This window comes from Chrysemys picta, chromosome 1, assembly GCF_011386835.1.
Source record: "Chrysemys picta bellii isolate R12L10 chromosome 1, ASM1138683v2, whole genome shotgun sequence".
Lineage (NCBI taxonomy): Eukaryota > Metazoa > Chordata > Testudines > Emydidae > Chrysemys > Chrysemys picta.
In genome coordinates this window covers 307971435-308115613 of record NC_088791.1, presented here as the reverse complement: position 1 = coordinate 308115613, position 144179 = coordinate 307971435, and the positions used below count along the sequence as shown (strand labels likewise).

The following is a 144179-nucleotide window of genomic DNA, read 5'->3' as shown; positions in this document are numbered from 1 at the left end:
CTTTTTTTACCAAGCACATCAGATAATGTCAATTGTGGAGCTAAGTATCAGGGGGTAGCCGTATTAGTCTGTATCTACAAAAACAACAAGGAGTCTGGTGGCACCTTAAAGACTAACAGATTTATTTGGGCATAAGCTTTCGTGGGTAAAAACCTCACTTCTTCAGATGTGAGAAGAAGTGAGGTTTTTACCCATGAAAGCTTATGCCCAAATAAATCTGTTAGTCTTTAAGGTGCCACCAGACTCCTTGTTGTAATTGTGGAGCTAGTAAACTGAGTTGTTAAAGTGTGGGGGGCGGGGCGGGGTGGGGACGGTGGTGTAGATAAATCTCTGCATTAAGCATCTTCACATAACTTTCATATGACTTTGTATTATGCCTCTACTTTCATACAACTTTGTATCAGATCCTTATATAGAAAACTTTGTACTGAGCCTTGGTATACTGTTAAAAATGTCTTTTTGCTAGGAGTAGAATAAGATCACCCCTCCCCCCCCCTTTTTAATCAATTGCCCTGTTAAATGAATGAGGTGTGAATGAGTAAAGGCATGGAAGGCAAGCACCTCGTCACCAAGAGCGCTTCCTCCCACGTAAGAGGGCAGTGTGGGGAGCTGAGAGCCGGGTCTCTCAGCTTTGCTAGCAGCTCCTTGCTGGGAGCCCAGCTCCCCCACAGGCTCGCAGAGGACTGCCTCCCCTCTCCACTCCCCATTCTCTGCTGGGAGTGGAGGGAAGCTGCCAGGGGCTTCTCTTCCCCACTTCCTCACCAAAAGCCAGGGCCAGAAGCCTGGGCTTCTCTTCCCCATTCTTTGGCGAGAGCGGGGGGAAGCCGCCTGGGGCTTCTCAGCCCCCTCTCCCTGCCCACCTGCTCCCTGCAGGGAGCCCTGCAGCCTTGTCAATTTCAAGGCTAACAGAGCCCTGAAATTGACAAAGCTGCCCAGCTCTGGCAGGGAGCAGACAGGGGGCCCCTTGGCCTTCTCACCCCTGCTTCCAGCTGGGAGGGGGGGTCAAAAGCTGCCCTGGCTTTGGCTCCCGGCTAGGAGTGGGGGCAAGCCCCTGGGCTTCTCACCCCAGCTCCCAGCTGGAAGCAGGGTCCAGCTGTCCAGGGGAGGGGAGCTTTCTTGTCAATTTCACAGCTCCTGCCATGAAATTGACAAGACAGCCCTTGTAAGGGACTCTGACATTGTGTTGCCCTAATTACACCAGTATAAGCCTTATACCTCTGGTGGAGGTGGAGTTATTATGTCGGCGTAGTATTGCACTTACATAGGTGGGAGGAAGGCTGTAGTGTAGACACTAACTAAGTCCCTTTGTGGCTTGTATGTTGTTGTGATGCATTTCCTATTGAAGGTCTATGTTCAGAGTTTGGAAGCTAGAGTTAGTTTCATAGTCCACATTGCATATTCAACTAGTCTGCAAGTGGGCTAATTATTTGTTATTTTTGCTATTACCATAGTACCTAGGAGCACCAGTCATGGACCAGGACCCCATTGTGCTAGGTGCTGTACAAAACACAGAACAAAACGATGACCCCCTGCCCCAAGGAGCTTATAGTCCAAGTATGACTTGCTGATTCACCCAACAAGTGGCTCCCGAGAGCTACCCAGGTGGTCAAAAATGAGTCTTGCAATGCTGTAAAACACGATCAGGTCTATGGCTGGAAGTCTTTAAGGCGTAAGAAGATTGCTCTAGCACAGGGGTGGGGAACCTATGGCCCGCGGGCCACATCCGGCCCATTGATTAATTTTATCTGGCCCGCGGTGAGTTTCGGCACCCCCTGTGGGGCTAAAGGCGCAAGCGCTTGCTTGCCCCATTGCAGGGAGAAGCCCCGAGCCTCTGCCCCCTCGGCAGGTGAGCGGCCCACGATTGATTTTTTTCTGTGGGTCAATGGCCCATGACAGAAAATAGGTTCCCCACCCCTGTAGCAGATCCTAGGAGATGACAAAACAGAAAATAAACTAACTTCATCTACTCTAGCCCCTGGCTCATCTTACAGATCTACCTACTAGCTGATTGCAAACATCTGAAATAACCAAAGAAGGGGCTTTATAGGAAATAGAAGGGACAGACAGGATTTGTTCCAGCACAGGCCATTATCAGAGCAGCAAAATATTTGGAACAGGAATACATTTACTGTCAAGGCAGCTAGGATTCAGATCCTACAATTAAAGAGTCGATTCTGCTCCTGCCATGCCATCTCTCTCCCTGGTAACCATCTCTCCTCCACAGCTGTCTAGTGTAGGATTTTACTAACAGTGGTGCTACTGTTATTTTATTAATCCTGCGAAGCTGAGTTCACTGTGGACTTTTCCATAAGCCATCCCACTACTCTGCGCCCCTTATAGACAACACAGAGAGAGAATAGAAGTATGGAAATGGATATAGAACCAGGAAAATAAAGACAAATACTGAATAAGAAAATGAAGTAGGGAGCAGGAAGGGTGGGGGAATGAAAAGGAAACAGAGTAACAGGGAAAATTAGCTCAAAGGATCTAAACCAAAGTAATAAAATAAGTCCCAGAAGAAAGAGAGCAGAATCCAAGTGAAAATAAGAGCAAGAACAAAGACACAAATGGTGCAAAAAGTGAGACAAATGTGAGAGAACCAGTGATGGAGGGATGGAGAAATTGTGAGCTGGGAAAGGCCTGCCTGTAATTTTCGGTTTTCCTAGGACACAAAAAGCCCTCAAGCCAGCCCCAGGTAAAACAGCCAGATGCATATGGAGCTAATTGCTCCTGATTCAACAAAACTAAAAATAAAACCCCGGGAAAGACCTCAGCGAGCGATATGTCTCAGAAGGATGCTGACTCGGCCAGAAGTGGCACAAGACAGACAAATGAGAAGGCAAAACCATGCAGAGCAGAAATCTCATTACAGCCACTTAGCTATTCCTACCAACCTGGCTTCTGTTTATTGCCCTGTGGGCTTTGGTGAAGAACATTAAAAATGAAATTAAGAAAATAAAAATTTAGGCTGAATGTCAGCTAAAGCTTCCTGGCACAGAGAGATGTTGCCTCCCGAAAGCCATGGCAGTACTGTTGGTTGGTTGGGACATTTAGCACTTGACCAGACAAAATGCTGGAGGGAACAATCCTACATCGCCCCCTGGAGGATGGCAAAAGAATTTCCGTCTCTAATTTCTACGGACCGAGTCCTGCACTGGCAAGTGTTACCAGGGAGAGCGAAGATGGTGCTTGCCACATCCTCTGTTACAGGATCCCTACTAGCCAGGATAGGACCAGGCGAGGTCTCCATGCAGGGGATACACTGCTTCTGCTCAGAGGATAAGTGAAAAGTGTGTCTAGCTGAGACTTGCTGCTCAATAGTGGAGACATCTGCACAGGCAGGCAGGGTGCGCAGCCATGCCTGCTGAGCAGCAGATCATCCTGTTGGACACGTGGGTCACAGGCTGGCACATCATTAGGCTTGGTCTTCGCTGCCAAAAAGGGATGTTTTACAGCTGTTAGCAAGTGTACATTAGTTATCCCTTGCTAAACACATACCTATTTTGGCAATGAAGACAAAGCCTTAGGCTCTCCCTCCTCCCCAGGACTCCCAAGTGACATGACGAAGGTCGTCTGCCTTGCTGGTTGTATGGGCGGAGGAGTCACCCTATTCCCTCTCTCTCCCCACACACCCAGGCAGTAGTGGGCAGGATTTAGCCCCGGGAGTCACGTGATACAGTTTGATGTGCCTACAAATAGTTGAACAAACTCATTTGATTACCACTTTGAACTGGCCAAATCCTGGTGCCACAGCCCTGGAAACCAGGCTGTGTCACTGGGGATCTGCACAGGGGCCAGGGCGCGGGGGAGGGAGCATCTGAACTCCAAATGCAGAGTGCTCCACGTCCACTACTGCAGCCTCAAGGCCCTGTACCCAGCCCTGCCTACTGCAGTAGCCCCTTCCTCCTCCACCAGCTGTCTGGATAAAGAGTCATGGATCTACATAGACACAGATCCACTGGCTCTCCTCTGTCAAGCCCCTACACACTGGGGCACAGAGAGTCCCCACAAAGCACGGCTCTGCATTGTGCATCAGGCACGGGGTCCCCTGCAGCCTGTCTCCATGCATTACAGAACTGCACTGGGGCCAAGGACTTGAGGCTCAGAGGCCTAGAGAACAGGCAGCAGTTGCCATACTGTGGCTGTGTAGAATTACCACACTAACATGCATTTCCCAACAGGCAGTTTATCGTGCTCTGAATCCTCCGCTAGCCCTTGCGGTAAAAAAAAAAAAGTCGGGGACCAAGGCTTGAAGGGGCAAATACAAACCCACATACATATCTCTCTCCTCCCAGGGAGAAATACTGTATTCAAGTGCAGAGAAGCATTGAGTACTAGCACTCAGACTAGCAGTGCAATTAGATGCTCTCCTGCACTATCCATCCTATAATGTACGACATTGGCATAGACACCTGTGCTGGTAATTATGTGCCCAGTGGGCTCTGCAGTATTACACATAGCGTCTAGTATGCCAAAGGAGCAGTGAGGGCTCAGGCGTCACATAGCACAGCTGGGTGAAACATTAGGCATGGTCAGAGAGTTTGACAATGCATACTCGGGCTTCCCCGAGGAGGCTGCAATTACTGAAAATACCAAACTGTATACATGATAACAATCAGCTAGAAAATATCTCAATAGTACCTCCTAGACTTTGCAACACCCGGAGTGATGACCAGGCAGAAATAGTGTGTGAGACACAGGATTATAAGACAAATATATTTTTGATGGGGGTAGAGGGAGAGGTAGGCTGGGAGGGTCTCCTCTCTCAGGTCTCCTCTCTTTTCTGAAATCCACTTCAGCAGATTGAGCAGTGACAGCTAGGACAGCTGCAGTTTCAGAGTCCTCCACAGCTCAGAGGAAGAGCAATATATTCTGAGGCACCTCTGCCCTCAGGAAGGCTTTGAACATTGTGATTCAAGGAGAGAAACCAGAGAGAATCCTGCAGAGCATAACTGACCTTAGACATCCTTCCTCCTCCCCCGACTCTCACTCAGCAAAGCACTCAAACACATGTTTAATTTTAAGCACATGATTAAGGCCCAGCTTCAAATGGGATGGAACATAGAGGAAAAGGAATTGCCGCATTGGGTCAAAGCCAGGGTCCATCTAGTCCTTCAACAGTGGCCAGCACCAGATGCTTCAGAGGAAGGTGTAAGAAACCCCGCAAGAGGCAGGGGAGGGTAAATCTGTCCCCCATGAAGGGCTCATGGGAATCACTAATGGATAGAGACTGGGTTACGCCCTGAAGCATGAGGTTTAATATCCCTTAGCATTAGCATTAACTGTTATAACTCTAGCTATTCTTGTTATCCATATAAATGTCTGATCCACGTTTGAATCATGCTAAGTTCTCAGCCTTGATGACATCCTGTGGCAATGAGTTCCACAGTCTAATTATGCATTGCATGAAAAAGTATTTCCTCTTACCAATTTTGAATTTGCCACCTTTTCGTTTCATTGACTATCCCCTTGTCCTTGTGTTAGATCAGGAGCTTATGTTCTCCCTATCTTATATCTGCTCTATGCCATTCATTGTAGAAAAGCTAGAATGCACATGTGTAAGTACTTTGCTGAATTGGGGCCTTTGAAGTCTCCTGGAAGATTCCAATGACTTCAGTGGGCTTTGTACCAAGCCCTTGTGGAATATCACTCACAGCAGGGTGTATGAAGACAAGAAATGGGGGAAAGGGGTGCGCAGCATTCAAGAAGCAAAGAAGAAACTGAATTGGCCAAGAGGACTAAAGGAAGAAGCTGGGAAGCAAAGGGAAGAAACTGAGACTCCAGACTTCAAAGAGTTTGCATAAACTGGGATAATCTTCAATCGTAGTAATGAGCAGGAACTGAGTTCTGTGGGCAGCTTTGACTTTAGAATCTGGTCTTGGACAAGTCATTTAGCTTACTTGTGCCCGAGTTTTGTCACTGTCAAACCGGGATAATACTACCCACCTCTGCTCTGTAGAGACCTGTGAGAGCCTCACATGAAGAGTATTTTGCATGCACAAAATATTCCTGTCAATCAATGTTTTTCTCTTGTTTGAATGGACTAAAATGGGCAACTTACTGTGAGCATTTTTAATTAAACACTCAAAAGTTACTAGTTATGTGTAAAATATTTCACATTAAATTACTTCAGTTTCCACTTTCCCAAAAAACAACAGTTATTGCTGTCTCTGCTATTACGATTATGAATCATCCTAGAAGGGTTTTCTCGTTTTTTAAGCATTTCAGTGTCCACTAGTAATTCAGCAGATGTAGTCAATATAAAATTCCTACAGTTCCTAGCAATTACGCCAAGCTATTTGCATCAATTGCTGTTGTCCAACACATTTATCATCAATCACATTGAATTTAAAAAACAAAACAGAAACAAACCCCCTGATGGTTACATTTCTGTTTGAAATGATCGCCTTGTGTTTCAAGCTGAGCAAGTGAAAGAAGAAGTTTTATCTTTCCACTTCATCTTGCACAGATTGTGTCCAGAGCTTTTTCAACTATGTTTTTGCTGTTTTGCTAATGGCCCCAAAGAGCTGCGACTTCCCTTGCCAATGATAATAAATAGTGCCTTTCGTCAGGGGGAGACCAATGCATTTTGCAAACTATGGCCTCAGTCCTGCAATTGGATCTGTGCAGTTAGACCAGGGGCGGGCAAATTTTTTGGCCTGAGGGCCACATTAAGTTTCGTAAATTGTATAGAGAGACGGTTAGGGGAGGGGGTTGTGGGCCGGTTAGGGGAGGGGGTCGTGGCCCGGCTCCCACCTCCTATCTGCCCCATCCAACCCCTCCTGTTCCCTGACGGCCCCTCTGGGACCCCTGCCCCATCCACACACACCCGCTCCCTGTCCTCTGACTGGCCCCAGACCCCCGCTGCCCCATCCAACCCCTCCTCTCATTCCTGATGGCCCCCCCCCGGGACCCCAGCACCATCCAACCACCCCTTCTCCCTGTCCCCTGACTGCCTCCCCGGGCCCCTGCCCCCATTCAACCCCCTGTTTCCCCCCCGACCACCATCCACACTCCTGTCCCCTGACCACCACCCTGAACTCCCCTGCCCTCTATCCACCTCCCCCCCCCACCGCTCCCTGGTGGCTGGAGCCGGGCCATGCTGCCACCAAGCAGCACAGAGCACTGGGTCAGGCCAGGCTCTGCAGCTGCGCTGCCCCAGGAGCTCACAGCCCTGCCTCCCAGAGCAGTTGCGCTGGCGGCAGAGCGAGCGAGCTGAGGCTGCGGGCGCGGAGGAACAGCGGGGGGGGGGCCGGGGGCAGGCCTCCCGGGCCAGGAGCTCGGGGACTGGGCAGGAATCTGGCCCGCAGGCCGTAGTTTGCCCACCCCTGAGTTAGACCCAGAGCTCAGCTGGCACAAAACAGAGAAGGAGAAAAGGATCTCCTGACATCTTGGCATCTGCCTCCATAGATCTAATTGCAGAACTGGGAACTGTCATAGAGCAACATTTTGTCCACCACTGAAGTGCTCCCAACTTTAGGGATGAACTGGGGCAACTGTCAATAGGCAGAGCAAGAATACGTAGTAGTGGTGGATTCAGTCTGGACTGAGACCAGGATATGGAACTGAAACTGTTTTGGTGGTGCTGAGGGACGAACTCCCGCTGTCAATGGATAAGAGACAGACATTCATTCTCATCCGCCTGGACTTCTGTTATGGATCCACAGGTCTGGTGCTCACAACCAGCTCTGGGACAGTCCCTGGGAGGACCCTCCTTCACTGTGTTAACCCCCTTATGGTCACACTCTTTCACTGGGGTAAGCCCCTTGGCTTCACTGCCTCCTGAGACTGAACCTCGGAGCCTTCAGCACCCCCGCTTCACACCGTGAGCTCCCTGCAGTGAGTCCACCTGCATTGGACACCGGGGGAAGACTTGCGCACCCATTGGGAGCAATGCATCCCCGACTTCCTGACTCTGGAGTGACTCTCTGCCTGCGTTGCAAAAACAGATGGGTTTATTAGATCTCTGGCACACAGCGTAGAGAGTCCTTGGTTAACATGGAGATTAGAAAATTACAGCAATGTCCATCTGGGTCAGTCAAGAGCTCTCTCTGACCCCGCTGTAGTCTCAACTCAGAAGTGTCTCCTGCTTCCAGCAGCCCACACTTAACAACCCCAAAGGGCCCCTCTTTAGTCCTCTGTTCTTGTTCCTGGGAAGCATGGTCACCTGGCCTTGCCCTTAGCCCTTTGTTCTCCAAGTGGTCCCAGCCAGCAGGCTCCCTAGTCCTTAGTTGCTGGTACCAGATGTCCAGGCAATTGGAGTAGCCATTGTCTTCTTAGGCCCTCCATGGACATTGGGCCCAGGCCCCAGACAGCTAGCACCAGTCACACCTGGATCTCTGCAAAACAACATTTTCCCCCTACCTACTTAACCATGCAGCACATAGGGGAAACCGAGGCACACACAATATTCATCCAAAATATTATAAAGAAGTCCCACTCGGTCACAACTTCTCTGCAGCATTTGACACCGTCGATCATGAAATACTGCCGTCTCACCAGAGGGAGATGGCAGGGGTCCAAGGTAATGTGCTAAAATGGTTTGAGTCCTTCCTGGAGAGACGCACCAAACGAGTAGTGATGGGAAACTGGACCTCCACCACTAGACCCTTCATCTGTGTCTCTGGTTCTTTTCAGCATCGACATGCCGCCACTAGGGCTATGTCTACACTGCAGCTGGGAGTGAGCCTCCCAGAGTAGATAAACAGAATTGGGCTAGCAGGACTCGCACTAACACACTAAAAATAGCAGTGTGGCCACTGTGGCATGCACCGCAGACGACCCCCTGGGTCTGAGCTCAGGTGACTAGCCCAAGTCTCTGCCAGAGCCTAACGCCCACACTGCTATTTTCAGTGCACTAGCTTCCAGCTGCAATGTAAACATAACCTAGGTGAACTGATCAGATGATATGGACTCCAGTGCCAGAAATACACAGGTAACACACAGCTCTTCCTCTCTTTCACCCGATATGACCACCCCACTGCCATCAAGATGGCCTAGCTGCCTGGATGAGATCAGCTCATGAATGAACAGCTGGCGGAAGCTGAATTCAAGCGAGACAGAGCTGATGCTGGTGGTCTGAGGAAAGCATTTTGAAGAGCGTGCAGACACAGTGCAGTCCCCTTAGGTCGAAGGTTCACACTCACAATTGGTCAGTTCAGTCCAAGGTTAGGAGTTCCTCACTCACGCTAACCTCTCACACAGCAGCATCCATGAATAACGCTTTCTACCTTTGCCAGCTGGCTAGGAGACTATCCCATCCCGGTGGATGAAGGCCTGGCCTCAGTTATTCATGCCTTCGTCACCCCTCACCTGGACTACATCAATGTGATATACCTGGGCATGAAACCTTCAGCACTTAGGGAACTCCATCTAGCACATCCTCTAGTGCCCCGTCTCTTCTCCATCTCCTCCCCTCAGCGCGCGGCTCCCTGCTCCTCCCCCCTCCCTCCTGGAAAGTGCTAAGCGCCACCAACAGGAATGCACCTCACTCAGAGGACAAAACACGCACTTAGTTAGACTTACTTCTGTTAAGCCTCACTGCACTGGGCTGCACGACCACTCCACCCCTGCTCTGCCTTCCAGGGGTGGCAGGTTTGTAGAAATTTTGGTGGTGCCCAGAAGCTGCCCCCCCCCAACTCCACCCCCACCTGCCTAAGGCTCTGAGAGGGGGTTTGGGTGCTGAGTGCAGGCTCCGGGCTGGGGCAGGGGGCAGGGGGTGAAGGCTCTGGGATGGAGGTTTGGGGATAGGAGGGGGTGCAGGGGTGAGGGCTGTGGGGTTGGGGATGAGGGGCTCGGGGCATTGGAGAGGCTCAGGACCAGGGCAGAAGGGCAGGGGAAGGGAAGCCTGCCCTGGCCATAGTGAAGCGGGGGCACTAGGACCCTGCGGCAGTAGGTGATGCAGGAAGCTGGCAGAGTTGCAGGCTCTGGGGCGGTGAAGGGGCAGCAAGTGAGCCTGGGGGACACTCAGGGGAGATGCGTGGGGGCGGCAGGCGGGGCCAGGGGAGAGACCCGGCCCCAAACATTGGGGAGCAGCGAGCAGGGAGCTTAGCTGCCACATAAAATAACTCGGCCTGCGGGCCACGTGGTACGTCACACCTGCCCTCTGCTCTCTATGCTGGCTTCCCAAAGAATTCCAAATCAAGTTCCAGGTCTGGGTCCTTATCTTCAAGGCACTCATTGGCCTGGGCCCAGGATATCGAAAAGATCACCTAAGGCTCTGGGACAAAGACCAGTGTCAATAACTTCACTCCTCTGGCACAACAGAACTCTTAACAAGAATGGTAAAACTTGCTTGTGCAGGACACAGAACTTTCTTGGCGCCAGTCCGAGACAGTGGAGTGAACTCCCGCAGGACTAAGGACCATGACAAACTTCACCACCTTCTGCTCTAAGTGCAAGGTGTATTTCTTTGACCTTGCCTTTTCTAGCAAATACATAGTAACAGGATATTATATACACACACAGTCTCAAAAATAAAACTAAAATACAAGAGACACCCTACAAAAACAAGTCACCCCACTGCACAGACCTCTTCCCAGGGGGGAGAATGAGAGAACAAACATGTGACAGATGTTAATCATGTTACTTAGTGCAGTACCGGAACGCATTCAGATGCTACGGTGATGGGCAAGGTATAAGAACCTTAATAGAAAAATTAAGGGAGCCAGTCCAATGAACTGCTCAACACCTTTACTTACACGGGAGTTGAGAGTGCTCAGCACCTCAGAGGACTGCCCTCAGTGGAAGTGGAGGGAGAATTTTAAGGTAGGTGGAATGTAATTCCCCAAATTAGAATTTGTCCAATATACCCAGGTTAACTTACAAACTCATGTAAAAAGTGCCATTATAGACCATAGGTCTTGCTTTGGACAGGATCGTGGTTTTACATTTTATCCAGATACCTCTCCTTCCTGGAGCACAACATCCCTTAACAGTATCCTGGGACATTGGTTCAGCATTAATTCAGAGAGAAGAACACCACCTACTGAAGCACCAGCACCACTTCCTGTAACAACCTAGGCTTTTTCTCCCTAGCAAGTACTGATTAGACAGACCCTGCTTAGCTAAGGGGATCTGACAGGATTGGAGGAAATACGGCTGCAGGCTCTCCTAAAGAATTAGCACACTTGTGTTCTCCCACTACATAGTGCTTTCTGCTACTCTCATCCCTTCATCATCCCTTCTTTCTATTTTCAGAGTCCTGGGCTGGTCTGAACAGCTATAATAGGGAGTGCAAAGGGCTACTTTAATTAGGGTGACCAGATGTCCCGATTTTATAGGGACAGTCCTGATATTCAGGGCTTTTTCTTATATACGGACCTATTACCCCCCACCCCATCCTGATTTTTCACACTTGCTATCTGGTCACCCTAACTTTAATGCTAATAGAATGGCTGGCCTGGAACCTAACCCAATTCACATTCCAACAAGCGCCCACTAAAACAATCACATTTGGCATCATCCAGCATTCTGGATCAGCAGTGTTCTTGTGACTCAGCCAATTATACATCATTTTCGTAGGCCTGGAGAATTCCTCCACACAGTGGGTCCTGCCACCATGAATATCACCTGGCTTGTCCACGCACTTTAGTGTTCTTGTTTGACTCACCATTTTATTGTACACTAAAAAAAAACCCCTATAGAGAGATCTCCCCACACAGTCATAGGCCCAGGAACACACTAGCTAGAGTGGGATTTAGAAAGCCTGAGATTTTTGTTCTCGACTGACATAACCATCCCACCCACCCCCACGCCAATTTCCCTCCAATGCCTGTGAGGGGAAAAGGCTTTAAAAACATCAGGACAGTAATATGCCCCTATGGTAGATGAATCCAAATACTATCTGCTTTAACAGCTAGAATGGACCCAAGCCACATGTCTGTATTCTCCCTGTATTCTACTGAAGATTGCTTTCATGACTGTGGTATCTACAATGGCTGTGGCTGAGAAAGGTGGGGACAATCCTGAGGGTCAAAGAAATCCCCTGAAGGGTCTCAGACCAAAAGCCCAAATTGGGGCATTGCCTGTGATAGGGTTACCATACGTCCAGATTTTCCTGGACATGTCCGGCTTTTTGGGCTCCAAATCCCCGTCCGGGGGGAAAGCCCAAAAAGCCGGACATGTCCGGGAAAATCGGGGGGGGGGGGGGCCGGGCCGGGGGCCGGGCCGGGGGCTTGGGGGCCGGGCCGGGCCGGCGGAGCGGGGCCGGGCCGGGCCAGGGGCTCCGGGGCCGGGCCGGCGGTGCGGTGCCTGGCCGGGGGCTCCAGGGCCGGGGGCTCGGGAGCTCGGCCGGGGGCTCGGGGGCTCCGCCGGGGCCGGGCCGGGGGCTCGGGGGCTCCGCCGGGGCCGGGCCAGGAGCTCGGGGGGCTCCGCCGGGGCCGGGCCGGCGGGGCCGGGGGCTCGGGGGCGCCGGTGGGGCCGGGCCGGGGACTCGGGGGCGCCGGCGGGGCCGGGCCGGCACTGGCGGCTCGGGGGCCAGGCCGGCGGTGCCAGGCCGGGCCGGGGGCTCAGGGGACGGGCCGGCGGTGCCGGGGGCCGGGCTGGGGACCGGCGGTGCGGTGCCGGGAGCCTGGGGGCCGGGCCGGGGACCGCAGTGCTGGGTGGGCCGGGGGTGGTCGCCCGGGGGCCGGGCCCGGGGCCGGCACCCCAGGGCCGGGGCCAGCCTGGGCCGCGCCTCCTCCCCCCACACTCCCCCTTACCTGCTTCAGGCTTCCCGCAACTCAAATGTTCGCGGGAAGCAGGGGAGGGGGTGGAGACTTTGGGGAGGGGGCAGAGTTGGGGCGGGGGCGGGGCTGGGGGCGGGGCCGGGGCCCCGTGGAGTGTCCTCCTTTGGGAGGCACAAAATATGGTAACCCTAGCCGTGAGATATTTGTTCTCACGCTGCTCAGTTATAAGGCATAATCGTGGTTTTCTGAAGAGCTGTTCAAGAATATGTCAAACATGATTTCACCACCGAAGAAGCGACAAGTAATACTTATGACTCACAGGACCCTGCACTTTCTGCACTCAGCCTGTTGGTTTGAAATCAGAACATGAAAGCCAGTAGCAAGACACAAGGGCCCTGATTCTCAGCTGGTGTGAATGGACGCAGCTCTAGTGACTACAGTGTTGTCGTGCTGATTCACAGCAGCTGAGAATCTGGTTCTAGAAATAAAGTTAAGTCTAGTGGAACTGACATAACAATAGGTATCTGTGACACATTTTGCTTTTGTTCATCTGAGATGCAGTCACAGAATGGGAAAGGGCACCATGACAACACCAGGAATATTTTGTGGCAGGATGGCTGAGAATTCTTTTTAAATCCACTGTTATTTAAATATCCTCTCTTCCTTTCATTCCTTTCTCTGGAAATCAAATTTAGATCCTCCTAATCTTAACACAGCTCAAAGCTTCTCTAAGCGCAGCAGAGATGGTTGAGAAACTGGGTATAAACATCAGGATATCCCAGCTCATAAATAGCATCCAGGGGCATTAAAGCTTCTCAAAATCAGAACAACGAGTCTCCACTTGCCCCCCCTTTTCAGATGCAATGCAAATTCCACAATGCTTCTTTTTGGGCAATCTCAGATGTCACTTCATCACTCGTCATAGGGTGTGTGACGGACTCTGGGGAAGTTGCCAGACAGTAGAAAGAAATTCAAGTTGTCAACACTTCCAGGAATATATTTGCAGTTTTACTACATGCTGCTTCATTCAAAGGGGAGGGGCTTTTTTTAAAAAAAACCCAGAAGACTATATCAATACAGGTCTTTTATTTTCTAAATAAACAAGTGGACAGCCGTACATAATTGAAACAGTAGAGGGCAGCTCCACCCTGCTTAACACAGAAAATATTGTTTGAGAGCACCAGCTGTTTATACGTTACATAGTACTGCTAAGGTAAACCAGATATTTTGCCTGCTGGGATCATGAAACATACTACTCAGTAGGCACCATTTTCTGATTTAGCTCCTTATCTTCAACCTCCCTGTGCAGGCTGTGATCTGCATAGGGCCCTTTTGCCCATTCTTTAAGAGCTCACACAAGGTGGGTAAGAGAAATGGCTGTGCTAGCCAAATTATTAAATAATTGTAGACTCACGGGCTGCAAATTATTCCAAATAGTATCTTTTGTATATAGGCCCAGATCCTCAGTGGCTGTCAACCTTTTACATAGTGTTTCAATTACATTGGCTTAAGTTCATTTCGCATGTGAGTGCTCAGGCAGTTCAGAAGATGATAGCATTATTATTTATCTGTAAATTATTATTGCTCTGAAATTTTCTAGGCACCTCAGAGGACAGACAGTTTCCGTCCCAAAAAGATCACAACCTAAAAGAGCAGCGGCAACAAACAATGTGGTGCAAAGATGTGGACAGCAAGTCGAGAGGTGCAAAACTGAGATTCAGCAGCTATATGGGGTTATATGTATGCGCTGATGGTTATATAATACACCTACATGAATATAAACACATGCATACTGGGTATATCGTTCCCCTTTATTCGACATTGGTGAGGCCTCATCTGGAATACTGTGTCCAGTTTTGGGCCCCACACTACAAGAAGGATGTGGAGAAATTGGAAAGAGTCCAGCGGAGGGCAACAAAAATGATTAGGGGTCTGGAGCACATGACTTATGAGGAGAGGCTGAGGGAACTGGGATTGTTTAGTCTCCAGAAGAGAAGAATGAGGGGGGATTTGATAGCAGCCTTCAACTACCTGAAGGGGGGTTCCAAAGAGGATGAAGCTCGGCTGTTCTCAGTGGTGGCAAATGATAGAACAAGGAGCAATGGTCTCAAGTTGCAGTGGGGGAGGTCCAGGTTGGATATCAGGAAAAACTATTTCACTAGGAGGGTGGTGAAACACTGGAATGCGTTACCTAGGGAGGTGGTGGAATCTCCTTCCTTGGAGGTTTTTAAGGCCCGGCTTGACAAAGCCCTGGCTGGGATGATTTAGCTGGGAATTGGTCCTGCTTTGAGCAGGGGGTTGGACTAGATGACCTCTTGAGGTCCCTTCCAACTCTGATATTCTATGATTCTATGATTCTATATGTACATCTACATATAAATAAGTGCAGGTGCGGTTTTTGGTGGGATGAATATAGAACAAAGGTGGTAAAGTTAGGTAGGAGAGTATGCAAGGGTAGAAGAAATCTGAGGAATTAAGATATAAAGATACGGGAAGGAGTAGAAGCCAGAGAGGGGTCAGCATGAAGAGAAGGCGGCAGGGGGAAAGGGTGGGCATAAAGGTAAGGAAGATCAGAGTGGTATGTAAAGCAGAGCCAGGCAAGGGAAGATAACTGATGTCATAAAACAAGCACATGAAGTTCAAATCAGTAGAAAATCAGCTGTGATTGAAAGACTGGTGTTCGAAGTTCACAAAACCCAAGTTTCTCGTCTCACTATCATTTATGCAGTACATTGGCCCTAAGGCCTCCATGTCAGCCTTCGGTGAAGAAGGAAAATGCCCTTGACACAAGGACATATGGTTTTTTGTTTTCACGTATTTAACTATAACGCCTAATGGACATACTGGAAAAAGGATTTTTTTGTTAAAGATTATTCACCTTAATGTGGGAGAGCTCACAATATACATCTCTGAAACCACCAAGGAAGCCTGCAGCAGAAACAAGGAAAGCTTAAATCAATGTTCCTGATATTTCTAAGGCAAAATACAAGTGGAAAAGAAAACATATGACTTTTTTTTTTTTTTAAAAGAACATGATTTCTGTATACATCTTAAAGCAGCAAGAAAGGGCACTACCCCAATTTTAAAAAAAGTTATCTGCAAATCATTTTTAAATAAATAACTAAAAGTCCTAACTAGTGTAGTAGAATGAATGCTGTTATTTTGCATCATAACTCACAGCCTAGGAATTATTCGCTCTCTGATCAGTGCCTGGAACTTGGACGACTAGCAGCTGGATGTGGAGAATAAAACTCAAGGTTTCAGAGTAGCAGCCGTGTTAGTCTGTATCCGCAAAAAGAAGAACAGGAGGACTTGTGGCACCTTAGAGACTAACAAATTTATTAGAGCATAAGCTTTCGTGGACTATAGCCCACTTCTTCGTTATGCATCCGAAGAAGTGGGCTATAGTCCACGAAAGCTTATGCTCTAATAAATTTGTTAGTCTCTAAGGTGCCACAAGTCCTCCTGTTCTTCTTTTTTAATAAAACTCAAGTTATTCCTGCAGAAGTCAGTGTTAACCTGCATTCACCATAATGCACAGATGTGCCCATGCTGCAAGAGTCAGTTTTCTGACCACATGTGTTTTCCCTTATTGCTGATCCAAACTAGAGATCCAAATGTAAAACCTGGCATTCAGAAACATTGTGTGGATTTGTGATACTCCCTTGAAGACTTTGGATCCAGAAGAAAAGGAATGGCTAGCATGGAGCATTGTATTTTCAATTGTGACATATAATCCAACTCCTGTATTGCCCCTGAAAACTAAAGGATACTGTATCAATTTTCTGCTCACCAGCACTCTGAATGTCATGAGGAGAGAGCATGAATAAATGAAGAAAAAGAATCTTCTAGGCTTTCAGACAGCTAGACTAGAAAAATGACTGCAGTTCTCTTTTTATTGTTTTACACCAGTGTCTGTGAGGAGATACCGTGATATGGAAATTGCCTGTGCCAAGAATGAAAGGGGATCATGGTATTTCGTGGCAGATGTGGGGCATGTTGAAATAAGAGACGTGACATAATGCTTAAATTTTTGGCTGCGGCATAAAAGGCCACAAGCAAGTAGTTTGGCAGCTAAGCCTAGGTGACTCACCATCACAGTAAAATGTGTTTGAGACACGTCTCTTGCTACATGGACATGCAAGACACATATTGCCACTACTCCTTCTACATAATGCTGTGGTGCTTGACACTCAGGTATGTTGTGTTTCTGCACTAGAAATATCTCAGTGTTTAGAAGCCACTGAGTTTTCTGATGTTGAAAACAGAAGGGCTGTATATTACTGTAATGGCAAGATCTGTACCACTGCTGATATACAATGTCTGTGTAAGCTTCTTACATTTGATGTTGCTAATATGTTGTCATTAGTAGCCTTCCCATTGATCCCTATTTGTGATTTGTGCCATTTTTCTAAATATAGTTAGAGAGAATCCACGATGGAGCAGTCTTTCCAATTAGCTACTGGACACAGACAGGTGTACTCCTGGTAATACTATTCCTTGTTAGGAAGATAACAAAAGCCAAATTTCTAAAGCCCCTTTGAAAAGTACCTGTTATTTTTGTGAATGTAACAATTTCCATGTGCCAAAGAGCACTTCTGCATGCAATCACGCATTCTGTGCCTGCCATGGTAATGTTTGTCCCATGCACAAATAGGTGTAAGTACAGATATTGTACTTCATCATGAACATTCATCATGAACAGGTCTGACTACCAGAAGGAGGCTGCCAGACAACTTTCCAATACCAAATTCTATAGGCCACTTTCCTCAGATCCCACTGAGGAATACACAAAGAAACTGCACCATCTACTCAGGACACTCCCTACACTAACACAGGAACAAATCAATATACCCTTGGAGCCCCGACCGGGGTTATTCTATCTACAACCCAAGATCCACAAACCTGGAAATCCTGGATGCCCCATCATCTCGGGCATTGGCACTCTCACTGAAGGACTGTCTGGATATGTGGACTCCCTACTCAGACCCTGCGCCACCAGCACTTCCAGCTATCTCCGTGACACCACTGATTTCCTGAGAAAACTACAATGCATTGGTGACCTCCCAGAAAACACCATCCTAGCCACCATGGATGTAGAGGCTCTCTACACAAACATCCCACACACAGATGGAATACAAGCTGTCAGGAACAGTATCCCTGATGATGACACAGCACAACTTGTTGCTGAGCTCTGTGACTTTATCCTCACGCACAATTATTTCAAATTTGGTGACAATATATACCTCCAGACCAGTGGCACCGCCATGGGCACCCGCATGGCCCCACAATATGCCAACATTTTTATGGCTGACCTGGAACAACGCTTCCTCAGCTCTCGTCCACTCACGCCCCTTCTCTGCCTATGCTACATTGATGACATCTTCATCATCTGGACCCATGGGAAGGAGACCCTGGAAGAATTCCACCATGATTTCAACAGCTGCCACCCCACCATCAACCTCAACCTGGACCAATCTATACAGGAGGTCCACTTCCTAGACACCACAGTACAGATAAGTGATGGCCACGTTAACACCACCCTATACCGAAAACCCACCGACCCCTACGCCTACCTTCATGCCTCCAGCTTCCACCCCAGACACACCACACGATCCATCGTCTACAGCCAAGCGCAGAGGTACAACCCCATCTGCTCCAACCCCTCAGACAGAGACCAACACCTACAAGATCTGCACCAAGCATTCTCAAAATTACGATACCCACACAAGGAAATAAAGAAACAAATCAACAGAGCCAGATGTGTACCCAGAAGCCTCCTGATACAAGACAGGTGCAAAAAAGAAACCAACAGAACTCCACTGGCCATCACCTACAGTCCTCAGCTTAAACCTCTCCAACACATCATCAGTGATCTACAACCCATCCTGGACAATGATCCCTCACTTTCACAGACCTTGGGAGTCAGGCCAGTCCTCGCTCACAGACAACCTGCCAACCTTAAGCATAGTCTCACCAGCAACCACGCACCACACCATAACAACTGTAACTCAGGAACCAACCCATGCAACAAACCTCGATGCCAACTCTGCCCACATATCTACATCAGCAACACCATCACAGGACTTAACCAGATCAGCTACAACATCACCGGCTCATTCACCTGCATGTCCACCAATATGCCATCATGTGCCAGCAATGCCCCTCTGCTATATACATTAGCCAAACTGGACAGTCACTACGCAAGAGGATAAATGGACACAAGTCAGATATCAGGAATGGCAATATACAAAAACCTGTAGGAGAACACTTCAACCTCCCTGGTCACACAATAGCAGATGTAAAGGTAGCCATCTTACAGCAAAAAAACTTCAGGACCAGACTCCAAAGAGAAACTGCTGAGCTCCAGTTCATTTGCAAATTTGACACCATCAGATCAGGATTAAACGAAGTCTGTGAATGGCTATCCAACTACAGAAGCAGTTTCTCCTCCCTTGGTGTTCACACCTCAACTGCAAGCAGAGCACCTCACCCTCCCTGATTGAACTAACCTCGTTATCTCCATACTGATTTATACCTGCCTCTGGAAATTTCCATTACTTGCGTCTGATGAAGTGGGCATTCACCCATGAAAGCTTATGCTCTAATACTTCTGTTAGTCTTAAAGGTGCCACAGGACCCTCTGTTGCTTTTTACAGATTCAGACTAACACGGTTACCCCTCTGATACAGATATTGTAGGCTCTTGGAATATTTCTGACATGGTTCCAAGGCTGATTGCACCCCTGACCCTTTTCTGGTGTCTAGGTGCCCCCCTTCAGCTGCCCAGACACATGCTCTCAGTTATCTTGGGATGGAATCTCATGATTCTCCCACTCTTAGGCTGGGTTTACACCTAAAACTTAGGTCGACCTAGCTCCATCACTCGGGGAGATGAAAAACTTACACCCATCAGAGATGCAGTTAAGCCAACCTAAGCCCCAGTGTAGATACCGCTAGGGCGACAGAGGAATTCTTCCATTGACTGGCTACTGCCTCTTGAGTGGGTGGATTTACAACAGTGATGGAAAACCCCCTTCTGTCACTGTAACAAGTTGTCAAGCTGCCTGTAGTGACTCAAGAGCATGAGTACTAATCTCAGGGCACACCATTAAGAACCAGGTCACAAACTCCAAATTGGTTGTGAATGCTGTACTTAGATTTCACCAACCAATTATCAAGTGTACATTCCTATAGTCAGGCACTGTAACAGCCTAAACATGGAGTCACAGACAGTCTTGGCCTCTCCAATCTATCTTGCTACACAGGTGAGCACACCTTAGTGACATATGGTCCCTTATACCAATAATCACTGCAATATTCAGGTTACTCCCAGTCCCAAAGGACCAGTCACTTACCCCAGGTCAATTGTACCTTAGATCTTACACTAAAGACAATGCTTCTAGCCAATCCTATAATACACTATATAAAGATTTACTAAGTAAGAAAAAGAAACAAGAAACCTTATATACAAGGTTAAAGCAGGTAAACATATATACACAAATGAGTTACAATCTTAAGTTTCAAAAAGTAATAGAAGCTTCTTGTGACACTGAGCAGAAAGGGTTAAGCAACTAGCAGGCTAAATGACTCAAATTCAACCTTTAAAGACATATTAGAAAAGTATATAAATGGCAATTCAGGCCATTCCTTATAAATAGCTAACAAAGCCATGTTAGATAGACGAGAGCTTTGAAATGTAGACTTGTATTGTTAGAGAATTAGAAGAAGATAGCGATTGTATTGGTCTGTGTTTACCTATATCTTGTTAGAGGTTAACCATGTAACCAGACGGTTCCTGTCTGTTACTATAGTCTATTGATTCAGAGAGCAAAAGGGAATAGTAACATTTAGATGAAACTTGGGTGTAATAATATCAGTCTATATTTCTCTCTGAAGTTTGTAGTAACCTGTCTATGAACTGCTTACTGGATAATGGCCTTCTACTGATGAATGCAACCAGTTACCTGTATATACGTAGTGTGACAGACCCAGACCAGTGGGGTACAGGAGTCTGGTCTTATTGGTAGCCAGGAAGTGGGCAAAGCCCGCCCACTGCCAAAGGACCTCCCCCCAGCCTAAGGGGAGGATCCACAGGACCTGGATACAGGAGTCTGGTAGAAGGCAAATATACTGGCCACTGGATGAATAGTTTTCTGTTTCCTGAGTGACCAAAGCAGGGGCTGCCCTAGAGCAATCAGAAACCTGCTAGAACCAATTAAGACAGGCAAGCTAATTAAGACACCTGGAGCCAATTAAGAACTTACTAGAAGCAATTATGGCACGCAGGCTAATCAGGACACCTGGTTTAAAAAGGACCTCCCATGAGTTAGTGGGGGGCGTCCAAGGAGTGAGAAGACGTGCTGCTGGAGGACTGAAGAGTACACGCATGATCAGGCTTCAGGAGGAAGATCCTGCAGTGAGGATAAAGAAGGTGCTGGGGGAAGGCCATGGGGAAGTAGCCCAGGGAGTTGTAGCTGTCACGCAGCTGATACAGGGGACATTGTAGACAGCTGCTATCCCAGTGTAGAAGATGGTCCCGGGTCCCTCCCATCCCCCCCAACTCCTGATTGGGCCCTGATCCTGTTATCTTAGATCTGCTTAAGCTTGGTCAGGGGAAGCTTGAGTCGCAAGACTGAGGTCTCCAGCTCCAGTCTGGATTACCCTGCTAATTCTCATGGAATAATCTGAACAAACTCTATATATGGACTACCTGTTTGGACTGTGACTGGATGACCTGATTCTGGAAAGGACTTGCTGCAACTCAGCAGCTCACCATCTTTACTATGAATCGGACCTAAGAACTTTATTCATCTGTCTGTATGATGATCTTTTAACCACAATATTCTCTCTTTTCTTTTTTGATAAATCCTAGTTTAGTTCATAAGAATCGGCTGTAAGAATGTATTTGGGTAAGATCTGAAATATTCATTGACCTGGTGAGTAATGTGTCTGATCCCTTGGGACTGGTAGAACTTTATATATGATGAACAAGATTTTCAGTAATCCTCATCATATTTGACTTGGCTGTCTGGGTGGGAGCCCAAGGCTGGGTTGCTTTAAGGGAATTGTATTTCTGGCTTCTGGGTAATCAGTAAGGTGTTGTGGAAGCTGTTTTGTTGCTGGCTTGGGGAATCTAATTATTAGAATAACCACCAGTTTTGGGGATTGTCTGCCCCATTCTTTGCAGTTTTCCCTGACAGTGCTATGTCCGTGTGGCTCCTCCAAGCAACAACGGTCACACTTCTATAAGCAAGCTCTATATGTCCTTGAAGGATAACCCAGGCTAAGCACTGGGGATCTGTCATGTATGCCTAGTAAACCTTGCCCTCCAGAGCCCAAGTAGTCTAGAGGTCCAGTTCCTTCTTGTTAGGGGTTTTTATCCCCCTCCCCACTTGTGCTCTGAGCTGTGAACTCAGCTGACTGGAAGAATCCACTTGCATGACCTGTCTTGACGGGGATGAGGGCAGAGCAGCCAATGCCCTTCGTCCTTTTTATCATCCCACAATAGTCCATCTGGTGTTGATGGACCTTTTCAGTTGGGCAGGATTTAACGTCTTCTGTTGAAGACCAGCATTGCACACTAGTTAATGTCTCTCTCCTGACTGTAATTTACACAGGCTTACAACAGAACACAACTGGTTAAATATTATCTTGCAAAATGGGATACAGATGTTATAAGTGAGATTAGTGCATGCAGCAGCTCACAAGCATTCAATAAACTCTAAACATCAAACACATTCTTATAATTCTAATGCCAATTTTAATAATACTAACAAGCAGGTGGGCCAGACTGATTCCAGCTACGTATTTGTCAGTGTTCAGTTGCGACATAGGAACATTGGCATGAGCTGGCACCTGGTCTGCCAGTGTAACACAAGTGTCTCCACTACCAGTGGTACAGTGGTGTAACTGCAACTAGGTAGACGTAGCTTTGGATTGGAATCTGGGTACAACACCCCATCTCTGCCAATCACTTGTTAGCACACAAGTGTGACCAATGGTGTAGCCCTGAATGAGTAGTGCACTACCAGAACGCCCCTGCTGGCGTGACCTCACACACATGTGCAAGGTCACACTGTGCAGAGAATGCTGTGGTGAAAGTTGTTCCGGCTCCCCTATACCTGTGAGTCTCACTGGACACCTGCATGTCTTCCCTTCAGGAGCTTTGATCAGTGGAACAGATAGGAAACCGCCTTCTTAAAACAAGTATGTTCCTTGGAAAGCAGAACTAAGCACTAGAGAAGATGATTTCAGAAAGCCTACACACAGTCTCACCGAATCTGACACTTCACTGCAAGCTAAATTAGATGGGTTTCCCTCTTGAATTACAGGAAAAGAGCAGAACCACCTTGAATTCCTTTCGGAAACCAAGGAGCTCTCAGGACCATTTTTCCTTCCAGAGAGTGTCTCCCAGAATTGCTTCCCAAGTTTCTTTTCTCAGGAAAAACTGCCTTCTCTCAAAGCCCCATAGGCGGCGGCCCCGGCTCACACAAGGGACACAGGGCTCAGCTTCACTGGACTTGTTTTTGTTTCCAGAATGCAAACACATGTTGTTCATCCTAGGGATTAGTCACATTTGTAGACTGCAACAAATGTGTGGGGAGTGTCCAAGCTGGCCTTTACGTGAGTAAAATACTTGGAATGAACTGGCAATCCGGTAACTCCAGATATGCTGCCCAATGGTCTTTGTTACAGGGCATAAGTTTGCAGTCTTCCTTTTACCTCAGACTAGCCAGGCTGGCCATCTAGGAGTGCCCCATAATGGGTTGCTCCACTGTTTAGCCAGGTGGGTGAGGTTCTGACCTGAAGAAGAGCTCTGTGTGGCTCGAAAGCATGTCTCTCACCAACAGATGTTGGTCCAATAAAATATATTACCTCACCCTCCTTGTATCTTTCCTATGCTGGGACCGACACGGCTGCTACCACCGTGCTCCATCATTTGGCAGTCTGTAAGCCATTCAGATGCAATGGCTTGCAATCAGATGTCTTGTGACTGGGAGAGTGCACTGAAACTGTCTTCTCCCCATGACATTCCAGCCTTCCCCTCAGGAGTCCTATCCATAGACACGGTTTGAGGTACAGACCAGTATTCACCACTGAGCACTCCTACGTTTGTCACAATCTGTCCTTCTATGTAACTCAAGTAAAAAAAACAAAACAAAACAAAACTACTGAGGCATTGGTTCTGTTTGGGGTTGGAACAGGGCATCTTGGAGAAAACTTTGTCTTCTTGTTACAAGCAGTGCTTAGATCTAGCCCCAGATATAGGATTAGAGTTAAGTGCTGTTCATGTGGATTGGGAAGGGGCAGAATTCTTCACATCTCTACCCTAGCCGGATCTACAGAGTGAGATCCACGTGTTAAAGGGAAGGAAGGATCTGGTAGAATCTGTGCAATACCAGATACAAAAGCCCCATGCGAAAACCCGTTCTCATTTTACGGTGACATTGTAAATAATAAGCGGGCAACATTATCTCCCATAAATGTAAACAAATTTGTATGTCTTAGCAATTGGCTGAACAAGAAGTAGGACTGAGTGGACTTGTAGGCTCTAAAGTTTTACAATGTTTTATTTGAGCACAGTTATGTAACAAAAAAACCTACATTTGTAAGTTACACTTTCACAAAAGAGATTGCACTACAGTACTTGTATGAGGTGAACTGAAAAATACTATTTCTTTTATCATTTTTACAGTGCAAATATTTGTAATAAAAATAATATAAAGTGAGCACTGTACACTTTGTATTCTGTGTTGTAATTGAAACCAATATATTAGAAAATGTACAAAAAAACCCAAAAATATTTAATAAATTTCAATTGGTATTCTATTGTTTAACAGTGCGATTAAAACAGTGATTAATTGCAATATATTTTTTTTAATCGCAATTCATTTTTTTTTGAGTTAATCGCATGAGTTAACTGCGATTAATCGACAGCCCTAATATAAAACAAAATCATAACATGCTCTCTAGACTAAACTTAACTAATAAGGCATTCACCTATCTCTTACCAGATAGCTTACCCCTTGTTCACCTGAGAAGATCAGTCAAAAGTGAAACCTAGATGGACATTGTGGGCATGCCTGAAACGAAGCCAGCCTGCGCTGCCTCTATGTCATGTCTTTATTTTTTTAAAATAAACAGAAGTGCTCAGACCAATATACTGTGTGTGCAGCAAGGTTCAGGAGCTGGTATGCAAAATACACCACTATTTGGGTAGTCGAGAAAAATAGCAGCAGGGTGCAAGAGCACTGCATTCCCTTATCTGAAAAAAAAATAAATGTATTGAATATTCATTTGATACTTAAGAGCTAAGAACTTCCCTCCTCTACCTTTTGTGGGAGTTGCTACACCCCTCAGGCATGTAACTGAGAGTTAGCTCTTTCTCTAGGGAAAAGGGAGTTTAATGACTCATGGAAATTCATTCTTTGCTCAGACAGTGGGCTGAACACGGCTTTTCATGTACAGAACATGACGTTCATACGGAAACAGCCCAATGTTTTATGAATAGGGCCCCTATGAAAACTTAAAGGTCTCTGATTTGGGACTTTACAGAAACAGCATGAACTGAACCTCAAGGATAATTGCTTAAATAAAACTTTAGAAGAATGTTTGTGTCAATTCAATCAGTATGTTAGAGTTGAAACAAGCTATTATATTATTCGTGTGTGAACACAATAGTCTAGGGTTTTGTGTGTGTACGCGTCTGCGTCTGCATATGACCAACCTCTTGATGCCAACTGGCAGAGGGCATGCGGAGTGCATATGGGTCACGGGAATCCCTCTGGGTCTGGTATTCACAATGTAGTTCATCAAGGACTGTCATGCAAGGTCTTTAATCTGTGAGGACAAAAAGCTACCGGGTAGCTTGATTTTAGGAGAAGAGGTCTCAACCAAACTGGTTAAAAACACTGGGGAAAGAACTTGTATTTTGCATAGCAGCTCCTGAACCTTGCTGCACACACAGTATATTGGTCTGAGCACTTCTGTTTATTTTAAAAAAATAAAGACATGACAGAGGCAGCGCAGGCTGGCTTCGTTTCAGGCATGCCCACAATGTCCATCTAGGTTTCACTTTTGACTGATCTTCTCAGGTGAACAAGGCTAGATAACAAAGTCGTCACAAGTGAATTAAAGCACCCACAGTTGGAGTCCTCCTCCTGGGAGACACTGCAGTCCACGCCTCAAAAGCCACCACCTTTAATGCACAACTGTCACACAGGATGCATAGTCTGGAGCATGGCGGCTAGCAACAACCCAACACAGAATGTGAAGGTCTGTGTTTTAAACACAATTAGGTGCATCAGATTAAAGCCCCAGTCCAGCAAAGCACTGAAGTACATGCATAACATTTAAGTATGAATAATCCCACTGAAGATATTCTACCCAATTTGATCCTGCCCTCACTGAAGTCAATAGCAAAGTTCCCATTATCCTTAATGGTGCAAGGTTCTGGTTTTCCCTCCAGTGTCTCTGTGCTTCTTTTCCTTGCCCCCTGGGAAGGTCTTGTCTCCTTCAGTCCAGGAAACTACAACTCTCTCTTCACCTCTTCCTCATTGCCCACATGTAAGCATCATTCATCCTTTTCCAACTTTATGTTGATATTGAGCAAAACCAAATAAAACCTGTGATGTCTGTAATGTATACAAATTGGGGAGTATCCCTTTAAATAGCCTGTGAGCTCCTTAGTGGCTCTCACCATGTTCTGTGTTTTAGAAGACACCAGAAACCACCAGCAGCAAGGTGCCTATGTAGCTAGGCAGTGCTTGTTGTTGTTGTACATATACAACAAACATGGGCACAGTGGGGTCCAAGTAACCATGCGGTTCCTCCTATGTGTTTGTTGTGTAAAGAGCAAAGGACATCAATGGGACTGGATGACATGGGATGGATCACTTGATAAATTACCCTGTTCTGCTCATTCCTTTGGAGGCACCTGGCATTGGCCATTGGCAGGAGACAGGATACTGGGCTAGATGGACCATTGGTCTGAGCCAGTATGGCCGTTCTCATGTTCTGAACAATGTCACTGTTGGGTGTAAACATTCTTCACTGTGATGTTATCCCTGCCCTTGCAAATGTTGTTTGCATCTCTGTCTGTCATTCTATGGGTGCAGGACTGTCTTTTAAACAGAGATAGGCCTGGGAAGTCAGACTCTAAATTCAGCTGGTGGTGCTGTGACTCCCATATCGGGGGGGTGGGGGCACGATCAGGGTGGTTGCCCTGTGTGCCAGTTTCTGGGGGTACCAAATCAGGTTTGTTTGGGTATTTTTGCTCAGCAGGTTTTTGGGGGGGGGGGGAAGGGGGAAGGCTGCCAAAAATGTTTTCTGCCCCGGGGCAGCAAAATCCCTACAGTCAGCCCTGCTCCACAGCATTCGTTCCAGAGATCAGCTTTCCCTCACCCCAGCTGGTGAGAGGTGATGGCCCAGAGCTCTTCTGTAGCCTGTGCACTAAACACACTAAGCAGTGGTTAATGACAGACAACTGTGTAGCCAATTGCGCTGCCCAGGTGAGGGCTACAGGGTCACACGTAGGTCTGGGAGAAGGATCTCCCTCCAAGTACACATTAGAACGGGGGTTTGTTAAGCATGCAATGAAAGCGTATGCTGTGTTAAAGTCAAAACAGAAACTGAAATCTATTCATAGCACCGTGCTAAATTACAGACCCTACATAATAACAGCACTTAGCTAGGGAATTGTAGCCAGAGATTTGAAAGTGCTTTCGTGAGGGGGTGAGCAGAATTATAAAATGAAGCACAAAGTGGGGATGTGACTCACCCACGGTCACACAGTGAGTCAGTGGCAGGGCTGGGAACCATAGGCGCTGACTTTATTTTTCCCCAGAGGTGCTCCACCCTCTTTCTGCCCCAAGGCATCGCCTCCACTCCACCCCCTCCACCCTCGCCCCCCCTCTTCCCGCCCCTGCTCTGCCCCGCTTCAGGTCCCGGCCTCACTTCGCCTCTCGCTGCCCCTGCTCCAATCCCTCCCTCAAGGTCCCTGCAACTCGCTGCTCCCCGCTTTCCCCAACCGCCCAACAGCTGATCTGCGGCGCCTCCAAAAGGCTGATTGGGGCACCTTCGGCGGTGCTGCCAATCAGCTGTGACTGGTGGGTGCTGAGCACGCACTATTTTTTTTTCTGTGGGTGCTCCAGGTGTGGAGCACCCACAAAGTTGGTGCCTATGCTGGGAACAGACCCCAGGCCTCCCATTGTCAAGGTTGGTGCCCTGTCCACGGGACCATCTGCTTCCATATAAGGAGGGCTAATCATGTGCAAACACATACTGAGTAAAAAGAACAGGAGTACTTGTGGCACCTTAGAGACTAACAAATTTATTAGAGCATAAGCTTTCGTGGACTACAGCCCACTTCTTCGGATGGTGCCACAAGTACTCCTGTTCTTTTCACGGATACAGACTAACACGGCTGCTACTCTGAAACCTGACATACTGAGTACTTACAGTTGTGGCTATTAACCTATCCTCTCTCTCCTGCTCGCCTTGACCACTTTGCTAGGCAGTGTCTATGGCAAGGGGACTGAAAAGAAGTGTGTGAGTGAACTCATCCCCATCCCCCAGGCATTGCAATGGCATTCCCTCCCCTTCCCTGTGATTAGCCTTTGGAGAATTTACCCCTTGCATTTGAATCCCCTGCAAGCTCTCTATAACCTATAGCAGGGGTGGCCAACCTGAGCCTGAGAAGGAGCCAGAATTTACCAATGAACATTGCCAAAGAGCCACAGTAATACATCAGTAGCCCCCATCAGCTCCCACACCCCGCTCCCAGTGCCTCCGGCCCACCGGCAGCCCCGCCGATCAGTGCCTCCCCCTCCCTCCCTGCACCTCCCAATCAGCTGTTTCCTGGCGACTGGGGGTGAGGGGGGAGAAGCGAGGGCATGGCAGGCTCAGGGGAGGGAGTGGGAAGGGGTGGACTGGGGGCAGGGCCTGAGGCAGAGCCGGGGGTTGAGCAGTGAACACCCCCTGGCACACTGGAAAGTTGGCGCCTGTAGCTTCAGCCCCGGAGTCGGTGCCTATACAAGGAGCCGCATATTAACCTCTGAAGAGCCGCATGTGGCTCCGGAGCCACAGGTTGGCCACCCCTGCCCTAGAGAGATGAGAATTAACACCCATCATGACCCTTTTCCACATGTGTCATCTTGGCATGACTGCCCCCATGTTCTTTAGCTGCAGAGCGAGAATGTTACAAAGATTACTTGGCAAGGGAAAATTGTATTTACTTATTTTCCATGTAATTAGGGTACATTCATGTAACTGTTGGAAGGAGTCCCTAATTCCCCACACACACACCGATTCATGCCCTATGCCTCCTCCCCCACTCCATGCAACAATGTCCTGCCTGGTTTGAAACCTCGTTAGCTTAATTTAAGAGGTTATTTTACTAGCAAGAAAGAGCCATGCCACTAACTAACACAGGGAAAGAATTGTCATCTGTTTAGCTTATTCCCACTGCAACAGCTATTGCACACCAGTGTCCGCACAAAGGTTTATTGTGGAATAAGACCAGACCTAATGATTATTATTAATCCACAATAGCTATACGGGTCCGCTTTGCTGCATAGACCAGACCTAACACACATCATAATGAAATGGACATTAAAAATAGGTAAAGAAAAACCAAACCACCCTAGAAGTCAAATCAAAGCTTGAAATCCACTCTTTAAACCCCATGCCTCCCACCTGCCAGCGCCAAAGTAGAGACAGAGAAAAAATATTTCCTGCAGCACCTTGCATCCACAAATCTCAAAACATTGTACAACCTTAGTGTATGGAGCCACACAACACGGCTCCCAAGCAAGTATTATTGTCCCCATCACCAGGGGCGGGGGACAAGTAATAGAGATGAAAGGACAAATCCAGCCCCCTGCTCTGTGACCCCCGAGACCCCACGTGCAGTGTGGTTCTGCTGTGCAGGGTGAAGCTGGGATGTGGGGAGTGGTGCCTGCACAAGAGGTGAAGAGCCCTTCTGCATGCAAACCCCTTAAGCAGTAGCACATAAGGGGTGGGGCTAAGATGATGTCACGGAATCCATACTTCCAGAGATCTCCGTGACATTTCCCGCTTCAGCTCCCAGCCACCGCAGGAGGGCCAGGAGCTCCCAGACGCCGCAAGTGATTGAGGGCCCCCTGCAGCTCCCAGACACTGTGGGCGGCGAGGGGACCTGAGTCTCCGCAGGGCCACCCAGAGGATTCAGGGGGCCTGGGGCAAAGCAATTTCGGGGGCCCCTTCCATAAAAAAAAGTTGCAATACTATAGAATACTATATTTTCGTGGGAGCCCTATGGGGCCCAGGAAATGGGGCAAATTGCCCCACTCACCCCGCCCCCCCCGGGCGGCTCTGGGTCTCCGAGCCACCACGGGCATCTGGGGGATCCCGGAGCAGCAGCAGCGGTTGGTGCTGGACCCCCTGCTCCCCATTTTGTCACAGTTATTTTTAGTAAAAGTCAGGGACAAGTCATGGGATGTGAATTTTTGTTTATTGCCCGTGACCTATCCATGACTTTTACTAAAAATAACCATGACAAAATCTTAGCCTTAGGAGTGATGATGTACAGATCTTCCCCACACACACACACACACACACATACTACAAGGGGGTGAGCAGAGGCTAGGGTTGCCAGTTTTGGTTGGACGGATTCCTGGAGGTTTCATCACATGACAATCTTTAATTAGAGATTAATCTTTAATTCCTGGCAACTCCCGGCCAATCCTGGAGGGTTGGCAACCCTAGCAGGGGCCTGTGTAAAGAACCTGCATAAATGAATCCAGCCACTCACGTGTCTTAGGCTCCAGGGAGCGTCACCCTGGTTTGTAGGGGATGGTTGCTTGCCCCATCTCCCAACACCTAACCCAGTCACTCGCCTAGGGCCTGGATTTGTCCCTCAATGAATTGCTAAAGGCAGCCCAGCAGGTCAGCCACAGAGGAAAGAATCAGTGTCAAGAATAGAAACCAGAACTCCTAACATGGAGATCAGTTCAGTGTTCTAACCACTAGACAGCCCTCCCACCCCAAAATTAAGGGCTCAAGAAAAGGGTGGGAATCATTTTAAAATCATACCAACAGACAACTGTCAAGTGTGTCAGATTTTTGACTGCAAACTGTGTAAATAATTCACTTTGAGACAAGCAAGACCACTGGGTCTGTGGAGCCGGCAGGTAAATTCTCCCTTTTGAGAAGAGCTTTTAGACCAGGCTTGTTGTGGTTCTGTAAGGAAGTTTCCCTGTGGCCCTAGAATCCACTACAGAGCAAGGTCTGGGTTAAAGACCCTCTTTGCTCTGCCCAGTCTAGACTTGAAGTTGCTGGCGGCCTGCAGTGTCCCAAAGGCTCTTGCTCTGTATTTTCAAAGACTAGTGAGCTTTTTTCTGATCTATACTTACAGGCACTGCAGTGTGTATTCGTGCCATGTTTCTGTTTCTAGGCGGCTAGTTCTGATAAACAATGGCTTCCATTTTCAAAAGGTATCAGAGGGGTAGCTGTGTTAGTCTGGATCTGTAAAAAGCGACAGAGTCCTGTGGCACCTTATAGACTAACAGACGTATTGGAGCATAAGCTTTCGTGGGTGAATTCCCACTTCGTCAGACGCACGAAATCTTATGCTCCAATACGTCTGTTAGTCTATAAGGTGCCACAGGACTCCGTCATTTTCAAAAGAGACTCAGCACCCAAAATTCGTAGTCACCTTTGAAGAATACGATGCTAATCACGCTGGGCTTGATCCACCACAACATTTCAGGAGGTGTCACAGGGTGGGGGAAGCCAAGGAAAGGGAGTTATGCTTAGTTCCATCTATGACTAATTAGCGGCCTCCCAGGTGATGAGTTTACTCAATAATAAAGGATTACCAACTTCTCTCCTAGAGAAAGATTATGAACAAAAGTGCACAATGGGACATTTGCTGTCTGTTTAATGTAAGAGAGCTAATAGGCTGACTTGCCTAAGTGTTTGCCAAGTATTACTATTATTACAGTGAATTTATGATACAGTGATCACTGCTAAAAAGTCAGTATTTACCAACAGTTAGTGTAGCTAAGGAGTGCAGGATTTCTCTGTGCTTAGAATAGGAAATAACTGCACTAGCACATTCACCCCTGGGTGGTAACTTATTGTAAAAGTTATTTTTTAACGGTATCAAGTATCAGAGGGGTAGCCGTGTTAGTCTGGATCTGTAAAAAGCAACAAAGGCCTGGTCCCCACTAAGCCCCCACTTCGGACTAAGGTACGCAAATTCAGCTACGTTAATAACGTAGCTGAATTCGAAGTACCTTAGTCTGAACTTACCACGGGTCCAGACTCAGCAGGGAGGCTCCCCCGTCGATGCCGCGTACTCCTCTCGCCGAGCTGGAGTACCGGCGTCAACGGCGAGCACTTCCGGGATCGATCCGGGATCGATTTATCGCGTCTTAACCAGACGCGATAAATCAATCCCAGAACATCGATTGCCTGCTGCCGGACCCTCCGGTAAGTGTAGACGTACCCAAAGAGTCCTGTGGCACCTTAAAGACTAACAGTCATTGTAATTGCCTCCCTCTATCTATGGATCTTAGAGTGCTTTGCAATACTGATGAATCAACCCACCACAAAGTCCCTGAGAAGTGAAAATTCATGACAGTGTAAATGGCAAGGTCTTGAATTTCACTGAGTTTGCACAGAATGAATTTCACCTGCAAACTTAATCAGCAAGTGTGCACAAAATCTCTATTCTTCCACACAGATATGTGTACAGCTCTGCACTCCATTCTTCCATATGCACACAGCACAGTAGGTGAAGTTAATATTTAAAAGATCACAGTAGCTAAAGTCATATTTGAAATGGGTTGAGGGCATTTTTCAGATTTCGGTGCCCTCAGTGAAATCATGATTTGCACCAGGCTCTGATTATCACCTGGGGAAATTGAACCACAGAGCCAGTGACTTGCCCAAGTAACACAGTGCGTTTGTGGCAAAGCTGAGCTTAGGAGATCTGGGCTCTGACTTGCTGTCCACATGTCTTCAACATTCCACAAGAACCTCCTACTATAGGCACCAGCCCTAGTAAGCTAGTCCTGGAGCTTGGGAATTGTGGCAGCACCATCACCAGCAGAGAGTTAGTTTCGAGGCAACTTTCTTTGCTTAGCAAAGCCAGATCAGTTCATTGAATGTGTGCACGCAAGGCCCTTCATTTTCATTTTGTTTAAAATTTCCCAGGAATTTATCTGTGTTTATTACAAAAAAATTAAAAATAGGTTAAAAAATCAGTGCAAAAAATTAACTTCACAGTTTTCTGGGTAAATATCGGGGGACGGGGGGAAAAAAGCAACAAAGAGAAAAAATGGGCCCAGAGGTGGAAGGGGCAAGGTCACCATCTCTTCATGCTGTCTCCTCCACCACTTCAGCTCTGGAAGGAGAGATGGTGGCTTGGGTATCTGGGTCACCCGGGTTACTGACCAGCCATCTCTCCTTCCGGATCAGGGAGCCAGAATTCCTTTTTTTTTTAAACCACTTGAGCACTGCTGTGCACGTACGCAGATATATGTGTGTATATATATATATATATATCTTCCACTACAGTGCCTTCCTTTTGCAAACAGCCTTGTATTTACACTTAGGCTAACTTATTATGAACATAAACACATCTACCTAATGTAATGTACAGAATCTGCTTAACATAATCAGTATTTTCATGTACTTGAGTGGTCCAAATTTCAGGTGTAAAATCAGTGGAAACAAACAGCTTTTGTAAAACCCAGGAATTGTTCAATGAAAACAAAGGGCCTTGCTTGTATGTCATTTACTTCAGAGAGAAGGACTTATTCCATCTATCACCAAAGTTCAGCCCTTTGACAATGTGCTGGTCATAGGGTGACCCTGCCTGGAACACCCTCCTATGGCAGGCCGCAGCACAACATGTACGCCTGTCTCACTTTCCCTTCTTTAGAATCCCCCAGGATGAAAGTAACTTAAAGGACTTACCGGTATGCTGGAGTCCTGCGCAGGGGGGTGGGGCCTCAACCAGAAGGGGCGGCGCCTTTAAATCTCCAGATTTAAAGGGCCCGGGGCTCCGGCTGCAGTAGCAGCGGCTGGAAGCCCCAGGCCCTTTAAACCACTGTAGTGGTAGCTGCAGCAGCGACTGGGAGCCCCTGGGCTCAAACAGTGATTTTAAGAGCCTGGGGCTGCGGTAGCGGGGTTGGGGCATGGGCTTACCTCAGGCGGCTCCCGGTCAGCGGCACAGCAGGGGTGCAGAGGCAGGCTTCCTGCCTGTCCTGGCACCGTGGACTGCACTGTTCCCTGGAAGTGGCCAGCAGCAGGTCCAGCTCCTAGGCGGCGATTCGCAAGCGGCTCCACGCAGCTCTCACCCACAGGCACTGACCCCCAGCTGCGATTGGCCGGAAACTGTGAAGAGCCGGTGCTCGGGGCGGAGGCAGCACGCAGAGCCCTGTGGCCCCACCCCGCCTAGGAGCCGGACCTGCTGCTGGCCACTTCCAGGGCGCAGTGTGGTGTCAGAACAGGTAGGGACTGCCTAGTCAGGCAGCACCGCTGACAGGACTTTTAACGTCCCGGTCGGCAAGGCTGACCGGAGCCGCCACGACCCAGTCCCTTCCATTCTGCAACCCAGTTCTGGGTCGCGATACGCAGTTTGAAAACCACTGATCTAGACCATCCCTGACAGGTGTTTGTCTAAACTGCTCTTAAAAATCTCCAATGATGGAGATTCCGCAACCTCCCTAGTTTTTCCTAATGTCCAACATAAATCTCCCTTGCTGCAAGAAGCCCATTGCTTCTTGTCCTACTCTCAGAGGTTAAGAAAAACAAATTTTCTCCCTCCTCCTTGTAACAACCTTTTACGTACTTGAAAACTGTTATCATGTCCCCTCTGTCTTCTCTTTTCCAGACTAAACAAATCCAATTTTTTCAGTCTTGCCTCATAGGTCATGTTTTCTAGACCTTTAATCATTTTTGTTGCTCTTCTCTGGACTCTCTCCAATTTGTCAACATCCTTCCTGAAATGTAGTGCCCAGAACTGGACACAATCATAGAATCTCAGAGTTGGAAGGGACCTCAGGAGGTCATCTAGTCCAACCCCCTGCTCAATACAATACTCCAGTTGAGGCCTAATCAGCACGGAGTAGAGCGGAAGAATTACTTCTCATATCTTGCTTACAACACTCCTGCTAATACATCCCAGAATGATGTTCATTTTTTTTGCAACGGCATTACATTGTTGACTCATATTTAATTTGTGGTCCACTATGACTCCCAGATCCCTTTCTGCAGTACTCCTTCCTAGGCAGTCATTTCTCATTTTGTATGTGTGTAACTGATTGTTCCTTCCTAAATGGAGCACTTTGCATTTGTCCTAATTAAATTTCATCCTATTTACAAGCAAGGGGTAGGCTGCTCCTCCCACACCCCCCACACCCCGAATCACTATTGGCATTTCAGTGTCACCACTGGTAATCCACTAGTCAGGAAAGAATGTCCCTGCTTCCAGCTTTCTGATTAGCCCACGCTGATGTCAGTGAAGTGCCCCCAGCGATCCACCAACACTTGTGTAACCATAGAAAAGTAGCCCTTTCAGTTGATGTATTCTGTGGCAAGGTGGGCTGACACCAAAACAGGGGTGTGTGTGCCGTCTATCACCTCTCTGCAGTTCGGGAACCCCATTGCTACAAATCTATCTATGATGTCTTGCACACTACCAAGAGTCACAGTCATGGGCGGCGCGAGACTTCTCCATTTGGGGAGGCTGCACACGCCCGGACCGTGGCCCTCCCTCAAGGCACGCCCCGTTTAGCTTCCTGCCCCCGAAGCTCTGCCCACACTCCACCCCCGGCCCCCTCCCCTGGCTCCCACCACCTACCTGCGCGCCCACCAACCAGCCAGTGGGCCAGCCGCTTACATGCGCCTCTTCACCCCCTCCTGTGAGGCTCCCGTGTGGGCGCAGTGGGGACGGAAGAGCCAGAGCCTTGGAGAGAGAGGACGAGCAGGAGCAGGGCCTTGGGGCAGAGCGTGGGTGGGGCCATGGCCAGAGCACACGGTCTGCCCACCCTTTTGGTGGCAGCACGCTCCAAAGGCCCTGGGCTGGCTGTTTGGGAAGGCTTAGTCTCCCCTGGCCTCTTATACCTGCAGCCTGTGGTCACAGTCCTGCGCAGCAGGAGACAATCAATGGCCCTACCCACTTGCATGACAACACCCCCCACTATGAATTTTCCAACTCCAAAATGGCTTCCCATTGACCAGTAGCAATCCAGCACTGCAAGGTTTCACAGTGTGATCGCCACTTGCTTCTCCACTGTCAGTGCAGCTCTCATTCAGGTGTCCCTGTTCTGGAGCACTGGGGCGAGCTGAGCACACAGATCCAGGAGTGTGGCCTTCCGCATCCAAAAGTTCTTCAGCCATTACTCCTCAGCCCAAATCTATAATATGAGCCAATCCAACCCATCCGTGCTCATTTCTCAGCTAAAGAAGCAACACTCTAATGTCTGCAGTTGCTCTGTGAACAGAGCCTTGAATTGTTTTTTGCTATGTCCCTCGGCAAAACTAGAAGAAATCATCCGGTGCCCTATTGTTACAAGTACTTCTGGTGGGTCTGCAAATACTGGAGGATCGTGTGTCCCGTATTAGCAACATTCAAGAGAATTGTGCAGAGCTGCATGGGCTCCATGCTTCTGTCAGAGATGGTGAACAATGAGAAGTGCCGAATGGTTTTGTGGGGGGGGAGGCACAAAAATTATGGGATATGGCTGGCATTATGGGAGGAGAAAATTACATCCTAGGAGCAAAACTTCTAGGTCCCAGAGATCCAAGCGTGACTCATGTCTAACCCAAAACACATTGCAAAAATTTCCCAAAAGGCACTGCGCTGGCTGCTGGTGAGTGGCACACTGGGATAACTACCCATAGCGTACTGCAGTTTGCATCCTCACAAACTCACCTGGTGAGTCCCTGCAATGAGAGTGCAAGCAGCCAAGTATGCATGCACCCAAGTAATACACCAACTTTGGCAGCTGTACATCAACGTAACTTGCATTGATCCAAGTTTGTAGTGCAGACATGGTCAAAAGGTTTGTCTGAAATGCTGCAGCTGTGCTGCTGGAGCGCTTCAGTGAAGACACAATGTAGGCCGATGGGAGGGGTTCTCCCATCAGCGAAGGTACTCCACCTCCCCGAGAGGCAGTAACTAGGTTAAAAAGAGAATTCTTGCATCAACCTAGCACTGTCTACACCAGGGCTTAGATTGGTTTAACTGCGTCGCTCAGGGGTGTGGATTTTTCACACCCCTGAACAAAGTAATTATACTGACCTCATTTCCGACTATAGACCATCCCTACATCTCAGTTTTGGCTCAATGGAGATCCACAAACTGCCCATCAAACCCTGTAGGCACCTAAACTCACTCAGCACCTACATTTTCAGGATAAAAGTTCCCTCCACTGTGCATGTGCAGCATGTGCACTGCTCTCTCACTCTAAGCATAGGCGTCGACCAGTGCACCCACGGGGAAAAAAATGGTGGATGCTGAGCACCCACTAGCAGCCCCCCTATCAGCTCCCCCCAGTGCCTCCCACCAGCTCCTCTGCACCCCTCCCCATGCCTCCCACCCACCGCAATCAGCTGTTTCACGGCATGCAAGAGGCTCTGTGGGGGAGGAGCATGGGTGCAGCGCGCTTGGGGTAGGGAGTGAAACAGGGTGGGAAGAGGCAGGGCAGGGGTGGAGCGGGGGCAGGAAGAAGTGGTGTGGGGGCAGGAAGAGATGGGGTGGGGTGGGGCCTTAGGGGAAGGCATGGAGTGGGGGTGGGGCCTGGGGCAGAGATGGGGGTCAAGCACCCCCTGGCACATTGAAAGTCAGTGCCTGCGACTCTAGGCATCTGGATGTCTATCTCCCACCTAAGTCCAAGGATGATCCACAAACCAGGGGAAGATAGGCATTCACCTTCCTCTCTCCTGTGCGGGGACCAATCCAGTAGGCAAGCTCAGAGGCCGCCTACCAGATTGGATCCTGTTCAAAATCTGGCAGGGGAGGGGTGTGCACTGCCCACCTTATAACTATTAGCCCAGTGGTTAGAGCACTCTCCTGGAAGGTGGGAGACCCAGTTTCAATTCCTCTCCTATGCCTGATGAGGAGCAGAGATTTGAACAGTGGTCTCCCACCTCTCAGGAGAGTGCTCCTAGCATGAAGCTAGGGGTTATTCTGATGTGGGACTCCTTCGGTCTCTCCTCTTGAAGCTGTTCCACTGTTGATAAATACATGTATAGTCATTGGGAAAGAAAAAGAGAATGACTCTATAGCCCAATGGTTCTCAGCCAGGGGTACGTGTACCCCTGGGGGCACGCAGAGCTCGTCCAGGGGGTACATCAACTCCTCTAGATATTTGCCTAGTTTTACATCAGGCTACATAAAACGCCCTAGCAAAGTCAGAACAAACTAAAATTTCATACAGCCCATATTTAGGAACATAAGGGGCAGGGTTTAGCACACTTCCCTCTGGTCGGCATTTCCCACTGGCTAGCTTAGACAACTCCTTACCTAACATTCAGGCTTTTCTGGATTGCAATCTAAGGCGCCGATCTCACCCCATTCATTGTACAGGGAGCCCACCTGCCTTTGCAGATAGCAGTGCTGTTCCCATGATTTTCTAGGTGCTACAATGTGTACAATCACACAGGAAGCCAGTGTCGGAGCAGAGCCTGGAACCCAGCATTCCCACATCTTAATGGAGTGCCCAAACCACTGGACCATCCTTGTTCTCATTTTCCACCAAGACATGGCCTCCTATTGACTTTCATGGGATAAGGCCCAAATTTCCTGTTAACTATGACACAGGAAGGGGACAGCATTGGCTGGCAAACCAGCATATTGCAAGTACATTTGGGAACGTTTGGGATGCTGGAAATTTTCACAGGTTGTTCCTGAAAACTATACCAAGTACAGGACAGCACCATGTTCAGTATGTGCTATTTGAAACGGAAGGTGAGTGGGTGAAGACCTTTAGGAAAGTACCTGCTGCAGGGTGAACTATCTGCATGCCCTGCAACAGAAAAGTGCTCTTCATTAGCATTTGTGAGAGCCCTGAGGATAAGGCACATTTGGCAGGGCTAATTGGCAGCATCCAGCGGAGGGGTGATCCCAGGGAAGGGAGGGAAGTCATCCAAAACTGCTCTCCGGCTTGGGGACAGAATTTTAACAAGGGGCTGTGTATGCCCTGCAGTACAGCAGTAACCAATCCTCTCCCTATTGCTCACCTCTGTCGGCTTCTTCACATCACAGCACAGCTGCTCACTCTTGTCTCTTTCTCGTGGTTTGCCCTCCAAGGTGTCATCACAGCAGAAAGGAAAGGGAAATAGCCGCAACAGGGCTGTCACAGTCTTTAAAGGAGAAGAAACTGTTTTACTCGGCATTTTATATTGACCAATTTGTTCAGGCTAGTGTCACACTGGGCTCTTAATGCTGCTTTGGTGTCTTATGCTGCTTTCTTCTTGGCTCCATTTTTCTCTTTTTAATATCACTATCTAGTTTTGCAGTTCTTAAATGCAGGACCTATTTTGCCATCTGCTGTGGCAAAGAGGGCTAATATAATCTTTGGCTGTAGGGTGACCATACGTCCTGTTTTGGCTGGGACAGTCCGTTTTTTAAGCCCTGTCCTGGCCATTCCTACTTTTTTTTTTTTTTTTTTTGACAAAAGTGGGCATTTGTCCCGTTTGCTGTTGATCAGTTGGCAAGAGCAAAAGGGACAAATGCCCACTTTTGTCAAAAAAGTGGGGCATGGAGGAACATGTGGGGGGGGGGCAAGCAGCGATGCCAGCACTACACAGGGGGGAGACAGGGCTTGGGTGGGGGACAGGCAGGGATCCAGCGAGCAGTGACACCAGACCCAGCCCTGCGCGGGTCGGGGGAGAAGCCTCAGGTGAGGGGCTTGGGCCAGCCCTGAACAGGGGCCACTAAAACACCAAAGCCACTTTGTCACTGGTGACCGGTATCTAGGGCCTTGATCCTATCGACACTCAGGGTACATCAACACTACAGGGGGGAGTCGATTTAAGATACGCAAATTCAGCTACGTGAATAGCGTAGCTGAATTCGACGTATCGCAGCCGACTTACCCCGCTGTGAGGACGGCGGCAAAATCGACTTCTGCGGCTTCCTGTCGGCGGCGCTTACTCCCACCTCCGCTGGTGGAGTAAGAGCGCCGATTCGGGGATCGATTGTTGCGTCCCGACGGGACGCGATAAATCGATCCCCGAGAGGTCGATTTCTACCCGCCGATTCAGGTGGGTAGTGTAGACCTAGCCTCAGGCATGAGTAGTCCCATTGACTTCAGTAGGACCACTCACATGTGTAGAGCCTCAGGATGAGAGTACAAGATACCTCTACCTAGATTTATACCTTTCCTGTCACACTGGTATCATAACTATTTCCCATTCTAAGTACAGAGGGGAAACGATGGTGACGACAGCAAGTTCAGTATTTACCATCAACATTTTACTGGAAAATGTTTCATCATCCACAGTTTGAAAACACAAACATTTCTACCAGCATCCGTGGGAAGTGGGAGTAAACGCTGACTTTTTACATGGTTACCGCTTTATGAGAGCATGAAAAATCCTTCCTCCCATGTTCTTACTTGAAAAATGATGATGGGTTTTGGAACATTAAGATATAAGCTTCATATTTAGCTTGCTTTGAAAGTTGCTTGTGGCTTGTAAACAAGCCAGCTTCTTAGGAGCTCGGCTCAATACTGGGTTTTAAGGTTGTGGATGTTTAAAGCCAGGATTTTGTGCCTAGTATGGGTGCATTTGACTTCTGCTTGTTTCAAAGCAGTTTCAAGTGAAGGGCAGGTACTAAACCACTTCAGTCTTGAGTTGAGAAGCTTAATTGTTTACAGCCTTCGGACTGGTTAGCAGCTGCTTTCACGGACTTTAAGGTTCCTGAGCACTTAAGGCCACTGTTAAACTAACTTAAGCTCTTAAAACTTCCTGAAGTGCTTAAGGGGCCTGAAATGAGTTGAAGCAGTTTGCCTCAACTCCTCAAGGACCTAGTTTTACAGATGGCTGAGTTCATGATGCATCTGTTTGCTCCAAAATCGTAGGGTTTTCAGAGCTCTGTGAAATTACAGTCCTGCTCCTGTTCTGTTCTTAAGCTATGCAGGGCTGCAGCCTCCAGGTATGTCCGCATCACAAGCACTACAATGGCACAGCTGCATCTACTCTGCTGGAGTGTAGATGCCTACGGAAGGGGTTTTTCCATTGCTGTCATACATCAAACCCCTTGAGAGGCTGTAGCTAGCCCCATGGAAGACTTTGTCCATCAACCTAGTGGTGTCTACACTGGGGCTTAGGTTAGCTTAACTACGTCTCTCAGAGGTGTGACTTTTTCACACCCCGAGTGAGATAGGTAGGTCAACCCTAAGCTTTAGATGTAGGCCAGGCCTGTGGTTTAAGACAGTGGTTTTAAAACTTTTTTTCTGACGACTCAGTTGAAGAAAATTGCAGGAAGGGGCTCTGGGTTTGGGGGGGGGCTCAGGGCTGGGGCATGGGGTTGGGGTGCAGGAGGAGGTCAGGGCTCCGGGCTGGGGTGTGGGTGGCTGTGGGGTGGGGCTGAGGATGAGGGGTTTGGAGTGCAGGAAGGGGCTCCGGGTTTGGGAGGGCTCAGGGCTGGGGATTGAGGCGCGGGGTTGGGGCACGGGCTTACTTTCGGCAGCTCCCAGTCAGCGGCGCAGCCACCATGCGGAGGCAGGCTTCCCGCCTGTCCTAGCACCGTGGACCGCACGGCGCCCCGGAAGTGGCCACCAGCAGGTCTGGCTCCTAGGCTGAGGCGCGCAAGCAGCTCCGCACAGCTCTCGTCCGCAGGCACTGCTCTCCCCCCCACCCCCCAGCTCCCAGTGCTAGGGGCAGGGGCAGCGCACGGAACTCCATGGCCCCCCTGCCTAGGAACCGGACCTGCTGCTGGCTGCTTCCAGGTCGCAGCACAGTGACAAAACAGGTAGGGACTAGCCTGCCTTAGCCTAGGGTTACCATACGTCCGGATTTTCCCGGACATGTCCGGCTTTTGGGGGCTCAAATCCCCGTCCGGGGGGAAATCCCCAAAAGCCAGGCATGTCCGGGAAAATCGGGAGGCTCGGCCGGGGCCTCTTTGTGCGGGGCCGGGGGCATGGTGCCGTGCCGGGAGCCGGGCCGGGCGCGCGGTGCCGTGCCGGGGGCCAGGCCGGGCCAGGGTCGCAGTGCCGGGCCGGGCCCGCGGGGCCGGGGAGCCGGGCCGGGCCCGCGGGGCCGGGGAGCCGGGCTGGGAGCCGGGCCGGGCCCGCGGGGCTGGGAGCCGGGCTGGGGTCGGGGAGCCGGGCCCGGGGTCGGGGGGCTGGGAGCCGGGCCGGGCCCGCGGGGCTGGGAGCCGGGCTGGGAGCCGGGCCCGCGGGGCTGGGAGCCGGGCCGGGCCCGCGGGGCTGGGAGCGGGGCCGGGCCCGCGGGGCTGGGAGCCGGGCCGGGCCCGCGGGGCCGGGAGCCGGGCCGGGGTCGGGGAGCCGGGCCCGCGGGGCCGGGAGCCGGGGGTGGTCGGCCGGGGCCGTGCCTCCTCCCCCCCACACACACCCCCTTACCTGCTTCAGGCTTCCCGCGAAATAAATGTTCGCGGGAAGCAGGGGAGGGGGCGGAGACTTTGGGAGGGGGCGGAGTTGGGGCGGGGCCGGGGCTGGGGGCGGGGCCGGGGCCCCCGGGAGTGTCCTCCATTAGGAGGCACAAAATATGGTAACCCTACCTTAGCCAGGCAGCAGTGCCAATGGGACTTTTAACGGCCCGGTCGGCGACCCAGTCCCTTCCATTCCACAACCCAATTCTGGGTTGTGACCCATGGCTTGAAAACCACTGGTTTAAGGAATAGGCACTTAAAGCTGGTGTAAACTTTGCAAACAGAGTAACTTCAGGTCAGCTCAGTTTGTGAGCTCAAGGGAATTCCACTGACTGAACTTACAAGTTGAATCTCTCTATATTTTGTTCTTCTTTATTGAAAAAATAAATAAAAAAGTGAATGCAACGTTAAGACGGAGAGACTAATCCCTGCTGTTAGTTTTCCAGGAGGAAAGAGGAGAATACAAAAATGTATGTTTCATAGTATGGGCTATTGCTACTCAAGGCAAAAACAAATCCTTCTTACGGGGCATTCCACCCACAATACACGTGTTTTAGTTATGCAGTGAACAACAATGGCAGTGAGAGAATGACGTTGGGAGCAGAAAGGGCTTCAGAAAATGCCTCAAAGAGGAGCTGCGGAATGTACTGCTGCTTCTCTTTGAGAGGAAACAAAATTTGCCAAATGCCATAGGAATCAATGACATGAGAGAGAAACCCATAACACTTCTCAAGCTACCTGGGCTACCCAAAGAATTAGGCTGTATGAGGGAGTTGGCTGGCTGTCAGAGGAGCTCTCATGACATCAGTAGGCTGGGTAACTTCATTTAGCCAATGCCATATTTGATAGAAATGGTCTAGGCTTCTGTTAGAGGATGTCACAGTTCAGGGGTGCAAATCAGACCAGTGTGGGGTGTCACCACTTGCCCTGTAACTTTGGATGCCTTACAGTGCTTTGCTGTTGTATCTGTAGCTCCCAACCTGGGCCACTCACAACCAGCCTACAGGGCACACCCTGAGCATCTATGTGCTAGACAGCCCTGGTTCAGCAGCATGGACTCCAGCAGCCTGCCTCAAGCCCCCAACCCTCACTCTGGCTTCCACCAGCCTTGGTACTGTGTATATATATATATACACACACACACACCTGCCTACTGTTTTTTTCCACTCCATGCATCTGATTAAGTGGATTTTAGCCCACGAAAGCTTATGCCCAAATAAATTGGTTAGTCTTTAAGGTGCCACAAGGACTCTTCGTTGTTTTTGCTGATACAGACTAACATGGCTACCACACTGAAAACTACTACTACTACTTGGTTACATTTGCCCAGTCCCGAATTTTCCCAGAACCACGTGCTCTGCAATGTCCAGCCCTCTCCGGGACAGTTCAGAGAAATAATATGGTTCATTGGTTCCTTTAAGACACATCACAGCTTATTAACTTAACTGGGGGTAAATACACTCTTCCCTTTAAACACTGCACTGGGTTGGTTTATGGTAAAAATGAAATAAATTTATTAACAGAATATACACAGGCTATAGTGAATTCAAGTATAAGGAATGAAGATAGAAGGAGTTACAAGTAAAACAAAACAAAACATGCTTCTAAAAGTCTAACATACTCTAGCAAGATACAGGCTTTGTTCCAGATGGTTTCTCTCACTAACCATTCTTCCTTCCAGCCATGGCTGACTTGTGGAAGATCTTGACTGAGGGAAAGAATACAAGGTGCTGTCTTCCCTTGGCTTCTTAGCTGAAAGATCTTTACCTAAGCAGGTTTCTCACCTATATTCAGCTCCAGAGACTTCAACCCCTCGTTGGTGGAATCACCCATCTTTCCCAGCTTGCAAGAGCTCTGGCTTCTTGTATCTGTCTAGTAATGGATGCCAAAGATGGCTTCTGTCCTTGCTTATATCTTCCAAAATTCAATGACCACAGGTTTCAGAGTAGCAGCCGTGTTAGTCTGTATCCGCAAAAAGAACAGGAGTACTTGTGGCACCTTAGAGACTAACAAATTTATTAGAGCATAAGCTTTCGTGGACTACAGCCCACTTCTTCGGATGCATATAAAATGGAACATATATTGAGGAGATATATATACACACATACAGAGAGCATAAACAGGTGGGAGTTGTCTTACCAACTCTGAGAGGCCAATTAAGTAAGAGAAAAAAAACTTTTGAAGTGATAATCAAGCTAGCCCAGTACAGACAGTTTGATAAGAAGTGTGAGAATACTTACAAGGGGAGATAGATTCAATGTTTGTAATGGCTCAGCCATTCCCAGTCCTTATTTAATCCTGAGTTGATTGTGTCTAGTTTGCATATCAATTCCAGCTCAGCAGTCTCTCGTTGGAGTCTGTTTTTGAAGTTTTTCTGTTGTAATATAGCCACCCGCAGGTCTGTCATTGAATGACCAGACAGGTTAAAGTGTTCTCCCACTGGTTTTTGAGTATTATGATTCCTGATGTCAGATTTGTGTCCATTAATTCTTTTGCGTAGAGACTGACCGGTTTGGCCAATGTACATGGCAGAGGGGCATTGCTGGCACATGATGGCATATATCACATTGGTAGATGTGCAGGTGAACGAGCCCCTGATGGTATGGCTGATGTGATTAGGTCCTATGATGATGTCACTTGAATAGATATGTGGACAGAGTTGGCATCGGGATTTGTTACAAGGATAGGTTCCTGGGTCAGTGGTTTTGTTCAGTGATGTGTGGTTGCTGGTGAGTATTTGTTTTAGGTTGGGGGGTTGTCTGTAAGCGAGGACAGGTTTGTCTCCCAAGATCTGTGAGAGTAAAGGATCATCTTTCAGGATAGGTTGTAGATCTCTGATGATGCGCTGGAGAGGTTTTAGTTGGGGGCTGAAGATGACAGCTAGTGGTGTTCTGTTATTTTCTTTGTTGGGCCTGTCTTGTAGGAGGTGACTTCTGGGTACTCGTCTGGCTCTGTCAATCTGTTTTTTCAGCAGGTGGGTATTGTAGTTTTAAGAATGCTTGATAGAGATCTTGTAGGTGCTTGTCTCTATCCGAGGGATTGGAGCAAATGCGGTTATATCTTAGAGCTTGGCTGTAGACAATGGATCGTGTGGTGTGTCCTGGATGGAAGCTGGAGGCATGTAGGTAAGTGTAGCGGTCAGTAGGTTTCCAGTATAGGGTGGTATTGATGTGACCATCGCTTATTAGCACAGTAGTGTCCAGGAAATGGACCGCTTGTGTGGATTGATCTAGGCTGAGGTTGATGGTGGGATGGAAATTATTGAAATCATGGTGAAATTCCTCAAGGGCTTCTTTTCCATGGGTCCAGATGATGAAGATGTCATCAATGTAGCGCAAGTAGAGTAGGGGCGTTAGGGGACGAGAGCTAAGGAAGCGTTGTTCTAAGTCAGCCATAAAAATGTTGGCATATTGTGGGGCCATGCGGGTACCCATAGCAGTGCCGCTGACTTGAAGGTATATATTGTCCCCAAATGTGAAATAGTTGTGGGTGAGGACAAAATCACAAAGTTCAGCCACCAGGTTAGCTGTGACATTATCAGGGATACTGTTCCTGATAGCTTGTAGTCCATCTTTGTGTGGAATATTGGTGTAGAGGGCTTCTACGTCCATAGTGGCCAGGATGGTGTTTTCTGGAAGATCACCGATGGATTGTAGTTTCCTCAGGAAGTCAGTGGTGTCTCGAAGATAGCTGGGAGTGCTGGTAGCGTAGGATCTGAGGAGAGAGTCCACATAACCAGACAAGCCTGGTGTTAGGGTGCCAATGCCTGAGATGATGGGGCGTCCAGGATATCCAGGTTTATGGATCTTGGGTAGCAAATAGAATACCCCTGGTCGGGGTTCTAGGCATGTGTCTGTACAGATTTGTTCCTGTGCTTTGTCAGGGAGTTTTTTTAGCAGATGGTGTAGTTTCTTTAGGTAATCCTCAGTGGGATCAGAGAATAATGGCCTGTAGAATGTGGTGTTAGAGAGCTGTCTAGCAGCCTCTTGGTCATATTCCAATTTATTCATGATGACGACAGCACCTCCTTTGTCAGCCTTTTTGATTATGATGTCAGGGTTGTTTCTGAGGCTGTAGATGGCATTGTGTTCAGCATGGCTGAGGTTATGTGGCAAGTGATGTTGCTTTTCCACAATTTCAGCCTTTGCACGTTGACGGAAGCAATCTATGTAGAAATCCAGTCTGTTGTTTCGACCGTCCGGAGGAGTCCACGCAGAATCCTTTTTTTTTTGTAGTGCTGGTAGGGAGGATTCTGTGGGTTAGTATGCTGTTCAGAGGTATGTTGGAAATATTCTTTGAGTCAGAGACGTCGAAAGTAGGATTCTAGGTCACCGCAGGACCACAGGATGGCCTCATGCTGTTCTTCCCTTCCTGTGGGCTTCCCACCCCCTGTATGTAAATGGGGCTTCCATTGTTTCTGATTCCACCATGTTTAACTTACATAGGAGACAGGTAAATGGCTGTGACACTCCTTTGAATCTGGGCCAACTGTACAGCCTAATATCAACGAGTATCCATAACTCCTTACGTAGTGTTAATACCATACATTGCACAGTATTAATCACCAGTCTGTCATTAGCTTTTAGAAAATACCTCACTCTATACTGTAGACAATTAGTTGATTCAGTTGCTTATCACTTGAGGTTCAACCCCCCACCCACCCCACTAGTAAACCTTTGCAATTTATTATTTGAACATTAAAACCCAGACCAAGCTTCTCTCTCCTGCGGGGGTGTAGACACCAGGCTGTCTCCTCCCCCCTTTCCTAATGTGAGGTTTGGCCCCTTCCCTTGTTAGTTTGATGGGTCTGTTTACTGTGTATATGTAAATTGAGGTAAACACATATTCTTTATGTTTAGGATAAACATGTTTAACAACTCCTGCTGACACACCTGGTCTACACACCCTTTTGTTATAATCCCAGCATAAACTCAGACTCTCAATACACATCTCAGACATACATCAAACAAGAATATTAATGATCAGTGAGTTGGTAGTTTTCAAATAATATCTCACACGGCATATTTTGTGCAAAGATTATTACAATACTGCATAGGGTGTGACCACAGGGGTGCTTCATGTCACAGCTTCTTACACCAAGTTAGTTACATCTATGTATATTCAATAATATCTGAAATAGATTTGACCAGGATGTGGTAGTGCTTGCAGTTATTTTGTTGCCAGTTATTGTTCATGTTGCTATTATAGTCATTACTGCTACTGACTGGCTAAAATGGGGCATACAGCAAATCTGTGCTAGAACATGCTACTATTTTTATTACCCCTTCCTCTCTTCTACACACACTCCCTCTCCCCGCCAAACACACACCCTGCATTGGCTTGTCTACATTGTCTTGTCTTGGGATTATCATTTCCTCTGTGCTTGTACAGCGCCTAGCACAATGGGACAACAACCTAGAAGAGGCCTCTAGGTGCTACTGCAATAGACGTGATCAGTAATAAATGATCATACTAGCAGTACATCTGAATTGAAATGATCCCCTTTCCCTGAAAGAACGAGAATGGAATGTTTGACTTTACTTCCCTGGCCAGATCACAATGGTGCTCTTTCAAAGAATATAGTTTGAGTATTTCTTGCACCCCAGCACATGAAGTTTCCTCCATCTGCCTTATTTAATGCCTCAGACAGTCTGGCTACTTGCAAAGGTAGCATTTCATAGCCAGAAGGGACCACTGATCATCTAATCTTACCTCCTGCATAACACAGGCCATTACATTTCACCCAGTTACCCCCCATATTGAGCTCAAAGGCTTTAGTGAGACTAAAACATTTCAGTTCTCTGAAGACCAAACCGTTGTGTGCCACAGGCAGCGAACAGGGAAGAATGAGGTGCCATCAATATCTGAGGCCCCTGCAATGGAAATTCTGGTGTCCTGTCTCCTGCTGTGGCCAATCTCCAGATGCTTCAGAGGGAGGTTTGGGGGGAGGAAGGGAAGGCCCAGAATACATCTGGCCAGTTGTGTATTGGGGGCAATCCACAAATTATGTAACACATTCTAGGGTGAGTAATCCTTAAGTTTGCATATTTCTTTCAGTGTTACAAGGGATGGGTGAGACTTAAAGTGTTACATAATTTAGGGACACACCTTTAGGGTTAAAAACCACACAACAAAAAACATTTTCCTGACCCCTGTAGGCAACCATCTGAGGCCCTGAAGCATGAGATTTGATTATAATCATTATCTTAATACACAGCAGCGAGTGTTACAAGCATGTTGAACCAATTCAATTCATAGAATATCAGGGTTGAAAGGGACCTCAAGAGGTCATCTAGTCCAACCCCCTGCTCAAAGCAATTCTCTCCCATGGTCTATGAAGAAGGAACGTATAGGGGGAATTCATAGATTTCAAGGCCAGAAGGGACCGCCATGATCAATAGCCCAATTTTGTTGGAATTGGATTTGATGGTAGGGTTAGATCTGTGTTGGCTGCAGAGAGATGCTGAGACTGTTTGTAATATTCAGCAGATTGTTTTCTCTTTTATACTATATCTTTTTGTGTTGTATGTGAGGTTTAGGGATTAGCTTTATGTATAATGGCTCTGACATTTTGGGATTCTTGGTGAATTTGTAGAGAGGGATTAGAAAAGTCAAGCCTGTGAAAAGAATTTATTATTTCATAAACCATGTGTAGTTATTCCTGTAGACACACTGCCCTGCCCCACGGGGCTCTGTGTCACTATGCTGTCATGGCCTCCTGCTGGTAGTTGTCTTTAACTCCCACCAGGCTTTGTGTGGGGGGGTTCACTGTACAGGAGAGAGAGAGAGAGAGAGAGAGTGGGGTGGGGGAATCATCATCTCCCAAGGGGAAATCCCCATGGATTTGCTGTAGGGTGATGCTCCAGAGAGTTGCCATCCGCCAGCTTTGCCCCACCAGGCTCCTGGTGCAATCACTTCAGAGTAGGGTGACCAGATGTCCTGATTTTATAGGGACAGTCCTGATTTTGGGGTCTTTTTCTTATATAGGCTCCTATTACCTCCCACCCCCTGTCCTGATTTTTCACACTTGCTGTCTGGTCACCCTACTTCAGAGGCTCTGCTCTAGCAAAGTATTAAGTACTGCCTTAATTAGATTAGTCCCATTGACTGTAATGGGGACTGTGCACAAGCTTACGTGCCTTGCTGAGTTGGAGCCACAACAAGAGCAGAGGAGATTCCACAGATACAGGGGTAGGGAGGAAGAACCATACCAGGGAGCTACCGAGTCGTCCCCCCCAACATGCACACGTACACATGCGTGCTCCCTCTCTCCTCCCGCACCTCTCTGTGGCCCTGGCCCATTTCCACTAGATTTGGATTGCATTCACTCACGTTAGGCCATATGCTCCCTCCCAGCTGCTAACTATATTCTGCATGAGAGAATGAGAAAAACGTGTGTCTTTAATGCACAGCAGGTAAATGATGGATTCTGCCTCTGAGCTGCAAAGTAAACTTGATTTATAAGTGCAAGCAGTCCCAGACTGTAGCCAGCCTCAACGTGGCCTTGCATACTGTCTGGGGGCTGAGAGAAACATGCAGAGATTCTATCCGAGACAGAAGAAAGTGGAAGAGGACATTGCCTGTAATATCCAAGGGAAAGTGGGCTGATTTTCACTGTAGCACAGGGCAAGTTAGCCAATAATTATTGAAAAAGAGACAGAGGAAAGAATCATGAAACTGTCAGCACAATGTATGGCTGCTGTCAAAGTAACAAACCAAGTACTTGGATATATAATCAGGAGGAGCACTGGAGATAGCAGAAAATACTATTCTATCACAGTGTGTAGGATTCAGACCACTGAGTCCAATTATGGACACCAGAATATAAAGTGGCAAAGGCACGGAGGATATATAAACAGACCAGAGATGGCAAGAAGGGTGATGAAAGGATTTGGTGATGCTGCTCACTGGGGAAAGAGCTAAATGTACAGGAACATGTTTTGAACCGGTGTCATTCATCAGGATTTTTGGATGCCCCCCTCTCCCCCCAAAAAAGAAATGGTACGAAGAGAGAATTCAGAGCAAACATTTTCAAGAACTGGTTAACAAACTACCTGAGCAGCCTATGTACAAAAATCTACAGGTAAGACCAAACCCAAATAGCCCTCAGCACCTCTGGTGTAGTATATTGAGAACCCAAATTATTTGAGTCCATCTTTCTCCCTACCAGCCTCCACCTCCCCCTGGCTCTGGCTCATGGAGCCCAGAAGGTCTTCATCTCTTTTATGAGACCTGGGTTATCTTACAAATTGAGCTCACTTCTGGACTTCTTCCTCAGGCCAGGACTGAACTGTGATTTGCAGAACATTGGCTTTGTACCGTTCTCTGTGCCACACCTACCTCCCCTGGAACCACATGGGGCAGAGAACTGAATCTCAACCTCTCGCAGGAAAGAATGGTTAAGTATCTGGCACAATGCATGGCACCTTCACCTGCTCTCTGCCAACTACAAGGCCCTGAATAGCTATTACTGGGCCCTGCAAGACATCCTTTGAACTCCTGCCAAGTGTTGAGAATGCCGTGCTCCCCAGCATCTTTATATCTCATGTGCTTTGGCACGGAGATAAAACTTTGTGGTTTTTTTCCCCCTATAAAACAACATCTGTGTACCTGATTGGATTTCTCCCTTTCACTGCTAGCTGAACTATGCCTGCACAGATGAGGGTGTGTCTGGCTCATTTCCAGATTCTAGCAAAACAACCAGCACTAGCAATTCTAGCTCTCTCTGAAAGAATCCTCCTTTGACACTGGACAGAGCCTAACACCCTATTCTCCAGCAACCTTACGCCTATCAGCACGGTATTTGCAGAGGAGGTCACGGTGAAGCTGTGGAAGCACATGCAATTGCAAGAGTTTGTCTGGACAGGAGTTAGCAAGGGGATCCCATTCCAATGGAAAGTTTTATTGACGAGTAGAGGAGCATAACTGGGTGGGGAAGGCTGTTGAATTACATAGCCTTGTTGTGTCATTCCTCTCTCTCAGGGTGACCAGCAAAGGGAAACACACGAGTGGGCTCAGGCCCTTCTTTATCCTGTATAATGTAGGTTTGAAATGAGTGTTTCTGTATTTTGTTTTTATTTAAACAGTAGAACTGAGGTTCTCTTTCTACCCTGGTTTTCTTTTGAAGTCTGTGCAGACAACTGGGAAACAAGTAGGGTTAAGACATCACAGAGATCAAGCAATGGAAATCTGAGTGACTGAGACCTCTTCTTCCCTACAGAGTTACCACACATTATAGGTAGGAGAGTCCCCCAATCAATAGTCCAATGACCTTACACCAGGTCTTGGCCCTCAACTCTGGGCCAAGTGGTCCTTACATCCTTTCCCCCAGGGCTTTCAAGAGTCTTTACCCCTCAGCAGCTGGTAGGGGAACCTAGGCCTTCCCACTGCTCTGGGTGTCCAAGGACCCTCTAGTAAACAGTTAAGATCTGTTTCCTCAGACTCCTTCCTACCTTTACCTATCTCTAGGCCCCATTCCTTATACCCTTTCCAGGCTCTGCAGAGTTCTGTCTGGCTCTGGTAGTAAGCAACACATCCTAGGGTGGTCTCCCTGGGGGCCTGGTTCCTACCCTTTTATCCAGGCTCACCACAGGCACTTGCTCCACCCCTATAGCATCTCAGTGCCTCTCCTGGTCTTTTTCCAGAGTTCCCATCTCAGAAGAGGATCCCCACACATATGCTCCTAAAGTCCTTCTTTCATTAGCCACCCCCCAACCCTCACGGCTGGGCCTTGTCTTTAATTGGACCTGCTCTGCCCTCCAGGTACAACCACATGCACTAATCACTTTCTGGCTACAGCGAACTCTTCCCAGGCCAGTGCGGAGTATATTCCCCATCACTGGAGGATGCAAACTTTTCCTACAAGTTATTCCTCCCCCCTTTATTTTGAAATGAAGACCCTCTTCCTGGAAGGGCGTGGCACTCAAAGGCCGTTGTCCCCAAGATGTCAGCTTGTGCCTGTGGTAGAGGCTGGGAGGTGAACTGGGATAGATGCTTTGGCCTCTGTCTCTGAGTAGCGAATGTGACTGAGTGGGCACCAGTGGCATAACCTAGGTTTTGCTGTCCCTTCAGCTAAAGGTGCCTCTATTAACAGCACAGCCTAGTATCTGTCTATCCCCCATAGCTGCACGTGTTGTTGTTTTACAAGTGAGATGTACAGAAACAAGAGCTAAATTCCTAGGAGTCTACAGTCTCAAGGCCAGGTGGTGGCTGCCCTGTGCACTGGAGAGGAAAGAGGGTTCAGAGAGCTATTTTCACCTTGCTCCCCCGAGTCATGGAGATAGAAGCTACAATATCACAGCCACAATGACTTCAGCACAAAGGGAGGGGCTGCTGGCAGTGAAAGGGGACACGGTCGTGGGCATGGTCTGGGTTAGTCATTCACCTGCAGCAAGAGACAACTTGACAATAGACTCCCAGCCTGAAGTTGCCTTAAAAATCAGAGTTCAGGCTGATGCTCAATTTCTCTCCCTCCTGCATGGAGCAGAAAGGAGCCAAACATAACAACAACAACAACAACAAACAGCACAAAACAAACCCCAGCCAGGGTCTGGAATGACCTGGAGAGAGATCTCTTAAGGTGCCTGCTTTTAGAGTTTTCAAGGCACCCAGATGCTCCGGTGATGGATCTAGCATAGACTTTTCTCTTGGGCCCATCATCACCATGACGGCTAAGCGCTTCCCAGATAAATTAGATCTGCATGGCAAGGTCCCTAGTGAATGTCATGGAGTTTCCTGCTCTTCTCCCTTCCCTGGCAGAGGGAGCTATGCTTGGTATCTCTCCATTGGTCACAAGGTAGTGTTGTTCTCTGCCCCTCACCCTCCGTTAATTTGAATATGGTGGAAGCATGTTACCAGAGACGAGGGTCAGCATGCCCTGACAACAAGCAGAGTAGATTAGCCTGATCTCCTCTTGAAGCTTGTTCTCTGAGATGACCCAGAACAATGTGTCTTGCTCTCACATGCTTCATTCTGGATTTTCCAAGCATCAGTGTCCCAGCGGAGCACAACTGCCTCCGTGGCTGTGGACGGAGGTACAGTCACTGATTGAGCTGAGTTGAGAGCTGACTCATTTGATGGCTTTTAGGATCAGGACCAGGACATTGAACTGGCAATGGAAGCAGATTGGAATGGAGAGCAAAGGGGCTGTGTGCTCCTGGCAGCCTTGGCCAGCGAAGCCTTGGCTGCAGTATTTTCTATGAGCTGGGGCCTCTGCATTGTCGTCACCTTCTCACCCACATATAGTGAGACACAGGAATGCAGTCTAGAGAGGAGAAATGCAGGAATCACTGCTCTGATCCCCAGCTAAGAGGGGGGGCAGAGTTTACTAGCAATGTGGTATAAATGCCTAGATAGCTATTTAGATATGATCAACAAAGGGATCTGAATGTTCAGGGACCTCAGTGCACAAGCATAAATTAAGTATAATCAAATATTTATTTTAAACAATTGTGCCTTATGCTGACAATATGCTAATCTTCACTGTACAAACACTGTAAATGAATTCCCCTACAGCACCTCACATCCCATGGGTCACAGCTGATTAATCAAACTAGCAGAAAGTATGTTTATAATCAACAGTGTCATCACATGGCATCTTCTTTAACAAGTTCTGTCAAGACTGGCATGCATCATGGCCCAGGGGCCTGAGAGTCAGGAGACTTGGGTTGTACTCCTGGCTCTGACCTGCTGTGTGACCTTGACAAGTCACTTCATCTGTTTCCCCGCCCATCTTTTGTCTCTCTTATCTATGTAGCTTGTAAGCCCTTCTGTGAGGAGACCATCACTTACTATATATGCATACAGTACTCAGCACCAGGCAGCCCCTATCTCGGTATTATTATTTATTCATCATCCTTATCATATCAATAAACACCAATGAGCCATTTAAAGAAAATCTGAGCTGGAAGTCAAATACGCCGATGTGACAAACTGGGAATGTTCTTAATGTCTTCTCTGAATAGTGTGCGTGCCTCAGTTTCCCGTATGTGTTACTCAAGTATTTAGGTGGTGGGATAAAAGTGTGTGATCATTGCAGCAACCCCTAGAGGGCAGGTGTGACTGCAGCCTGGCTGCCCAGGACAGAGAACCACCAACACTCTGTAGTCTGCCAACTGATGACTAAGCCCCCTCCTCTGCAAGAATCAGCCAGAGGTGTGGAGGCAGACCAGGTGACCTGCTGGCCGGGGGAAAGAGACAAAGGAATGAGAAGGGGCAACAGGTGTGTCTGGGGCCAGGCAACTGGAACTGTTTCAATCACCTTATTTTTTGGGAAAACAACACAGCGGGGCACAGACTATCCAATAAGTTCTTGGACTGCATTACTGACAACTTTTTATTTCAGAAGGTTGAAAAAGCTACTGGGGGGAAGCTGTTCTAGATTTGATTTTAACAAATAGGGAGGAACTCGTTGAGAATTTGAAAGTGGAAGGCAGCTTGGGGAAAGTGATTCTAAGGAAGGGTAGAAGGGAGTACAGCAAAATAGAGACAATGGATTTCAGGAAGGCGGATTTTGGTAAGCTCAGAGAGCTGATAGGTAAGGTCCCATGGGAATCAAGACTGAGGGGAAAAACAACTGAGGAGAGTGTGCAGTATTTCAAAGGGACACTATTAAGGGCCCAAAAGCAAGCTATTCCACTGAGTAGGAAGATAGAAAATGTGGCAAAAGACCAGCTTGGCTTAACCACGAGATCTTGCATGAGCTAAAAAATAAAAAGGAGTCATATAAAAAATGGAAACTAGGACAAATTACAAAGGATGAATATAGGCAAACAACACAGGAATGCAGGGGCAAGATTAGAAAGGCAAAGGCACAAAATGAGCTCAAACTAGCTACAGGAATAAAGGGAAACAAGACGACTTTTTATCAATACATTAGAAGCAAGAGGAAGACCAAGGACAGGGTAGGCCCACTGCTTAGTGAGGAAAATTAACAGGAAACTTGGAAATGGCAGTGATGCTCAATGACTTCTTTGTTTCGGTCTTCACCGTGAAGTCTGAAGGAATGCCTAACATAGTGAATGCTAGTGGGAAGGGGGTAGGTTTGGAAGATAAAATAAAAAAAAGAACAAGTTAAAAATCACTTAGAAAAGTTAGATGCCTGCAAGTCACCAGGGCCTGATGAAATGCATCCTAGAATACTCAAGGAGCTAATAGAGGAGGTATCTGAGCCTCTAGCTATTATCTTTGGAAAATCATGGGAGACAGGAGAGATTCCAGAAGACTGGAAAAGGGCAAATATAGTGCCCATCTATAAAAAGGGAAATAAAAACAACCCAGGAAACTACGGACCAGTTAGTTTAACTTCTGTGCCAGGGAAGATAATGAAGCAAGTAATTAAGGAAATCATCTGCAAACACTTGGAAGGTGGTAAGGTGATAGGGAATAGCCAGCATGGATTGTAAAGAAAAAATCATGTCAAACCAATCTGTTAGCTTTCTTTGATAGGATAACGAGTCTTGTGGATAAGGGAGAAGTGGTGGATGTGGTATACCTAGACTTTAGTAAGGCATTTGATACGGTCTCACATGATACTCTTATCAATAAACTAGACAAATACAACTTAGATGGGGCTACTATAAGGTGGGTGCATAACTGGCTGGATAACCGTACTCAGAGAGTTGTTATTAATGGTTCCCAATCCTGCTGGAAAGGTATAACAAGTGCGGTTCCGCAGGGGTCTGTTTTGGGACCGGCTCTGTTCAATATCTTCATCAACGACTTAGATATTGGCATAGAAAGTACGCTTATTAAGTTTGCAGATGATACCAAACTGGGAGGGATTGCAACTGCTTTGGAGGATAGGGTCATAATTCAAAATGATCTGGACAAATTGGAGAAATGGTCTGAAGTAAATAGCCTGAAATTCAGTAAGGCCAAATGCAAAGTATTCCACTTAGGAAGGAACAATCAGTTTCACACATACAGAATGGGAAGAGAATGTCAAGGAAGGAGTACGGCAGAAAGGGATCAAGGGGTTATAGTGGACCACAAGCTAAATATGAGTCAACAGTGTGATGCTGTTGCAAAAAAGCAAACATGATTCTGGGATGCATTAATAGGTGTGTTGTGAGCAAGACACGAGAAGTCATTCTTCCGCTCTACTCTGAGCTGGTTAGGCCTCAACTGGAATATTGTGTCCAGTTCTGGGCACTGCATTTCAAGAAAGATGTGGAGAAATTGGAGAGGGTCCAGGGAAGAGCAACAAGAATGATTAAAGGTCTAGAGAACATGACCTATGAAGGAAGGCTGAAAGAATTGGGTTTGTTTAGTTTGGAAAAAAGAAGACTGAGAGGGGACATGATAGCAGTTTTCAGGAGTGTCATAAGGGTGTCATAAGGAGGAGGGAGAAAACTTGTTCATCTTAGCCTCTAAGGATAGAACAAGAAGCAATGGGCTTAAACTGCAGCAAGGGAGGTTTAGGTTGGACATTAGGAAAAAGTTCCTAACTGTCAGGGTGGTTAAACACCGGAATAAACTGCCTAGGGAGGTTGTGGAATCTCCATCTCTGGAGATATTGAAGAGTAAGTTAGATAAATGTCTATCAGGGATGGTCTAGACAATATTTGGTCCTGCCATGAGGGCAGGGGACTGGACTTGATGACCTCTCAAGGTCCCTTCCAGCTCTAGAATCTATAAACCTGTTTGGGACTCTAGGGGGAGGGCCAGGACCCCAAGACTTAGGTTTCCCTTTCCCCAAGATGCACTTTACGGAATTGTCCTGCTTTCTGTGCTAACGAGCTATGTTCTATGCTATGTTCCTGTCAACTAATAAACCCTTCTGAGAGTCTGTGAAGTTGGGGTGCATGGCTCCTGTGGCTTCCCCAGGGGTCCCGTCCAGGTGGACTCACTGAGAGAAGTGCATGGTGAGAACAGGGGTCGGACCCAGGAAGGCCATAGCTGAAAAGGCTTCATGCCCTGGCGACAATGGCTGAGACATGCTATGCCAGAGTCCTGTCTGGCTTCACACAGAGCAGTTCTAGAGCACTGAGTCTGTGACTCCGTGACAGCCTAAATAAAAGAGAGCCCTTTTGGCGTCTTTAGCAATCCTATATGGAGACCGGCAAAGCCCTGAGAAACCAGGCAGGATAAGAAGCTAGTGACTGAGGCAGTCCATCCTTCAGTCTCCGAAGCAGAGACATTTTGTTACAGTACGTCGTCCTGACTGGCACAGAGGTGAATACGGCATTATTCTGATCAACATGCATATTGCAGAGTGTTGTCAGCACAGCAGCTCCTTCAGGCTATTCCCTTTTCTTTTGTTATATTTATAAACCCTTCACAGAGTTGCTATGGTTTCCGTTACTTTCCACCCAATTGCTATTCCGCACATTTCCTCTCACCTTCACCAGCCCAATGACCTTTATTTCACTTTATCTCATACAATCAACCTGCCCAATTATAAATGGCACAACAGCCTATACAAGAACACCCATTGCTAAGCAAGATAGGTGCCTGTTGAACCAATCCGTGTGTGAAAGACATCTGGGAAGAGACATGAAAACATCTACACACATTCCAAGGTATATTGGGATCATAAAGCACAGCACAAGCGCACAGCAGCTGTGTAAGCGAGAGGTGGAAAAGCAGAGACATTTTCACTGCCCCTGTGTAAAAGCACGACTTAGGGACTCGGATTTCTTTAGGCAAACATGTTCTACCCCTTTTGCTTTCCAAAGGCCAGTTGGTGAAAGCCTTCCTCCCATTCTTGGTTATCCTCATGCCAATGGAACTACTCATATGAGTAAATGCTCGCTAACGGCAGTAAGGGGCTGAGATCTGGCTCAGAGCATCTATATCTTTGTTAAGCTAATAAGACATATTTTGGGAGACTTTGCACAAAGCTACACTGCTGTGCCCGAGGACAGCGCTCATGAGAGTATTTTTCGCTGCACATCAGAGGTAGTGTTCTCTGACAAAACCCTTCACTGAGATGGCGCGTTAACGCTGCTGGAACACAACTGCTCCCTAGGTTCTGCTGGGCCCAGAGGACTCCAAAACCCCAAACTCAAACATTCAAAATAGCAGGAAATACTCAGTGAAGTCTCACCAGCTAACCCTGAGAAGAGTGTTAGTGTTACAGGAAAGAACAAGAAGCCATACAGTTACAGAAACCAGGTGATGCAGTTAGCACACAGAACAACCACCCCCCCTTAACTCTATAGGGACAGCCATGAGAACTGGGAACACCACAGTGCCTTCCCCTCTTCTCCTGATTCTCTATTGAGCTGCTATGGGATTGCTGCCCAGAGTTTCCCAGAATGCACTGATGCAGACACAGGTAATAAGGTCTTGTAGTTGATGGGGGAAAAAAAACACACTTCTATTGTGCAAAAAGCTGCTCCTGTGGCCACAGCTCAACCGTGTTTGTTGTAACTGGGTCAGATGAACAGGTCATGAACTGGTTACAGACACAGGGTTATGCTTGTAAGGTAGAGAAGGCCTAAAACATGTGCTGCTCAATTCACGGACTGTGCAAGGGTCATGCTATGATTCAAAAGTCGCCTCCAGTCTGCAAGACAGAAGTGTGATTTAGATTCATAGTCATTAAGGTCAGAAGGGACCATCATGATCATCTCTGACCTCCTGCACATTGCAAGCCACAGAACCTTGTCCACTCCAGAAATAGACCCCTAACCTCTGGCTGAGTGACTGAAGTCTTCAAATCATAATTTAAAGACTTCAAGTTAAGAGAATCCACCATTTACATGAGTTTAAACCTGCAGGTGACCCGTGACTCTTGCTGCAGAGGAAGGCGAAAAACACCCCATGGTCTCAGCCAATCTGACCTGGGGGAAAATTCCTTCCCAACCCCAAATATGGTGATCAGTTAGATCCTAAGCACATGGACAAGATCCGGCAGCCAGACACCTAGGAAAGAATTTTCTGTAGTAACTCAGAGCCCTCCCCATCTGGTGTTGGGGATTTTTGCTACTGGCTCATGCAGTTCAGTTATCTGTGGTCCCAGTTCCCTTAGTTAGGGTGAAGTCCAGGCTATGAAGTGTGTGGTTTATGCAGATGCAGTGAGGGCCATTCCTTCTGAAGGGACATTGATGATGTGGGGGAGGTCACTCACCTCGTTATCTGAATTAAAGTAACCCCCACCCCCCAGCTTAACAATGGCATACAGCATGACCTTTCAGGCAGCATATGTCTGCGGCAGCTCAGCCTCCGGGCTTTGCATTGGATGATACAGGAACATTGGGTCTCTTGGCCATTACAGAAGTAGACTGTAGCGTAAAAGAAAACTTCTGAAGCCAGTTCACTGCTCAGCTGACAACCCCATGGCTACAATTCTTTCACAATGTCAGCTGTTTACTGTGGCAACCCTCACCCCCACCACTGGTGGCTTTATACAAGTTTTATTCCCTCATGGGCACATTGAGAGACTGCCTGGCTGCATACCTGCCACTGGCTTACAAATGGTCCCTCTTTGTGCCTCTGCCATGTGGACACTTTGCTGAGTCAAATCAGTCCCCATTCATTACGCCCACTCACTTTACACTGGTGACTGATGAGTACCACTCACACTTTGCACTTTCCCAGGTTTTCACTTATGCACAAATGGGCAATAATATAATTTGCATTATAGTCATGCTCAAAATGTACCAAGCACTGTAATCACAGATAGGAACAACGGTCCCTAATTGCAGCTTACATTCCTGGACCTGATTCAGGACAATTTATTCCAAAATTGATGGAAGGATTTTTTCACATTTCCTCCTTGGTTGGTGTCACATGATCTCATTGTTTCTCTAACTATCCAGATAGTTTGGTGCACTCTCTCCCTTTACAAGGTGTGTGCACATTCTTTCACCTTCACAGTGACCAGAGCAGTATGGTGCAACTTTGTATTCTCTTTTTTTAAATGGGTGTACTATGTGAAATTACCTTCCTTTCAGCTGGTGGAATGGATCAACAGGTTCAGCAACGGAAAGAACAGTCCTTTGGTCAGCAAGCTTCATTCTTGAAGTGTTGGAGAATATTGTGACCACAAAACACCTTTAAAAAAGTTAACATAATTAGAAAACACACACAACTTGGCTTGAGGAAACCTGGGCTCTCATCCCAGCTCTGCCATGTGCCCTCTCCTCTGATAGTTACTGGAGCTTACCCTTCTGAAAGGCCTGGTTAGCAAGCTGTTAATCATATAGCTTCTTGAGTGCCTGATTAGACTTTCAGGTCCCAGGAGCAGGTAAAAAAGTAGAGCTGAACAACTGTCTGAGGTCTGAGCAGGGCATTAATTCTCTGCTGAAAATCAGAGAGGGCCTTTCCCATTTCCTCCATCAGCATCAGCCATCCAGCCTACACTGTTTTATAGCTTGTGGCCACAAAAGGCCAGCCGAGAATGGAAAGCATGACTGATGGTTCGATCCAAAACACAGATTCTGTGAACATCAATCCCTGGCTGCCAAGAGTTTTAGTGACTCAAATATCAACACCACATGCTGAAAAATCTCAATCTAGGGTAGATCAAACATCAGGAAAACAGTTGCAAGAGCAAACAGAGAAAGACTCTCCATGTTTATCAATACAACCAATTTATTAAGGTTACAACATTAATGGTGCCAGCAGGAGAGATGTTCACAGATGTTTGGAAAGAGATACCTTAATACTGTTTTAAAACAAGTTCCCTTGTAATTTAGGTACAAAATACTGAGAGGCCACACATTGAACAAAAATATATATACAAAGTGATCCAATTGTTGTCCTATATTGCTGTTCTTTTGGACTTTGTGCCCATGGTAGTTCAGGCATCACCAAATGCGTTTAAAAGAGAACTTGATAAATTCATGGTGGTTAAGTCCATTAATGGCTATTAGCCAGGATGGGTAAGGAATGGTGTCCCTAGCCTCTGTTTGTCAAAGGATGGAGATAGATGGCAGTAGAGAGATCACTTGATCATTGCCTGTTAGGTTCACTCCCTCTGGGGCACCTGGCAATGGCCACTGTCGGTAGACAGGATACTGGGCTAGATGAACCTTTGGTCTGACCCGGTACGGCTGTTCTTATGTAAATGAAAGCTATGACTTACTGTCATAATTACAGAGAGATTTTTTTTAAAGTCAGCTGATTCCTGCTAATTGTGCCCATAGCTAATCTAGGTAACCATGAGCTCTTGTCACTGTCTTGTCCTCCCTCCCCATTCACTCTTACATCCTGCAAGCTAGTAGGTGAGGTAGATTCCTGCAGAACCCCCATTGGCCTCAGTGGGGCTTTGTGCCGGTTCAAGGGTCCAACTGCAGGGAGCTGCAATGCAGGATTAGGGCCTCATCTTGCAAAGTCTTTGGGGCAGAGACTCTTACAGTGTGGTTTTACAACGGGGCCCTGATCCTGGCTGGGGCCTCTGAGCGCTACCATGATACAGATAAAGAATAAAATCTGTGATTTGGGGGCATTTTCATAAGTCTGTGCTGCAGCTGTGAAATACATTCTATAAGGGCACCATCAACACGAGAAAATTGATTGAGGTGGGGGAGAGAAGGCTCATTATGGGGGTCTCAGTGATATAACATTTTGGTCTTGCATGTGTGGATGGGTTCAAAAAGTGTTTGAATATTTAAGTCCCCACCACTCCGAATTTTGTTTCACAGATGGCTCCGATGATGCGATGTGGTGGCTTAACACTTTAAAGTGGAAAGAACAGGCGTACTTGTGGCACCTTAGAGACTAACAAATTTATTTGAGCCCACGAAAGCTTGTGCTCAAATAAATGTCTTAGTCTCTAAGGTGCCACAAGTACTCCTGTTCTTTTTGCGGATACAGACTAACACGGCTGCTACTCTGAAACCTGTCACTTTAAAGTGGCACTTTGAGTGAGGAGCTAAGGGTAATGAAACCTCTCCTAAGATCACTCCATCCTCCCAGCACACTCATTGGCAGGCGGGTCACTGCCTCACATGACGCAAAAGAACATGCGGACGTTTGAGACTTTCTGAATCACGGTGGCTGAATGCACCTTGCGGGGGCCACGCGCATTGTGCAGCAGCCCAGCGAGCAATGTTAGAGTCTTGGGGTCACTTGTAGCAGGTACAATCCCTTTGATTTCATTGGAGTTACGGCCACCACCCACCAGATCGGAGGCTGAAGTGTAACCTTCAAAGCCCAAAACACCGATCAGAATTTGAAGGGATAGGAGGGAAAAGTCCATGACTGATTCCCCAAGCGTGACCCCTGTTTACTGAGGCAACCAACCCTAGCAAATCACGGTAGCAAAGGAGACTTTTGTTACAAGATGGACCTATAGAGAAGGGCAACATGATCTAGTGGGTAGGGCACCTGACTGGGTATCAGGAGAAGCGCTTCTGTTTCCAGCTCTGTCCCAGAGCTGCTGCATTGTCTTGGGCAAGTCACTTCCTGCCTCCAGTTCCCCTCCAGTCTTCTGTCTGCCTAGGTTGTAAGCTCTTCAGGCAGGGACTCTCTCTCTCTCTGTTTGTACAGTGCCTAGCACAATGGGGGACCAAGGCACTACTCCAGTAGTACTAATTAGATAATCTCATTGGGTCCTTTAATGTCTGCAGTGTCCATGTAGTAGCCACATGAAAGAATAACATTAAAAATCAAATGAACAACAGTAATTACAGGAAAGTGCAATGTCTGACAGCTTCACTACCCACGAAGGAGCAAGGAGTAATTATGGAAGCTTGCAATTTTTAAAAAGCTTTTCTCCCACCCCAGGAAAGGCTCAGCTATTCACTAGGGGTGACATTCATTCTTGTGCAAAGGGCAATGAACCAATTAAATACCATTTAAGCCCACAGGGCTTGTGCTGACTGCCTGAGTAGGGATGAATTCTGTTCTAGAACAATACAGATTACACTTGGTTTCCACTTGCTCCTCTTGCAACTTCCGAGACTGCCTCTTTATTTGGTCTGATGGTCACACGTATCATTAGGGATACGTGAAAATGCAAGGGGTCCAAATGTGCCCAGCCCTGCACAAGTGCAGCAACCTGGTCAGGGGAAAGAGGGCAAATGGAGCCTTCTCTCTCCACCATGCAAGGGATGACCACAACGAGAGTCCATGTGTTCCCTGATCCCCGTAGCCTCTCCCAGCAGGGGTACAGCACAGCAGGGCCCACAATTCCCTTTCCCCAGCTCTGGCCAGTGGAGCAAATGCTGCACCCTTTGGAAGGTCTCTGCAGCATCTGTGCTCCCCTTGCACTGCCAGAGCTCAAGAGGCATCGTGCCCAAGTCAGCCACAGGGGCTTGGGCCAGAAGAACTACAGTTGAGTCCAAAGTCTGCATCCAAACAAAAGTACAATGCAACATGAATGAGAGTCATCAGGACATTTATTAGGATTTTTTCCATTCAAGTTAGAGCAGCCCCTTTGTTTGAAAACAGCAAACCGTACCGTTCACAGGCTCAGCCCAAGGTGCTGTCTACATCCAAGGCATCAACAGATAATGAATCCATGGCTAAACTATTGCAAATGTAGCCCACGTAACCAGTTATATGCTGTAGAATAAATCCCAGACATCTCTCTCCCCTAACAAGTGAATGGGTGAGGCGCCAGAGTTGTGTTTGCACTAGCAATTCATCTAAACAATTCTGACCATGTCCTGCAGGTACTATGAAGGAATGGCTCGCTAGGTGGAGTTGGTAGATGGAACCTTTTTAGGTCTGGTCAAAGTCACTTATAGCAAGAAGTTGCTTCCATGCCATAGCAGTTTGGTGATTATATGAAAAGTGGACTCGGTCTAATTCCTAAGGAACAGGTCGATGTTACAATCCCCATCGTCACAACTGGCAGCCTTATTGACAGCCTCAGCAGAGAGGCCAAGGACAGGATGGCCACTGAAACTGAACTCTCTCTCTGTTCCGAGCAGAGGAAGCTCCGGTACAAACTCGTGTGGAGAGGGGCCAGCACAGCCACTTCCAGTGTGACAGCCACATTCTGGGACGGAGGCCTTCATTCTCCAAAGCTGCCAATCCAGCATTTTTCAGCACTAGATTGGCATGGGGGGAGGGAGGGTAGAAGAGAGACAATCTACCTAAATTAATCATTTCCCCAGTCGAAGCATTTTTACACATTTAAGAAAACTGCATAAAATAGTTTTAACTGCAAAAACAGTTCCACAGCGTAAACAAATGTTGTCCTGTACCAAGTCTAGGAAAGAGAGTGTTTGTGACTGATAGGAAAACGAGAGCTCCGTGTCCTGTGTCTGTCTTCTAGGAGCAGGACTGGGCTTGGTATTAGTCTTGAATTGAGTCAAGCACACTATTGGTGTTTAATAAATAAGAATAAAAAAAAAAATCTAGAAAACACAAACAAAATATAGGGGGATGAGTAATAGTGCAAGAGTAGAGGGTCAACTAAAATCAGTTTAAAAATCACAGCTTTGGTTAAACTGGTGCAAATGTGGCCTAAGATTGACCAAAAGAAATCAAGTGCCCCAATTTTCCTTTCACTTCCACTGGCGTAAAGTCAAGTCTGTGAAGTTACACCAGTGTAAAATTGGTGAGAGTGGGAGGAAAATCAGGCTGAAAGTTTCCAACAAAATCATTAACAATTTGAGTCTTGATGCAAACTGCTCTCTGCTTACTGTAAACAAGGCCAATTTTACGCCTGTACTTCCTCAAAATAAGCTAGTGAAAGGAGAAGCAGCAGCCGAACAGTAACTTCAGTGCCGCATACACGGGCAAGGAACCTGATCCTTACTAGAAATACAGCGATTCCTACAAATAAGTCTCTGCTAGTTTCTCTCATCACCCTCCCATGTCTGATTTACAGATTTGGGCCATGAAAGGACTAGTGTGTGTGAAAATAAGGAACACTGACATTAACTGGAAAAGTACAGCTTATCTTCGAAAGGGTATTTTTCCCTTGCTATTTATGCATTTTACTATTCAGTCAGAAAGCATCTTTATGTCTCGTGTGGGTTACCATTTTTGTTCCTTTCAAGCATAACAAAATTTAAACGGGGGGGGGAGATTCTTGTCACCAGATGAAAAAAAATATCAAACCTTTTATTAAACCTTTTAAAACATTTCCAACTCATTTTACAGTTTACAACAGGAAAAGATTAAAAAAAACTATAGCACAGAAGAGACGTCACTGAGGTTAAGCAGATCCAAACTCCGCCATCCATTTTTCATACTTCTCCAGGTCTGCAGCTGAAACAGACTTGGAGATTTTCTTCAGAGCCAGCTCAAAGTCCCCCTTGGTAACAGGCATCTGAAGTTCCTCTTTAGAAAGTGCACGGATCTCTTCTGGGGTTAAGCCGTTAATGCGCCGTCTCATTGCCATCAAAGAGGCATCCCTGGAAACAAAGGAAAATACATGGGAACTAAGTGTCAGTAGTGTGTGCTGCGAGCCATATGAATTTTGATTATATTCTCAGGCTTCACTGGAAGGAACACTTAAGAAAGCATTAACTTTTAAGATGTAGAACACATCTTTCTTCGCCTCTATGTTCCAAGATCACTACATTCATTTGATGTAAAGAATGCATTGGTACCCAAATCCATTTAAGCATATGGTAAATGTGCAGAGATAATTAAAACTATAAAACTGAAAACCTTTTACAATGATTCATGGAGATGAATCTTGTGACTTCAATGCAGTCACTAAACTCATGAAAAAAAAACTGTGCTCAACTGCTCCCTCCTTTCTGAAACACTCAGGAGCTTCTGTTCCCCTCTGTTGCAGCACTAACTCCCACTCCATGGCTTCAACCTCCTTAGCAGTGTGCAGTCCCTGGGGGGACGGGGGGTTGGGGGGAGAGGGGAGCCAATGGCAGCTTGACTTGCAATTCAGCCCTGCTGCCAGTTTTGGCAGGGTGACTTGATTCGGAAAGTGCCGGGCGGCAGCCAAAAAGCACGTGACATATTAATCCACAGGGCTGAGGACACCGATGCCTGCAGATCTTTATGTTCTATTTGTCTGGTAGACTCTTCCCCTGGCCCTTTCTAACCCCTGCTCACCAGAAAAGAGCATGTCGCTCATTTCTCACAGCATGGCCCATGTGGAATTTTCAGTTCTGGATTCTCTTTTTGCAGTTTTCCCAGCAAGGGAGAATATAGGCCCGAGGGATAACATTTAATCTAACTATTGTACAGTTCAACACAAAGATTTCAAAACTCTTGAGTCATTTCAACACAGGTTAATGGCCACTTAATCAGTAGAAATATGGGTCACCAAATTATTGAGACATGTTCGTAGAGTGTAAGTTCCCCTGGGCAGGGACCAGGTGTTGGTACTTGATGTACAGCCCCTAGCTCTCGCACGGGCTGGACGTTTTCCAGCAGAACGTTTTTCTATTAGAAAATGCAAATTCTTCTAAATTGAAATGTTTTGCAGTAACAAGGATTTTGATGAAATTCTGATGGAAACCAGGCAGCCTGCTGCAAAGCCTGGGGGACCCCAGAGGCCCTGGAAGCCTGAGATCCTAAGCTCCCAGGCTTATGGTTCCTTGGCAGCCAAGCTCTCAGGGTCCCCAAGTTGCCCATCTCCCTGCCTGGCAGGTTGACAGTGTTCCAATGAGTGCAGAAAGCCACTGAAATGTTTGAAAAAGATCAAAACAAAAGGTCATTTTGACTTTTTCAAAACAAAATTTTGGAATTCCCGTTCTGCAGGAAATGTCATTGATCTTTTTGGTTCAAAGCAATGTATTTTTTAAATTTTGGAATATCCTGCAGCATAGGGATTCCAGTTTCCAGCCAGCTCTATCTAGCACAGAGAGCATCTGAGTCCTGATTGGGTCTCTGGACATGACTGCAATAGAAAATATTATATAGGAATAAGTAAAATATCTTGTTTCTCTCTGCAGCAGGAAATTCCAGCTCCTAAACCCACAGGGTTAAAAAACCCCAAACCACCCGGCTTTATACTAGATTAGAAGATTAAAACATGAGTCGATGAAAGCAGACAATGGCAACAAAACATTTGCTCAGGCTGTCTGTTCTCCCACGACCATAGTAGACACCATCGCATCTTGTACACAGACTCCATGCTTTCTAAGAACCATACTAGTGTACTGAATAGTGCTAGCAAATGTATTCAAACCTTAAACATGGTAGAGGCCTGGTGCTGCTCTCTTTTACTGAGTAACATAATTATTGATTTTATAGATTTGTTTGCAAATAAAGTGAACAAAATACCTGCAAACATTAGTTATATCAGCCCCAGAGTAGCCTTCAATCTTCTCAGCAATTTCCTCAAGGTGTATATCAGGATCCATCTCTACTTCCCGAAGATTAATCTTAAGCAGCTCTGCTCTGCCTTTTGCTAGGATACAAGAATCACTTGTTTAAATTTTAACAATACTTTTGTTCAAGTCACCATGACACACAAATACTCAAAAAGACAAACACAATCTAGGCTTTAAATGGAAACTACAGATGAAAAGCTTCCTTATGATGGGTTATACAAACCTAGCACCAATAAGGAAGGGAATAAGCAGCTGCTCCGGACCCAGGCAGCATGCATGGCTTGGAGGAGGAGCACAAAAGGAACGGGTCAGCTCAGCAAGGCAGCATACAGTGGAGGTGACTGACATACATTCGGAGTTCCTGGAAAGGTGCACTGCAGGAGCCCTGCTGCCTGATGCCCTCCTTTGGCAAAGTTGCCACACCAGAAGGGAAGAGCCTAGAGATTCTCTGAAGGTTTGAGACTTTTATCTTTGATTCCAGTTATTAAAAGTCTTTACAGTAGAACCTCAGAGTTATGAGCACCTCGGGAATGGAGGTTGTTCGTAACTCGGAAACGTTTGTAACTCTGAGGTTCTACTGTACTTCATGTGTTGTGAAAAGAGGGGACAGGGAGCAAGTGACCCAGAGAAGCAGCAGTGTAGCACTCTGGGGTGCAGGATGTAGCTGCTTATTACTGAGCCCTGGAGCGGAAGCTGGTGGAGAGCTTGCTCTACCACCCCTTAGGCTAGGAGTATCAAAGCCAGAAGTCTAACCATGATGGGCAATCTAGATGAGAGAAGGCACTAAAGACAGAAGAGTCAAGACCCTGACTCGGGAGCCCTTTGCTTTACCTAGAGGGCTATCCCATTGCTGGACTCTTATACTCCAGAAGGGGTGGACAGCAACGTGACACCCAGCAGGAGGGCTGCGTCACAGAAGGCGCACACTACCACAGGACTAGAGCAGCTCTCAACAGGGGGTGCCAGGAAAGAAAAGAACCTGGCATAACCTGCCTAAACACTGGGCAGCACCTGTGGTGAGTGATCTCCTTGATACTCACATATTCGAAAAACAAAACCGATCACATTTTTGGCAGAGCATGTAGTTAAAAAATATCCTGTACAGACACTTCATAAAACAGTTCAGGAAGTGCAATCATACCAAATGCTTACACTTCTCAGGTGACAAAGCACTTAGTGATTTGCCTCATTCTGCACAATGTGCCTGAGACAAACAGATACTGTCTCTGGTATAATCACATACCTTGGTATGCATCATTTTCTCACTGTACACAGCTGACCAGCAGGGAATATTATTCTTACAAGACACAAAGGCGCGATCCTACAAACCTCTGATGCTCCTCCTGACCCCTGGGATACACCCTTCTGTTCAGAAGTTGGACTGCACATTATTTACATAGTTTTATTAGAAACACCATGGTCTTGATGACACAAATATTTCCATTTAAATAGCGGTAGAGAGCATTCAGCAAAGCACTTAGCATATGCTCAACTTTAAGCACATGCTTAAGTGCTTTGTTGAATTGGGGCCCAACAGAGTTGCTGAAACCTCATGGAAAACAGAGAAATTATATTTAGAAACAATTGCATTGGCCAATTTTCAAACACAGGTGCTGTGCGCACACCATGGTAACTGACTAAATAAGTACCCATTTACACAGCCAATTTAACCTTTCTGCACACAAAGCATGTGTGTATGCAAGTCCTACGCTTGTGATTTGGGAACCCACATTTGAAAATTTGTCCCTTTATGTTATTTTGAGGGGCAAGGGTGAAGAGAAAGAGGGTTTCTTTTCAGTTTTTTATTGCAAGGGAAAATGTACATTACATCAGCATCTTCATTTCTACAGCAACCAGCTTTGATGTCTTAAAAACAGAGGATGACCACTTTGAGAGGGAAGCAGCAAGATGAGCAGATAAAATCTTAAGAGCACAACTCCTGTTTTATAAGCGTCCCTGGTGACTAACAGAGAACAGTGAAAAAGAAAATATAGAAAGTATTTATACTACTGTGGTACCTAAGTGCCTTACAAAATTACCTATAATCCAGAAAGGGGGTCTGTACAGAGAGAGGGCATTTTCTTTAGAAGGGTTATTTATTATTTACAGAACACCATAGATGCACATATGGCACACATGCAGAATTGTTTCTCTAAAACACAATATTTTCCTAAGCTTTTCCCAGGACCTTATGTCATTTTAGAAATATCACATTATAAAATTCACACTACACCAGATCCTGCAATTTATTTATTTTGTTTAAACTTTTTCCAACTGAAATCCCTGGTGATCTCAAATTACAAAGCATGAATGTAAATACATCATCTGGAGATGCACAGAACAATTTAACTTCCTCATATGCGGAAAAAGATGATAGAATGTAAACTCACAGCTACAGTGGCAAATCTACTTCATGTAAGAAGTGCAGGGTGTATTACACTACATCTAAAGCAAGTCTTGTTCAATTAGAAACCAGAGCAAACTGATAGAATTTTAGACTAATCGGTCAAAAAGACAGTCATCCTGTTATGAGCTATTACTGTCTGTGAGCTGCAAAAAACAAGCTGTATACCTATTAAAATATTCTTATACCTGTTAAACTCAATCACAACGGCTGTCACCATGAACACACATCTTGTTATCTTGTGTGCTCATGCAGTGACACAAGGCATCCACTGTCCCAAGAAGAAACAAAGCTATACAACCTTCAAGTGATTCGAATCTTGAAATTAATAGGGTATACGAGTGACAGCCAGGAATGAATGACAATACAAGCCAAGGCATCTCGGGCAAGAAAGCAATCAGTCTGCTACATTCTGAGTGACTTGAAGTCTAGGCATAAAGGCCAGCAAGCAGTGATTTACAATGTGCTAAGCTTGAAAGTGATAATTCATGGATCCACTTCTCTGCATTCATCTGCAAGGGCATGGGAATGCATTTGCAATATTTCTTAAAAAGTCCAAAGGCTTCCTTTGATGATCACTCAAGGATTGACTGCAACATTTAAAATCATTCCAGGCTCATTAAAACTAACTTGGTTTCAAAACGTAAGAACCCATCAATGGGTCTGTAATGAAATACCATAGCTCATTGTTTCTGAGCTCCAAGCAATTTTTTTAAAGAAAACAGCCAGCCATGTTATTAACCCCACAAATGCAATATTTAGAACAGAAATATCAACGGTCTTCACAATCCTAAGAGATACAGTGAAGAACGGTTTCCTAGAAAAAACATTTAAAGGAAAATGCTTGTAGCAATAGTACCTGTTGGCAGAGGTATATAAATCCGTTTCTCTAATCTTCTTCGCAATGCTTCATCAATGTCCCAGGGAAAGTTTGTAGCAGCCAGCACCATCACCATTTTGGAAGGGTCATCGTTTTCTAGTGCACCACCTACTCCTGCAAGTCCAACAGTGTAGGAAAGAGTCATTTTGATGTTCGTAGCAAATACCAGGCTTGCTAAAGGTGCTGGACTGACAAACCTTGGAGAAGGAGGCACTGCATTTATCAGTACATGGGCACAACATGGGTGCAAGCTTCTCTACACCACTCTCCCAACATACCCCAGCTCTGCTTTGGAGGCAGCACCTACTTCTAGGAAGGAGAGAACAGTTTATTCTGCCTGACAGTTCAGTTCTTGGCCGCTGCCAGACTGCCAACAACGTAGTTTTGTGATGCGTGGACACTTGCCCACTATGAACTGAACTGAAATTACCAACTTATTCTGTATTGGCCACTAAAGAGATGGTAAAAAACTTTCCGTCAAGCAGTTAGATTAAAAAAGAAACTGATTCCCTCTGGGCAAAAAAGCTGTTGTCCCTTCATTTTCTGTAGTGTGCCCAGTGGTGGACAGCACCGCTGGGCGAGCGTGACAGGGAAAGCCTCCACACGCCAACCTGGCTCCCTGGCAAAAGCCGGGGATGGCAGGGGAAGCCCCCTCACCCCAACCCTACTCTCCCGCAGAACGGGGGAAGCCCATGCATCCCCTCACCCCGCTCCCCCACAGAACGGGAGAAGCCCCTGCGCCCCCCGACCCTGCTTCCTGACAAAAGCTGGAGGGCAGCAGGGCGCCCTCTGACTCCGTCCCAGGCAGAAGCTGAGGGTAGCAGCAAGGGAAGCCCCCGCGCTCTCTAGCAGAAGTGCCAAGCGGGCAGGAGAAGCCACAGTGCCCGTACCCTGGGTCCCCGCAGAAGCCACGGGGCGGCAGGGGAAGCCCCAGCACCCGGACCTCTGCTGTGGCCCTGGGACTGAAGGATATCTCGCTACCTGCCACGGCCTCAGGGCTGGGGGAGGTCTCACTCCCCGTTGCAGCCTGGGGCTGTGGCAGAGAGGGACAGAGCTTCTCCGGTCTTAGGGCCATAGTGGGGTGGGGAGTAGAAAGTAGCAAATGGGTTGCAGGGCCGCAGTGGAGGTGCAGGATGGGGGGGGAACAAAGGTGGGGCCTGGGAAAAGGGGCACAAAGAGATGAGGCCATGGGTGGAGTTGCAGGCAGAAGGGGTGGAACTGGGGCAGGACTGCAGGTGGAAGAGGTGGGGTGGGCCCCCCCACTTGCTCTGGGCCAAGGCCCCAGGAAACCTTAATCTGCCTCTGGGTGTGCCTACACACTTGGGGGTGCTGCCCTACAATGAGCAACAACAGAGTGGGGGGTAGTCAAACCCCTGTACCATAAATATTCCTTTGAAGCTGGTGTTAAATGGTCCATATACAAAGAATAGTGATCCAATGGTAAATCTTATTAATAAAAGGATACTAGTTGTCAATGCAAGGTCTGGTCTAGTCAAATCAAACAAAGAGGTCCTGAGTGGAAGAGTCAAGGAAGGCGTTTGTTCACAACTTTGTATTGCAGAAACCCCTTGTGCACTGCGCCACACACAAAGGTCTGTGTTAAACTGCATGAATGTTCAAAATATGCTTCTCCTAGAGCAGGCTACATTTTTCAAATGAAAGTTTATTGAATATGGCTTTATATAAAACAAAACTTTTGCAGCAACGTTATGCTTATAAAAAATATACTTTAAAAAAATTAAATATTCTGGACTCTCATTCACCAAAATATGGGCCCATTTTGAACACTTCAGAATTAAAGAGAGATCTTTTCTCTCCTTCCCCCCCCCCCCCCAATAAAAAGAGGTGGTTGTTTTCTGCCAGCTCTACTCATTTCTGAACAATGAAGTGTCTACAAAGCATGTCACATAACCAGAAGAGAAACAGCAGCTCAACTCGGAGGTATCTAAACACCAATTACCATCCATCTGAACCAGCAGCTCCGACTTGACCCTGCGACTTGCTTCATGTTCGTCGGAAGTGCCTCTGCGGCTGCAGATGGAATCGATTTCATCAATGAAGATTGTTGTTGGCGCATAAAACCTGGCCTTTATTGAAGTGAAAATACAATTACTTAGATTGCAGTCGCAAGCACCAGCCCGAGTCAGGCTTCAGGCCCTATTGTGCTCAGTGCTGAACAAATGGAATATATGTCCCAGCCACAGAAAAATTCATCTGAGATCCTGACCCTGCAAAGACTTCCCCATGTGCCTAACTTTACATCCCCCCCAGCCCCCCCCCCCTTCCCCCCACACACAGTCATAACACTGAGGTCAATGGTAACTTTCACAGTGCAGAAAGTTAAGCATGTGCAGAAGTTTGTGTGTGTTACTTGTTTTCTTGTATGCAGTGTAGTTGTAGCTGTGTCAGTCTGAGGATATTAGAGAGACAAGGATTATCTTTTACTGGACCAACTTCCATTGGTGAGAGAGGCAAGCTTTCGAGCCACACAGAGCTCTATGGGTCCAGGAAAGATACTCCAAATGGCACAGCTAAATACAAGGTGGAACAGATTCTTTAGCATGTATTCTAAGGGACCATTCAAGGTAGAGTGGCCCATTAACACCTCTGCAGTCATAGGACAAAAAAGGGAGGGGGGGTTAGTTGGTTATGGATTGTTGTAATAAACCATAAATCCAGTGTCTTTGTTCAGTCCATGATTTTTAGTGTCTAGCAGAGTAATGAATTTAAGCTCTGTGAAAGAATGTACCTGTGTCCGCACCCTACACACTGTTGTAATAATCTTTGTACAAAGTATGCCTTGTAAGGTGTCATTTGAAGACTCAATTTGCTCATCAATATTGTCTTGATAAAATGTGTAGCAATACTGTATGCGCAGTTATAAGATTTCCATGGGCGGTGCGTGAACTGCTGGCTGGGGGAGGCTAACCCCCAGCCCTGCCCCTTCCATCCCCCACCGGAGCCAAGCCCTCCCTTCCCCCACCCCCTGCGGCTAGCCCCCCAGCCCCAAAGGAGCGCCGGGAGGGTGGGCGGCCCCAGCGCCAGCCACAGCCTCCTCAGTTCAGGAGCACGGGAAGGCGGGCGGTGCATGGCCCCAGCCACACCATTGGTGCACTGGGGGGAACTGGAGCCAGAGAATTGAACCCACACGCAGGGAGTGGTCACAGCAGGGGGCGGGGTCATGCCTGAATGTCTGGGGAGTCTGAGCCGCCCCCAGCTAATGCAACCCGCTGCCCATGAAGATTTCCCTGAAAGATGTTATTAACACATGTTCCAAACTGAGGTGGCAAACACATCTGTGCTCTGCTTAATCTGCATTTAAGAAGTAAACAAAGTCATCAAGCAGGAAGGAAAACAAAAGAAGCTCCAACAGGTGAGGAAGAGCAGCAGGGAAGATCCCTTTCTGTAGATGCTCTGTCTCCCGAATCTCAGCTGCAAATGTTTTCCAAAGGGGTGGCTGACACTATAGAAAAGGGGGACAAACACCCCAAGCCACCCCCTCTCCTCCCTCTCTTTCTGCCCATCAATTCACTGCATGGGAAGAGACTGTCTAGGAAGGAGTACGGCAGAAAGGAATCTAGAGGTTATAGTGGACCACAAGCTAAATATGAATCAACAGTGTGATGCTGTTGCAAGAAAAGCAAACATGATTCTGGGATGTATTAACAGGTGTGTTGTGAGCAATACACGAGAAGTCATTCTTCCGCTCTACTCTGCTCTGGTTAGGCCTCAGCTGGAGTATTGTGTCCAGTTCTGGGCACTGCATTTCAAGAAAGATGTGGAGAAATAGGAGAGGGTCCAGAGAAGAGCAACAAGAATGATTAAAGGTCTTGAGAACATGACCTATGAAGGAAGGCTGAAAGAACTGGGTTTGTTTAGTTTGGAAAAGAGAAGACTGAGAGGGGACATGATAGCAGTTTTCAGGTATCTAAAAGGGTGTCATAAGGAGGAGGGAGAAAACTTGTTCACCTTAGCCTCTAAGGATAGAACAAGAAGCAATGGGCTTAAACTGCAGCAAGGGAGGTCTAGGTTGGACATTAGGAAAAAGTTCCTAACTGTCAGGGTGGTTAAACACTGGAATAAACTGCCTAGGGAGGTTGTGGAATCTCCATGTCTGGAGATATTTAAGAGTAGGTTAGATAAATGTCTATCAGGGATGGTCTAGACAGTATTTGGTCCTGCCATGTGGGCAGGGGACTGGACTCGATGACCTCTCGAGGTCCCTTCCAGTCCTAGAATCTATGAATCTATGAAAAGAAAGAAGGGGTTCTGGCCTAAGAAGTTTGGCCAATAAGCCTGTTGAGAACACGTGGAGAGAAAAACTTCGCTTTGCATTTAACATAGTTAAGGCGCTAGTTGTGTTTTATCTTTATTTTTCTTGTAACTACTTCTGACTTTTATGCCTCATTACTTGTATTCACTTAAAATCTCTTTGTAGTTAATAAACTTGTTTTATTGTTTTATCTAATCCAGTGTGTTTAAATCGAGGTGCCTGAAGAACTATTTGAAATACTAAGCTGGTATATTATCTTAAATAAAAAAAAGAGACTTAATATACTTGTATTGTCCAGGAGAGGGCTGGGCAGTACAGGACACATATTTCTGGGGGTGGAACTCTAAGACAGGGAGTGAGCTGAGGTCACCCTGCAGCACACACACAGACATAGCTGGCAGTGACTTGCATGCTGGAGGCTGTTTGTGAGCAGTCCAGACTAGAGGCTACAGCAACAAATCAGTATAAAGTTTATAGGGCGAGGATGACACAGATACTCATTAGTCTAGATTGTACCCTGGGTATGTCACAAGCTCCCAGGCACATCTTTTGAAAGTGTTGTGCAGGTTTCCTTTAAGGATGCAGACTGATAGGGATTGTTCTATATCTGACCTTTGTTTTCTTAGGTCTTGATCCTGCAAAGGAGGTGAGGGAACAATCAAAATATACTATTTGTAATATACATATTGTGCTTCTTGTGAAGTCAAAGGTTGGGAGGGGAGTTTCCAGCCTATCTAAAAGTCGCAAGGTGTTTTAATGGGCACCATCTTGGAAGTGCAGAAGCAAATAAGGATGAGGAGAGGGTAAATGGCATATTTGCACACACACATAACACAGTTCCTGGGGTGAGACTGTGTGTAAGTATTTCTCAGCTGCAGTTTAGGATCTGGCCCTTGATTTTCAGAAACCAACCTTCAGCTTGGAACAGAGAAAATAGATGAAACACATTTTGCTTCTAGAGACAAGGGTAATTTACTCCACAATCCTCAAATATACATCAAGAAGGGTCTGCTATATAAGCGTGCACACCCATCCACTGGAGAGGTTCTAGGGATAATGAACTCAATCCTGCAACAATGTGCAGTGAGGGGCTTGATAAACCAACAAAGGTCCCTAGCATCGAGGACTTACCATTTCAAACAACAGGCGGACTAGCTTCTCAGACTCGCCCCTGTATTTGGACGTCAGAGTGGAGGAGGAAACATTGAAGAATGTTGTCCCACATTCCGTAGCAACGGCTTTTGCTAGCATGGTTTTGCCAGTCCCAGGGGGGCCAACCATCAGAACACCCTAAAATTCCATACAGAGTAATAAATAAATGACAAGAGGAGACCCCCAAATTCAGCCCTGATGTAAGCAAAATGCTAGTCCACAGCAATCAGCTGAGTTGCACTAGGTCTAAATGTGACCCAAGGTCTGCATTTTAATTGCTTAAAAACCTAACTCTGCCATATGCCTGGGCCTGCTTTTTGTTTCCAAGCACTTGTTTCACTGAAACCATTAATTGTATACGTGGGCTTCTCATGTTATTTATTCTTACTAAGGTACTTACATGGCCCCCATTACCACAGTATCTGAATGTCTCAAAAATCTACTGTATTTATCCTCACAGCACCCCCTAGCAGGTAGAGAAGGACTATTATCCCCACTATACAGAGAGGAAACTGAAACACAGAGAGGCTAAGTGACTTGTCCAAGGTGACACCGGAAGCCCATGGCACAGCAGGGAAATGAACCCAGTTCTCCCAAGTCCCAGGCTAGTGGCCTGACCATCCTTCCATCTCCCATCCAGGTAAAAGAGACAGCAAAGTGGGAGAGCACTAGTCTCCTCTACATCAGTGCCTGTTTGGTTCACCGAAGTGTAAAAGACATTATGGATGGAGAGACAAAGTTCTCAGGGCCCAAATTAGGCGTCCACGCTGGGGCTTGCTAATCGTCTCGACTGTGAAAAAAGGCATTAGTTTTTAAATGGGCTCTCAAGGCAAGAGTTCCCGAAAACGAGTGGTGGTAACAACCATTTCCCCTTCTGTAGTAAGGTTAGAACTGCCCTAAGATGGAGAGTAATACTTGATAATTAAATAATTACTTTAAATAAATTCATCAAGATATTTTGAAAATCCTGCTTTCCAAACTGTGGGCCTCCCTCAGCCATCGTGGTAATGAACGACACAATGTTTTCCCCACCCAGCAAGGGACAAGGAGAAATATAGAAACGCCAAATGCTCTGCTGTCGCGAATATGGCAGCTTTCTGAAATGCAAGATCTGATTTCATACTAAACAAGAGCTTACCGAGGTAAAGTCAGACTGTGTTTCAAGGATAATCAAATTAGCTGGAATTAGATTTGCACATCATAATGTGCTTTGCAATTAATATCTTACATAAAATACCACAACAATAAAATATCTGTTAAACGCGATCCATGCTGCAAATTAAATTTTGTCTGTTCTACACAAAATTTACCGCAAGGAGCACAAAGAATGACATGGAAGAGATCTATAAAAACAAATCAACCGGGAATACAATTATTCAAAAATGTTTTCCCCGTACTCATCAAGAGCAATAGCGTCTCTGTGCCTACGTTTTCCATTAACCATTAATACCTTTATTGCCATTTAACACTTAGCTATTGCAAGCTCCCACAGACATTAATCGGTAAATTAAATTACAAATGATCATATTCCGTCCAGAGAGCTGACAACCCACCTCCCTTTATAAGGATGCCCAAGTTATCCTAAACTTCAAGGCAGCAACTATAAAAGATAAATGGACTCCTGTTACACAAGTTCATCCAGGCATTGTCTACACTGGAATGTTAGTCCCTGCTAGAATTGCCCCTTACAGCAATACTAGTGGAGGACCATGGTGTACACAGGGGAACTGGATAAAATTCTGTGGCCTGTACAATACATCCTTGCTATAACGCCCTTCACAATAACAAACCTGGTCCCTGGATCCCACCTCAAGCCTCGCCGCAGCCCCTAGGCTGGAAGAGCTCTCTTTTACTATAACAAACCCCTGGCTCTAACAAACGAATGGCTTGGATCCTTAGGGGTTTGTTATAGTGGGGGTGTACCGAACATACAAGAGGTCAGACTAGATCTAACGATTGCTTCTGAAGTTAAAATCTATGAACCTCATGGTTTACACCGGTGCAACTTGATTTGCATATGCACCGAACTTGGATTGAAAGCAGAGGTAACTGCCCCAGTTCAAATCACGTTAGGGGTTTGCACCAGTCTGGCTACACTGGAGGCTAAAAACCCACTCTAGACAAGGCTTCAGTCTTAAAATGAATAGCCATACAGGGGGCCAAGTTCTGCCTTGAATTATACCCCATCCAATGCCAATGGATTCAAGGGGCCTAACTGCTCACTGTCTTACACCTTGGGTCGTCATTTATCCCTATGTAAACGAGGTGTAACATTACCAAGTGGGAATGGTAGCATTTTATGTTCACTTTGCACAAGTGTGAATGACCTCATAGGGTGCAAAGCAGTGGGAGAATGATGCCAACTGGGGATGCACAAGACGTAAGGATCGGTGCACAATGTGAGCCTGAATTTCTAGCTAAGCTAGACAGATGCACAAGGAGGAAGGAGGAGGGTGAAGCAAGAGCTGCTTTCTCTCTATACAACCTGAGAGTCTGGCAGTTACTGACTAGTTAAAATCTTTTATAAGCACAAAGCCTTCTTTACTCTTCCTCTGGGGCTCTGTTGATCCAGTGTTTCCCAATAAGAAGCTAATACGCACTGCAGGGAGTAAGTGGTTTGATGAAATCACTGCAGGGTTATTTCTTGTAGTTATAACTACCACTAGTGGAGCAGTGGGATGCCCAACTAAAGACAGGATCCTCTTGGCACAAACACAGGTCAGAGAAAGGAAACAACCACTCTTGGATGTTCAGAAAGTGATGGCTGCAAATGCATGACACCTATGTTTAGTCAGGAAGAGTGCTGGCCTATGAGCACCAATGGGTTTAGGAGAGAAGAGGGGTTGTGCACTCCCCACACAGGCCTCTAGTATGTGGAGGACCTCAGGCACACTAGCCTGCTTAGAGAGGGTTAACAGCCACATTCTGTCTGCTTCTCCCACAGGGCAAAGTGAAGAAGAAAAGCTCCAGCCATGAAAGGGAAGCCACAATCCCACCCTAACTACTAACTGGTTAGGTATTTAGAACAAGTACGTGCTTAAGTACATTGCTGAATCTGGGCCTTAAGTACTGGGACTGCTCATGTATTTAACATTAACCACATGCTTAAGAGCTTTGCTGAATCAGGGCCATAAAGAGGATATTCAATAGGAAATATCTTCCTGGACTTCATCATCATAACTAACTCAATGAAGTGACAAGCCCACAATTGTATCATAAGACATTCCCTGAATAAGGGACAATCAATCCCATACCAAAAGCTAGGTCATTTCATTTTCTGTTTACACAGCAGCTCATATACTTCCTCAACAATTTTTTTTTCAAGTTGTGAATCAGATCCAAATTGGGCTCCCACTTACTGTGGCCCAGCTACTCTGGATCAATCCCACATTTATTATAATTAAGGAATTATCCATCTTTGCTAAATAAATGTGTATTTTAGGCTATTACTGCAGTATAATAGCTATAAATACTACGGTATACTATCAGTACAAGGGAGCATGAGTATATGATGCTACGCTCATGTAGATACAACTTGGCATACATGAAAGTGCCATGACCAGTTCCCAGAATGTGGTCGTACATTCTCACCTTCCACGGCCTTCTGATCCCTTTGAAAAAATCAGGCATCCACATCGGCAGAACCACCGCTTCCCTTAATAATTTCTTGGCTTCTTCCAAATCTGCTATGTCATCCCTGCGAAAGACCAGCACAGATTTACAAAGCATAACATTTCACTTTGTTTTTAAGCCATGAAAAACAGAGAAAAAGTATTGTATTTACCACTATCCTTTTTATTATGCCAGTATGTTCCTATTGAGAACATTGCTATAAATCTCTGGCCTTACATTGTCCTCTCCTGTGAAAGGCAGCAAAAAAATTACTTTCAGCTAAGGTTACTATGGCACTCAATTAAAAATTGTTTTGGCTCATGTGATCAGGGATCCTACTTTTCCATGTTAAAAAAAATCCAAAACTCTCTAATAAAGAATCAAATATCCATGTTTTTCCATGATTAAAATGAAACACTGAACTAGCCTCAGTACATATGGGTATCAGTTGAACACAATGTTTTATTGATATACAGTAGAATCCCATTTAGCCAAGCCTCCATTATCTGGCTCTTCATATTAACCAAACCACCAGCAGCCTGGGATCAAAATAAGGGTAGAAAGCTCTTGCCAATTCTCTTGATTATCCGATCTGGCCCTGTGGTCCCAATTAGATCAGATAAACAGAGTTCCACTGTAAATTTAAAGCGCATCCAAAAATCAATCACAAGAGGAGGAGGTTACACACATTGAATACGTGACACTGGTACTTTCAGTAAAATTTAGTTAATAGTTAATATATGTTTTTATTTTTTCACAAAATGTAAAAACTAAAGATTCTCTGTAAAAATGCAAAATTCATGTTTTTCCTCGTTTTTCCCCATTGCAAATGGATTTCTAGGATCCCTAGTGATCATCAAAACAATACTTTTAATGTTCTCTGGAATGCGGTTAGGCTTTTGAGTAGGTACTCGTAATGGACATTTTGCATATCATACTGGTTAAGAATGAAAGTCTTACTCTGCAATCAAATTAGTATGCGATTAGAACCAGAAGCCCTCATTTCCCCTATTTGGAAAGTCATGGCTGTTTGCCACTTTAAAAGAGTTAAGATCCCAATTTAATTAGCGGACATGCTCTTTCCCCTCCAACCTAGCTAAAGAATTTAACTGAGAAAATTCTCATACCAATGAATGCTTGGATTTCTTGATACAATGTCCCTTTCCAGTGCTTCAACCAGGTCTTTATCATATCCTGCTCCATCAAATTTCTGAATTTCCCCATCACCAGCACCTTCCTGTGGAATTTTCTTTCCCTAGGAACATTAAGAAATTACAGGAGTCTATCATGAAACTTTTACTTTTAACAGCTCCAAGATTTGAATCATAGAGTAAAACTGTTCAATTGCTACTATGTTTAAGCCAAGAGAAATTTCAGATTTTTACACAGAACTGTGGGCTGTCTCATTCCTCCGACAGCCAAGGAAGCACAATATTTTCACATCTTATCTCCACAGTCTCAAGATACTTGTTACTATCGCCAGGCCAACAGAACGTGCTATAGAGTCACACGTCTTTCATAAAGGGGAGTTACCTTGATCCCCAAATCCAAAAATTAGTTTAAAATGTTGTTTTTTTTAATTTACAAACTAGACTCTAGTAGCAATAAGTCACTTTAGATTACCAGCACACTTCTTGTGATGTTCAACACACGAGGCAGATGCAGCACAAGCCTATCTGTGCATACCCTGTCGTGACGTAATGCTATATTACCCGTGACATAATGCTATATTAGATCCTGGCTTAGGACAAGTTTGTCCAAAGGTGCATTTTGATTGGCTAGCTGGGCCAAATGATGCTACATCTACTAGGCCAGCCGGTACTAATATACATCTAGACCCTGCCACCAAAAAAAAATTTTTAATCCCTATACCTGTTCTATTTAATGGGAGAAATAAGATTTTTTCTGCCTAGTTTTTAACGGATAAATATTTTATTTATTTATTTCAATATAGTCAGGACTTAAAGAAAAGGTCTTCCCTGCTTGGCTGCTTCTCTTCCCCCAAACTCCAGCAATTGTCTATTTCCTATTCCCTTTTTCTGTCTCACAACCCAATCCCACACACTGTCGGGATACTTTAAAGTTCATTTAAAAGGCTGCATTAGGAGTCCTAAAGTAGGGTTGTCAGGTGTCTAGGGTTGCCAATCCTCCAGGATTGGCCTGTAGTCTCCCAAAATTGTTATCTAGCTCCCAGTGACTATTGAAAGCAATCCGGGAGATTTTAATAGGATATTTTAAGAAAATGATATTACATCATGTTGGGGAAAAAATCTCCTGGAATAGCTTTGGTCAGAGTTGGCAACCCTTTTTGACTGGAAAGTCTAGTTACTGCGGGGGGGAAGGGGAGAGGGGAGGGCAGGAGTGGCAGCCTGTCGCCCCTTTTATGAGCATGGTTTGCAGGGCTGCGGCAGCGGACAGAGTGTGCAAACGGGGTAAGGGGTCCCAGTGGACATAGAATGTTCCGCAGGAGGGACGGAAAGCAAGCTGCTCCACCCGCCAGCACTTCCCCTGGGCATGCTAAGGTAGCTCCAGGGTGGCAAGGGCTCAAGTGAGCCGGGGAGGGGGCTGCTGGGGAAGCCGCGCAGAAGGAGGCGGGAGGCTGCTGTGCCGGACTGCTGCGTCCTAGCTCGCCGGCGGGGCTGCTCCCACACGGCCGCAGCGCTCTGCTACCTGAATTCCCAGATGGCCTGCTGGAGCTGGGGTTTGCAAGTCTCTTGGGCAACTCGCACTGGAGTTGAGGGGGAAAGCAACAAGGGTAGAAGAGCCTGGGGGAAGAAGCGGAACAGGGGCATCTAGTTTTCAGAAACTAGAAAGTTGGCAACCCTACATTTCAGCCTAATTATTGTTTTTATTAAAGGTGCATCCGATGTGTTCAGAACTGTCCCACAAGTGGATAAAACAACCTCAGCCCCAAACGGATCATAAACTCCAAAGTTAGTAATTCCACAGCTCTGCTGATCTTATGGGAAAAGCAACATCTTTCCTCTGAAGCAACACTTCTAATTTTCCTCTAACACTTCAACAGGAAACTACTTCCCCGCCCAGCCCAACAGCAGGACTAAGTGGAGCCTGAGGAGCAACTGCATTGCTTTTAACTGAACTAGGCTAAACTGGAAGCTGGTTTAGAGCTCCTAACACAGCCTCTAAGTACAATTAACAAAGTTAAAGTATCCCAGCTGCCTCAGAAAAGCAGCCTATGGGAAAGCGGACAGAGGCAGCATAGGAAGAGGGAGCCAGAGAGACAAATGAGCTAGCAGAGGAGAAAGGGGCAGTTAACAATGCCCCTTCCCTTTTCCCATTAACCCACATGCCCTTCCGGGAATAGTCTGTGCCCTTCTAGCTTCTTTCAACTCTCACTTTTATTTCAAAACTGAACCCATAATAGCAAGCAAGTTGAAAGTTGCACTGGGACCAGAAACTTCTGTCAAAATGACACAGAGTCATGAAAAAAGGAACAATGAGAAGGGACCCATAGCATTGAAAAGATTTTAAAAGACAGAGTTATCCACCTATCTATAAAGGCAACAATAAGAACAGTATTCACAGTGACGAAAAGGTGTTTGCAGACTCTCTCTGATACTGAATTCTCTCTTACCCCCTACAATGAGCTAGGATTTTTTGTTTTATTTTTACAGTGGAAGGATTTGCTGCACCCGGAAAAGCTGATTTTAAGAGGATTTTTAAATTGAAACAAAATTAAGCCAAGCTTTAATAGCAATAAGCCAGGGGATGTTTCAATAGGCTATTGGTGCACTGCAAAGGTGACAGAAAGCAGCGGGGCTGAAAAACGTAGCTGAGGTGTGCTCCAACATTTGGGCAAACCAGAGTGTAGGTTATTGCTATGCAAAAAGATGGTACACAAATAAACAAAACACTGCAGAAGATAATGTGAGATCTATGTAGTGAAAACAAAAAACAGACAACGCCAGAGAGCCATCCACCCAGCTGCTGCGTGCTGGGAGCATGCCAACAACTTTATTTATCCACTTGCACTAAGACCATTACATAACCATGTAATTACTACAAACAACCACAGGGTGGCAGCATAAAAAGAAAAGCCTGAACAAAAGGATTTGTAAGGATACTACAAGTACTGTCTGAAAATAACTGCATAAGTAAATCAGTCTTGTGCTAAATAAAAATAAAATATAAGAATGCTACAGGCTCTCATCTCCACTTCATGGTGCTCTCACGCACAGCTTTCACAAGTTGGCACTCTTCGAGCATAACAAGCCTTCTCAATTGTATGCATTCATTTATATGATAAATCATTTTTATATACTAAACAATCACATCTGAAAATTTGCCTCCACAGCAGAAGGTATTTTTTAAACAGTGTCATGTTATAAACAACCTGTTCTGACATAACTCATTTGAATTTCCTGCAGCCGTAGAGTTAGTTTTGAACTAAATGCCACTTTGCAGATATTTTGACAATTTTAGTCCTGGTGAAAAAGGAGGTTACTTCCTGTAACTGGAGGTTCTTCAAGATGTGTGGTCCCTATTTATATTCCATACATTGGTGTGCATGTGAGCCATGCACCTGAGACTGGAAGTGTTTCTCAGCAGTGTCTGTTGACCTGCACACGTGTAGTGCATCCCTTAATGCTCGCAGCCGAGGATATAATAGGTCGGGTGAGTCGATGCCTCACCAGGGTCCCTCTGTTGTGCAGTCTCGTCTGCAGCAGAGGACTTGAGGGTGGGTATTGGAATATAAATAGGGACCACATATTTCAAAGAACCTCCAGTTACAGGTAAGTAACTTCCTCTTCTTTGAGTGATAGTCCCTATACATATGCCATACATGGGTGATTAGTGAGCAGTGAGGAAGTGCAGTCTGCAGTACTGCTTGGCCTACAGCAGCCGCCGTACCCGTCGCGTGTGCTATGGCATAGTGGACCGTGAACATGTGGATGGAGTGCCAGGTAGCTGCACTACAGATTGTGCCATGAGATGTCCATCAGGCAGGCCAATGCGGATGCTTACGCTTGTGTAGAGTGCACTGTAACTCCATCAGGTGGGGAAATGTTGGATTGTGTGTAGCATTATGCACCCAGAGACTGAATTGGAGATTTATTAGGAGAAGAGGGTTTGGCCCTTGGATGGGTGAGCAATGGCCACAAATAGTTTTGGCGATGTGCAAAAGGAGCAAGTCCCGTGGAGGTAAAATGCCAGTGCACAGCAGACATCAAGGGAGTTCAGGACCCTGTCCGCATGGGAGGCGTGTGGTTTGTGGCAGAAAACAGGTAGGTAGATGCACTGATTTAGGTGGAACTTTGGGAGGAATTTAGGGTGTAGCCGTAAGGACACTTTGTCCTTGTGGAATACAGCGTAAGGGAGGTCTGCAATCATGGCCGCCAGTTCACTGACCCGGCTAACTGAGGTAATGGCTACCAAGAATATCACCTTAGGGAGCACATTGCCAGTGGCTCTGTGAGAGCAGAGATAACGAGATTAAGGTCCCTCAGGGATTTGGGCTCGAATACTGGCGGGAAGATATTGAGTAAACCCTTCATGAAATGGATGGTGATGAAATCAGTGTTTATCCAATAAACAATGGAAAGACACTGGAAATGGTTACTTAAGGGCTCGTCTATATGGAGCAATAATGAGGACAACGGGGTATAATTTCTAAAGCACACTAATGTGTTGCACATTTGTAGGAGCAGGATTTTATAACTGTACTATGAGAATTAATGTATGATTTGATTTTATCCTGTCAGCCACCCTTTTTGAATAGCAGAAAGGAATGACAGACCAGAACAATCCTTATGACTGATTATGGTCACCCTTTTGTTTTAGGGTAAGTTATAATATCTACTATGGTTTTCTATATGTATTGCAAGTTAGGCACTCTAGTTAAATATACATTTCTTTTCTTTGCTTTAAGGTTTTAGTAAGTAAGAGACAGGATCTTGTATTGTGTCTATGTTAAGGAGATTAGAGGAATGTTGAGGGCCTGAAGCCCCAATGTGAATTGTTTTAGTTATAAGATTTAGCAAGGCTTGGTTTACAGTGTGTGGAAGCAGAGAAAGAACGGTTATGCATTGCATCCCCTTCCTGTCAGTTCTTTCTCTGCTTCCACAAGTGTATTCTGCTGAATATAAAATGCTGTCTGTGTACCTTTGAAGGGTTCTGTAAGAGATTGTTTGTGTGAATGAGGAATGCATGCATCAGGAAAAGATAAGGTGTGAAAGCCATCACAAATGTCCAGATGGTCAAGAAGAAGTGAGAGACTTGGAAAAACCAGGAGACAATCAGAAAACATCCATTGTATCCGATGCTAAACATGTTAGCAGCATTCCCGACCTCAGAGGTGAGGCAGGCACCCCCGAAGGCGAGACAACAAATAGGAGATAACGATGGGAAGCCCGACAATAACCATCAAATAATAACACCACTTAAGGACTAATGATTACAGGATGACTTTGCAAAATGCAGGGACTCAAATGGGAATTTACAACTATAAAGCTGGGGTGTTTCGCCATGGAACTCTGGGTTCAGTCCTGCAAAGCCTCGGAGCATCGGATTGCGACCAACAAGAGCCCAGCTCCTCACTCATGCTCAATCTAACTGGCCATTAGACTGACTCGAGCTACAACACAGACTGGTAACTATAAACATCAACTGGCAGGAGGGAGTGAGAGTGAGACTAAAAAGCACATGCTAACTATTGTATTTTCAATAAATGCAGTGTTTTTGCCTTCTTCTCTATAAAGATCCCATGTGCTTTGTATGAGCATAACACATTAATTGGTCTGTTTAGACCCTGCTGGTGCACACTAAAAGTTCCCTAATGCACTTAACCGTAGTGCTGTTTGAAACAGTACTACATTAAAGTTCACTAGGGAACATTACAGAGAGATTATGCATTACATAACATACTGTGATGCGTTATGTATATTGCATACATTATTCATTACAGAACATACAAAGAGGGCCCTGAAAAACCCTGATTCTTTGGACACTACATAAAACTCAGAAATTGCTAAAAATAAACTCCAAAAAATGAAATGAATAAACCCTCAAAAATAGAAGCTCTGCCAAAATGACACTCAAGCTGTAGAACCGGGCATTGTAGTACTGATCTACACCTGAACTAAAGTAAGAGTTAAAATATTTACAGTTTTCACATGCAACAAAATGATTAATAGTAGTTACAAATAAGCCCAATTCTAAAGCCCTTATTTGGGTGATTAATCACTAGTCTTGCAAGTAGCTCCATTATTAATGTAATTGGAATTACTCACAGATTTAAGGATTAGTTGCCCAAATAATGGTTGAGTTATACATTCGTGGGTGGTTCTGAATACTTTTCCAGGCATAACAGCATCTCCTTTTGTAGCATTAGGTTGGTAGAACTGCTCTGCATAGCTTTGGTGGCTTCCCTATTAGAAGACACTAATCTAATTTTCAGAGTACTCCCAAACATTCTCCTAGGGGCACTATACAACCTTTGTAACTTACACACATTGCCTATTTAAAATAAGCAGCTGGGTTGACAGGCTGAAATTCCTGACAATATTCCAGTGGGGGGGACCACGACAACCAGCTTGGAGGCTTTCTGGACAGTAGAGAAAGAAAGGGGAAAAAAACACTTGGGAAACCGCATTATGCTAGTGCATAAACACCATCGGAATGGGATCTCAGGGTAGAAATTATTAATTATGTAGCACCATAAACATGCAAATTACTTTAAAGGCAAATAAAGGACAAACTCCATGACCCTGCTTACAATCAGATTGAAGAGGTTGTTACATGGCTTGGGAAGGGGATGGTTACAAACCCATAAGATGAGATAGTGGTTTTGGCTACAAATCCAGAAAAAGAAGCATTTATATCTATGTATCAGCATTGGCATACCCATTGCAAGCTACAACCAAACACATTGCACCAATATCTTACTGGATGAGAATCTCATTTTTACAACTTCTAACATGATCTGGCCAAGCAACCAAACGAATCCCGTTTAAAATACAACAGTCCGTCATTTTAGAAATCTCTCTGCATGCTGTAGAGCAGCATAATTTATAGCAACAAGTGTCTATTCAACAGCCAACAGAATTTTAATCATCATGTGCCCTACTCCAGTACGTTTAAAAATAAATGGAACATAAGCAGCAACTGATCTCATGTCAACTGACATGTTGACAAAAAGAAGTATGCTAATTTCAGCTCCATTCCAAACACTACATGACATCAATGCTTGTTAGCGGACAAGGATAAAACTGGTAGGAGAAATCTAAGTTCTTGCTTATTTTAGGTATTAATGTAAACTATGAGAAGGTTTTTAAAAAATATTCAGATAAAAGCAATTTTAAAAAGTTACGTACTGTATGAAATATATTTCTATTTATGAAACTTCTCCATCTGGCTTCCCTGCTGTAGATTATTAGTAGTATTACTCCAATACTGTCCTAGAAGTAGTACCAGCACAGCCTCATCCATAGTAAAGCCTTATAATGCTCCTTACAGGAAACTTTAAAGTGCATGGTTTTACCCTCATTAGAGGCAAGACTTGAATGCATACATGCCTGGTGTATTAAACTGGTCACACAACATGATTCCAGTTCCTCATTTAACCAGCAGAACTGTAAACAATTTTCACCGTTCTTGAAAAGCTTTTTATAGCTTGCAGAGTGTTCCCTCGTTATTGTAAATCTTGCTGTCCTAAGTATGTAGAGAGAGATTTCTAAAATGATTCAACTTTAAACTTCAAATAAACTTAGAAGTGTATTCACTGGCACTGCTAGAAGACTATGGCCGAACAACCAGTGACAAGGAGGACTAGTGTTGCTTAATACCCTCTTCTACAGAATCAAAAATAACTGATACAAAGGTCACTTTTGTCTATCCCTTGACAGTGCTGGATTCTTCCCTTTAAGTCCTTTCTCATTCTTGAGTATTTAGTGTGTAGCTATGAAAACTTACCAAAATATTTTCTAACTCACCAATCACAACCTGTATTATACCACGAGCTCCAAATAGGTAAGATTCCATATCTCACAAAAGGCATCTCATTATGCTCCAGTCTTGTACTGTTTATACCAGTGATACTCAGACTGCGACCCATGAGCCACAAGTGGCTCTTTAACGTGTCTCCTGCGGCTCTTTGCAGCACATAATATTAAAACACTGTGTGATTTAATTATTAACCCCTCTAAGTTATTAACCAATCAGGATGCTTTTATTATGTTAACCAATTAAATTATTAACTTATTTGCTCTGAGAATAATATATATGTATATAAAAACTAAGTATTTCCCCTGTCATACTGTTTAAATATGAACAGTAGTAAATAAAACAATGAATTCACACTACTGTGGCTCTTTTGGTTAATTTGACTCCTGAACCACTGAAGTCTGCGTATCACTGATTTATACCATGGCTTCTATGGATTCCTGATAGTGACTCCACAGTTAAGGTTGTAAGGCAGTTTCAGTTATAAACACCCAATTTTTCACACACGCATCTTACTTTCTCAAAAAGAATTCCTTTTGAAATGTCTTCTATAGTTACATGTTGGTCAATCAGTTCCTACTGTCTTCTCTCTCACTCTACTATTATTTCTCTTTTTACAACAAACCTTTTCAAAAACTAACTTCAATTCCCAGCCCATTTTAATTCAGAACACTGTGTCGTCCGCCCAATGCTTTTCAAAGAAACATTTTCCTCTAAATGTCTTGTTATTTATAATAATAATCTCCTAATGATAGGATTCTTAAAAAAGCTTGGTTGTCTTTTTAATCGGAATGCTCTTGGTACATCTCCACCTGCTAGTTAAGAACATACTTAAAAATACTTTTGTAAATAATTGTAGACCATGCAGAATTTACAGAACAATCTCAATTGTTTTAACTCCTCTTAATTTAAATCCTGCAGAATCCTAATAAAACTGCATAATATCTAAAGACACTCACTGATCTCACTTATATATTATTCTTTACTTGGAAAACTTTATAATAGGGCCCAATTCTGATCTCTTACAACTGAATAGAATTTACTCCTGATTTATACTATTATACAGGAGATCAGAATCAGGCCCATAATCTTGCTGAAACATGCAGAAAATGAAAGCTACAGTAAACTGTGCTGTTATAAAAAAACCTTCCTGATTAAAAACAGTGCTGAGAGTTTAAAGCAGTATCCAGCTTGGTGATATTACAACTGAATCACTCCGTAATGCGTGCTTTGTCCACAATCTGATGTGGACCCTCCATGTTGCCCTTGCACAGGAAAACTTAAGTTTTTGCTTATTTATTTAAAAAAATGCTTCCCCCCTGCACACATAACCCTCCAACTCCTCCGCCCCCAGTTTTTACCTTGTCCTCTCTCCCTTTAGCTCTAGATTCCCTCTCTCGGCTACTGGCAGGCTTTTCACTTTTTGATATTGGGTGTGCTCTGCCCACAGGCCCTCGCGGCTGCAATCCTGGTGATTCTTTCCTCAAAGGTTTAACTTCTCGGTTGGGACGTTTTATCTGAGGTGGAGCCCTGGCAAACAAAGAAAATATATCAATCACAGTTTAAAAAAAAAAAAAAAAAAAAAAAAAAAAAAGATCAATACCAAAAACTCAGCACTCGTGACCAACCCTACAATAACCAACCAAAATGCATGTGGAAAAAACAAATCAGATTTCAGTTTCAGGCTCTGAGTTTCAGTTTCCTGTAGCTATAACTCATGGGACTAAATTATGCTATATTCAAAAGCACCGATCCTATAAGAACAGTTGTAGAAGAAATTCCGGGAAATAGGCCAGCTAAGAACTTTGACAGGCCTCAATATCTAAGAGAGCAAGACAATGAGAAAAAAGTGACCCATTCTCAATCTTAATCTCCCCATGTGAAAGTGTCAACACTTACAAATTGTCCAGAAAGTTAGGACTAGATAGAACCAAACTGCATACTCAGACACCTTTGTATATCTCCCACTGACCTTAACGGAAACTGAGCTGTGGTATGAGGGGTCAGAATTTGGTTTTAAGATTAAACTGAGGTCATATTCATTTTGCTTGGGAGGTCAGTTTAGACTTGAAATACAGAACAAAATATATGGCCAAGATGTAATCAATTTAAACGACTGTTCCCTCTAATAAATCCCTTTATTCATGTTTGCTGCCATTGTTTCAAAACTTGCAACTACTTTCTTGAAAGATTAATTTTTAAAAGTCTCACACACACATTTTCACAAACTGGATGTGATTATTAAGTATTTACTTCAAATAATTTTTCATCATGCGTAAAGAAACAGAGTTGCTGCAACTGTTACCGTTTAAAGTAATTTTCTTTAGTCATCTGCAGCCGCATGAGACTAATTTATTTTACAAGTGGGGTTGACCTGCTGGGATGGGTCACCTCTCCCATCTATGACCCTACACCCAAGCCAAGAAACAGTTTAATCTATAAACAACATAAATAAATAAATCCACTTTGCACTGCCCTTCATCCAAAATCGCCTGCAAACTTTAAAGCTCACTGTGACACTGGCAGACCAGGTGCCAGCTCGTACTAAGGTCCCCATGTCTCAACTGAACATTGACAGATACATAGCTGGAGCCAGTCTGGCTGTTAGTATTGTTAAAATAGGTATTAGAATTATAAGAATGTGTTCAGATTTTATTGAATGCTTGTGAGCTGCTGCATGCATTAATCTCATTTATAACATCTGTATCCCATATTATAAGGTAATAATTGAGAAGTTGTAATCTAAGCCTCTGTAAATCACCAGACAGGAGAGAGAGACATTAGCTAATGTGAAATGCTGGTCTCCCACAGAAGGTGTTACATCCTGTCCAACACGGAAGGTCCATTGACACCAGATGGACTATTGTGGGACATTAAAGAGGACAAAATAAATGTATTTGTTTTGCCTTCCGCACATGAAGATGAGTCATGCAAGTGGATTCCTCCTATCAGCTGAGTTTGCAGCTCAGAGAACAAGGGATGAGGGAGATAAAAACTCGTAATAAGAAGGAACTGGAGATTTATGCTGCTTGGACTCTAGAGGGCCAGGTTTCCTAGACATAAGAAAGAGGTCCACACAGCTGCTTAGCCTGGATTAGCCCTATTAAACCTATAGCGCTTGTTTATTATAGAAGCTTCTATTACCTTTTGAAATTTAAGATTGTAACTCATCTGTGTGTATCTGTTTACTTGCTTTAACCTTGTATGTAACTCTTATTTCCTTTCATATTTTAATAAATCTGTATATAATTTATTATAGGATTGGTTACAAGCATTGTCTCTGGCATGAGATCTAAGGTACAACTGACCTTGGGTAAGTGACTGGTCCTTTGGGACTGGGAATAACCTGAATATTGTTGTGATTCTTGGTGTAAGGGACCATCTATCACAAAGGTATGTTCACCTGGGGACAAGATAGAATGGAGTACCCAAGGGGACTGTCTATGACTCCTTGTTTGGCTGTTATAATGCCTGAGGAGTTTACACTTGATAACTGGTTGGTGAAATCTAAGTATAAAATTCACAATCAATTTGGGGCTAGTGCCCTGGTTCTTAATAGTCTGTCCTGAGGTTGGTACTCATGCTCTCGAGTCACTGAGTAGCTTGACACTCACAATAGTGTAATGGGGTAGAGATAGGGGAAACTGAAGCAGCAAGCTATGGTAATGTTTTACACCCACTTTGAACAGGGAGTAAATGACTACACATGTTATAAAGTCATGAAGAATCAGGCCCCTGTCCACTAGGTAATGCACTAAGAAAACCAAACATTTCATATAGCCTACAAAATAGCTTTTGGTTAGTAACTGCTTCCAATTACTACCAAATTCCCAATTTTGCTACTCAGCTCTACATCATTCAGTGATATCTTGCAAGATGATAAATATCCCAAGAGCAGGCCACCCCCTTCCACCTCCCACGGATTGCTGTCGTCCATCCCACAGGTGCCTGTATTCCAGTTCTGCTGAGCAGGATCCTTCCAGATGAAAGGTATTTTAGAAATCTAAAGCTAATACAGATGCTTTTCTTTTTTCTATTGTATCCCTCAATTCCAACTGGCAAAAAAAAAAGCCTCCTATGACCTGATAAGAAAGTCTTTAGGACTTCATGAAAGTTTTTAATAAATAAATAAATAAATCAGACAACTGACCCCTCTTTCAAACAACAAAATGGGCAACTCAACTATAGTCAGAGAACCCCTTAACTACAATGTGTAACACTTTTATGTAGTAAAAAGTTAGACTAGAGACCTACATTAGGGGCCTGTTATATAGGGTTACCATATTTCAATACTGAAAAAAGGGGACACTCCAGGGGGCCCTGGTCCCGCCCCAACTCCGCCCCTTCCCCACCCCCGGCACTGCCCCAACTCCGCCCCTTCTCCAAAGTCCCTGCCCCAACTCCGCCCCCTCCCCTGAGCACCCCGCATTCCCCCTCCTCCCTCCCGCCCCCCGGGCTCCGGCTGCTGCTGTGCTGGGGAAGTTGCTTCGGCCCCAGCGCATGGTGGAGAGCGGCGGGAGCCAGGAAAGTTGGAGCCCGGGGAGGAGGCAGTCCCCTTACCATGCCTCCCTATTTTCCCGGACATGTTCGGCGTTTTGGAAATTCCTCCCGGACGGGGATTTGAGGACCAAAAAGCCGGACATGTCCAGGAAAATCCGGACATATGGTAACCCTACTGTTATAAAGTCCACTGAATTCAATGGGAGTATTTCCATGGACTACAGTGGGCTTTGAATCAGGCCCTAGCTCTGTAAAGCATCACCTTGTCTGCAGATTTCCTTCAGTACTAAAGCAATTGGCTTCAGGCAACATATTATGTATCTTAGGCCATACCTGAACCACTACTGACCGCAAAAACAGTCACTGTTCACGAATAACCCATCCTACAATATCAGGGATCAGGAGTGGCTGATTTAATAGGTCTCGTCTATCTGTAATTTTTATTATTCCAAGGCATTTACAATAAACAAAGAATTTTGTTAGCATTAAAGTTGTTCAAGTGAATTTCTTAGCAAGACAATCATCAAAAGTCAAGAAAACCAGTTATGGAAATATTAATATCCTGCCCAACCTCCATACATAGGCCTTACCACACCATAATACCTGTGGTGGGGCGATTGCCCACACTCAGAGAGGGTAGGCTGCAGCAGGTCTAGGCGCCTGCGCAGCCGCCCAACCAATCAGGAGAGGGCTTACTGGGAGCCAATCAGAGTGCAGATTGGAGCCAGCCAATCAGAGCCCGGCGTAGCCATATAAAAGGCTGCCCAGAGCAGGAGCAGTCAGTCTGTCCCAGGCCTTCAGAGGGGAAGGTCTGTCTCCAGAGCTGGGAGGCCAGCACCACGGACAGCGCAGTGCAGGCCAGCCTGAGCGAGTGGGAGAAGGCCCTACTCCATAGCCTGCTAGGCGGCAGGCCTGGGAGGAGGAGGCCTAGCGTAGCGAAGGGCTGTTGGGGAAGCGGTCCAGAGGGATAGTCAGAGGAGGAAGGAGAAGGAAGACAGTGAGACTGTCACACGAGGGCCTCTGGACCGGGACTCAGAGTAGTGGGTGGGCCTGAGTCCCCCCCCCCCCCTTTTTCCCCTTTGTTTGCTGTGCCACGCACAGCCACAGGCCGCAGGGAGCGGCCGGTCAGAACCACACCAAATCCTAGACCGTGAGGATTGGACTTGAAGGTGTGGGGCTGTTGTTTACCCCCACCCCCGGAAGGGGGTGTGATTGGACAAAGGGGCACTGTCGGAGGGCAGTGCTCCGGAAGAGGACGCCGACGTCGGGAGCAACGCAAGTCCGTGCACCCCACAGAGGCGAGACGACAGGCGGAACGCCACCCAAAGAGGACGCTCTACTGGCGCAACCCTAATTCCCCGAAGCGGCCAGGAGGAGGCGCCACAACGGTGAGCTACCGACGCTGTCACAATACCCAAACTCACTTCCTCTTCCACTGTACAAACACATCCAATTCCTCAAAAATCACCCCCACAATTGAACTGCAGAATTCTTTTTAGGTAGCAACAGACTCTTGAAAAATCAATTTGTCCACTGGTAAGAGATATTAATGTTCAAGGGTGGAGTTAAGGTTTGAACTATCCCAAAGTGCTTTCCAGTTACCTGTGCTCAGCCGGAACTGGAGGTGGCCAAACAGCAGGATCCCTAAATGGCTCATCTTGATAGGATACAGGAATATCTGGAGGTTTGTCTATTTTAAAACTCTCTAACGTGTTGACAATACTCTTTACTTGCTCATATTCCTCCAGTAATTCTTGCCGGACCTTCAAAATAAACAAGTGATTTCAGAAAAAAAAGGGTTTTAATTTTTGCACATGTCTTTTTTTATATATACAATCTCAATTTACAACAGAATAAAAGGTTTAGAGAATGTTTACTACAATAGAATAAATTAACATTTACAAAGAACTAACGGCCCAATCCAGCAGCTCTTAGATATGCGACTACTCCTATTACACTTCAATGGAACCTTGAGAGCATGGGCTGCAAGATCCATGCCCTGATATTGTTCAAAACTTGACAGAGATGTTCACTTGTACAGGTGAACCGTCACAATACATTCAAAGCATCAGGAAATGTTTTCAGTAACACAGACATGAGAGAGGGAAATAAAGGTAGCCCAGGTTAAGAAGACAACTAAAGCAACAGAAGAAACTGGGAACATGACTTACTTTTATAATTTGTTTTCAGTGTTATTGTAGCTATGTTGGCCCCAGGATATGAGAGAATCAAGGCGAGTGAGGCAATAACTTTTATTGGACCAACTTCTGTTGGTGAAACAGACAAGTTGACATGAAGAAGAGCTCTGTGGAGGTCAAAAGCTTGTCTCTTTCACCATAAGCACCCAGTTTCTAATCTGCCGGGAGGTGCTCCCCCCGGCTCTGCTCTTACTCTACCCCTTCTCCCAGTGCCCCATCCCCGCCCTGCTTGTTCCCACCCTGCCTCTTCTCACCCCTTCCCCGCCCAGTTCTGCCCCCTCACCCGAGCACACCGTGCCTTTGCTCCTCCCCTCACCCCCAGCACCTTCTGATGCAGCGAAACAGCTGATGCACAGCAGGCGGAAGGCACTGGGAGGGAGGGGAAGGCGCTGATCGGCGGTACCCAGCGGCAGGCAGAAGGCGCTGGGGGGGGGGGGGAGCCATTGATGGGGGGCTGCCAGTGGGTGCTAAGCACCCACCATTTTTTTTCCTGAGGGTGCTCCAGCCCCGGAGCACCCACGGAGTCGGTGCCTATGTCTTTCACCAACAGAAGCTGGTCCAATAAAAGATATTACTTCACCCACGTTTTCTTACTTTTATAACGGAAGTCTGACTTTGAAGTTATACACTTGCATTGTATGTTTGAAACTTCCATTTTCTACTGGTCAGGGAATATAGTAGATAACTAGCACCATTCAAATAGATAATTCCTTAAAATGTATCTCATACTTGTTAATCCCCTATCTGTTGACTCATGGCCTGATCCAACTCCCACTGAAATCAAGGAGATCCTTTTCTTTAATGCACTAAATTAATTTTTCAATTAAATCCAAATATTAGAAATGTCAAGTTAATGTGGCAGTTTGACAAACCTTAGTAAGTGCCAAGACCTTTCATAGCCCCAATGTAAAGACCTATGAATAGTATGATATTTCGTTTACATACAATATGATGGGGGCTAATTTAGCTACAACTAATCAGGAAAGAGATCTTGGAGTCATCGTGGATAGTTCTCTGAAGACGTCCATGCAGTGTGCAGCGGCAGTCAAAAAAGCAAACAGGATGTTAGGAATCATTCAAAAAGGGATAGAGAATAAGACGGAGAATATCTTATTGACCTTATATAAATCCATGATTCACCCACATCTTGAATACTGAGTACAGATGTGGTCTCCTCATCTCAAAAAAGATATCCTGGCATTAAAAAAGGTTCAGAGAAAGGCAACTAAAATGATTAGGGGTTTGAAATGGGTCCCATATGAGGAGAGATTAAAGAGGCTAGGACTTTTCAGCTTGGAAAAGATGAGACTAAGGGGGGATATGATAGAGGTATATAAAATCATGAGTGGTGTGGAGAAAGCGAATAAGGAAAAAAGTTATTTACTTGTTCCCATAATATAAGAACTAGTGGCCACCAAATGAAATTAATGGGCAGCAGGTTTAAAACAAATGAAAGAGGGTTCTTCTTCACACAGCGCACAGTCAACCGGTGGAACTCCTTGCCTGAGGAGGTTGTGAAGGCTAGGACTATAACAGGGTTTAAAAGAGAACTAGATAAATTCATGGAGATTAAGACCATTAATGGCTATTAGCCAGGATGGGTAAGGAATGGTGTCCTTAGCCTCTGTTGTCAGAGGGTGGAGATGGATGGCAGGAGAGAGTTCATTTGATCATTACCTGTTAGGTTCACTCCCTCTGGGACACCTGGCATTGGTGTCAGTAGACAGGATACTGGGCTGAATGGACCTTTGGTCTGACCTAGTATGGCCATTCTTATGTTCCTACGAATACTGTTGAAGTCAGTGGGAGTAATCCTGGTCTGAAAGTTAAGCACTTGAGCTTTAATGACTTATTCTGGCCACATTAAAGTCAATGGCAAAATTCCTATTTATTTCAGTGGTGGAAGGATTGGACCTTTTAGATCATTTGAAAACTGATCAGCTTGTCTTCTGCCTTCGTCCTGAATTCCCTCCGTTATACAAAAAGTGTTTTCCAACATCAACAAATTAATCTTTGGAGGATGTGTGTACAAAGTGTATACTATGAATACACTTTGTATACATATCTTATACAAATTCTTATTGTATAAAACTTAATTTGAATGGGATGCAATATGTCTTGTGCATTTTTTTTATTTAACTAAGGAGATAATCTCAGGTAATTATTTTAAATTTTGCCTGTTTACAGTAGTATCACGTACAAACATAAACCTGTATTGTCCCTTTACTTTGTCCATTTTGCCTTGATAAACAGATTTTTTGTGTGCACGTTTTGAATGAAGCTGAAGTTAACATAGAATATTTTGTCTACAACAACTTTAATTTATATAGTGCCTTATTTTGCCAAAATGTGTCTGACACCAGTATCAATCTAATTATGTGTGTTTGTTTAAAGTCTGCACAGCACATAACACTGGACCAAGCTCTATCCTTGGTTGCCTGCAGGGGGCTCCTACTAAAGTCATGATACCAGCATGCCCAGATCCAAGGACAGAATTTGTGCCATTGATTTTGCTAGATTCCACAAAAATAGACAGTTTTTCTGCTCATCCCTTCCCATCGCCGCATATAGCCTGTTTTTTTTTTTTCAAAGTGATATTTGGAATCCAAGAGATGTATGCTGTAAGAATTTATCCAAACCCAGACTGACATATGTGAGTTCATGCAAGTTAATGGACTCCAAGATCCAACGCTAATATTGTTACAATATTGAGCTAAATCAAATGTTTTGGCCTAAAAACTGTGACATTATCCCTCAAAGATTTCACATCTGTTGTTAATATTGTGTTTAAGTATTGAATCCATGATTTATGCATTTCAGCATTTTGTATGTTTTCCTTGCTGTGGGACCTATCTGCCTTGGAATCTCAGATGACACCTGCTTATAGCATTAAGTGATGCAGCACACTGTCTGCTGCTTATCTATTTCTATTGCTATGCCAGTCTGCTTCCTCCACCTCTGCACTAACACAGATCAGTAGCTTGAGAGCAATTTACCTCCCATTAACACTACAGATTCATTCTCACTCTTTCCATCGCTCCTAGAAATCGAACCACAAATACTCCTCATGCAAATAACGTTGACCACATGCCCAAGTGATGGTGAGATCAGGGCCTAAGAGTACTATCTGAAGGTAATATTATAGATAATTGCAACTATATTGATCTGTTTAATGATGCAAGCCCATCTCACATCATAGCTTACTGCTTATTAGTTGGATGAAAGATGAGGAAATCATTATAGTATTAGTAGAAAACATAATAGTATTTCCAAAATAGGCAGTCACACACAATTAGTCCGTTGATTAGCAAGACACACTATGAAGACAAGAAAATTGATTCAATTAGAACTAAAGAATCCCTTCTAACTATGTCACAAGAAATATTGCCACATAAATATCATGAACTTCAATTTAGCCAATATATATTTGGGCTACATTTTAAAAAGCTTGTGCAATGTTGTATTTCTTTCCAAATCTACCACATACAGTGCAATACCACTTCATCATACCTGTTGCCATTTGCCCTTAACTGCTGGGTCTCGGATTGATTGACAGTGTCTCTGAATCTGCTGGATGACACCTTGGTAATATACCATAGAGGAGTCGTAGTTCCCAAGAAGCGCATATTCTCTCCCTTTTTTGGCATTATCACAAATCTCAGCCAAATTCATCGTCTCTCACAAACCTAAAACATAACATTTAATCATAAAAGACGAAAACTTGTACAGGCTATATAATGATTCAGAAAATCATTAGGTAGTTTTTGTTTTGCTATTGCTTGTATGGCTGCTTTACATCCATTTTACCATTTAGATGTACAGATTATTATAGTACCTCCTTATTATGCTGATTATTGACAATAAACCACAATGACTGGTAAAGCATATGTATTTTTCCTCTACCCTGAGCCTGTTAAATCATTACATGCAAGTGGACTGCAGCACCCATGCTGAGCCCTCTTGTTGTCAAGATTCAGTTTACAGCAGGGATCTCAAACTCAAATCACCACGAGGGCCGCATGAGGACTAGTACATTGGCCCGAGGGCCGCATCACTGACACCTTTTCATATAAAGGTACAAAAGTTCCGTGTCCCCGCGGGCTGCCCCCAGCCCTGCCCCCACTCCACCCCTTCCATGAGGCCCTGCCCTTACCCCACCTCTTCCCCGCCCCCATTCCAACCCCTTCCCCAATGTCCCCACCCCAACTCTACCCCTTCCCTGCCCCTATTCCAACCCCTTCCCCAAATCCCCACACCTGCCCTGCCTCTTCTCCGCCTCCTCCCCTGAGCGCGTGGCTCCCCGCTCCTCCCCCTCCCTCCTGGAAAGTGCTAAGCGCCGCCAAACAGCTGTTCGGCAGTAGGAAACACCTGGAGGTAGGCAGAGGAGCAGGGACGTGGCGCACTGCGGGGGGGGTGGGAGGGAGTGGGGGAGGGGAGCTTGGCAGCCGCAGGAAATAACTCCGGGGCCACGTGTTTGAGACCCCTGGTTTACAGCAAGCTAGCGTGTAAACATAGTGCACAGCAGGCTAGGGCAGGGTAAGTGCCTGTGTGGACCATGCTGCCTTACACTAACAGTTCACTAATGTGCTTTAATCTATTCCAGTTTCAAAGTGAGTCAAAGCGCACTACGGAACTTTTAGTGCATGGCAGCAGGGTCCACATCATAGAAGCTTGGTTTATGGCAGGTGTCATGAATATAAAGGGAAGGGTAACAACCTTTATGTATGCAGTAACAAAATCCCTCCTGGCCAGAGGTACAGAATCACTTTACTTGTAAGGGATTAAGAAGCTCAAATAACCTGGTTGGCACCTGACCAAAAGGACCAATAAGGAAAGAAGATACTTTCAAATTGGGAGGGGGGGGAAGAAGAGAGGTTTTGTTTGTGCTCTCTTTGTTTGTTCTCTCTCTGGACAGAGAGAGAGACCAAGCAGGTAAACCATCTCCTGAAAAGATACCTGAAATGATACATCTAAAATTACAGAAATTGTAAGTAAAGGCAAGGAAATGTGTTAGATTATCTTTTGGTTTAACTTGTGAATTTTCCCTATGCTAAGAGGTAATTTCATTCCTGTTTTGTAACTGGAAAGCAGAGTCAGAGTCTGTGTTTTAAATCTTTTTATTTACTTTGTAAAGTTACCTTCCATCCTGATTTTGCAGGTGTGATTCTTCTACTTTTTTTTTTTTAAATAAAATTCTTCTTTTAAAAACCTGATTGATTTTCAGTGTCCTAAAAACCCAGGGGTTTGGTCTGTGCTCACTTTGTAACCAATTGGTTAGTATATTATTCTCAAGCCTCCCCAGGAAAGGGAGTGAAGAGGCTTGGGGGGAATATTTTGGGGAAACAGGGACTCCAAGTGGCCCTTTTTCCTGGATTTTGGTCTAAATCACTTGGTGGTGGCAGCAATACCATCCAAGAACAAGAAAAGGATTTGTGCTTTGGGGAAGTTTTAACCTAAGATGGTAGAAATAAGCTTAGGGGGTCTTTCATGCAGGTCCCCACATCTGTACCCCAGAGTTCAGAGTGGGGAGGGAACCCGGACAGCAGGCTAGTGCAGGATACATTTACGCCCCATTTCACTGCAAACTAATTGTTCGTGTACAGAATCAGGCTTTAATTTATAGAACACCACAACATATATTAGCAACCATCCACCCATGAATCACATATCACATGAGGCTTTACATTTATTATATTATTTGTATTACATGAGTGATTAGGAGATCCAATCAACATTAAGAGCCCACTGTGTTAGGATCTTTTGAAAGACCTCATCTTAACCAGGTTACATTTTAAATATACAAAATAGGGAAAGGACAGAAGAAAGGGAAAGGCCATATAAGCAGAAGTTTGGGAACAGAGACAGAGTCAAGAATTGACCTCAGCTCTCAACTCCCATTTGAATGCGCCTTAACTACAAGACTATCCTTCTTCTCTTTTAAAAATATTTTCTCCTTATTAGCAGTTGCCCTGAAGATATCTCTAACCCAGTAGTTCGCAGTACACTATGTCTAAAGAGCTCAGTTACACTCCATGCACTATAAAGACAAATGTACTTCTGTATACTATCCAATTTCTTTTAATTTGTGTAGTGTACCTAACAAGGTCTGACGAGGCAAATGTTTGTCGGCTTTTTTGAGTTTTCTTCAAATATGAATTTCAATGCTCATGAAACTACAGCAATAGAAACTGAAATCATAGGACATGACATGGGCAGTGGTGTTGAAAGCGTGGAGACACTTTGTCCCAGGAATGTTGCTTTTACTTGAATCATAAAACAAGGTTACTCCCCTGGCGTTGGAGGTCTTCAAAAAGATTGTCAAAAAGGATCTACGTCACTGGGGTGGACTCAAAGATTGGAGCCCTCTGAAAAGTTTCTGAGAACTTGGTGAGATGGATGCTGGTGCCAATCAGAAATTTTTGGTAGGATCTATGAGGCCCTTATTAATACAACCCCTCTCTCTGACTGTCTCATTTCCAGAATAGCCAACAATTTGTGAGACTTTTCTTGAACAGTAGATAGCTCAAAGACCAATGCATCCATGCTCCTGATGAGCAGGTTTTGGAAGATTTTACATCTTCCATAATACTGATGATGTCTACCGTAACATACTCTAGAGAAACATGAGTTCTATGGAGTATGGCCTACACTCTCTTCCTCAGCTGTGGAATCTGAATCATACCTCAGTGAAGGAGGTAGTACAGGGGTTTGGCAGGTTGGTATACCAAGGGGGAGATTAAAAAGTGACTGCCATTCCTATCCTCCAAGACTGTGATGTCCAGAAAGGCCAGTTGGCTCATGGCAGATAAACGTGCAAAATGGCCCTTGTGCAGAAGGTGGGCTTCAAATACTTTCTCCTGTATCTGTTTATTTTTCCATCCCATATAATAGTCCTGTTTAAAACTGCCAACAACCGTGTTTCCAGGTGAATTTAAAACAGGGGTTCTCAAACTGGGGGTTGGCACCCCTCAGGGGGTTGCGAGGTTATTACATGGGGGGTTGCAAGTTGTCAGCCTCCACCCCAAACCCTGCTTTGCCTGCAGCATTTATAATGATGTTAAATATATTAAAAAGTGTTTTTAATTTATTGGGGGAGGGGGTCACACTCAGAGGCTTGCTATGTGAAAGGGGTCACCAGCACAAAAGTTTGAGAACCACTGATTTAAAACAACTTGCACGTCATTTTTGACACCAGTATCTCATCTAATCATCGTGTGGCTCTTTCCTACACTAGAGTAAAACAGCTTCCCGTCAAGACATCCTTAGAAACGTCTTCGTTCACGGATCATTGACAAGAGGAAGCGTTTACAGACATTAGTGTCAATATAGCTGCCACACATGGGCCCTAAGTTTGCTTGTTAAAAATCCTGCACTAGCTAGGCTAAACAGGTTACAAGGGATATCAATCTTCATTCTTTGGCGCATAAGTTGAACTGATCCCTAACTGGAGTCAGGAAATAATTTTTCTCCTCTGTGGCATACAGTTCACCACTCACCAAGATACATCTAGTATAAAAGGCTTTAGCCTTCTCTGGAGGAGCATCATTATATTGGCTACTACCAGGGGACAGGTGTAGGCAAAGCTGGTAGCACTATCTTTTAAGATTGTCCAATACTTCCCATTATGAGATCCATTTTTTAGCTGCTTATAACTTGCCAAACTTTAATCATTTGGGATGAAATTCTATATGCTAGGTGTTCGGCTCAGACTGTTTTTTTTTTAAATTTCAACCAAAACAATTCAGCCATATCAGAGAACAAGGTTAGGGAAAAATGTATTTTACCCATGTTAAAAATTCTGATGACCTTTTCTTTGAACAGTTCTAGTACCCCCAAGTTTTGCAGCAGAGACTTGAAATTGGGTAGGGAGTTGGCCTCTTAGAGCTTCCAGTGCAGAATTGGAGTCAGAACTGGCTTCGAGCCCTTAGAAGTTCCAGTCTTCAGTCATATCCAGTTCCGTTTCCCAGAGAGGGTCTGCTAAACCCAAAGGTAGCTTTGGACACCACACCAAATCCACTTTCCTTGGTGTCGAGAGATGGAGAAAAGAGGAATACATGGTACCATTGCTCCATGCAGTCCTGTTCCTGAGGATCAGGCAGGCGGTTGGCACTGAAGGTTAAGGTGAAATTATCTGGTGCTAAGGTAGGAGGTTCTTGTGAAGTACACCTCTACCCCTATATAACATGACCCGATATAACATGAATTCGGATATAACGCAGTAAAGCAGTGCTCCGGGGGGGGGGGGGGGGGGGGCGGGGCTGCGCACTCCGGCGGATCAAAGCAAGTTCGATATAACACGGTTTCACCTATAACGCGGTAAGATTTTTTGGCTCCCGAGGACAGCGTTATATCGGGGTAGAGGTGTATACTCCATCAAATGTTCTATCATCCTTGATGGATACAATGTATCATAATCTCTGCAGTTGCTTGTAGAACAGCAATTCCCAACCTTGGGCAGGAAGGGGGAGGGGGGCCTGCCAGCAGGTTACAGGGGGTCTGCCAAGCAGGGCCAGTGTTAAACTCACTGGAATCCAGGGCAAAAAGCTGAAGCCCCGCTGTGGCAAGGCTGAAGCCCAAACCCAAGCAAATTAGCTTCCTGGGGCCCCTGTGGCATGCGGCCAAGGGCAACTGCCCTGCTTGCTACCCCCTAATGCCAACCCTGGCTTTTATATGCAGAAAAACAGTTGTTGTGACACAGATGGGCCATGGAGTTTTTAATAGCATGTTCGGGGGGCCTCAGAAAGAAAAAGTTTGAGAACCCCTGATGTAGAATACAGAAATAAAACTAAGCAAAATATATAAAATAAATAAGTGGCCCTCACAATTATGAAAAAAGCAAAATAAACTAAAATCAACTAAACTGGATCACAGAGAAATAAAGAAAACAATTCAGAAAAAAAATCCACCTTCTTCTGAAAAATAAAAGGGAAAAATAAAATAACTATAAATCCTCTATAAACGAGCTACAGTAAGGCTAATGCAGCATAGCCAGGGTCTTTAAAAATAAGGCAAAAATAAAGAGGCCTAGGCTATGTCTACGCTAGCACTTTTGTCGGTAAAACTTGTTTGTCAGGAGTGTGAAAAAACCATACCCCTGACCAACATAAGTTACACCAACAGAAGTGCCGGTGTGGACAGCACTATGCTCTTCTGCCGACATAGCCACAGCTGCTCGCTGGGGTTATTTAATTATGCCTACGGTAGAGCTCTCTCCCATCAGCAGAGTGGCTACATGGGAGACCTTACAACTGCGCCGCTTTAAGTCAGTGATCTCCCTGCCGAGTCACACAGCATAAGGAGACTGCAGCCTGACTTGAGTGCAGAGGGGACTAAATCCAGAACAAGGAGCAGGAAAAGGACAAACTGTTCCTGGGAGTTGGGGGGCAATGAATGGCTGGGCAAGGAGACTGGGAGCTGCAGGAGAAGAGAATGAGGCTGGAGCCTGGTACAAGGAAGGGGGATAGACTGAGATTGGATGAGGAACCAAGAGAGGGCGGCTAGAACTGAGAGCAAGTGAAAAAGCAGGGAGGCAGATCAGACCTACGGTGACCAGATGTCCCGATTTTATAGGGACAGTCCTGACTTTTGGGTCTTTTTCTTTTATAGGCTCCTATTACCCCCACCCCCGTCCCAATTTTTCACACTTGCTGTCTGATCATCCTAATCAGACCTGGAGCAGCAAACTAGGAGTGGCTGGGCAAGGAGACTGGGACTGGGGAGAAACCTGCAGACTAGAGACCGAAATAGGGTAGTGTGACGTTATGAGTGTAATATAATATCTCAGTGGAAGGTGGCAGGGCCAGAAAGAGTTAATTAACTCACGAACTGACCTGACCCATGGCTGACCTGTAGAGACTGGTTAGGAAGATAGGTAAATGAATAGAGCTTTGAAATGGAAGTCTGTATTGTTAGAGGTAGAAGGGTAGGTGTTTGCTCAGGTCTTGTAATGTAAGCAAACAAGTCTTGTCTATTGCTATAGCTTTAATTCAAAGATAAAAAAAGGAATATTAACATTTATGATGATACTTGAGTGAAATAGTATTATTGTCTATATGTCTCTTTGAAGGTTGGGTTAACCTGTATCTGAACTGTTTATGGATAAATTATCCTGTGCTAATTGCCATGATGTTTAGAAGAAGGAAAGTTGAGCCTATTGTTTTCTCAGGCCAAAAGGCTGCTGAAAACGTATAAAAACCTTGGGACACGATCCTTCTGCATCTCAGATCTGCTTTGGGTTTCAAGAGGGGAAACCTTAAGCCATAAGGATTGAGATCCCCAGTCACTGACTGGAGTCACCATGAATATGGACATTGGACTATAACCTATGGACTATATATCTAAAGGACTTTTGTCAACTACAAGCTCACCTCTGCTATGTATCTGAACCTCAAGAATTCAAGTCTGTATGTATATTGATCTTTTAACCAACTCTCTCTCTCTCTCCTTTTTTTTAAATAAATTTTAGCTTAGTTAATAAGAATTGGCTATAAGCATGTATTTTCGGTAAGTTCTAAGTTATAATTGAACCTGGGTATGTGGATGATCCTTTGGGATTGGAAGAACCTTTTATTTTATATGATAAGATTTTCAGAAATCATCATCATATCTGACAAGTGTGACTGGACCTCAGCTGGCTCCCACGGGCAGCACCGTCACAGTAGGCAAGAAGAATGGGACTGGGAGAAGGAGCCAGGGTGGGGAAGAGACGGGACTAGGACAGATTGGAGGGGATGGAGCAGAAGGGATCAAGCCTGAGGGGAGTAGGGATAGAATGGGCAGAAGTCTGTGCCCAACAGAGACACAGCCTGGAAAAAACCTATTAATTCGTGAGTCTCACCATTCCTCTGCTGACAGCAAATACCTGGGAAATCCACTAGCAAAATGTGTGTCTCACCCCCTCTTGTGGTACACACAAATGATGACAACCTACTACTGCTATCAGTTACTTCACCAGTGGCAGAGAACTGGGCAGTGGAGCTAAAGGTTCCAACTCTGCTGATGAACCATGGAGGTGTCAATATGATGCCACATGATGAATTATCTGTTTTTCAGTTTGCTTTTTTAAAAAACTAGGAAATTACACATAAAAGTCCTAAGATAAAACAATAGTAAGGTTGTAAAGTCAAGTATTCAAATGTTAGGAAATGCCAGCTCCTTTGTGCACGTGCATGATACAGTCTTTACTTACATGATCATATCCTATTTTATCCACAAGATCTCTATCTCATTCAGTGCACAGAATCAGGGATGTGTAGGAAAGGAAACTGTTATTTGTAAGACTTGTTGCAGAAGTTGGAAGGGGTGGAATGAATGAGGTAGGCTTTTGCAGAAACAGAAAAGATGGTTCTACAGTTAAGACAGCTGAATTGGATTCTATCCCTGCCTCTGCCATAGACACGAAACTTAAACGAAAATGTTCAAACTAACTATGTGTTCCTCATATTCTGGGTGCCATCTTAATACCTTGGTGTCTGATTTGCAGAAGTGCTGAGCACTTGCAACTGAAGTCAGTTAGAGCTGCGCTTTGAACATATAAAGTGCTATATAGGAGAACCTCAGCGTTACAAATACCTTGGGAATGGAGGTTGTTTGTAACTCTGAAATGTTCCTAACTGAACAAAACGTTATGGTTTTTCTTACAAAAGTTTACAACTGAACATTGACTTAACACAGCTTTGAAATTTTACTATGCAGAAGGAAAATGTTGCTTTTAACCATCTTAATTTAAATGAAACAAGCGCAGAAACCATTTCCTTACCTTTCAAATATTTTTTTTAAAACTGTCCCTTAATTTTTTTAGTAGAAGTGAGGATTGTGTGAGGCGAGTGTGAAAGAACTGTGTGAGAAGTTGTTGCGACCTTGTGTGGATAAATATGGAATGTAGACTAGAGTCTAAACATATGTGAAAAATAAGATATCAGGATGACCTATGTATTAACAATATGCAGCTGTTGCTCATTATTGAATGTAACAAAAGGTATAAATGCTTGCCTTAATTGTTTATCTTTTGAGAGACCTGCCTAGGAGGGGAAAACCCTGTGTCCTACTGCACTCTCTGCCTCTATGCAATTGCTTGAGAATAAAGTATCTGATTTGCTGCACCCAAAAAAGAGAGTGGAGAAAAACAGAGTTCTCGACATCATGTTAAACACAGAACTGTACTGTATTTGCTTTTTTATGTGTGTCTCTCTGCTGCTGCCTGATTGTGTACTTCCAGTTCCAAATCAGCTGTGTGGTTGACTGGTCAGTTTGTAACTCTGGTGTTCGTAACTCTGAGGTTCTACTGTATAATGTTAACGTTTTCTGAAAAATCAGGTTTTAGGCATCTCAAATTAGGAACCCAAAATCGGTGGAAACTTTTAACCTTACTCTCTCAGTGCCTCAGTTCCCTATATGTAGGCCGAGGGTAATATCGCCTCCTTACCTGACAGGGGTATTGTGAAGATTAACTAATTTTGTGAAGCACTCAGACAGGGTTTTGAATAGCGTGCAGTAAATAAGGCATGGGGTCATACAGTGAGCAATGAGAAAACAAAATATTGAATAGCTACTCATTAAATGTGCCCCATCCATCCTCTGCACTGAATGAGGCAGGAGTTCCATGGAAAAAATAGTATGTGACCATCTAATTAAAGTCTGTATCATAATGCATATGGACAAGGGAAACAAATGATGACTGCACAGGCAACCTTCATTCTGCCATTTCCTAGCTTTTGTATGCTTGACTTTGTAACACTAATAATGTTATTATGACATTGTTTGTATGTAAAATAGAGAGAAAGCCAGTGGTCTACTCAACAATTCCTATGTTCCTAAAGGAACTACTAACTTTGCAATTGTTATCCAGGCACATCACCTCCATATTAGTGCACACAACAAAATTCATGTGACGGGGTGGGGCCGAGGGGTTCGGAGTGTGGGAGGAGGCTCAGGGCTGCTGTAGATAGTTGGGGTGCAGGGGGTGAGGGCTCTGAGGTGGGGCTGGGAATTTGGGGTGCAAGCTGCCCCAGGGCTTCAACGAGGAGACAGAACTCCCTACAGCTCTCTCCCCATAGCAGCAGCTGGGCTGAGGGGAGGGGCGCCTCTCCCCGCCACGGCAGCTCCGGGGCCGCAGGCATAGGCACCGACTCCATGGATGCTCCGGAGCTGGAGCATCCATGACCTCCCCACCCCCGGCCCCTCCTCACCTCTGCCTCCTCCCCTGAGCGCGCCAGTCCCCGCTTCTCTGCCTACCTCCCAGCGCTTGCCACTGCAAAACAGTTGTTTCGCGGTGTAACAAGCTCCAGGAGAGAGGGGGAAGGAGCGGGAACGCAGCGCACTCAGGGGAGGAGGTGGGGAAGCGGCAAAGCTGGGGCGGGGATTTGGGGAAGGGGTTGGCCCCTTCTCCCCCTGCCGTAGCTGGTCCGTGGCTGGGCTGGGTCGAGTCCCGGGCTGGGGGAGAGGAATCCCCGGCCACATAGCTTAGAGGGAACTTAGGTGGTAGCTATGTCAATAAACATTCTTCCAGCGACCTAGCACTGTCTACACCAGGAGTTAGGCTGACTTAACTATGTATCTCAGGGGTGTGGATTTTTCACACTCCTGAGCGACATAGCTGGGCCAATTGCTGTGTAGTTATACCCTTTGTGTCTAAGCACAGGCTATTTCTCCAAGTCTGTTTTCTAATCTCTGCATTTTTCCATTAATAGTGCCTCAGCAACTGCTCTTGGCTACTGTTTCATTGTTAAAATGCTCATATTATTTGAAAGATTTTCCTTACAACTAATCTAAACTTGCCCTTCTTGAATTTAAGGCCATCAATTTAGCTATATATCTTTGATCAATGTGGAATACGTCTCTCCCTCCCTTTATCTATTATTTCAAGGCTTTCTATATAACCATCTTATCTCTCACTTTCCCTTCAAAGTTGTAAATTCTTTAAAATACAAACATAATAGAGATGTTAACAGAACCTGAATGAGCAGCATGAATTGCAACACTAATTAAAACATCAGAGAAAAGCAACCAATCCAGTTTCATTTTCAGCCAGGCTGACACCTGTTACAAGTCTGCAGGAATATTCATAATTCATAGCCTTTTTTACATTTCTTCACAATACTAATAGCACAGGGGTTTTTTAACACTGAAATCTTTCAGAACTGGTTATTCATCCAATATTTAATTATTCATAATATTTTAAATTAATCTTGTCTGTGTGTAACAAATAGATTTCTTTCATTTCAGGTTCTACATCCTAGGACAATTGGCATTGATGTCTGTAACGAACATTGTCACCTGCTCAGGAACTATGACTCACATCAGAGGCCATGTGTGTTATTGTAGATGCTATGGCCTAGTCTACACCTAAAATTTTAGGGTCTCTCTACACTAGAAACTCTACAGCACTGCAGCAGCACCACTGTAGTGCTCTAGCTTAGGTTGTGTCTACACTGCGCACCTTACAACGGTGTGGCTGTGCCGTTGCAGGTGCCCCGTTGTAAGGTGCGCTGTGTGGCCGCTTTTTATCGCCAGTAGAGAGCTCTCCCAATGAGGGGCAGTAACTTCATCGCCGAGAGTGCAGCTCCCCACAATGAAGTGCTGTCCACACCAGTGCTTTTTGTGTTTTTTCACACACCTAAGTGACAAAAGTTTTAGCGACAAATGTGTCAGTGTAGACAAAGCCTTAGACACTTAATACAGTGACAGAAGGGGTTTTTCCGTTGCTGTAGTAAACACACCTGTCCAAGAGGTGGTAGCTAGGTTAACATAAAAATTCTTCTGTTGACCTAGTGGTGTCTACGCCAGGACTTAGGTCAGATTAATCACAATTGCACAGGGAGTGAAATTTTTCACAGCAATGTAGTTAAGCCAACCTAACTTTCTGGTGTAGACCAGCCCTAAGGTTGATCTAGCTACATCATTCAGGGGTGTGAAAAATTCATATCCCTGAGAGACATAGTTAAGCCAACCTGAGCCCAGGTGTAGACACCACTAGGTCGACCAAAGAATTCTTCCATCAACCTAACTACTGCCTCTCGATGGGGTAGATTTACTATAGGGACAGAAAACCCCTTTTCATCATTGTAGGAAGTGTCTATGCGGTGGGGCTGGGGCTTGGGCCCTCCAACCCAGGGCAGCAGGACTAGGGCAGGCTCAAGCTTCAGTCCCCCTCACCACCCAGAGTCATGTAATAATTTTTGTTGTCAGAAGGGGGTCGCAGTGCAATTAAGTTTGAGAATCTCTGGTTTAGACAAGTAGACACCAGAGACAAGTTCTCTATTATTGGTGTGGCAGGCTTCAAGTCTTTGGATATTTTCATTTTTAAAAGGGTGATTCTTTTGAGGGACAATTAGTTATGTTGAAGAAGACCTCATATTGTATAACCAAATTGACCTGCATATACAAGGCCTGTTATTGATCCACCTTCCCCTAACTTCTGTCCACTTGTCTTCCCAGCCTTAGATTGTGCATTCCTTGGAGTACCTGACATTTCTTCTTGAATGTTTGGAAATGGCATGCATTGTCTGCACTACTATAAACAAATATTACTTTAAATAATAAGAAGCAATGCAACATCATTGATTGAAAATATAAATTTGAGGGGATGAGAAAAGATTAAACAGATACTTAGAATATTTCTTAAATTTGAATCCCAGTGTAATTTCAGTCTTTTTATCTCAGAAACTTCAGTGAATTTGTATCTTATTTGTAACTTCTGAATAAATTCTGTTTCTTATTACTGGAAGATGTATATTTTTGAAATGATAAACAATTGTTAATAATGGATGGATCTAAATTGAAATGTTTATCCCACAGCATGAAAAGTAAAATAAGTTAGTGCTCAGACACTAAAATGTAAATTGTACATCCAAGGTCAAAATCTTTCTTGCCATTCTCATTTAAGTATTTCAATTGACTTCAATGGGACTATGGGTATGAGTAAAGCAAGCAGCATTTGGTTCCCAGGCTTAGAAAGCCTGACTTGACTATGCCTAGCATATATATTTTCTAGCAGCTGATTATAAATAAGTAGCCTTATTGATGCCAAAAGTTCCAGGTAGAATGAGTCTGTCCCGTGACTGTATATAAACATCAAGTAGCATGAATCCTAACATTTCATTTGCTTTCAGTGGAACACTAACTACCAAGAGCAGCATAGCTGAGAAGATACAGAGGCAAAAGATACCAGCCTTTACCCCCTTTTCATTCACTTTTCTGCCTTTATTCATGATGCCCATTATACCTGCAACACCTTCCCTGTTCTTGTCTATCAAGGCACTCTCCTCACCTCATTTTAAGTTGCGCTTAAAAAAAAAATCTCACTTTTCCTGCAATGTCTACAATAAATGAGTCAATTATTTTCATTGGTTTTAATGTGATCTGTTTTATTTTCCCATTAAAAAAGAAAAACACGAAGATGTGTACATCTTATAGCAAATAGATACATTATGCTATTGCTGTAACCCCCATTCTCCCTTACACTATCCCCCTCCCTTCTGCTGTAATCCTTACTGATAGTGTTACGTCTAAGGCTAGGTCTACACATAGGCAGCAGGTATAATAGGCCTTCCCTGGCACAGCTGCAGGACGCCATTTGCGGGTTTTTACTTATTATGTGACATGCAGGTTCTGGGGTGACTGAGGAGGCAGTATCTGCTATTCAGCTTCCTGGGTTCATCAGTAATCTCCCTTGACTTCAGAGAGATTACTGATGAACCCAGGAAGCTGAGTAGCAGATACCACCCCCTCAGCCGCCCTGGAATCTGCATAGCGTGCTGCATATATAAAAAGTTCCCCATTCTTCCCCTGGGCGAGGCGTGCTGCCTTTCTCATTCTCCGAACGGCACAGAGCTGGCTCAGGCCAACACAGTTGGGGGTGGATTGGGCTGCTGATGCCCAGGTAGGGCACTGGTGTTCCTCTGGTGGTGCAGGACCTGGGGGGGGAGGGGTTGGGGGTTGGGGTTCCGATGGGCCCTGGGCTTCCCCGGATGCAGGAGGGGCAGTCGGGGGAGCTCAGGGCTCCGCTGCATGGGGCAGGGCCTCATGCGGAAGGGGCAGGGCCAGGGGGCTAGCCTCCCCGAAAGGGGTGTCCACCTGCCACCCATGGTCTACACTACAGCCTATGTCAGCAAAATTTATATCACCCTGGGGTGTGAATATTCCACACCCCTGAGCGACATAAGTTACACTCACATAAGCACTCGTGCACAGTGCTATGTCAGTGGGAGAGCTTTTCCCACTGACAAAGCTTATGCTGCTCACGGAGGTGTTTTTTTTATGCCAACAGGAACACACTCACCAGCTGTGCTGCTGCAGTGCTGTACATATAGACATGGCCTAAGAGTGGGTTGTCAAAGGCTTGCCTACACTTGAAATGCTACAGCATATCATTGTAGACACTACCTATACCGATGGGAGGGTGTGACGTTGTGCAGTCTATATGGTTTTATAAAAATATAAGTGAATATAATGTAACTGGGATATGCTTCATGCAAAAGGTCTCTTGTAAGGTATCATTACAAAGCTCATAATCTACAGAGTGTGATCATCCTATTTGTAGAAAAGTACCACTCTTGTATCTAAAACTAGAAATATAAAACATAACTCTGAGGGCCTATTGTAATTATGTAAAGTGTGGGCCATTAAGGATGGTTTGGAATCTTGATGACTCCCATTGTCTGCAGATGGCCGTATTTACCCGTGAGTCTTCCTGTATATGTGTGTGCTGGCAAGTGAGTAATGAAGTCTTGCAGTGACATGTGATCATGTCACCTGAACTGGAATCCATCTTTAACCTGGTGCTTTTCCAGTGAGGGGGGTGGAAACCCTGAGGGACAAAGGGCTCCCGCCTTATGCAAAAGTTATATAAAGGGGTGGAAGAGAACAAAGAGAGGGAGGAGCCATCATGAAGAATCCCCTAGCCATCACCTGAGCTGGAACAAGAGCTGTACCAGGGGAAAGAATTGTGCCCAGGCCTGGAAGGTGTCCAGTCTGAGAAAAACTTACTGAAGCATCTCTGAGGGTGAGATTATCTGTATTTAGCTTGATTAGACATAGATTTGCGCATTTTATTTTATTTTGCTTGGTGACTTACTTTGTTCTGTCTGTTACTACTTTGAACCACTTAAATCCTACTGTCTGTATTTAATAAAATCACTTTTTATTTAGTAATTTACTCAGAGTATGTATTAATACCTGAGGGAGCAAACAACTGTGCATATCTCTCTATCAGTGTTATAGAGGGCGAACAATTTATGAGTTTGCCCTGCATAAGTTTTATGCAGGGTAAAACAGATTTATCTGGGTTTAGACCCCATTTGGAGTTGGGCATCTGTGACGAACTGGGCCTGTTCTCACTGTGGTCTGTGAATGCTGACAGGGGAGTGGGGCTGGGATAGTCTGCATTGGAGGATGGGATCTGCCCGAGGGCGCATACCTGAGTGTGTAACATGAGAACCCAGGAAGGGGTTGAAGGCCAGGTGACTCCTGAGCCCGAAAAACTGAACAAAGGCTGTGGGAGGGGTCGCTGAAGGCAGAGGGCTGGAAGCGAGCTGGAGAGATGGCTGGGAGACAGAGATGGCTCTGACCCCCCGAAGGGGGGTGGGCTGGAATGCCCTGGGACCCCAAGCTGGACTTAACTGGGGGGGTCCTGTTGTCTGTGCCTGCAAGACCTGTCTTGGACTGTATTCCTGTCATCCAAATAAACCTTCTGCTTTACTGGCTGGCTGAGAGTCATGGTGAATCGCAGGGAGCCGGGGGTGCAGGGCCCTGAGTTCCCCAATACTCCGTGACAACTGGTGGTAGCGGTGGGATCTACTGCACCCCGTGGACGGCGCTTCCTGCAGTAAGTGACTGGGGAGCAGTAAAACGAAGGGGGATTGACGGGGACCAGGCCTGCTGAAGAGTGGGAGAGAGACGGTTATTACCCCTGGGAGTGTGTGACCAGCGAGAAGGACTTTTGCAGTAACAGGGTCCCCCGGGGGGATCGCAGCGAGTGGTCCCAGGGGCGGAGGAGTCTGCAGCTCGACCCTGGCAGAGAGGCGGTGACCTCGAGAAGGGCTGGCACACTAGGGGGCCCCTTGGGAACTGTGGGGAGCTGTGAGCACACAGGCCGGTGAGTGGCCAGCAGGAAGATGTATGCCAAGCGGCTTAAGAGCGACCTGGTGGAGCTGTGCAAGCAGAGGCGGCTGCGCATTGGGAGGCTCACCAAAGAACAGCTCATTGCCCAGCTGGAGGCGGAAGATCGCGCGAATGAACTGATCCCTGTGTCTCAGGGAAGCAGCCTGGCAAATGCAGCGCAGGCACCAGTGTCTGTCCCAGCTGGGAGTGGTCAGCCGGCTGCTGAGGGCTTCCCGAGACCCCTCCTTCCTATGCCTAGGGGAAGGGTGGGGAGGAGCCCAGCAAATACCGAGGGCGCCGTGACCCCCCCGGCCAGCAGGGGATCCCCCCGGCGAAGCCCGCCGGCCAGCAGAAGATCCTCCCGGCGACGTTCGGCATCCGTGGAGCGGAATTGGCTGGAATGGGAGAAAGAGCTAAAACTGAGAGAGCTGGAGGATCGTGAACGACAGAGACAGCATGAACGGGAGGAGAAAGAGAGACAGAGACAGGAGAATGAGAGACAGCGTCAGCATGACCTGGAACTGGCGAGATTGAAGGGCAGTGAACCCCCGGCTGCGGTGAGTGAGGGGGGACCCAGGACTGCACGGAGCTTTGATAAGTGCATCATGGCCCCATACAAGGAGGGGGAGGACATGGATGACTTCCTGGAGGCCTTTGAGACGGCCTGCGAGCTGCACCGGGTTGATCCCGCGGACAGACTCCGGGTCCTTACCCCCTTACTGGACCCCAAAGCTGTGGCATTGTACCGCCAACTGGGAGAGGCAGAGAAAGGGGACTACGAACTATTCAAAAAGGCCCTGCTACGTGAGTTTGGGCTGACTCCTGAGATGTACCGGGAAAGGTTCCGGAGTCAAGATAAAACCCCTGAGATCTCATATCTGCGACTAGCCGTCCGCATGGAAAGATACGCCAGCAAGTGGGCTGGTGGGGCCCAGACGAAGGAGGACCTGATTAAACTGCTGGTACTGGAGCAACTGTATGAGCGGTGCCCATCCGACCTGAGGCTGTGGTTGGTGGACAGAAAGCCAGAGAACCCGCGACACGCAGGGCAGCTGGCTGATGAGTTTGTAAAGAGCCGGTCAGGGGGTGGCAGGGAGGAGCCCCAAAGGAACAGGCCCGCCGCGATGCAGAGAGAGAGTCACCCTGGGACCTCCCAAAGGGGGAATATGGGGAACCCCCTCCCATGGGGAATGCCCAGCGTCAGGGACAACCGACCAGCTCGAGGGGACCCACGGGACATGAGCTGCTATTACTGCGGCCGAAGAGGCCACGTTCGGGCCCAGTGCCCCAAGCTCAAGGACAGACTGAGCAGACCGAACCCGCACCGGGTTAACTTGGTAGAGGCCCAGACGGACGAGGGGCAGGCTTCTAACGCAAGAGGGGCTGGCAGCTTATCAACTGCTCAAGAGAGAGAAGGGCCCCAGGCCAGCTTCTCTGGGGGGCCAGATGCTCCGGATTCAAAGTTCTCCGTTTACAGGGTTGGCGCGGGGCTGTCCCTGCGGAGCGAGTGCCTTGTTCCCCTGGAGGTGGATGGGAAGAAAGTTTATGGATACTGGGACACGGGCGCAGAGGTGACACTGGCCCGGCCCGAGGTGGTGGCCCCAGATCGGGTGGTGCCCAACACCTTCCTGACCCTGACCGGGATGGGCGGGACCCCATTCAAGGTTCCCGTAGCGAGGGTACACCTGAAATGGGGGGCCAAGGAGGGCCCCAAGGACGTGGGAGTGCACCACCATTTGCCCACTGAGGTGTTGATGGGGGGGGACCTAGAGGACTGGCCAAGAAGCCCCCAGACCGCCTTAGTTGTGACCCGCAGTCAGAGCCGGCGAGGGGCACTGCGCCCTGGCCTTGGGGGGGGTGCCTTGCCTGAGGCGCAGGACCCTAACCTGGTGCGGGGGGAACGCCCAGGGACACGGCTCAGGGAGGCTGCAGCTTCGGACCCAGCGGGCGAGAAAGAGCAGGTGGCCATCCCTGTCCCAGCTGCGGAGTTCCAGGCCGAGGTGCAGAGAGATCCCTCCTTGCGGAAGATAAGGGACCTGGCCGACCTCAATGCGGTACAGACCATGGGACGAGGTGGCCGGAAAAGGTTCCTGTGGGAGAAGGGGTTCCTGTACCGAGAATGGGCTCCCCCAGGGAAAATGGAGTCAGGGGGGATCAGGAGGCAGCTGGTGGTACCCCAGAAGTATCGCCGCCAGCTGCTGTGCCGGGCCCATGACATTCCCCTCTCAGGGCACCAGGGAACCTGGCGTACCCAGCAGAGGCTGCTACGGAGCTTTTACTGGCCTGGGGTCTTTGTTACTGTCCGACAGTACTGCGGATCCTGTGACCCCTGTCAGAGGGGGAGGAAGGCCTGGGACAAGGGGAAAACAGCTTTAGGACCCTTGCCCAGCATAAAGGATCCTTTCCGGAGGGTGGCCAAGGTTAAAAGGGCGGCTCTGAACCAAGAGAGCCCAAAGCACAGACCTCCAGACTGGAGCGCTGGGAGAAGACCACAGCCCAGTTGGAGCCCCAGAGGTATGGGGGTGGGAAAAGGGCACAGGCCGCATAAACCTTCCCACATGCGAACTGCGAGTGCCATCAAGCACCCCCGACCTAAGGGGGGGCGTGAAACTGGAGGGGCCTGGTGTAATTCTCACCAAGGAATGGGAGGGATGCGGGGGCATCCATGGGAACGGGGGTAGGTTCGAACTTCCCCGGGTCACTGGCTAAAGTGACCCTGCTCAGTTCGGTCTCGAAGGGGGGAGAGATGTGACGAACTGGGCCTGTTCTCACTGTGGTCTGTGAATGCTGACAGGGGAGTGGGGCTGGGATAGTCTGCATTGGAGGATGGGATCTGCCCGAGGGCGCATACCTGAGTGTGTAACATGAGAACCCAGGAAGGGGTTGAAGGCCAGGTGACTCCTGAGCCCGAAAAACTGAACAAAGGCTGTGGGAGGGGTCGCTGAAGGCAGAGGGCTGGAAGCGAGCTGGAGAGATGGCTGGGAGACAGAGATGGCTCTGACCCCCCGAAGGGGGGTGGGCTGGAATGTCCTGGGACCCCAAGCTGGACTTAACTGGGGGGGTCCTGTTGTCTGTGCCTGCAAGACCTGTCTTGGACTGTATTCCTGTCATCCAAATAAACCTTCTGCTTTACTGGCTGGCTGAGAGTCATGGTGAATCGCAGGGAGCCGGGGGTGCAGGGCCCTGAGTTCCCCAATACTCCGTGACAGCATCTGAGTGCTAAAGACAAGCACACTACTGTGAGCTGTTTTCAGGTAAACTTGCAGCTTTGGGACAAGTGATTCAGACCCTGGGTCTGTGTCTGGAGCTAAACGGGAGTGTCTGGCTCAGCAAGACAGGGTGCTGGAGTCCTGAGCTGGCAGGGAAAACAGAAGCAGGGGTAGTCTTTGCACATCGGGTGGCAGCTCCCAAGGGGGTTTCTGTGATCCAACCCGTCACAGAGGGGTTCTCCCATCAACGTAGGTAATCCACCTCCCCAAGAGGCAATAGCTAGGTCAACAGAAGAATTATTCCGTCAACCTAGTGCTGTCTACACAGGACTTAGGTCAGCTTAACTACATTGCTCTGGGGTGTGAATTTTTCACACCAATGAGCAACATACCTGGGTCAATCTAAGTTTCTAGTGTAGACCAGTGCTAACTTTTCAAAGAAGAGGAAAAATGCTGTCCCTACCCAGAAGGATGTACCACACATTTGAGTACTATAAAATAAATAAGCTGAAAATATTTAACTTTTCCTAACTGAGCAACATACTAAATGTACTGACTGCATTTACAGCAAGAGATAATTTTTCAAATGTAATTAAATTATAAATGTTTACAATTTGTAAATATCTTAGGAATGGTTGGGAAAGAAATCCCTAGAGTCCTAAGTCATATGCCTATTTACCAATCAATCCTTCCTCTTTGGACACATCAGGAACCACTCACAGGTGCTCAAGTAAAATCTTGGTGCATCTGCTACAACTAGAGTAAAATGCACAAAATAGGGTGTGTCTAGGATTGGAAATGTTTTTTCCTTCCCCCTAGAAACAAACAGAGAGTCCTCTGTTGCTTTTTACAGATCCAGACTAACACAGCTACACCTCTGATACTAGAAACAAATGTCCATCACTTTAAAAATAGAGGACAGGAGCCACTGAAGAATATACTGTAAGGAAAAATCCTGCATTAGTCCCTACAGAACAAAGCATGACCTAACATTTTATTCCATCTCCAGATACTACATTGAACATAGACTTTTGTATGTTAAATCTCTTTGGAGCAGGAACTTTGTTTTCTGCCTTTTCTAAAGGGACAAGCTGCAGAACACACTAAATCTGCAACCTTGGGAGAGGAGGCTGTACAATCAGGATGGAAGAGCTGAGCATTACAAAGACAAAAGGAACTATGAAAAAGTAAAACTGGATGTGTGCATATGTAGAGTGGCTAATGCAACAGGGTCAGTGTTTGAGAGGTGCATTAGAAATGCACAACATAAAATAAATCATTTGTTGGATGACACTCCAGGGCCCTCACTCCCTCTTTACACAGCTCCTTCATTCTCCCACGTCCCCTCACACAGCACTCAGCCCCCCACCCACGTCTCCATCCTCGTTATACAGCATTGAGCCCCCCCACCCCATTACACACCCACTTCTCCATCCTCGTTATACAGCACTCACCCCCCACCCATGCCAGCTCCGCTACACACAACTCCCCCCTTCCCTCAGCCCCGGGGAGGGGAGCGGTTCCCCAGCCCCCTGCCTGGCTCTGGGGGCTGGTTTGTCCGCTCGCAGAGCCTCGCCCCACATGCGGCCCCACAATGCCCCGACAGACGGTGGGGCGGGGAAGCAGCCTCAGCACCGTTATACGGGCCCAGTCTGCTGCAGCGGCCCCACACTGGGGCCCAGCCTGCGCTGCTGCAGGCCCCGGTGCCGCACCCACCTCCGGGCCCCCAACAATCACCCCCGACCCCCGCAAAGGCTCAGCGGCCAGGGCAAAGCCAGGCTATGCCCCCCACCCGGCAACACGCAGCGCGCTGGGATTTGTAGTCCGCTCCCGCCCGCGCCTCTGGTGGCCATCACAGAACGCGTGAACCCCAGAACTACATCGCCCATCCTGCTTCGCGGCAGAGGCGCCGCACCTCCCTCCCCCCGCGGCCGGCCGGCCGGCAGGACAGAAGAACGTTCAGTCACCAACGCCGCTCGCGCCGCGGCCCCTGTTAGGTTTTGTTTCGCGTCCCTGCCCCAGCAGCCTCGATGGGCGCCGCCTAGTGAGCCCCTGCCCTTACCTGGTGGAGTCACCTCCGCCTCTGACCCTGGGTGCGTGCCCGCGGGCGGGGGGCGCAGCCCGCAGGCTCCGTTAGCCCGTGGCGTGCGCGCTGCGGCGGCGGCTCGTTGCCATGGCGGCGAGGGGCGACGCCCGGCCATGGTGCCTGGGTATCCCGCTGCTCCGCCCCGCCCCCCGCCCAGAGAGAGGCGAGGGGGGGCGGGCTGGTCTCCCCTGAGGGGTGGGTGGAACCGAGACCCCTTCCCCTTCCTCACCACACCCGGGCGGGGGGGCCGCCCCCACAGACCCCCCCCCACCTCCGCCCGCCACACCCGGGGGGCAGCGTTATCCGCCCCCACAGACCCCCCCCACCTCTGCCCGCCACACCCAGGGGGCAGCGTTATCCGCCCCCACAGACCCCCCCACCTCTGCCCGCCACACCCGGGGGGCAGCGTTATCCGCCCCCAAAGCCCCCCCCCACTTACCTCTGCCTACCATACCCGGGGTCAGCGTTATCCGCCCCCACCCACTTACCTCTGCCCACCATACCCGGGGGGCAGCATTATCTGCCCCCACAGCCCCCACACTTACCTCCGCCCGCCACAGCCGGGGGGCAGCCTTACCCACCCCCACAGACCCCCCCCACCTCTGCCCGCCATACCTGGGGGGCAGCGCTTTCCACCCCCCCAGCAACACCCCGGGGGTGGTGGTTACCCGAGTCCATAGACACCACCCTTCATGAGACTGTTTAAAAAGCTCCAGACTCCTTGTTGTTTTTGTAGATACAGACTAACACGGCTACCCCCTAATACTTTAAAAAGCTGAAATGGTGATTTCTGGCCTGTCTGATGACTCACAGACATACCCCGTCTGTCCGCCCCCGCTCCCAGCCCACCTGTGCTCCATCCTCCCGTGAATCCACACGCTGCCTGTCCCATCAACACCCATACAATGCCTGTTCCCAGTCCTCCCACATACCCACACACTGCCTGTCCCAAACACCCACACATTGCCTTCCCCCTCACACCCTGCCTGTGCCCTGTCCTCCCACATATCCACACGCTGCCTGTCCCACCCAACACTCACACTCTGCCTGACCTCTGTCCTCCCATGTATCCACACGCTGCCCACTTTCCCCCCATCCTCCCACGTACCCACATGGTCTCTGCCCCCCCCATATTGCACCTGTCCTCCCACATACCCATACGCTGTTTGTGAGTCTGTGAGGTGGAAGCTGACACTCACCCACCAAACTTCCAACAGATGGGAATGTTTTTTAATCTTGCCGAGCTGGGCTGAAATCAAATTGGTGATGCACAGGGGAAAGGCTCTATGGCAGTGGGTCTGAAACTTTTTTACTGGAGACCCCTTTCACATCGCAAGCCTCTGAGTGTGACCCCCTAATAAGTTAAACACACTGTTTAATATATTTAACACCATTATAAATGCTGGAGGCAAGCTGGTTTTGGGGTGGAGGTTGACAGCTCGTGACCCCCCATGTAATGACCTCACGACCCCCTGAGGGGTCCCAACCCCCAGTTTGAGAACCCCGGCTCTATGGCTCATTAGCGATGCCTTCACAGATCCAGTCTCCAATAAGATGATGTGACTTCTGTGACCTCCATGACATCTGATGCTTCAGCCATTGCCAGCACGTATCATAGGCTGGGGGAGGCTAAGCCTCCCCAATCAGCCCCGTGTGGCCCTGCTCACGCTCCACCTGAGGCCCCTTCCTGCTTGCCGCTTCCCCCTCGGCCCCAGCCCAGGCAGGCTGCTCCTGTTCTGGGGCAGCCAGCCTGCGGCTGGGACTTGGGGCAGCTGGGGCCACCCAGCACTGGGGGGACCCCGGGTGCGCCACCTGGTGTTCCAGGGCTGGGAGCGGCTGGAGGCACTGGGGCTGCTCACCCTATGCTGTGCAGGATGAGAGGTGGGACCGTGGCACCCGTGCTGGGGAGTGAAGCCTGCCTAGGAAACTAGGGCTGCAGGAGGAAGAGAGCTCCAATTGGATTTGCAAAAAACTATCCTCCATGGCCATTTGCAGAAATAAAGCCCATATGCCTACCGAGCGATTGCTGTTCACAGTAAAGCTCCATACTGGTGCTTAGGCCACCCAGCAGTGGGGTGATGGCACCTGGTGCTCCGGGGCTGGGGGCCACGCACCACCTACCCACACAGCGCTCTGGGGCTGGAGGTGCTCGGGCATCCTGGAGCTGGAGCGGGGGGCCTTGGGCAGAAGGGGTGGGCTGGGCTGGGGGCTAGCCTCCCCAAGCCCACGGTTCACCCGCCGCCCGTGTCTATAGCCCCAGGGTGGTGGTGGGGTGGGAGCTGTCAGCCATCGTGGGCCCAGGAGCTGTGAACTGCCATGTGTGGCAGGGGCCCCAGCAACCACTGCTGGGGGACCCAGAGCTCCCAGCCGATATAAGCGGTGAGGAGACCCGCAGCTCCGAACCACCAGGCAGTATGATAACTAGATCAATGGAAGAAATCTTCCATGAAGCTAGTACTGTTTACACGGGGACTTAGGTCAGCTTTACTATGTCTCTCAGGGATGTGGATTTTTTACACCCCAAGTGACGTAGCTGGGTCGATCTAATTTTCTAGTGTAGACCAGCCCATGGATACTGAGAGATTCACAAATGAGATGTCTGGAAACAAATAAAGAAAAAGGTTATGGTTTATTATTTTCTGTTTGTTTATTTCGGGTAAGGGAAATAGAACAGACAATAGCACCCAGTGACTAAGCAAGAATCGTATACCAAACTAAAGAGGCAGTAGTTGTTGGAGCAGCAGTGCACAACTCAGGAAATAAATAAACTCAGGCTTTGGCTACACTGGTGCTGTACAGCACTGCAACTTGCTGCGCTCAGGGGTGTGAAAAAACACCCCCCTGAGCGCAGCGAGTACAGCGCCAGTGTAATCAGTGCCTGCAGCGCTGCAAGCTACTCCCCTCGGAGAGGTGGAGTACATACAGCACTGCGAGAGCTCTCTCGCAGCGCTGGCGGCGTGACTACACTCGCCAAGCCCTCAGGAAAGAATTGAAATTTTTCACTCAAGGAACAAGGTAAGTTATGTGCAAGCACAGCTCTCAGTGAAACAGCCATGAAGTTGGAGTTCACCGTATTGGAGATGGCAGAAGTGGAGATGGAATGAGAATTAATATAAGAACACCCATACTGGATCAGACCAAAGGTCCATCTAGCCCAGTATCCTATCTTCTGACAGTGGCCAATGCCAGGTGCTTCAGAGGGAATAAACAGAACAGGTAATCATCAAGGGAGCCAACCCCTGTCACCCATTCCAAGCTTCTAGCAAATTCCAGATATGGGCAGCCAAAGAAAAATGGACAGTGCAAGAAGAGACCCACCAGAGAGCACTGGAGTTAGAAGGGCAAAAATGGGAAGAAGAGAAAGCAGCAGCCTAGGAAAGAGAACTGGAAAGGCAGTTCACGATTAAAAGGCTGAAATTAGAAAGTCAGGTCCCTCAGCCCGTAGGTAATCCTCACCAGGGGCCACACAGCTGAGACAAAGTGTGTCCAACAGTTACAGGGGGATTAATTGCATTGAAGACTATTTAACCACCTTCGAAAGGATATGCACAGTACACAGAACCCCTGGAGAATGACTTACTCCCCAAATGATTGGTAAAGCTTTGCAAGAATTCAATGATATAGATGTAAGTGACGCTATGAAATATGTCCAGTATAAGAAGTCTGTGTTCGGAGGTTTCAAATTACCTCAGAGGTATATTGCCTCAAATTTAGAAACCTCAAAAAACTTGACAAAATGAGTCACAGGGAATATGTTCATAAAGTGGGGGATTATTTGATAAAAGGAATCAAAAGTAAAGGGACAGACAATTATGACAAGACCTATTTGCTCAGGAGAACGCTGGTAACAGTCTCCAACTTCTGTTGTGGTGGCAGCTGAGGCAGTGGACTGGACTTGTACCTGCCAGCAAGACCCTTAGAACTCAAGTCCCAAAGGGAAGGGCAAAAACCTGGCATAAAAGGGGCTTCCTGATTTGTCCCCAGGAAAAGGGAAGGAAGGGAGGGGACTAAACCCATGCCATGCCAATTCCCGTTGCCTTGGTGAGTCTGTTAAATTTGGGGTGAGTATCCCAAAGTATCAGTATCCTCAAGCGGTACTCTCAGGTGTGCTGTGATCAAAGCAGACAGAAGATGGTTACATTTGGAGGGATGCAATGAAAAACTGTTGTGAAGGTTACTCAAAATGGAAAGTGTCTGCAGGTAGGTACTGCAGAAGGTAGGCACTGGAGAAGCAACACAGCTGTATCAGGAGAGCAACAGAGTGTCCTCTCCCATCATCCTTAAATAATTACCTAAACCCATTCTTTGAATGTGTGGAAAGTTCTTGACCTAATGGGAACAGAATAAATAACTGTAAAAGTATCTATTATAAAGTTTCTATTATAAAGTTTCTATTTCCAAAGCTGAATATTTAGGTGAATATAATTGCTAGATGAGAAAGGACTAACGTTATATTACTGTTTATAAGTAGGCTGAATTTTTAAAATTCTTTATTGTACATTGATATTTTTATTGGAAAGTCTGATCACATGTTTACTGTGGAGCATATGCAGTGGTTTCCATGTGAATAAGTCAATCTGGTTCTTATTATTAGAAGTGTAAAACTGGGAATCTTTATTTTTCACATTAAAATTTGTATTGTATTTGGAAGTTGGTGCATTGTTAATTTTTGTATATTTATTTAATGAGAATACATAGTTGTGTCAACACAGGGTTAGTGACACAGAAAACAAAGCACCTCATTGCAGGAATGAACAAGAGAAGCTATTTGGCTAAAACTTATTTTAAATGGATGGATCACTTGATGAAATTAACATTAGCCTCTCCCCCGCCCACTGCCCCTCTGAGTCTGATTCTGGTTTCACTTACATTAGTTTTACACCGGATTATTCTGCAGACATCTGTTGAGCTACTCATGATTAAGGCTACGATTTAATCAGGGGTATTTTTAGCAAAAGTCATTGACAGATCACGGGCAAGAAACAAAAAATCATGGCCGTGACCTGTCCATGACTTATACCATAAATACCCGATTGAATCTTGGGGATGAGGAGCCCAGGGGGCTCGTGGCACAAACTGTGGGGAGGGAGCCCCACCAGCTGCAGGGGGGGGGAAGCCCCTGGGGGGAGGCAGCCGCTGCTCCAGCCGCCCCAGGACCGCTGCCAGGAGCCACCAAGCTGCGGCTGCCCCCGTCGCCCCAGGGACCACTGCTCAAGCAGTCTCTGGGGCCAACCGCATCGGCCACTGCTCTGCTCCTTGATCTGTATGCCAAGCTCAACTCAGCCTTCTGGTGCAGGAACACCAAAATGAGAGCTCAGTTGAATTGTCAGTGAGGAAGCAAGTGAAGATCATACTCTGGAAGCTTGCAACACCAGACTGCTATCAGTGAGTGGGCAATCAGTTCAGAAGTGGAAAAAATTGTCACCAAAGTGTGTAATGCCATTAGGCATCTCCTGCTACACGAGAATCTGTACAGGAAATATTGGATGGATTTGCAGCATTGTGTTCCTGAACCGTGATGAGGTGATAGATAGCATGCAGATCCCTATTCTGGCACCAGCCTACCTTGTCACTGAGTACATCAACAGCAAGGGATCCTTTTCTATGTGTAAGGGGACTGTTGTGCCCTTACTAAAACTCAGTGGGGGTGTTTTGGTTGGCTAGCTCCCAGTACCAAAATAAAGGGGAAAGGTCGATGGGAAATCAGGACCCTGAGACTGACAGTCCCCAGGAAGAATGGGGAGAGGCCAATGCACCAGGTCAGCCTGATTGACAGGGTGGGCAGGCTAATCAGGGAGTCGGGAGGGTCCTGTCCTCCATGTGAGCTGGAATTGCCTGGGTCAGACAGAGTGGGGAAAAGCTAAGGAGAAAGCAGGGGCCCGAGCTGAGCTGGGGAGCAGAGCTGTGCCAGATCCAGAGGGGCCAGAAAAGCAGCCCAGGAAACAGGTCAGTGCTGGGAGTGGAGTCACAGAAGCAGCCCACAGAGCAGACCTGTCCTGGGAGCAGAGCTGCAGCAACCAGAGCCAGAGGGGCCAGAAAAGCAGCCCAGGGAGCTGGAAACAGAGCAGCAGCCATGCTGAGGCAGAGTGGAGCTGGAGCTGGGGCTGGAGCAGTCTGGAGCCAAGTGCAGTGAGCAACTGGGGAGAGCAAGGGGTCCCTGGGCAGCGGGCCCAGCGCATGGAGATGCCCCAGCCAAGACGCTTTGCAGGCCAGACTTGAAGGGGGATCGTAACCCTGATAGGGTGGAGGTGACACTGGGAAGAAGGGTCCTGCCACCTAGAGCCTGAGAGCGTGTGGCCACCGCCAGAGCAAGTGTCCGACCCGCAGCGTCCCTGCAGCACAGCCAGGGCCCGAGAAGGAGGCCTGGGACTTTTGAGGAACAGACTGAACTTCCCTTACATTCCAGAGACGCTGGTTGCGATGCCCCTGTGCCACAGAGCGGGGTGGCATATTTTCCTTTAACCTTTCCCATTTTTTCCTTATTTTTTTAAAAATTGATTGCTGTTTAATAAATTGTATTTGCTTTGAACTGTGTGTAATGATCAGTGGATCAGGGAAGCATCCAGTGCAGAGAGAGCACCCCAGAATGGGGACGCCCTAGCCCCTCCCCTAAGTGACCACAACAAAGTTGAGGGTCGAGCCCCCCAGGAATCCTGGGCTCAGCCTTGTTGGGGTTACGAGGACTCTGCCACATGGGAGAGTGGAAGGGGAGTCCTCGAGGTCAGGCAGGCCTCTGGGTAAAGAAAGTGAGAGCGAGGACTCAGATCCTTTTGCTAGCCCACTTCACCGGGGTAGTGTGTAAGCCAGGAAAGTTCCCCACCATAGCAGGACCATTCCCCTGCTTACACATGGTTATGCAAGTGCTAGTGGATCACCAGGGATGCTTCACTGATATCAGTGTGGGCAGGTCAGAGAAGGTGCATGATGCTCACATCTCTAAGCACACAGGACTTTTCAAAAAGCTGCATTCTTCCCTCACTAGCTGGTTACCAGTGGTGATGTTGAAATGCCAACAGCGATTCTGGGGGACCCAGCCTGCCCCTTGCTCCCCTGACTCATGAAGCCGTACACTGGCCACCCTGACAGCGCCAAGAAAAGATGCAACTACCAGCTCAGCAGATGCAGATTGACTGTTGAATGTGCTTTTGGTAGACTGAAGGGACATAGGTGCTGTTTACTCACTATGGCTATGTCTACACTACACAGCTTTTAGCGACAGGGCTGTGTCACTACAGCCATGCCGCTAAAAGTCATGGAGTGTAGCTGCTGTTTGTCATCTCTCCTGCTGACAAAAATCTTCCACCCCGAATGATCAGCGTTTGCGTTGTCGGCAGGAGAGTGCTCCTGCGACAAAGCGCTGTTCACACCGGCGCTTGTCGCGGCAAAACTTTTGTCTTTCAGGGGAGGGGGGCTTAACACCTCTGAGAGACAGAAGTTTTGTCGTTCAATTGCCAGTGTAGACAGAGCCTATATTGGAGCTCAGTGAGAGAAACATCCCATGGTTAGAGCTGCCTATGGTGTGAATATATATGAGGGAAAGGGGGAAAAGCTGCCACCAGACTCCTGAGGATGACAAAAACACAGAGGACTGACCTGCTACTGGCTTCCTCAAGACGCTCAGGCCCATATCTTGCTAGCCTGTTTACTGCAATGGTGCCAGCCAAACTCATTTTGCAGAGTGGTTTGCAGAGGCATGTACAAAGGACGACAAGCAGGGGCACCCCCAATAATTGACAGGGGCACAGAATTCTTCAGCCCTGGGGCTGCGGAGGCAGGGAAGATCGAGCTCCTATCCAGGGCCAGGGTGGGTGGAAGGAGGGAAGATCAAGCTTCTCCTGGGACTGTGTGGGGAGGGGGCGCAGTGAGCTCCTCCCGGGGCCAGGGGAGGGGAGAGGGGGTAGCGAGCTCCTCCCGGGGCCAGGGGAGGGGTAGGAAGGGGAGGCAGTGAGCTCCTCCCGGGGCCAGGGGAGGAGAAGGAAGGGGGGTAGCAAGCCCCTCCTGGCGGTGGGGAGGGGAAGCAGCAAGCTTCTGTGCCCCCCCAAAAGGGGTCAAATTTAAATTCCTCTGCATGTCCCTGGTGGGGTGGGAAAGTCTCCTGTTACAGTGGAAGACACAAGGCTGCCATCCCTATAAATCTTTGGGAGAGGATTGGAGAGCATCTCCATGAAAGTTTCATCAAGATCTCTCAAGAGGATAAAAGAGACATCCCTATTCCGATCAACAACCTACTCTGCATGCCTCCCACCCCCATCTACGCCAACAAACCAAAGAAATGAAAAGCCGATGCTGACTCTAACTCTGTGTTTGTTCTACCTCCCCTTGAGCACAGGACACTGATCTGGTGTGGACTGTGTAATCAAATTGCCATACTACTCTTTGTGTATTTAGTCCCTAACATTTTAGTTTGCAACATTACACCAGTAAATCAATCAAAACTAAATACCTTTGTATTCTCTAAACTTGTGGATGGGGTGGGCGCCATTGTTAAATGGGGAAGAAGAGCGGGGAGGCTAGGGAAGGAGGGACAGGAGGGAGAGAAAGGAGATTTCAGGAAACAAAAAGCCAAAAAAGATCAGAAATAATGCATGTACACACTTACCCAAGCTCCCTTGCCCTTCATCATCAGGCTCATCTGCGCTTGCCTGTCAGGACTGGCTTGACTCAGGCAGAGTTTCAAACAGTTCCTGGCTCATGGCATGGTTTGAGTCCCCCACCGCTTCTCTGTCTCCTCTTCCCTGTTTGTGGCAGCTCAGGTGCCTCTGAAGTGTCCACAGTTGTCAGCAGCATGCTAGTAGGGTCACTGCCAAAGTATCACATGCAGTTGTTCTAAAAGTAAAAGGTCTGCAGGGACAATACTAGATTCTTACTGCCCTCCCATGCCTTGTGGTATGCCTGGCATAGTTCCTTGACGTTCATGCAGCACTATGACTATTTCCATTGCAGCATCCCTTGTGCATTCCGCGCATAGATGTCGATATTTCTGCAGTTTTCCATAGCTGTGCTTGCACAGTCTCTTCTCCCCACAGGCCAAGGAGATCCAAGACTTTGTGCCTGCTCCAGCCAGGAACACGTCCAGTAGTCTATGCGCATGGAACCGGCTTGGTCAGATGCACACAACAAAGGAGAACTGATAGGTGTACTGACCAAAGTGGGCAATCAGGAAAAGGCATTTCAAAAACATGCCGGAATTTTTAAAGGAGGGGGGGCAGGTAGGCTTCTGGTCTCTGTGACCCCTGGGCAGTGGAGTACAAAATTGTGACCACTGTCCAAGTGTCAGGGACATTGTGGGATAGCTGCTGGAGGACTGGGAGGGTCAATACAACTAATGCAGTATCTACTGCATCACTGTAATGGGCTGCTTACATTGGCGGGAGACAAATTGTAGTGTAGACGCATGCACAACTAGGTTGATACAAGTCCACTTATGTTGACCTAACTTTGTAGCGTAGAATAGGCCTAAGTCATGGTTAAGGCTTGCTAGAAGCCACTCAAATTCAGCAGTATTTGTTCCAATAATGGCCACTATTAGGAGAGCACGTCCAATATCTAGCAGTAATGTGTCTCATCATATAACATAGTATCATATATACATCATGTAATTAATCTGCCTTTGTGTATTAGCACAAATTACCATGGGTGACCACAAACCAAGAATACAATCAACCTTTTTACTATTTTTAACAGTTACGAGTTATGTTTTTGGAGAAATTACTGGGGTGAGATTCTGGACTGTGCCACTGTATTATTTTTATCCAGCCTTTGAAAACAAATACCACTAGTTATGAGCGCAAGATATTTCACATACTAGCTGTAATAAAGCTCCCCACATGGGCCCTGTCACATTGCAGTCAGTAGTTGTATCAGCAATTCTACACTCTTTCTGCTAACTTAGAGGACTAAATGTAAAATCCATCCCACAGGGACATCCTAAAGTCCAATGACACTCCATGGAGGTGTTGAGCATATAAAAACTGAAATGGATTATATTCGTTGTGGATAGCTTTGTCAGCCATGACATATGCAATATTGATTATATTCTTCATCACGTTAGTCATCGAAGTATAATTCAATGCAAAAAGAACAGGAGTACTTGTGGCACCTTAGAGACTAACAAATTTATTAGAGCATAAGCTTTCGTGGACTACAGCCCACTTCTTCGGATGCATATAGAGTGGAAAGCTTATGCTCTAATAAATTTGTTAGTCTCTAAGGTGCCACAAGTACTCCTGTTCTTTTTGCGGATACAGACTAACACGGCTGCTACTCTGAAACCTGAATTCAATGCAAATTACTAATATAGGACATTACATAACATAGCGTAGCAATTTATCTCATGGATGTCACCTGCACATATGAAGCATGTGTAATTATAGATAGAGTGTATAATGGAGCTTGTAGTCTTGTATTCAGGAATAACCCTCAGGGGACAATTTGTCCCTAAGTGTTTTTAATAAAAGGAATGTACAGACTACATGTACATACAGTGTGACGTAGAGCTGTAATATAAACTGGTTTTCTAAATATCCCCAGGTGTACCTTTTTAGACACAGTCATTGGCTAATATTTATGGTGGGAAGTATCTTTCCTATTTGAAAGTTTCATTGAGATTCTAAACATACTCATTTCTTGGAAGCGATGCTTGAATAAATCAGCTAGTATTGTTGTCCAAGCAGTAAATATAAAAGTCCAGCCATATTGTTTTTACATTCTGCATTATGCTACAGGACTATGTAAGATAACCTTATAAACGCATCCACCCAAACAAAGACAATCTTTACAGGATTGTGCTTAAAATATTAACATAAAACATTTTTCCATAGATAGGTCTCAGATAAAGAGTAAATATACATAGCAGTATATCTCATATATAGATAAAATACAAATAATTTTGCATAGCATCCTTCATCTGAAATATCACAAATTGATTTACAGAGAAAGAGAGTGTCACCGACGCCGTGTGTGCTCCTTTGAAGGGTCACTGCTGCCCTCATCAGGACCCCCTTAGATGCTTCTTTGATTCAGAACTTTAACTGAGTCCAGAAGTGTGCCTCAGACTCTTGGCTGCAGTCAGGGAGGCAGCCTGGAGCAGGGGTTTTACCTCATTTCTGTCCCAGACCTTTTTGCCTCCTTTCCTTGTTTGCACTTATAGCAGGCTTTGTATCCCCTACTGGGCACACCTAGGAGTGCATGCTTCCCTGATTGGCAGCTCTGGCAGTTGTGTGTGATCAAGCTGCTCGCCTGCAGACAGGAAACGCTCCCCTCCCACTCCTGCCTAAGGTCAGTATGGGGTTTGTAGACCCCATTACAGGGAGAACGTAGTATAATGATCCTTTGCATGACTGTAACACCTTTCATCAGAGCATCTCAAAGCAATTTGCAAACATTAATCTGCTAAGTCTCACTCCCCTCTCAGCATTATTATACCAATTTTGCAGATGGATGATGGAGGCACCGAGAGCCAGTGTGGCTATACTCTGAAAACTTTCTCTAAAAATGGCACAGTGGGACTGCTGAGCTGGAATTGATATGCAAACTAGACACAATCAACTCTGGATTGAATAAGGACTGGGAATGGCTGAGCCATTACAAACATTGAATCTATCTCCCCTTGTAAGTATTCTCACACTTCTTATCAAACTGTCTGTACTGGGCTATCTTGATTATCACTTCAAAAGTTTTTTTTCTCTTAATTAATTGGCCTCTCAGAGTTGGTAAGACAACTCCCACCTGTTTATGCTCTCTGTATGTGTGTATATATATCTCCTCAATATATGTTCCATTCTATATGCATCCGAAGAAGTGGGCTGTAGTCCACGAAAGCTTATGCTCTAATAAATTTGTTAGTCTCTAAGGTGCCACAAGTACTCCTGATCTTTTTGCGGATACAGACTAACACGGCTGCTACTCTGAAACCTGTCAATACTTATTCTGACTTCCAAAATAAATGTTCTCCGATTGCAGATAAAAATATCAAGCGAAATCTTGGTCCCCATTTAAGTCAACAGCAAAGCTTCCATTGACTTCATGTTAATCCATGTTTTTTCTTAACTGCCCCCTCCCTCCCCGCGCAAATGTAACTTGAGACCAAGTCAAACTGTGTCCTTTCTGGCTTGGTTATCAGCATTAGTAATGAAGGTTCTGCAGTAAAATTATGCCCTCGGTTATGGCAGCAGGACTGTTCCAGATGGGGTGGAAGATAAGGCTCTGACACAAGCAGTGGGAAAAGCCAGTGCTAAATGGATAAAGAGGGTGGGGAGGGGAATAGACAGACAGAATGAAACAGCCTGAAGCAAGTCGATGGAGAGTTTTAGAAACAAGAGGGGTGATGTTGAACTGGACGCTGACATGAACGTGAAGCCCATGGAGTTGTTTGAGGCCAAGTCCAAGAGTAATATGCTGGTGGTTCCTTGTGCAGAACAGCCAGGTCAGCGCTGTTCTGGGGACAGTGCATTCTGTAGAGTAGCTGGAGGCAAGGAGGGGGATTTCAGCAAAGACAGAGTTCAGGCAGTGGCATACATGAGCAGTGTCCCAGAAGCGGTGATCATACAACAATTGTTACTTTACATTTATATTTTGGATTTTCATTCCAAAGGTCGTTACAGTCACCAATTAATTAATTCTCACAAGACTCCGGGAAGTAGTACATCACGTTTACAAACAGTTAAACTAGGACAGCAAAATGTTAAGTGATGCCTTGGGTGATGCCAAGGATATGAAAAGGAGGAACAAATGAGAGGTCTCAGGAGAGAAGAGAGATAGAGGGTATGGAAAGATGTTAGAAAGTACTGTATGTCTACACTGAGGGCTTGTCTACACTTAAAACTCTACAGCGGCACAGCTAGAGTGTAGATACTGCCTGGGCCAACAGGAGGGGTTCTCCCATTGGCATAGGTAATCCACCTCCCCATGAGGCAGTAGCTAGGTTGACAGAAGAATTCTTCCTTCAGCCTAGCAGTATCTACACCAGGGGTTAGGTCGGCATAGCTACATCTCTCTGGCCTTGGCTACACTTGCGAGTTACCGTGCTGTAAAGCCTCCCCCAGTGCTGTAACTCACTCCCCATCCACACTGGCAGGGCACTTACAGCGCTGTATCTCCCTGGGTACACCGCTGCAGGTACTCCACATCTCCAAGAGGAATAACAGCTGCAGCGGAATGGCTACGACTCACGGGTGTGAGTGTAAACGCTTTCAGCGCTGTACTAATCACCTTGTCAAGTGGCCAATCCTCTCCATTGTTGTGACCGGCTACAGGAATGCGGAAGTGCCGGTTTCAAAGCTCTACCACAGAGAAAAACAAACAGTTTGCAGCTTGCTTTGAGTGAGTAAATGAATGAGCAGGGGGGCCGGGAGTTCGGAACTTGCAAAATAGAGATCTGACATGCTCCAAAAAGCACTCTCTCCCCCCCCACACTCCCTGTCACAATCCACCCCACCCCACCCGTTTTGAAAAGCACGTTGCAGCCACATGAATGCTGGGATAGCTGCCCATAATGCACCGCTCCCAACACAGCTGCAAATGTTGCAAGTGTGGCCACACCACTGCGCTGGCAGCTGTCAGTGTGGACAGACTGCAGCGCTTTTCCCTACTCAGCTGTACGAAGACAGATTTACCTCACAGCGCTGTACAGCTGCAAGTGTAGCCAAGGCCTCTGGGGATGGATTTTCACACCCCGGAGAGAAGTAGCTATGCTGATGTAAGTTCCCATGTAGACCAGCCCTGAATCTTTCTTGCTTCTTAGATCTGGTCTACTCTGGGAATCAGCACAGCTACATCTGTCCCAGTGTGTATTTATGATCTTACAGATTGCTTTTTCTATTTTGTAGGTATAGCAGATTGAAGGGTCAGCTAGGAAAAGAGCAACTGCTCCTCCAACCAACTTGAAATGAGCAAGAGGACATAGCAAGGATGACCAGAGGTTTGTTGAGGTCTAGCAGTAGCTCCTAGTTCCACAGAAACATTTGTATTACCTTTCAACTGACTTAAAATTCAGCATTTCTATTACATTTTGTATTATCAGCCATTTGAAAATCTTTATGTCTGAACGTCCTTGCATGGTGCTGGAAAACAAGATGTGGGAGTTATTTTTCATACAAGATCCTTATGGGTTTCTTGCTAGTAAACTAATTTTACATGACTCAGATTTAAATAATCAGAAGGCTTATCTCCAGCCTGAGAAGAGTTTATTGTCCACAACGATAGCCTCGAGACAAACACTTACACCTTTGGGACTCCACAAAGGCAGCAATTAGGCAGCATTTTATTGTGATGCAGTGAGTGCGCAAAAAGATGAAGTTACACTACTCTCAAGAGCCTAGAAACCAAATTGGCTTCCTGGAGAGAGAACATAAGAAATCTGGCAACCTAAAAATATTTAAAGAGCTTATGACTCCCAGGGGAGAATTTCGGGCTATTGAAGTGGAAAAGACTGAGCATTTGCTAAGATTAAAAAAAAGGCTTTTTAATGAAAAACAACAAAGTGCACAGATTTGTGTGTGTGCGCGTGTGTGTGGCATGTTTAAAAAGGAAAAAAATAAACCCTGAAATCAATCTGCAGCAGTAGATGGACTACTGAGGATCCAAATCAAACTGCCTAGACCTAAAAATACGAGGCTAAATATTTTTGAAAGAGAATTTCTCCAAGAAGACATTTCAGAATTGTAAGTTATCCAGGCCAAGAAAGGTTTAAAATAGCATGAAATGTCTGGGTTAGAGGGCATTCCATGAAGTCATGTTTACTCTGGTGGCCCAGCGTCCGAAAGGTTTTGCTCAGCCTGTTCTATCTTTTGTTAGGTCTCTGTGTTCCACCTCTCAATCTCGCTTCTCTCTGTCCTTTGCTCTAACTAGGGCACGCGGTAGGGGTACCTATTAGCCCCGCTCTTGGCAGCACCGCAGCATCCAATAGAGCGGAACAGCAAAATAAGGACAGATGGCAAAGTAACTAACATTTCTTTATTCACTGTGGCTGTTACAAACTTCTCTACTGCACCCACTCCAGGGCCTGGTCTGCTGTTTTGGCTAGGGGTGTGATTTTTTTTTACCGATATAGTTGTACTGGTACAACCACTAGTGTGGATACAGTTTAGGGTTGCCAACTTTCCAATTTTCAAAACCGGACACTACAGGCCCCCTGTCGCTTGCTTGCTCCACCCCCCGCCCCTCCCCAGTCGTTTGCTTCCCCCTCCTCCAGGACTCACCTGTCGCCTGCAGAGCCAGAGCCTGCCTGCCTGCCCAATCAGGGCATGATGGGGTGGAGGGGGAGGTCCCTGGAGCGAGGGGTTGGGGAGAGCTGGGCCCCCAGGAGGCTGAGAAGGCAGGATGGGCCATCACAGGCGGCAAGCCCGGCAGCCGGCCTGGCTCCTCAAACGCAGCACACTGTCAGGTTCCCTTCTCCTCCAGCTGCAGCTGCTCTTCCCATCCTCCTGGCGGCAGAAGCTGATTGCAGTTACTGTGGCAGCCTGACTTTTGGTGTCCAGTCAGCAGTACTGACCAGACACTGCACAGGTCCCCTTTTGACGGGAAAGTCTGGTCGAAACCCAGACACCTGGCAACCCTAATACAGCTATATCAACATAAAAATGCTTTATGTGGGTATAGCTTATTTCCCTTCCCAAACAGGAATAGCTACCCCAATATAAGGTTATGTCTACTCCGGTGCACGTACTTGGTTACCTGACCATGTAAATGCTCACATTCAGGGCCGGCTCCAGGCACCAGCTAAGGAAGCAGGTGCTTGGGGTGGCCAATGGAAAGGGGCGGCATGTCCGGGTCTTCAGCGGCAATTCGGTGGCGGGTCCCTCAGTCCCTCTCAGAGCGAAGGACCCGCCGCCGAATTGCCACCGAAGAATGAAGTGGCACGGTGGAGCTACCACCTAAGTGCCACCGATCGTAGCTTTATCTTTTCTTTTTCACTTTGCTGCTTGGGGCGGTGAAAAAGGTGGAGCCGGCCCTGCTCACACGTGTTCCTTATACTCATGACAAGTGTGCACATATGCTGTGCTGAACACAGGTATAATGCTGTGTACATGGGTATACCTGCGTCCACACTACCATGGTTGTTACATGACATTAATGCTACCATTTCAGGTATCCCAAGGTTCTGTGCATCACAGGGAGATGTTCTAGGAACCACTTTGCTGTGTGTTGTTGGTACTGTCTCCTGCCTTCACACATTTGCCAATGGCAGTTCCTGCTTCCATCTCCCCCTGCCAAACTGGGAGGAAGACATGGAACAATGGGACGATGTAGTTCTGCTCCTGCTCCTTATCACAGGACAAATGCTTAGTGGAGTAGGTGATTGGTGATATCCTGGATGGAATTTGAACAGAACTTTTTGACATGTTGAAGACAGTTGACCTTAAAGGTCAATGACTATTCATTAAGCTCCCATGCTACAGATATGATGAATGCCAGTATTGTTACAGTATGCCCATGGGTGGGCCATCACTTCTGGTCCAGGAGACCCAGGGATCACATCATTTTGGAAACCTCGGATGACCAGTAGTGGCTTCAAAGCTTCCCTGAATGAGGAAACAGACCTTCATGGAGCTGTGTCAGGCGGTTACACCAAACCTCCAGTGCCAGAACACTCAATTCAGTGAAGCCATTCTGGTGCAGAAGCAGATAGCTATTTCCCTGTGGAAAGTGGCAACACCAGACAGGTATGGACCCATTGCAAACCACTTTGGGGTTGGAAATTCCACTGTTGGGGTCAGAAAGTCCACTGCTGGGGTTGTGTTGTGCACGTGTAACCCACACACCTTCTGGGTGTGGTGTTCTGTCCCACCTAGTGGCACCAAGACCACTTAAGAGAGAGATAAAATAAATGTGCTCTACAGCCTTAGCTAACAGTCAGTTGGCTTTTAGCTCATGCGGTAGAGGCTCGTGCACTAAGTTCCAGAGGTCCCCGGTTTGATCCTGCCCGCTGACATCTGGGGTCTGTTGACGTTACACACGTTTGCAAGACAACTGACTTTGTGATCTTACCACAAGTGCCTGACATAAGAAAAGTTCCAGAAATAATAGCTGGATTTCAGAGGATGGGGTTTCCAAACCGCGCCTGAGCCATGGATAGCATCAATATCCAGTACTTTGCCCCCCACAAGGGGGGTAGTGAATATGTAAACCAAAAAGGTTACTATTTTACACGTTCTGTGAGGCTTAGTGGCCCACAGAGGCCAATTCATGAATGCCAAAGTGAGAGACACTGGAAAGGGCCATGATGCTATGGTGCTGAGGAGATTGGGATTGAGCTTTGAAGGGGGAAGAAGGGACTTTATTCCCCAGAAACTATATGATTCTTTATGGTGTGTCTGTGCCAACTGTTATTTTGGGGGACCTCCCATACCCACTCATAACTTGGCTCATGAATCTATACCCTAACATCAATGACCCAGGAAAACAGGAATTCAATTGCAAACGCAGTGGCTGCAGAATGGTTGTGGAGTGTGCATTTGGTGGTGGTGGTGCCTACGTACCCATCTGGATGCCAATGTGGCAAATACTATTCTTATAATCATATATTGTGCACTCCATAATGTTTGCGAAGGTGACAGGGAGTGCTTCTGTCCTGAGTGGGATCAGGACAAGTCTGGTTTACAAAAATCTGTACAGGCCTCTGGATCCCACCCACGTGCACACTGGTCCCAGTTCTCAGCGGGCCCAGGGATGCCATATGCGCACACATCTTGGCACAGCAGGGAGACAGAGAATGACAACTGCCTGTCTGAGGGACACCTTCACACCCTGAGCAGTTGCTGGAAAAGAACATAAGAGAACATTGGCATTTACTTGTGGGACTACCCAGCTTTGTGAGAGTTTTGTTCCTGTGACAATTCACACACCCCTGACAATTATAACCAGGTACCGCCATTGGGTTAACAGCTTTGGGTTGGGTTTGTGCTGTGGAGAAGAATGGCTGAGTTTGTACTGTGGTCATTGTGTAATGCTTTTGACTTAACTGCTCACACTTGTTTACAAGCCTCCCTTATTGGGAGAGCTCAATGTCTCTTAACGACCTTATCAACATTTGCTTGGGCGGGGGAAGGGTTCCACCCTTCCTCTCTTTTTTTTTTTTACAGTTCTTTGTCTGCAGTGCTAATTGCACTTAGTGGTTGGTATGCTGCACTAATTGCTACTAAGGTTGAAACTGGTCAAGATTTGTGGGGGAAGGAGGGGTCATTTAATCACTGGGTAGAGGCAGATGCCTGTATTGTTAATTGGATTGTGTTTGGTTGTTCTGCATGTGAACCAAGCCATAAAAATGTTTATCTCCCATTTTCTGTGGAGGGAATTATGCTGCATTTAGAACTAGTTAACAGTGCTCTCTATAAGCACATAACACTATCTGCATGTTCCCTATCCCTCCCGTGTATCCTTGGGACTTCAGCTATTTCTTAACCCTGGGAGAAAGAGGGGGGCGTTGTGGGTGTGGGGCAGAGAGAAAAGTGTTTGTAGAATGAAGGCACCGCATAGTTACGCCATTCCAGCTCCTGTACTGTGAATCCTGGGGCATAATCCTGAACCTGAAACCATTTTAGGCTCATCATACTTAGAATGGAAAGTCCACACACAAGTCAAGGAAATGCTAACATTGATTAAAAGTACTATATTAGGCAGGTAAGTAAAATATTTTTAAAAAGAGAGGGAAACCAACAAAACCTAATGGGACTGAATCCCTGAATGGCCAAATATTAATGTCTCTGCACCCATTTCCTTGCCCTCCCCCTGGGAAGGGAGGGGGGGACTATGAGGGATAATTGTTCTTGGGGACAAACTGGGATGTCTCTTGCATGGAATTTGGGGGACAGGCTCTAGGTGGGCTTCAGGGACTCCCGCAGGCTCATCATTCCCCTCCTGGATGCTCAGGGAGTTCCCCCTGGGAGGGATTTCAGGGGTCGATGTTTAGACCAGAACCTTTCTAAACCCGCCCTCTTCCTTCCCCCAGACTGTGTGGCCCTAGGAGCAGCACTGCCTGAGTGCTGGCCGAAAAATGCACAGATACGGGAGCACAATGATTGTTCATTAATAATCTGTTGTATAGCTTCTGCCAAACGCATAACAGTGGCTCAGGAGCAATCAATAAAATCATTTATTTATAGCTGTGTCTTGCGTGGGGCTGGGCTTAAAATCTAGAATGAGGCAACCAGAGCAAGAAGAGATATTGGCAGGAAGTGTGGGTGTCCACTGTAACTTACCAGCCTCAAGTTCCAGCTCCTGCCCCAACTCAGACTCCTGCGCAGGGGGCTTCCTCAACTGGTTCCTTTGGTAGAGATGCAAAATCACATGTTCCTCATCCTCCAGGTTTTCATCTTCTGAACCCCCTCATTAGCATCGCTTCAGACAAAGAGGCTGGTGGGGTTGTGGAGCAGGTCATGAGCCACTTCAGGATCTGACAGCACCAGTCCCACTCATCATAGAAAGGGCATGTATGAGGAGCCCTCTTTGAGCAACTCTTGAAGTCTTTTGCCCTCCAGTACAGGAGCCTCAGGTGCATAATGCATTCCCACATGGGGCTGGAGTTCGCTCAATGCCGGCCTGCTCCAGCTTCTGAAATTTCCCTGTAGAGAGGAATGTTCCCGCTGCTCCAGGCAAAGCAATGGAGGATGATGTACTCCAACCACACACTGATCAGCACCCGGTGTGGTCAGCAGACCAGGCAGCTGCTCTCGGAGCAGGATCCATGTTCACCTGTATTGATCAGAAGCGTGCAGCAGAAAGCTGTTTTAATATGGTCAGTGCAGCTCGCTATCATCAGTGAAAATGGGGGACAGGGATCTTTGTAGGTTGGAAAGGGTCAGGCAGAAAAGGGTTCAGTGCATTCTGGCAATGGGGTGGAGGACTGCTAAAACTTGAGACCTGCTACACACTCCTTACCCCCATCCACACTGCACATTGGTATGGGTATGGGGCCATGCCACAGCCTGAGAATGTACTTACCTACACCCCTCAGGCGTACTAGCTTACTCACCCTCTACTCACTTCAGATGTGTGCTTCTGGGGATTAGATGTTGACAACACGGGGGTTATGGCACGACCATGCTCATGGACATGTAAAAACATAGAGAATCAAAGAAGAGCCAGCGTGCCTAAACAACAAAGTAAGAGAAGCAGTGAGAGGCAAAAAGGCATCCTTTAAAAAGTGGAAGTTAAATCCTACTGAGGAAAATAGAAAGGAGCATAAATTCTGGCAAATGAAGTGTAAAAATATAATTAGGAAGGCCAAAAAAAAAAAAATTTTAAGAACAGCTAGCCAAAGACTCAAAAGTAATAGCAAAAAAATGTTAAGTACATCAGAAGCAGGAAGCTTGCTAAACAACCAGTGGGGTTACTGGATGATCGACATGCTAAAGGAGCACTCAAGGATGATAAGGCCATTACGGAGAAACTAAATGAATTCTTTGCGTTGGTCGTCATGGTTGAGGATGTGAGGGAGATTCCCAAACCTGAGCCATTCTTTTTAGGTGACAAAGCTGAGGAACTGCCCCAGATTGAGGTGTCAGTAGAGGAGGGTTTGGAACAAACTGGTAAACTAAACAGCAATAAGTCACCAGGACCAGATGGTATTCACCCAAGAGTTCTGAAAGAACTCAAATGTGAAATTGCAGGACTATTAACTGTAGTCTGTAACCTATCATTTAAATCAGCCTCTGTACCAAATGACTGGAGGATAGCTAATGTGATGCCAATTTTTAAAAAGAGCTCCAAGGTGACCCCGGCAATTATAGGCAGCTAAGCCTGACTTCAATACCAGGTGAACTGGTTGAAACTATAGTAAAGAACAAAATTGTCAGACACATAGATTAACATAATTAGTTGGGGAAGAGTCAACATGTTTTTTGTAAAGAGAAATCATGCCTCACCAATCTACTAGAATTCTTTGAGGGGGTCAACAAGCATGTAGAAAAGGGGGATCCAGTGGATATAGTGTATTTAGATTTTCAGAAAGCCTTTGACAAGGTCCCTCACCAAAGGCTCTTAAGCAAAGTAAGCTGTCATGGAATAAGAGGGAAGGTTCTCTCATGGATTGGTAACTTGTTAAAAGATAGGAAACAAAGGATAGGAATAAATGGTCAGTTTTCAGAATGGAGAGAGGTAAATAGTGGTGTCCCACAGGGGTCTCTACTGGGTCCCGTCCTATTCAACATATTCATAAATGATCTGGGAAAAGGGGTAAATGGTGAGGTGGCAAAATTTGCAGATGATACAAAACTACTCAAGATAATTACGTCCCAGGCAGACTGCGAAGAACTACAAAAGGATCTCTCAAAACTGGTTGACTGGGCAACAAAATGGCAGATGAAATTCAATTTCAATTTGCTAAAGGCAAAGTAATACACATGGAAAACATAATCTCAACTATACATATAAAATGATGGGGCCTAACTAGCTATTACCATTGAAGAAAGAGATCTTGGAGTCATTGTGGATAGTTCTCTGAAAACATCCACTTAATGTGCAGCGGCAGTCAAAAAAGCTAGCAGAATGTTGGGAATCATTAAGAAAGGGATAGATAATAAGACAGAAAACATCATATTGATTCTATATAAATCCATGGTATGCCCACATCTTGAATACTGCGTGCAGATGTGGTCGCTTCATCTCAAAAAAGATATATTGGAATTGGAAAAGTTTCAGAAAAGGGCAACAAAAATGATAAGGGGTATGGAATGGCTGCCATATGAGGAGAGATTAATAAGACTGGGAGTTTTCAGCTTGGAAAAGGGACGACTAAGAGGGGATATGATAGAGGTCTATAAAATCATGATTGGTCTGGAGAAAGTAAATAAGGAAGTGTTATTTACTCCTTCTCATAACACAAGAACTAGGGGTCACCAAATGAAATTAATAGGCAGTGTTACACTGTTGACACATATTTCTCATAATACAAGAACTGGGGGTCCACTATGACCCCCAGATCCCTTTCTGCAGTACTCCTTCCTAGGCAGTCATTTCTCATTTTGTATGTGTGCAACTGATTGTTCCTTCCTAAGTGGAATACTTTGCATTTGGCCTTACTGAATTTCAGGCTATTTACTTCAGACCATTTCTCCAGTTTGTCCAGATCATTTTGAATTTTAATCCTATCCTCCAAAGCACTTGCAACCCCTCCCAGCTTGGTATCGTCCACAAATGTTATAAGTATACTCTCTATGCCATTATCTAAATCACTGATGAAGATATTGAACAGAACCGGACCCAGACCCAATCCCTGCGGGACCCCACTTGTTATGCCCTTCCAGCTTGACTGTGAACCACTGATAACTAGTCTCTGGGAATGGTTTTCCAACCAGTTATGCACCCATCTTATAGTAGCTCCATCTAGGTTGCATTTCCCTAGTTTGTTTATGAGACGGTATGGGAGACAGTATCAAAAGCTTTAATAAAGTCAAGATATACCATGGATATCACTTGCCCCCCATCCACAAGGCTTGTTACCCTGTCAAAGAAAGTATTAGGTTGGTCTGACATGATTTGTTCTTGGCAAATCCATGCTAACTTTTACTTATCACCTTATTATTGTCTAGATGGTCGCAAATTAGTTTCTTAATTATTTGCTGCATTATCGTTTCTGGTACTGAAGTTAAGCTGACTGATCTGTAATTCCCCCGGTTGTCTTTATTTCCCTTTTTATAGGGCAGCAGTATATTTGCCCTTTTCCAGTTCTCTGGAATCTGTCCCGTCTTCCATGATTTTTCAAATCGCTAATGGCTCAGATATCTCCTCAGTCAGCTCCTTGAGTGTTCTAGGATGTATTTCATCAGGTCCTGGTGACTTGAAGACATCTAACTTGTCTGGCTAGTCTACACTGGCACCTCAATGAGGGGCGTAGCTCCCAGCATTGGGGCACTGTTTACACTGGTGCTTTACAGCGCTGCAACTTGCTGCGCTATGGGGTGTGTTTTTTCACACTCCTGAATGAGAAAGTTGCAGCGCTGTTAATTGCCAGTGTAGACAAGCCCTAATTTTTAACTTGTTCTTTACCTATTTTAGCCTCTAATCCTACCTCATTTTCACTGGTATTCACTATGTTAGACGTCCAATCACCAACAACCTTTTTAGTGAAAACTGAAAGAAAAATGTCATTTAGCACTTCTGCTATTTCCACATTTTATGTTATTGTCTTCCCCCCTCAAATTGAGTAATGGGCCTACCCTGTCCTTAGTCTTCCTCTTGCTTCTAATTTATTTGTAGAATGTTTTCTTGTTACCCATTATGTCTCTAGCTAGTTTGATCTCGTTTTGTGCCTTGGCCTTTCTAATTTTGTCCCTATATCCTTGTTTATATTCATCCTTTGTCATTTGACCTAGTTTCCACTTTGTGTAGGACTCTTTTTTGAATTTCAGATCACTGAAGGTCTGAAAGATAAAGTGAGAGGATCAGACAGTACAACAAAACCTATAAGCCTGATTCTCCTCTCATGCCATTGCCTGTAATGGAGATACTTCTGATTCATACACCAGTGTAAGAGAGAGGAGAACCAAGTCATGTGGGGAAAAAAAAGATACAGATCAAAACTGAATTGAAGCTGGAGGACTAAAGGCCTGATGCTGATCTCCCTTATGCCTGTATTACACCGGTGTAACTCCATTGATTTTCATAAATGGAGTTACCCTTAGTGTATTACTTGGATTATTGTATTGTCTGGACCCATTGTGCCTAGAGACCCCAGCCAAGATCAGGGTTCCGTTGTGCTGGATGCTGTACAAACACACAGTGAGAAAAAGTCAGGTTGGAAAGGGAAACAGTGTAGATAAATCTCTGATAATTTTCATATGACTTTACATTGTGCCTCTTCATATAACCTTGTGGTGGGTCTACCCACATGTGACCTCTGTTTTCATGGGACTTTGTATCAAAGCCTCATTTAGAAACTTTGCATTGCCCTTGGTATAATATTATAGCCCCTAAGGATAGAATAAGATAGAAGAAAAATTTCTTTTTGCTAGCAGTAGAGCAAGAGCTCTCCCCCCCCCCCCACTCTTAATCAATTGCCCTGTTGAATGAATGAGGTGTGGATGAGCAAGGCATGGAAGGCAGCACCTCCAGACAGCCTCAACTGTTGGAGAGGGGCTGGGAGCCAGACCCAAGGACAATAAAACGTGTCAAGTGGGCTCATTAAAGACAAGCAGACATACTGACGGCCTGGGGGGTTAGAAGCAAGCACCTTCTTTTGGAAACACCCTCTTTGCAGCATTGGGACAACACTCAAAAGAAAGCAGCACAAAGGACCAATGGACACAGACACAGAATTTGAATCTGGTATAGATTTGCATAAGAGGAAAGCTGCTATAAAAGTGAGGTGTCTTGCAGAGGACCCCGGGTCTCATCTTGTCAACATGGGAGCATCGATCCGGATCGGCAGAAGCCCGGCT

The 144179-nt window shown here is 46.4% G+C and overlaps 1 protein-coding gene and 2 long non-coding RNA genes across 5 annotated transcripts; 2 read left to right on the top strand and 1 right to left on the bottom strand.

The window, feature by feature from the left end:
• Positions 1-63553: 63553 nt before the first annotated feature.
• On the bottom strand, positions 63554-119937 carry KATNAL1 (katanin catalytic subunit A1 like 1). Of its 2 annotated transcripts, XM_008167517.3 has the most exons (11): positions 119782-119937; positions 98923-99098; positions 94817-94977; positions 90076-90244; positions 80881-81008; positions 79733-79838; positions 76121-76279; positions 72677-72803; positions 70696-70830; positions 67383-67509; positions 63554-65542 (listed from the first exon to the last, which is right to left on the bottom strand). In XM_008167517.3, the coding sequence occupies exons 2-11, from the start codon at positions 99082-99084 to the stop codon at positions 65344-65346; spliced, it is 1473 nt and encodes a 490-aa protein (XP_008165739.1). In that variant the 5' UTR covers positions 99085-99098; positions 119782-119937; the 3' UTR covers positions 63554-65343. The 2 variants fall into 2 exon arrangements, with proteins under 2 accessions (XP_008165739.1, XP_065437443.1); XM_065581371.1 differs by lacking the exons at positions 94817-94977; positions 119782-119937 and having other exon boundaries at positions 98923-99055.
• Positions 87839-111755, top strand: LOC101941256 (uncharacterized). Of its 2 annotated transcripts, none has more exons than XR_010597818.1 (5): positions 87839-87984; positions 91974-92027; positions 92659-92704; positions 98457-98545; positions 109636-111755. It is a non-coding gene; the product is annotated as an uncharacterized LOC101941256 (long non-coding RNA). The 2 variants fall into 2 exon arrangements; XR_006172758.2 differs by having other exon boundaries at positions 87842-87984; positions 92562-92704.
• Positions 119938-132065: 12128 nt separating the features above from the next.
• On the top strand, positions 132066-135525 carry LOC135980894 (uncharacterized). Its single transcript, XR_010597817.1, has 3 exons — positions 132066-132229; positions 132922-133125; positions 133632-135525. It is a non-coding gene; the product is annotated as an uncharacterized LOC135980894 (long non-coding RNA).
• Positions 135526-144179: the final 8654 nt, after the last annotated feature.

What these genes read in the sequence shown, in the direction of transcription:
- KATNAL1 (XM_008167517.3), bottom strand. Translation starts at nt 99,084, where the DNA reads ATGAATTTGGCTGAGATTTGTGATAATGCCAAAAAAGGGAGAGAATAT. An exon ending in AGAAATCCAAGCATTCATTG is followed by an intron (nt 79,839 to 80,880) that starts GTATGAGAATTT and finishes GGTCTTTCGCAG; the next exon opens with GGATGACATAGCAGATTTGG. An exon ending in GATATAACTAATGTTTGCAG is followed by an intron (nt 65,543 to 67,382) that starts GTATTTTGTTCA and finishes CTTTGTTTCCAG; the next exon opens with GGATGCCTCTTTGATGGCAA.